Genomic DNA, 144,179 nt, shown 5'->3' on the forward strand with positions numbered 1-144,179 from the left:
GTGCTTCTTCTTCATCAAGACATCAGAGAAGGGTTCCATCAAATCCCTTTCTATACAGTGTGTCAACAATAATAATGTGTTTGGACGCCTGATGAATAAGAGTTTTCTTTTGATTTCTAGACAAATCAGGAGACATATACTAAATATGTAAGTATGTGTATATCTCATTATACCATGGGGATTTGGGACCCGCAATTACACATACATATTTTGATGAAAGAATCTCATATGTCGGTATCATCAATTGTTCTACAATAAACTCAAACGGAGTTTCATTATTAGTCATATTTAGTAGACAGCCTATTGTAGCCATGGCATCAACTGCCTTGTTCTATATCCTTGGAATCTGTTCAAAAGTGATGTTACTGAAATGTTCTTTGTAATCTTCTACGATTTTTTTATAAGGCAGTAGTTTATCATCTTTTCTGTTATAGTCACCATTGACCTGATTTATAATCAGTTGTGAGTCATCGTAGACTTGTAATTTTATTATCCTCCACAGTACAATGGTACGAAGTCCTATGATGAGAGATTTGTATTCAGCCATATTGTTCGTACAGGGAAAATGTATTCTGAATGACTTAGGGATAGAATCACCTTGAGGGGTGATGAAAATAATCCTAGCTCCAACTCCATGATTTGTATAGGATCCGTCAAAGTACAATTTCCACATGGTAGATGTTGTCAATGTAAACATAGATTCATCAGGAAAGTCTATTAGTAGTGGGTGATTGTCTTGCAAGGGAGCCTCTGCTAACTGATCTAATATAATCTTCCCTTTGATTGCCTTTTTTTCCACATACTCTATATCAAACTCACTTAAAATCATGACCCACTTAGCCAATCTTCCATTCAATGTTGCTCTGCTTAAAAAACATTTGAGTGGATCAAAACATGCAATGAGTTGGACTTTGTGATAGCATATAATGTCTAAGTTTTTGAGATGCGAAGATCATTACTTGACATGCTCATTCTATAAGAGTGTAATTAAGCTTATATCCAATTATGGTTCTACTTATATATTAGATTGCTCTTTCCTTTCCTTGATCATTATGTTGTGCCAACAAGGCTCCTAAAGATGAGTTTGTTGCTGATATATATAGTAATAGGGGCTTTCCTTGAGTAGGTGGAACTAATACTAGAGTATTAAGAAGATAATCCTTTAAAGCTTGAAAAGCTTCTTAGCACTTCTCTGTCCATTTGAAGGTGACTCCTTTTCTGAGTAAATACTAAAATGGATGACATTTACCTACTAGTTGTTCTATGAACCTTCATATAAACTATACTCTTCCTTGTAACCCTCTTAACTGCTTAAGTGTTGATGGAGGTTGCATATCCATGATTGCTTTGACCTTTGCAGGGTCTACTTCAATTCCTTTGTTAGACACAATAAATCCTAAAAGTTTGCCTGTTGTTACACCAAACACACACTTTTTGGGGTTTAACCTGACATTGTACTACTCTAATCAATCGAATATATTTGCAAGGACTTCAAGGTGACTTTCTCTTGTCTGTGATTTTGCAAGTATATCATCCACATAGTCTTCCATGATATTGTGGATAATGTCATGAAATAGTGTCGGCGTATCCCTTTGATATGTTTCTCCTGCATTCTTAAGACCTAACGGCATGGCATTCCAACAATATGTTCCCCATTGATAGGTAAATATCATCTTGTGTTGATATTCTGGTGCAATCCTAATCTGGTTATATCTTGAGAAACCATCCATTAATGAAAGAATTTCATTCCCGACAATCAAGTCAACTATCATGTCTATGTTGGGTAATGGGAAATAATCCTTAGGACATGCTTTGTTTAGATCTCAAAAGTCAGTACAAATTCCTATGCCCCCAGTGGGCTTAGTCATGGGTACCAGATTAGATATCAATTCTGCATAGTCAATAGGTCGAATGAAGCCCACATCCAGAAGCTTTTGGAGTTCTATTTTGACCAGTAATGCAATCTGTGGATGCATCTTTCTTAGATTTTGTTTGTACGGTTTAATTCTTGGTAGCAATGGTAAATGATGTAACACCAATTATGGATCTAGGCCTGGCATATCCGCATAGGACCAAGTGAAATTGATAGGACGTTGTTTGAAAAATTGTATGAATTTGTCCTTTTCTTCCTGGTTTAATGATTTTTCTAAGTGGATATTATGTACAACTTCTCCTTCTACTATATTGACTTCTTTTGTTTCTTCCATGAGTAATGTTGAATTGTCTTTTTCAATGGGGAGATTGTCTAACTCACTCCTACTATTGTGATCACTTTGATCCATATCTTTTTTCATAGAGGTACTTGCCTCTCTAAACTATGTTGTTCTATCCAGCTCTATAGTAAATCCTGCCTTGTGATCATCTTGTGGAAACCCTTCTCTGACACCAAGGAATTCTGCAATAGCTTCTTGTTCTCAAACCAATCTAGAGTTTGTTTTCCTTCTCATCCCCAATCAATCAAATGTAAGTGTACACGGGGTAATTCATTACTCCCTTCTGTTGTAACAGATTCTGATAACATGCATACCTGGTTATTTGAGTGACCTGATATATTTTCATCATCGTTATGTGATTTGCGGTCCTCTATCATTTCTATTATTCATGGGCTGGAATCATGATCAGATAGGAATTCATAGTCGTATCACTTATCTCCTCTTGTTCTTGCATCTGATTTTGTTGTAGATTTGTGGGCCACCTTTGTATAGTGCTCACCCTTCTTAAGCCTAGTATAAGTCATTGTCGTCTTTCTTTGTCTGATTCATTGGGTGGAGCTTGAGTTGTTTCCCTCAGCAAAAGTAATGACAACAACCAAGGATTGGGCTCAATTACTAGTGCTAAGCTTGTGTCTGTTACCATATTTTCTTGTGCAGATGTTTCAAATATTATATTGCTAGGTGACTTGGTGCTAGGTTCTTGTAGAAGTTGTCTCATATCTTCACCATTTGATTCCATACTAGGAGATGTTGGTACTTTCACGCTTGTCTGAGATGAAGAAGGAAATGCTCATGTTGACAAGTGACTTTGAGATATGTACTCTAGCGATAGCCTTGGTCTGTTCAGTATATCTAGTGTATGGTGTCTTGCTTCTGTTATACTTGGTACATGTTTATATCCTAACCCTTGATTCTTTGGATTTTCATTTGGTACAATGGGTTCTAATCTTCCTTGATTTTGTAATCCCAAGCCTGTGGTACCATCATATCCATGTTTTTGTAGCATCTTGAATCCCTTGCCATATTGATCTAAAGGTAACCTGGGTATTGTCTAGTCATCTTCTTCTATTTATATCCAATTATTGATATCTTCATTCGGAGATTTTTAGAGATTCTTCTTGTAAATCTACCCACCTAATGAAAGAGCATGAATCTGAGTATCTGACTATTTCTTTTCCTTTGTCTTTTTTCATTACTATGTTTTGAGGCTTCCCAAAAGACCTAAGAGAAAGAGATAATTGTTTTCCATTTGAGGTACTTGAAATAGAGTATTCCCCAAAACCAACATCCTTAATCTACAAAGAAGATGTTGTAGGCGCATTCTTCTATATTTCTATGATCGTTAATGACTCAATTTTTGTAGTGAGGGGTGTTTCTTGATTAATGGGTACCTGGTTATCTAAACTTGCCTTCAAGTGATTATAGTGTTGAAATGGATTTAGATCACCCTTTATGGTGATTTCAATGTCATTGTATGAGAAATTAACACATTGGTGAAATATCGATGGTACAGCTTGCATGGTATGAATCCATGGGTGGCCCAATAACATGTTGTACCCTAGTTCTTTGTCCACCACTTGGAAAGTAACCTCTGTTGTTATAGGTCCTACTTGCACTGGTAGCATAACTATACATTTTGAACGACACTACTCATCATCATATGCTTTGATGTTTATTCTTTTTGAAGGATCAATATGAAGTTTAGAATATCCCAATGCCTTAACCATCTTTAATGTACAGATGTTGAGACTAGCTCCTCCATCTATAAGTACTCTTCTGATTCTTCTCTTATGTATGTAAGCTTCTAGATGTAGCGGGTCATTATGGAGAAGTCTATCACTGGTAATATCTTGTTCTGTGAATACAATACGGGTACCATTTTCCAAATTCCCCACCATGGATTGGAAGGCATTTTCATCTATATCTTTGTCAACTATTGAATCTTGAAGTGCTTTGTTCAAGATAGCTTTATGAGTTGGTGATATATGCAATAGTTCAAAGAGTGATATCTATGTTGGGATTTTCTTGAGTTTCTCTACAACATTATAGGTCCCTACTATTGGTGGTGGGTTTGATGGGACTGCTTGTAAAGTTACTTTAGATCTGTGAGTAACTACTGCATAGTCTCTGTCTTTGGGAGTTATCGTGATTGTAGCCACTGTATCATCTCTTGTGAGGGAACTATCAGTAACATATATTGTGTTATCAAGGTTCATTTCATATACCTTCCTATAGTCATTATGTGAAACTCTAACATCCATGATATGTGTTATAAGTTCATCTTCAAACCATCCTAAATGAAATGGTTCTTCATGCCCCCGGTCCATAAGACAGAGATTCTTGTCTTCATCATATTTTAGTGTTTCTGATAGCATACAGATTTGGTTATCATAGTTGTAAGTCTCTTGATATTTCTCATCATTATCAAATGCTTCTCATGAATCATCATTTACTACATCTCCCGAGTTAATGGCATGAATAGTATAGTCATATGAGACTTTTGTGTAGTTAGTTGTATTTTCTTGTGTTCCTGATGTAGATGCCTTCCCTTTATCATGTTTGACAAATGGATCATTAAAGATGGTATGATTCATGTTTGCTGAAGTTTTGTTGGTGTCAATTATGATGTCACCTTTATCGATTATGTCTTGGATTAAGTTTTTCAATTTATAGCAACTTGCAGTTTTGTGACCTTTAGTACGATGATATTCACAGGAATCACTAGCATTCCACCATGTAGGTTTGAAAGGACCTGGTTCATATACTCTTACTTCTGGCAAAGTGATCATGTTTATCTGTATCAACTTTTTTAACGTTGATTCAATAGGTTCCCCTAGAGGTGTGTAATTCCTTTTTGATGTATTTGTTAGGTCTCAGTCACAACTGAGAGGGGGGGGTGAATCAGTTGTCTAATAAATTCAAACCAAAAACAACTTAACCAACTTAATGCTTAATACCGGCAAACTAGTTTAATATGTTGGTAGACAGATTTAATAGTTAATTGCTATACCGGTAAGGATTAGTGCATGAAACATAAAGACAAAGTCATCCACAACACATAACACCAATATTTGTACGTGGAAACCCTGTAAGGGGAAAAACCACGATGGGAAACCTTACCCACAATCAGATGATACTACTACAGATAGTAAGTGTACATAAATGGGGTCTGCACATGTAGAAAGGCCAAGCGCCTAGAGCTCACTGCTCAATCACAAAAGGGAGTCACACTGACTATAGTTGGATGGTTAAATCCAATAAGAATGTACTGCACAAATTAGCATCTTCATATGTTGGATTCAGTACCGGTGTAGTTCTGATTGTCTTCACAAAAACCCTCCTTCAATCTTCAAATGATGTATGTGTGTATAGCTCTACTTATTCTCGCATATACCTTCTCACAATCCTTTTCGCATTCCACACTTGATCTTACAAATAAGATCTTACATTTGTACCATAACCTAAGACCAATTTTAGTAGGTTGTCTCTACAAGATATTTACAATAAAAGCATTTTACAAACAAAACAATATCTGATGCAATAACCGATTGAACATGTCAGCTTAATGCATTTACAACAATAATTAATCATCTTCAAAGCGTGCCATGTTGATCTGGAAAAGATAAACCTGTCGGTCTATGCCTTGGACCTATTTGTCGGTAATAGCAAATATGCAAATTTGAATATACCAATAACCAATTTTCCAAAACAAGATGTCAAAATGATGTTTTCGACATTACCAAGTGTTTTCCACACCATTCCAAGTGTCGGTGATCATTATATGTTGTCGGTGTACCATATACCAGTGACTGTGCAAAAGTCAATTATTTGCCGGTGAATGTTGCTGGATCTCCAAAGTGCTAGAGTTTTAGTAGATGTTGACATCAATGAAAAAACCATACCAAAATACCAACAATCTCCCCCTTTGGTATTGATGGCAACACAAGATGGAAAAACCATCAAAGTGCCAAATACCAAAAACAAACAATCTCTGAAATCAAAATACAGAGAGTAATAATCTCTCTCAAACAACAATCTCTCCCCCTGGGAGCAACATGTGTTTTCCTTGTGTTTTTCAATACCAATCTCTCCCCCTTTGACATCAAATGCCAAAGTTCTTACCAACCCAAGTTCATATACAAAATACCAATCAATTTAGTATACCAACTACTCCCCCTAAGAAGTAGCTTCCCATCAAAGTCGGAATAAAGATTTCTCTGTTAATTCTATCGGTTGATGACAATCATCAACTTCCTAAGTCTTTACCGGTGGGGGTATGACTCCAAGCTAATCTCTGAGATATTAAAAAGTCTCCTTAGGTAGAGGTTTAGTAAAGATATCTGCAATCTGCTCTTTAGTATTCACATAAACCAGTTTTATTTCCTTTGCTTCAACATTTTCCCTTAGAAAATTCAGTTTGATAGAAACATGTTTGGTTTTAGAATGTAATACCGAATTCTTAGATATATCAATTGTTGTAGTGTTATCACAATAGATAGTAATAGGTTCCTTGCATTTTACCTTTATGTCTTTTAACATTTGCTTAAGCCATAGTACCTATGTACAGTTAGTTGCTGCTGCAACTTACTCTGATTCTATTGTTTATAAAGATGTACAACTTTGTTTCTTACTTAACCAAGAAACTAGTTTGTTTCCAAGAAAGAATGCTCCGCCGGTGGTGATTTTTCTATCATCCACATCTCCTACCCAATTTTCATCTATGTATGCACATAATTCAAATTTTTCATCTCTAGGATACCATAATCCAAGATTTATAGTGCCTTGTAAGTACCGAAAAATCCTTTTTACTGCTGATTCATGATTTTCTCTAGGATTACTTTGAAATCTTGAAACAATACATACTGCATTCATAATATCAGGTCTGGTTTGTGTTAAATACAATAAACCTCTTATCATAGATTTGTATCTGGTTGGATTAACAGGTGTACATTCATCCCTTAGTGATAGTTTGTCATTTGTAGTCATAGGTGTGCTTACCGGTTTAGAGTTCTCCATCCCAAATTTCTTTAGTAACTCTTTTAAGTACTTGGATTGACTCAAGAATATACCTTGATCAGTCTATGAAATCTGCAATCCTAAAAAGAATTTTATTTCTCCAATCATAGACATTTCAAATTCTTGCTGCATTTTAATGAAAAATTCTTTACATAATCCATCTTCTCCTCCAAAGATTATATCATCAACAAATACTTCTATAACCAAGATGTCATCATTAGTCACTTTATAGTATAAATTGTTGTTTGTATTTCCTTTAGAAAAAACAATCTTCAAAAGATATGTATCCAATCTTGCATACCAAGCTCTTGGAGCTTGCTTCAATCCATACAAAGTTTTTCTTAACCTGCAAACCATATCTTTGTCATCTGTCAAAGAAAATCCATCAGGTTGTTCAATGTAGGCTTCCTCTTCAAGATCTCCATTCAAGAATGCACATTTAATATCCATTTGATAAACTGTGTAGTTCTTGTGTGCTGCAAAAGCCAAGAATAATCTAATTGCCTCTATTCTAGCTACTGGTGCAAAGGTTTCATTATAATCAATTCCTTCTTTTTGAGAATATCCTTTACACACTAGTCTTTCTTTATTTCTGATAACCTTACCATCTTCATTAAGTTTGTTTCTGAATACCCATTTGGTTCCAATTACATTTTTATCTTTAGGCTAGGGAACTAATGTCCACGTGTTATTCTTCTCAATTTGTTCTAATTCTTCTTCCATAGCTTTAATCCAGTGTTTATCTTCACATGCCTCATTAACTAATGATGGTTCAATTTGAGAAATAAGACATACCTCTTCATTTGCCATTATTCCTCTTGTCATAACTCCTTTAAACTTGTTTCCAATTATCTGATCTTCAGAATGATTCAGTCTTACATACTGGGGTGTCTTTGTTTGTTGTTGTTCCTCAGTTATTGTGGAATCCTCAGATGATACTAGGGTAAGTGGATCTTCATTCTATACTAGTGGATTCAGTGTAGATTCATTTGTCAAAAATTTTGTTTCCAGTTCAGAGTCTATATACCTTGAAGTTCCTCTGAATTGTTCATCAATCTTTACATTTGTACTTTCAACAATTTTCTGCAATCTTTTGTTATAACATCTATATGCCTTGCTTTTAGATGAATAACCAAGAAATATTCCTTCATCACTTCTAGGATCAAATTTGCCAATGTACTCATCTCTTCTAATATAACATTTACTTCCAAAAATTCTAAAATATTTAAGAGTAGGAGTAATACCAAACCATAGTTCATGAGGGGTCTTACCGATTTCACCTTTGATGTGAACTTTGTTGAATGTATAGACCATTGTACTAATTGCCTCTCTCCAATATACATGTGGTAGATTTGCTTCTGATAATATACTTCTTGCTGCATCCAAGATAGTTCTATTTTTCCTTTCAACAACTCCATTCTGTTGTGGTGTCTGGGGTGCTGATAGTTGTCTTCTGATTCCATTTACTTCATAGAATGTATTAAATTCCTTAGATGTAAATTCTCCTCCTTGATCTGATCTTAGACATTTGATTTTCTTACCAGTTTCATTTTCTACCATTGCTTTGAACAGTTTGAACTTTTCAAGTGCTTCTGATTTTTCTCTAAGAAAAGTAACCCAACACATTCTAGAGTGGTCATCAATGATTAGCATGAAATATCTATCACCTTGTAAGATTTTAGTTCTAGTTGGACCACATAAATCAGTGTGAATCAAATCAAGAGCATTATTGGATTTTTCTGGAATACTTTTGAAACTAGCTCTAACTTGTTTTCCAAATTGACATTCCTTACATACTATATTGTGAGGTTTGACAATTTTAGGTAAATCTCTAACTGCCTTAATAGTACTGATCTTCACCATGCAATCAAAGTTTACATGACAGAGTCTCTTATACCATAGCCAACTTTCATCAATATGAGCAATCAAGCATGTCTTTTCATTGTTATTTAGATGAAAGATGTTACCTCTAGTTTGGTTACCGGTTGCAATTTCCAAACCAGTTCTATTCATGATTTTGTATTTTCCATTTTTGAATTGTAACTGAAATCCTTTCTCAACTAGTTGACCAACACTCAAAAGATTATGCTTTAATCCTTCAACATAGTAAACATTATCAGTATTATGCTTACCATCAAGAGATATTGTACCCTTACCTTTGATCAAACAAGCTTTATCATCTCCAAATCTCACTAAGCCTCCATTGTATTCTTGAAAGTTCAAGAATTTAGTTTTGTCTCCTGTCATATGATGTGAGCATCCTGAATCAATGATCCATTCATCCTTTACTTCAACTTTAGCTACCAATCCTTGTTCTACTGGTTGAGCAGTAGGTGTCGGTTGATCTTCTATTATAGCAACAAAAACCCATCCATTGTCTGTCGGATCCTCATCAGAATCATCAGTCACACCTTCATCAGCAATGTAACAAGATTTGTCTTTATTCTTCTTAAATTTGTATCTATGATATTCAGGGTTAGGCTTGTATGTCCTTCTATCTTCTTCTCTTAGTCTAGCATGTCTATCAGGGCATCTTGAAGTCATATGACCAATCTTATTGCAGTTAAAACATTTAAAGGGTGCTTTACCTTCATACTTACTTCCAACTGGACCTTTAGGCATTTTCCTTGTAAATAGTGCTTCAAGTTCTTCAAGTTCTTCATTCTCTTTCCTGCTTTCTTCAAGTTCTCTTGCATAAAAGGCTTTCCAATCAGATTTTTCAAATGATGGAGTAGATGATGTTGAATCTGTCTTTATAGTAGCAACAGGACCAAATTCTTCAATTTCAAAGGCTGAAAGTTTTCCAATCAATGTATCCCTAGTTACTGATGTATTAGGCATTGTTCTTAATTCATTTATAGCAGTGACTTTCATTTTATATGCCGGTGGAAATCCTCTTAAAACTTTTGAAACAATTTCATCCTCACTTAAGGTTCCTCCACAACATTTAATACCCAAAACAATCTCATTTACTCTTTCCATAAAAGCAGAAATCCTTTCATCTTCTTCCATTTTCAGATGTTCATACCTGACCTGGAAGCTTTCAAGTTTTGCAATTTTGACTGTTGAATCTCCTTCATTCAGTGTTTCCAAATGATCCCAAATAGCTTTAGCAGTAGACCTATTTGATAGTCCCATGATTTGTTGATCTGATAATTCACTCAAAAGTGCTTCTCTTGCTTTGCAATCATTTTCTTCATCTTTACCCAAGGTAGGTGGATTAGGCTGACCAAGAGTAGGAGCAGTATAAGCATTCTTTGTAACATCCTAGATGTCCTTTCCAATGCAATTTAGATGTGTCTCCATTGTGATCTTTCATATGCCATAATTAGTTCCATCAAGTTTAGGATTGTCCTTTCTGAAATAGTTAGTAGACATTGGATCTCCTCAAGCTGTTAAACTTCTGCAAAAGAGGACTAGGCTCTGATACCAATTGTTAGGTCCCGATGACAACTGAGAGGGGGGGTGAAGCAGTTGTTTAATAAATTCAAACCAAAAACAACTTAACCAACTTAATGCTTAATACCGGTAAACTAGTTTAATATGCTGGTAGACAGATTTAACAGTTAATTGTTATATCGGTAAGGATTAGTGCATGAAACATAAAGACAAAGTCATCCACAACACATAACACCAATATTTGTACATGGAAACCCTATAAGTGGAAAAACCATGGTGGGAAACCTTACCCACAATTAGATGATACTACTGCACATAGTAAGTGTACATAAATGGGATCTGCACATGTAGAAAGGCCAAGTGCCTAGAGCTCACTGCTCAATCACAAAAGGGAGTCACACTGGCTACAGTTGGATGGTTAAATCCAATAAGAATGTACTGCACAAATTAGCATCTTCATATGCTGGATTCAATACCAGTGTAGTTCTGATTATCTTCACAAAAACCCTCCTTCAATCTTCAAATGATGTCTGCATGTATAGCTCTACTTATTCTCACATATACCTTCTCACAATCCTTTTCGCATTCCACACTTGATCTTACAAATAAGATCTTACATTTATACCATAACCTAAGACCAATTTAGTAGGTCGGCTCTACAAGATATTTACAATAAATGAATTTTACAAACAAAACAATATCTGATGCAATAACCGATTGAACATGTCGGCTTAATGCATTTACCACAATAATTAATCATCTCCAAAGCATGCCATGCTGATCTGGAAAAGATAAACCTGCTGGTGTATGCCCTGGACCTATTTGCTAGTAATAGAAAATATGCAAATTTGAATATACCAATAACCAATTTTCCAAAACAAGATGTCAAAATGATGTTTTCGACATTACCAAGTGTTTTCCACACTATTCCACATGTCAGTGATCATTATATCCTTCCGGTGTACCATATATCGGTGACTATGCAAAAGTCACTTGTTTGTCGGTGAATGTTGCTGGATCTCCAAAGTGCTAGAGTTTTAGTAGGTGTTGACATCAATGACAAAGCCATACCAAAATACCAACAGTATTTACCCTTGGGAATTTTGTGTTCATAGTTTGCGTAGCGTTTACGCTGGTCGATATAGTGTTATTCTTTGTATGTGGACTAAATGCTTGACTTGGGCCTTGTAAAGACAAAATCGATTGAGTTTTGTTCACTATACGGGCATCTACAACACCATCATTGGTCACATTTTTGTTTTTTGACCAAAATTTGGATTTATCATTGTTGTTGTTATTGCCATATTTTATGAGACCTTGTTCTACTATTCCTTTCTCACACTTTAAGGCTTTTTCAGTGATTTGTTTAAATATGGTCAAACATTGCATTTGTATCGGGTACTTGATTTTAGGGATTAAGTTTTATTTGAACATGTCAACTTCCTCCATTTTGGGAATAATAGTCTTGCACCTTCTATATAGAGCTCTCCATCTTTTTATGAAGTACTTGAATGTCTCATTCACATATTGTTTTGCGGCACATAAATCCATCAAAGTGACTGGGGTTTCAATGTTATGTGAGAAGTTAGAAATGAAATGTTTAGCTAATTCACCCCATGATGTGATAGTTGGTGGTAGATGTGAAAACCACTCCAAGACTGAGCCTCCCAGACTTTTGGGAAAAAATATCATTAGATAAGTGTCTTTAGTTGTAACCTCTATACATGCCATAAAAAACTCTCTGATGTGATCTCTAGGATCACCTTTCCCTCAGTATCTGTCAAATTTTGGTGTTTCAAAATATGGTGGGAAAGGTGGCATGTATAATGTGTGATCAAAAGGATAAGGACATGAGTCTTGCATTGTGTAGCTCTTTTTATCGTTACCGGTTTGTATAGTTGCCATCTGTTGTTGCAAATTCTATACCTGTTGGGACAGAATATCTGTTTGAGTCAGGGGTACACTTTGCGCCTATATATTTCCCACAAAAGAATTTGCGGTAGTATAACTAGGAGGTTGTTGAAAGGTACTATAATTATAATTTCATGTGTTATGGGCTCCACTTGGTACTATGAAATAAGCGACATGTGAACCCATGTTTGACTAGGTTATACTCATTGTATTAGCGGAACTTGGATTTGTATTCTGGTCACTGTAGGTAGATCCTATGGAATAGGAAACTGGAGGTTGAGTCACACTTGTTGTATGAGGAACTTGTGTTTGAATAGGTGTTGAGACACTTGACATTATCGGTATTGTGTGAGAGGCTAGGATAGCTTGTGTTGGTGTGCTAACATGTATTATTGAGGATGATGCACTTGATTGAGAAGTCACATTTGAAATGACATTTGTTTTGATTAAGTAAAAATAGTTTTTTGAAAGGAACCCGAACCTTTTACAAATCAGGAGAGCAATAGAACTTGAAAGAACCATGCCTGATCACTCCAACAACAAAAACTGATCCCACCTGAACAAAAAGGGATCTCAACACACTTAGCATGAAGAACCACAAAAAGATAGCAAAAGGAAAGCAAAAAGAAAGCACAAAGACTAAGACAGAGACCAAGACCGAGATGGCTATATCTTTGTTTTATAGATAACATTTGTTTGTATAGATGATGTTGGTGCATTTTGAGGAAAACTTGAGGTCATCGCTTGTGTTTGTGTTATATGTGGTATTTGACTTCTATTTGGACCTAAAGTATTTCCTAGTGGTAAGATTGTTATGATATCAAAATCTTCAGGTAATTTGGCCCCATTTTTTAATAACAATGAGAGATATTTTTCCCTATCATTATGTATAAGAGCGTCTAAGATCATAAGGACATGTGGGTCCTGTTGAGCTGATTCAATCTCTTCACGTGTTAAATTTTGTTGTAGCTCATGTATTGTGGGCATTGCCTGAGGATTTGACTATTGATTGCTTGATATGTCCATGTTCCAAGTTGGATTTACTGACAGGTCGTTGTTTGGGTTCATCATACTTTATGCCCTTTGTGACCTTGTGACGGGCATTTAAGACTTCTATATGAGGATGGTTTAGAACCTAATGCAAGACAACAATAATGTAAGACTCTAGACCTAAATATGGAACATGCAATAGTAGACCAGACTCTCTATTGAGGATTTTGATGCGAGACTTGTTGAGTATTTCAAGATTTTTGCAACCCAAGTTTTTCAAGCTCTTCTCTTAGAACTTTTGCAGTGATTTCCCTATCAATTCTACGGGCAATTTTATAATCTCTATTTGTCTCGTACTCGACTCCTATATAATGAGGTGTGTTTATCTTTAATTGCCAGGCCAAGTTACCTAAACCATCAATGATTTCTCGTTGACCGCCATTCGGCACTAGATTAGGTTGCTCGAAGGGGAGCAAACCATCACCTGGGAGACCCATTAAGAAGCATGCTTATGACTTTCTAGGATGATTATGCAAATGATGACGGACTGAGACAGATGTATATGAAATCTAATAAGGACCAAATCTAAGGGTGTATATGAGGATGATAATAAGGATGTAAATGAGGACTATGCAAATTATATGAGGATGATAATAAGGATGTAAATGAGGACTTATGCAACTTCTAAGGACGATAATGAGGAAGTAAATGAGGACTTAAGAAACTTCTAAGGATGATAATAAGGACGTAAATGAGGACTTATGCAACTTCTAAGGATGATAATAAGGACATAAATGAGGACTTATGCAACTTTTAAGGATGATAATAAGGACGTAGATGAGGACTTATGCAAATTCTAAGGATGATAATAAGCACGTAAATGAGGACTTATGGAACTTCTAAGGATGATAATAAGGATGTAAATGAGGACTATGCAAGGACTGCCTATGGTCATAAGTATCTAAAATTTTGAGTTTGTAAAACTGGCTGATGTTTCAAGATAGACTTTGTTTCAAGTATCTCTATTTGTAGGACAAGTTTGTTGTTTTCCAAATCTAAGAACAGTTGTTTGTAGGTATAGCTGACTGAACTATGTTCTCGCCAACTCTGAGAATTTAGAGATACGTAAGATAGGGCCTGAAATAGCCCAAATACTGACTCAATACTTGTCTGGTACAATGATACAAATAAAAGCACAGAATACAATCTTAGGCTGGAAAGTGGACACCATTCAATGAGGCCCCCGCAGCAAAATACTGAAACAAGACGAACAGATAGAGAGTCTAGCAGCACTGGCTCCACTCCATGACACACACTTCTCGAGCATGCCAGTCTCTCTTACCCTGAAGATCCAAAGATGTTATCACCAAGGGATTTATGTCTCATAATGCAAGGTACATGAGGGGTATATATGGGGTACGATCCAAACTCCCGGAATCACTGAATTTGGGATTTGGGCTACTAAGTTGGTTCTTATTGTAAGTTTTGAGGGGTCCTGATCCAACGACGGATTCTCAAAGAAAGCCACTTAAGACTTTAGTTGAACTTATCGGTGCAGGGAAGGCCCCCACATACGTCGAATTCACTCAACACTCTAGCCGCTTGACCAGTATATTTATATAGTGGCTCAAAAAACCCACTCGAGACACTAGTACATTTGGGCCTAATTTTTGACGGCTAATTGTCGGATTTGCGATGACACAACATCAGACTTTTGACCAACTTTACCATCAAAAAATCATTGGCGGGCTTCCCTACGATGCCATTTGCGTCGATCATCTGATGATGTTATGAACTCCTCCGACGGCGGCTATTTTTGCACCCCTGGCCACAAATTTCGACGGATTTCCATTGGAATTCCGACGGATTCTATGTTTTCTCCTCGGCGACTGTCTGACATGGAAGTGACATTGGATATATAGCATCCTTGTCGGATTCTTCATTAGTTGTCATCAGAATTTCGACAACGAGAGATGATGTGGGTCAAACGGATTTGTCGTCGGTGCATGAAAGCATTGACTGAGTTCTACTTTTAAAAATTGCATAAAACATTTGTTATTTATTTGATTCAATGTTATTTTCAAAAAATGATAATCAATGATGTTTCCTTTCTCCAAGAATTGTCTAGGATCTTTCTATCAGATAATATGTAACATCAAATGACTAAATCTTTTCTTTACAAATGCTTATTTTATTTAATTATTATCTGAGCATGAATTAAAATTTATATTTGTACGGAAGAACATACAAGCTGAAGAGTCATGTACAAGCAAATTTTGTAAAAGAAAGCAAGCAGGCATTATCTTGAATGACATGGAAACAAGCTCATCAACTGCCTAGAAGAGAGCAATTGGAGAAAAGCAGAGGAAAGTGTTAAAGGGTGATAAATAGATAGAGAGTATGCAATACAAACAAACAATGTCTGGAGTGTGTGATGTGACGTCTCTAATTTATGTCCGGAGGGACTAACTGGTTTTGGAGTTCCTGCGAAACCTATTGGGCCACGCTTGGAGGAAATCAATGTGTTCATGCAAGGAGAACCTTTTTTCTATTATGAGAATGATGCTTTTGTACCGAAGGATATTTGGAAGTCAATAACCAAAAATTTCTATAGTGTGGAACCAGAGTTGGCGGACTCGAAGTAATTTTCAGCTTTTAGAAGACCAAGAGGTTGTGTACACAATCTCCCAATAGAAGGGCAATTTCAAGCATTACCTCTCCCCCCCATGACTATTCAGGAAGCACTTCCTTAGAAAAAGGACTATTGGCCTCCATGGGATCAAACAAAAAAATTGAAGCATAGACTCTAGACGATGTGGTGGTGTCCTTCGTGAAGAAATCTGCACTATAATTGAAAATTCATGAGGGAAACTGCAAGATAGTGAAGAGAAATACATTCTTGAAAAGTGGGAAGAATGGATCTTGGTTTGGGTGGGGCCAAGTCATGTGGCTCCTCTATAGGTTGACGAGATAGAAATCATATTAGGATTTGAAAAAGATCACACTCATGGAACTTCATGTGTGACTGATTGATTGTGTTGTTTGGGTAATGCATTCCAAATAGATATAGTTGCATACCATTTATCTATCTTGATTAAAGATTTTTTTATGATGGCATTAAATTAAAGTTCTTTCTCTTCTATCTAGTATTGGTCTAGAAGAGGTTGCTTTGCATCGACCTGACCTGCCACCTATCAAAGAGGTCGATAGGTGGTAGGTCAGGTCGATGCAAAGCAACCTCTTCTCCACTAATACCAGATAGAAGAGAAAGTACTTTAATTTAATGCCATTAGGATAAAAGGATTTAATCAAGATAGATAAATGGTATGCAACTATATATATTTGGAATGCATTACCCAAACAACGCAATCGATCAGTCACACACGAAGTTCCACGAGTGTGATCTTTTTGAAATCCTAATATGATTTCTATCTCTTCAACCTCTAGAGGAGCCACCTAGCTTGGCCCCACCCAAACCAAGATCCATTCTTCCCACTTTTCAAGATTGTATTTCTCTTCACTAACTTGTAGGTTTCCCTCGTGAATTTTCAATTATAGTGCAGAGTTCTTCACGAAGGACACCACCACATCATCTAGAGTCTATGCTTCAATTTTTTTCTTTGATCCGATGGAGGCCAATAGTCCTTTGTCTGAGGAAGTTCTTCCTGAATAGTCATGGGGGGGAGAGGTAATTCTTGAAATTTCCCTTCTAATGGGAGATTGTGTACATAACCTCTTGGTCTTCTGAAAGCTAAAAATTACTTCGAGTCCACCAACTCTGGTTTCACACTATAGAAATTTTTGGATATTGACTTCCAAATATCCTTCACTGCAAAAGCATCATTCTCATAATAGAAAAAAGGTGCTCCTTAAATGAACACATTGATTTCCTCCAAGCGTGGCCCAATAGGTTTTGTAGGAACTCCAGAACAAGTTAGTCCCTCTGGACATAAATTAGAGATGTCACATCACACACTCCAGACATTGTTTGTTTGTATTGCATATTCTCTATCTATTTATCACCCTTTAACACTTTCCTCTGCTTTTCTCCAATTGGTCTCTTCTAGGCAGCTGATGAGCTTGTTTCCATGTCATTCAAGATAATGTTTGCTTGCTTTCTTTTATGAAATTTGCTTGCACATGACTCTTCAGCTTGTATGTTTTGCTTCCATACAGATATAAATTTTAATTCATGCTCAGATAATAATTAAATAAAATAAGCATTTGTAAAGAAAATATTTAGTCATTCGATGTTACATATTATCTAACGGAAAGATTCTAGACAATTTTTGGAGAAAGGAAACATCATTGATAATCATTTTTTGCAAATAACACTGAATCAAATAAATAATAAATGTTTCATGTAATTTTTAAAAGTAGAACTCGTTCAATGCTTTCATGCACCGACGGTAAAGCCGTCTGACCCACACCATTATCCATAATAGAACAAATCAATATAATAGGCTATTATAAAGGATATATACAAATATATGAAAGAACATTAAATTACCATTATAAACCCATAAACCATTAAATAGTGAAAATAGATATAAATTTGTAAATGTCTCCCTACAAACACAACAACCATAACCAAAACAAAAAAAATTCTTACCCACAAAAACTAAGTAGCCGGTGAGTTGCAAGTCTACAACATCTCTTAGATGATCAAACTGTTTCTTAATTTTGTTCTTCTAATTAGTCAATGGATTTAGTTCCATGTACAAGTTTTCTATTTGAAGCCTTCCATTTCCCTATATTTGAGACTTAATAAAATTCTTGTGAGTAGGAAATTGATTCAAGAGTTACGTGTGAAGAATTTGGCAAAGTAAATGATGAAAATCAAACCCAAATTTTATCTGTCTTGAAAGCCTTTTATCCTAATGCCATTAAATTAAAGTTCTTTCTCTATTTTCTGGTGATCTCTGGAGCAGAGGTTGCTTTGCATCGACCTAGGATACATTTAACTTGTGTTGTATCTATGGAAATATGTATCATAGGTCGATGCAATGCAACCTCTGCTCCACCAATACCAGATAGAAGAAAAAAGTACTTTAATTTAATGCCATTGGGATAAAATGCTTTCAAGACATATATTAGGTATAAAAGGAAGCCTGCCCTATCATTTGAAGGGGTCTAACTACAATTCAAGTGATGTCTTAATTATAAAATCAATTCAATTCCAAGTGAACAAGCAATCAAGCATTGAAGGAGAATTCAAGTTGGTGCAAGTGCATTTGGAAGACTAAAGGACTCAATGAAGCCATTAAAGACTTTTGAAGGTCTTAGGAGTGAAGAGCTAATCAATTATGATGTCTCAAGGTCCATTATGGCCTTTAATGATGAAAATTGTAATAAGTTTGTAATTTGTCGTAAAGGACCTGGTAAGGACCTTAGGACCAACAAAAAGATGTAATAGGAATTTACGGCTTAGGGAGTCTACAAGAGTTTAGGCAAGCTCAATAAATCATTTCATGACCTTGTGTGTTAGCAATTAAGAATTTTTGATCAAATGGTTGATGTAATGCTTTGTATAGCACAAAATGTTGGTGTACGAACTAGGACAAGCAATAACAGCAAATTTTTGTTTTCTTGAAATTTTTTGGTGTTTTGGCTTATGGTAACTTTGTCATGAGTGTGTATTCGAATTCCTAATGCATTGAAGATACCTTGAACATCTTATTTGCATGGAAGATGCACTGATAATCCTTTTGTCTCAGACTTTAGACTAGTTGCATTGACTATTCTAACATATTTGTGCAATTTGGCATTTGATTTGGTTGATTTACAATGAGAATGGTCATTCCATGAATGTAAAAGGCCTAATATTCATGGGATGGCACTCCTCTAACATGTACAATAAATTAATAATAGGTTGATGTGCAAATTGGGTGGAGAACTAGGGTGCTCACCAAAACAGCAAATGTAAGAGTGGAGAAATTTCTTGCTAAGGAGTAGCAAAAACAAATCCGCCTTAAGGAGGGGCACATTTTATGATTGACAGTGTTTAGACATTTCAAATGAAAGGTGAATCCATCATACTTTAGATTGTATAGTGTTTGGAAGAGGGGTATATGAGAAACCCTACTTTTAAGGGTTTGTGAGAGGCTAAATAAGGGATTTTGCATCTAAGAAGGTTAAAACTTGTAAATAATTGCATTTCCTTAGTTTTGAATCATATACTTTCCAAAGAAACCTTTTGATAGTAGATTATGTGTACCATCCTAATCCAAAAAGAATTCATTTTGTCTATATCTAATAGTCATTGCTAAAATCAGTTTAAAGTGTATTCATTTAGGGACCTTTCATAAAATATTCTCAACTTACACATCATAAAAGGATCTTAAAATATTCATTGTTTATCATGATAAGAATTTGGTTGTTCCATACACCTTCCTTTACTATTTTAAAAATATCATCGACCAAAATATTGTGCAGCAGTAGTATGGAGTGCATTTCATCTATTTTATGCCTAAATATTTCATCATGTCACTTTCTTTTCAAAGGCGACTGATCGATTGCGATGTATGGGTAATGCATTCCAAATAGATACAGTTGCATACCATTTATCTGTCTTGATTAAAGACTTTTATCCTGATGGCATTAAATTAAAGTTCTTTCTCTATTTTTTGGTGATCTCTGGAGCAGAAGTTGCTTTGTATCGACCTGGGATACATTTAACTTGTGTTGTATCTATGGAAATATGTATCCTAGGACGATGCAATGCAACCTCTACTCCACCAATACCAAATAGAAGAGAAAGTACTTTAATTTAAAGCCATCGGGATAAAATGCTTTCAAGACATATATTAGGTATAAAATGAAGCTTACCCTATCATTTGAAGGGGTTTACCTACAATTCAACTGATCTCTTAATTATAAAATCAATTCAATTCCATGTGAAATGGCAATCAAGCATTCATCAAGAATTGAAGGAGAAATCAAGTTAATAAAATATTTAATAGAGGAGATATTTAATAAAGATATCATCTTTTAAATTAAGAAATGGGAAGGAGATTAAGAATACAAACCTTCCATATTGCACACTTCAAGGTATATTCAAATTACAAGTTACATTTATAGGGTCTGTCCTATTCGAGCTAACTACTATTTCAACACATTCTAACAAATGTATCTATTTCTATGCAATAATTAGTAGTAGCTACATAGACTAGCATGGTACATAAGTTCTTTTCTAATAGTGCCCTTCATATGCAATTCTTTCAAGATTATTTAGTTGTATCTACCTTCTTAGGTTATGCAAATGGAGATTAGATTAGGTTATGTATCTACTTTCTTGCTCTATGATTCTCATTGTGTTTAATAAATTTTTATCCCTTTGGTGAAAAAAAAGGAGGTTGATAATAAATATCTATGTTGTCTATTAGTTGATTCCCATGACAATAAGTGGTTAATACTGATACAAAGTAACACTAATAGGAAATTTTGATGACAATCTAATACACATCACTATTGAACTTACCCCTGTCTCATATAAACCTATGTTGGCTAGGCCCCACAATAATTAGAAGATCCTAATTACTACTGTCCTAAACCTTGCATTGACTGTCACAATTTCATAGTGAGTTGAGTTAATTAGTCCATTAGCGAGATTGGGAAAGAGTTTGGTATTGAGTTAGGTGTTGGTGGAAGGTTTAAGGAGGTACATTATCATCATAATTAATGTTAGAGAGTTGAAGAAGAATGGCCACAAAAGGAGTGACTATCCTAAGTGCTTGAGACTGTCACAAAAAGTGAGTGTTGCAGCAATGAATCTTCCTTTGACCTTTGTGTGTTTGGGAGGGTAAATACCCATGGTGGTATATGTTGAGTGGTTGGGAGGGTAAAGACCCACATATCAACTATCTACTTTCGCATCCTAGGATGGTGTCCACCTACTCTAAAACCTTGTGGGCACTCTCTGTCTGATACTAACATATACATAACATGTGCCTCTCATGTAACCCTATTTTGGCTAGGCCTCACCATAATTTGAAGATCCTAACTACTAAAAACACTAGATTCTCCCCTAAAAGGTTGTTGATTCATAGAAGGCCTAGCTTGATAGCCCTATAGTCTCTCATACCTAAAATATCCTTGTGTCAATGATGGTCAAATGTGACTACCCTATGGCCCCTACTATGCTCTAGACCTTTGTCCCTAATATTGATACTATTGGGTTTTTCTTTGTAAATCATATAGTAAGTCTAAATTATCCTTTGAATGATGGGGAGGCCTATGGACACTTTAGTCCCTTCATCAAGGTTACAAAATTCTCTCATGTCTCTTGTGTCCTCCCATGTACCTCCTTTTCCATAAGAGACTTTTCCATAGCAACCCTAAAGTCATTTGGATTGGCCATGTGTAGGAAAACTGAAATTTTGAGCTTTCCACCCCTAATGAAATAATTGACAAGTAACTTGCCTTGAATGTAATCTACAAACTACAAGAACTCCAAAAACTAACTCTCATGTTGAGCCACTATGAAACCTTATTATGTAAATTGTGAAACTCATCTATGCATCTCTGTCAAAAATATTTTGAAATAGAACACACTTTGAAGCACTCCAAAATGGTATCTGGAGAGGGTTTCCAATGTGAGTTGGTGCATTTTATCCTCCCAGTACCACAAGGTGGAATCAATTCCTCTCAAAAATTGCATTAAAAATTATGCCTTTAGGTTGCTCACATATAGATGCAACCCAAAGCATAAGTCCAAGCTAAGTAACCAAGACTTATCCTCAACCCCATTTGTGGATCTTAAAAATGTAGAGGATTGGAGATGAAGAAACTCTTGAATATGATCCTTTGGCTCATGATATGTGCTTGCTATAGTCTATACCTCTTGTATTTATGCATGATGAGGCTAGGTAATGTGTATTGATCAATATTCTATCTCCTCTATGTGTATTTCCCAAATTCAAGGTGAACTCCTAATAAGCTCCCAAGATGCAAGTATATGCTCCTCTAATACAAGTGGATCCTCATGGCTTGTAAGATTTGAGGTCCATACTCGGGCTACTCATCTTGGTGAAAACTCTCAAAGTGATATGACCCTTCCTTCCATTTCCTACACCCTATTTTCTAACCCACACCTCATAACCTTTAACTCACTTCCTATCATTATTACCTTCCATCTACCTTTCATATCCCCTATCTTAACCTCCTCCACTTTCCTACATCCTATCCTAAACCTTAACCTCATACACACTTACTTTTACTTCACCTACCTAACCCCATTCCATCCTTCACATCCTTTTATCTCCCCCCATTCACTTTCCTACCTTCCAAACCCCTAACATATCCTAAGTTACTCTTTCACCATTACATCCTTCATCACTTACCTCCCTATCTTATCCTAACCCACACCTCATAACCTTATACCTCTCAACTTCCATTTTATATCACCTTCCTAACGATACACTTATGCTCCCTTCCAAAACACCGACAAAAAATAGCACTCGATCACTACACAGTGCTCTCACGGTTCTGCAGCAGGGATTTTCTGTCACAACCATATATACCAGCATCCATAATTAGGATATATTTTACATAATGGCACTCGATCACGCATGTTTAGGTCATCCCTCTCCTTAATTAGGATATATTTTAAATATGGAAAGTAGTGTTAATATGTTTCAGGCTAACTATATTGTTCATTATTTAAAATGCAGTGTTTAATTAATACATGATTGTAGGATTGTTCAACGGTTTAGGTCTTGTAAGAAATTCTTCTTTTAAATTGATAATATCATATTACAGAAACCTCTTACCATCTCTGCTATTGGCAATTAATCTAATAAATCTATAATAAACTTTGAATCTAAATATTTAAATATGTATAACAATGAATTTGTTGATTATACCCTACCTTTTTCCTACAGCGATTAAACCATTCCTACATCCTGCAGCAATTAAACTCATAAGGAACCTATGTCCACCTCCCTCCTTCATGTTCATTAGGGGATGGCCCCTACCTACATATTCCCTATTGTGATCCCCATTGTGATCCCCTAATATTCCCCGAGACAGCAAACTAAGATACCTTGGGAGGGCCTTTAGGTAGGCACTTGTTCGCTTGACCGGGAAGGGACGCTTACACGAATAGTTATGGTTGAAGCCAATGAAGATGGATGGAGATTCGATAGTGAGTGTCCAGGAATTCGGTTTGTTTCCAGTGTGGCTTTGCTTGCTTTTTTAGGTCAATAATTCCCATTCGTTGGGAAAGCACAGAACCAAATCGTACTCCCTCCACTTCCAGCCTGAGCTGCAGAACCGGCTGGTTTCACACCAATGATCTTTCCCACCACAGCCTCAATAGTAGGTATTTGGGGCCCAACAATAACTTCTTTACTTACTAGACCCTCACCCATGACTTCTTGAGCGCGTAATTGATCCGGATTCTTTCGCTAGAATTGGCATGGGAGGAACCACTTCATTCCGCGGTTGGAGCACTAGTAGTAGATAGCTAGGATAGCTGACAATTAAACCCACAGGTTCCTTGTAGAGGCGGGATTTTTTAATGGCATAGGTTGGATGAAGAGGTGGGATTTTGTAATGGCAGAGGTCGACGGGACGAAGAGGTGGGATTTATGAAATGACTTGGTCTTTTCTTCTTTTTTTAAGTAATGCACGCGATCATTGGAATTTTGACGAACGTGAGCACTTTTTCTAAAAAAACCCAAATGTCATTGCCAATTCTTTCTCCGTTGAAACCAAATGTTCCATTATCGTCGGAATTTTGACGAAATTGGGCATTTTTTCAAAAAAAAAAATCAAATTTGATCACAATATACCTTCTCTGTTGAAAACCTCCGTCGGAATTTTAGACCAAATGTATTAGTGAGAGTACGCTGGGAGAGATTATATCCCCAATGCATCCCAATTTGAAGTACCTCTATGGGGTGATGAAATCCCTAGTCAAAGATACCCCTCACTACTAGAATGAAAAATTTGGTTGTTGTTATCACCTTCTCCCTTTCTCCTGAGACCCTGAAGGCGGGTGGAAAGGTAGTTGATGCAACAGTAGGTCCACCCCAAACATGATAAGTAGGTTCTTTCCCTTAAATAAAATGAAGTGTGAGTTATTATATTGATAAGCTTGGTTCGCGTTCATTTTAAAACCCAAATTTAGGTGTGAGATACGCATGTGCATGTCAATTTTAAAACACCAAACTGAAATGTGAAAGCATGCATGTCAATTTTAACTAGGTTTATTTTAAGCCCAAAACTGAAGTGTGATAACATGCATGTCCATTTTAACTAGGTTTATTTTAAGCCCAAAACTGAAGTGTGATAGCATGAGTGTTTATGATTTAGTAATAATTTGATCCTCTCTGTAAATTTGCCACATGCTGCAAACAAATAATCAGCAACCCAAGAAAATCCACAGAAAATAGAAGATTAAAAATAAAAAAATGAATGCGTAATGATACCCGAGTGATTGTGTTATTCTGTATGACCAATTGTGTAATTCTGACAAAGCGATTGCGCAATTTTGACAGAAGGATTGCGTGATTCCTCCAGAACAATTGCATGATCCTATCTAGGTGAATGTGTGATACACAAACAGACCAAACAAAATAAAATTAAAAAGGCTAATTCTGATCTGGAACCTGCAAAACAGATTGTGATGCCCTAGAAAGATCTCTCATCATCCACTCTATGTTAAGTAAATCATATTTTACTCTATACGAGAGAACTAAGTTGTTGTATCTATCAATGACAAATTGGTCCTCTAGATCTCGTATCTGCTTTTCTACCTTTAGGATTCACTGATAGCGTCTAGCTTGTCTTCTTTGTTCCTTTGTCCTCCTAGCACCTAAAATTCTGAATTGTAGCTTATGTGCCATAAGATGTCATAATTGAAGCATTTAATAAGTATAAACCATATTCAGATTTAACAAATTTATTACAGAATCCAGACAGAACAGAGTACAAATAATGAGAAAAATCATAAAAATAGAATGCATAAACCAGCTAACGAATGTGTAACAAGATCTGATCCATTATGTGATGGGTTCTACAGGAATGTGTGACCCTATGTGCTTGATTACATGATCTTGTCTATGCGATTGCGTGATTGTATAAATTTGATTGCGTGATTCTGACTCTGTTATGCAATCCGTACAAACCTACAAAAAAATATAAAAAATTCGTACAATTTGCAAAATCACACAGAAGACGGAGAAGGTTAAATTGTTGTTAGTTCACATCGGGTTAATCAAAATGTCATATGCTAAAATTCATAATGTAATCAATCAGAAATCAAAGGGAAATCACGAATCCCTATCCTAATAGAATTCAAACAAAAACTCAATGAAATATAGATGCATATAGAATAATTCTAAACAATATAGAACTCCCTATTTTCCATTGCTCTTCTCTTCTTTGTGGTATGGTGGCTCTCAGATATCGTGTTGGCAACCTGCAAATGACACAAAGATTCAAAGTTTGTGATTTTTGAAAATAGAGATTGAATGTTCAATTTATAGATAATTGGAGAAGATTGAATGAAAGGTGGAACAAATTGATCAAGAGGTGGAACTTAGGTGAGCTCACATGTTGATTGATAGTTGAACTATTGATTTGGAGGTGGAACGGAATAGATTGAATAGATTAAATGAGTCAACTGATTGAGAAAAAGTTGATTGAAGGATGAAAAAGGGTGATTGGAGGAAATAAAGAGGAGGAGATAGTTAACTGATTCAAAGTTGATTGAGAGCTTCGTTTAGAAAAAGCTAACTAGAAGATGGAAATGGAATTGAAAAGATAATTGAATTAATTAATTTAGCATGTGCTTGAACTTTGACTTGGATTTTCAATTTAATCTTTGCATGAGATTTAATTTAAATATTGAAATTTATTTTAAATTCAATTTGTTATTTGAATATATTTAAAACTTGACTTTGATTTTCAATTTGATTTTTGAAATCATGCACATGTATTTGAAATTAGAAGAAATTAGGATAATTTGAATTTAGAGAATTAATGAAATTAGATTAAACTAGAATTTGGGGATTTGGAATTGAAGAATTAATTAGCTAATTAAATAATTTAAAGAAATTATTTAATTAATTAGAAATTGAATTTAATTAAATAATAAAGATTATTTAAATTAAAGGATTAAAATTATAATTAATTAAATAATAAATATTTAATTAATATTTAGAAAAAGGTTGATGATTAATTGATTAACTGAATAGAGATAGAAATTAAAAATGGAATTTATTTAAATAAGAAAGATTATTTAAATTGAGGGATTGATAATCATAATTAATTAAATAATAAATATTTAATTAACATTAGAAAATGGTTTTAAATGATAAATAAAGAATTATTTAATCAATTAGAGGAATAATTAGTACATGATAAATGAGACATTTTTAGGTGTCTACAGTAAACACAACTTCATAACCTCTATTGCACATTTGACTAACACTAAATAGGCTATGTCTCAATCCTTCTACATAACAAACACTATGAATTTTTGATGCAGGAGCGTCTGGTGGTGTAGGGGCAATCCTGCATCACCCAAATATATTTATTTTTGGTTTGTTTTCTTTTAATTGTTTTGCATTTCTAGATACCCATTTGGATGAATAACAGATTCCAACTTTCAGAATAGTCAAGCTACTTTTTCTTGTTGACTACCAAAAATAGAAAGGTTTTATTTAAAGGTGGATGGAACTCAAATTTTGCGAGAAGCTTGAGAATGGAAAAATAAGCACATTGGTGAAAGAATCAGGTTAAAATCATTAACGATTTGAAAGTTATTCAAGTTTCAGTTTACCAAAAAGCCAAAAAAATCTTGTAAGATTTGAGGTATTAAACGATTCCGAACAGCCCCAAAAATGGAGGGAATCGACAGAGAAAATTATTAGCATATTCTTCACTCAGAGAGATTTCTGACAATTCAAATGGCATGTCAATCTGATTCCCGGATCAAAAGTTATGGTTGCCAAAAGTTGGACAATTTTTTGGAAGTTTCTAGTTTTTGAATTTGGCTAAATTTTCAATTTTTTTATTTCAAGTTTTGGCATTTTTTCACCAAATGATAATTTCTAAATTTTACTTTTGGCTCCACAGGGAAGAAAGGCTATTTAGGACTCATGTGGAAACTTGGGAATGAGTTGTTGTATGTGAGATTTTGGAAGTTTAGTTAATGGGTTGGAAGATTTGAATTGCAGAGGGTTTCAAGAAAACTCTGTAAGTTGTGTGTTGTAGTCTATGAGGATTTCTTCCTCTAGATTTTAATTGCATGTTTTGTAGATAATAATAATAATATAATCTTTTTTGTCTTTTATTGCAATTTGCTATTTTTTTTTTGTTTCTTGGGTCTTGCCCTCATCAGTTTTAAGCTTACCATTAATTGAGATATTTCCTATTCCACAAATTGGTGCAACTTCCTCTCCTGCAAATTTCACTAATCCACCATCATGCTTTTTCAGAGTGATAAATTTATCTTTGTCTCCAGTCACATGACTCGAGTATCCAGAATCAATGATCCATGATCTTGGTTCAACTTTAGCATGCAGTGTAGTCTTGTCTTCCAGTCTTCCAAATCTTTCCTAATACTTCTCCTCTATAGCCAAAAATAAAAATTCTTCATTTGACTCTTCAACATCCTCTTCTTCAGCATCCTCTTCTTCAAATGAATGTGCCTCCATATATCAAAAAATCTATTTCTCTTTATCTCTATCATTTGTTCTTTTCTTAAATTCATTTCTTCTATATCTATTTTTCTTTTCATCATCATCGGATTTTTTGTAATATTCTTTGTATATAAATTTAGAAGCATAATGATTAGTTCTTTCGCAATTAAAGCATTTCAAGGGCTTTACCTTTGTACTTTCCAGTTCCTCTCTTCAGTCTTCTTACAAAGTTTGCTTCAATCTCATCCAGGTTCTCACTTGTTTCCAGTTCATCTCCTGATATCCCTAAAAAGTTGAATGTAGCTTCTCTTCGATAGGATTTTATATCTTCCATTTCTGCAACTTAATAGGCAAACAATGTACCAATAATCTAACCAATTATGTAGTTGTTCAAATCCTAACATTCTTCAATAACACACTTCTTCAGTTTGTAAGGTTTTGTCGATGTAAACAAGATTTTTTTGATGATATCACTTTCTTCAAGCACTCCACCAACAACTCAGATAACTTCTATTGTATCATTCACTCTATGTATGTAGCTCTCAACACTTCTATTATCGACCATTCTGAAACCTTCAATTTTTTGCTTTAGGTTCAAAAGTATTGCTTGTTGAGTCTTCAAATCACCTTCATATGCATAACACAACTTTTTCCGGATTCGCTTAGGTTCTTTCATCTCTTTAACCTTTCCAAATACTTCATCACTAAGACATTTGATAAGAATTGTTATAGCTTTTGCATTTATCTCTCGAGCCTTAATTTCATCTAAAGTTGATAACTTGTTTGAATAATCTCCCACATTCTATTTTGCAATGCTTCCAAGTAAGACTCCATTCTTTCCTTCCAATAATTTAAGTTTGCTCCATCAAACATCGGTGCTTTAACATGAAGGTCTTGTAGTATCTCTACATATACTTCAAGCAGTTAAGCTTTCCAAATAGGAGCCTTGCTTTGATACCAATTATTGAACACCCAGTAGGACTGAGAGGTCGGGTGAAACAGTTTGGAACTTCAAAAATAATTATTAATCAACTTACTTAAAAATATAACATTAACCATCAACACATAAACATCAATCATCAACATGTGAACACCAAATTTAAGTGGAAAATATAAACAAGAAAAACTGCAGTGAGACTCAAACTCAGAATATAAATAACAATGTTTACAACATTTTAGGCATATAGAGAAGGAGAATCAAAACCTAAAGGAATTATAGAACTAAGGTTCACAACCTTAGGCAATATACAAAGAGGACTTGCACAACTAAAGAACACTTCTTCGGGACAAGATACAGGCTATTGTCGAAGGACTCACTGTCAATCAACAATGAATGAAACAACTAAATTAAAATTGAGAAGGACTCCTATGATCATGAACTTTTCCTTGAATATTTGAATAAAGCAATTAACATCATGGCAAACATCTCTGATATTCTTAACTATCACAACACACTATCTTTCATAATATATTACTTTCAAAGCTCTTCTCAAACTAAGTTTTGCATCACCACAAAGTCAAATCTGCTTGCAAATCATTCACATACACTTATCACACAATTGGATTCTCACTCACACATAATTCATCCATATGAAAATCTTAAATATGAGATACAACATTGAAAACCTAATTAATAATTGACCAAAATAGAATAAGCAATATTACACAAAATAAGCCCCCCAGACCCAAAATACTTAGATCAGCACACTCAAGGAGAAAGAGGGAACCAAAAAATATCACAATACATCATTCCACAAATGATCCAACAACCCTCACATGATAACACATACTCCAAAGGGAATTACAAAGCATAACGTGTAGATATAATCAACCAATCGGCAACACAACTAGTTCCAATGAAAAATACTCCATGTGGATCTCCACGTGCCAAGGTAAGATCCAAATTAACATCTTACAACACATATCTAGACAAAAATAATATGATTCATTAAACCACAATTCAATTAGCAACATGTTTGGAGGGCACCAGAAACATTTTGGACCATCCTAAAAGTAGGATGGCACAACCAACACCAAAATCATATTTGGACCAACATCCATCTAGATAATTAGGTTTGACATCAATGACAACCATACAAGATTATGCTATCAAAAAAATTAAACAATCTTTGACATTTCTTAGGTAAATTTATTGAAATTATATATATTGCATTGTAATGGAAGAGTAACATTATTGTAGGTAGGTGGAGGTTGAGAATAAGGAGTGTGAACATTATGGTATGTTGGAATGGGAGATTGTTGTGACAAAAATGGAAGACTCACAGAATGATGTATATAAGAATATTGATTAATACAATTTTCCCCATGAGTAACATGTGTAGGATTTAAATTTTGTGTGGACATAGTCATGATAGAAGATCTAAATGTGGGTACATTAGGCAAAGATGTAAGCATAGGGATGGAATGGTTAACTTGGATAGGAGGTTGAGAGTAGCTAAGGACTTTGGAAAAAAAAATTAGCTAGTATAATATTAGTATCAATAATGAGCAAGGCCATGTGAAAAATCCACACCTATCTTATCACTTTGAACCATTATTTTCAATCATTCAATCAAGTGGATTGCATCACTATCTAGGTATTGATGACCCATCCATTATTGAATATCTTCAAACTCATCATCAATCTTCTCCTACTGGTAAATAGTAACCCTAGTTAGTGATTCATCCACATCATAAGAAGTATGAGAAGAATGAGGATATTTGATATCATTTGTTCAATTAGAGGAAGAACCAATATTCACATGGAATAAGTTATCCAACTGAGACTCTATACCCTTAGTATTTAAACCTTGGGAAGTCCTAAGTCAATAACTTCTTATCACTAGAATATTGTATGTATGACTAAAGACAACAAAACTTATGCACAAAGGAGGAAAATTGAATGAAAAGCTTGGAATCTATGATTAAACAATGCAATTTCTTTGCAAAATGATTGATTAACCAATGAAATAAATAATGTGAATTATGAAGTTGAACACTAGATGAATCTAAAATTGAATATAGCATGTTTTAACGGTGAAAATTAGGGTTTCACTAATTAAGATAACAAAACCACAAATTTTGCTTAATTAACTACTACATTGAAAGAGGGATGGACCTAATAGATCTAGGCTTAATCCCAATGGGAAAAAGTCTGAAATTTTGATTAGGTTCACTTGGTTAGGGTTTGATTCCCTCTTTTAAGTTGAATTGTGAAAATGTTGAAATTATGGTAAAATAGGTGATTATTGAAGAGATGAGGAATAAACTATAAGCTACAATCATCATACAAAGACACCAAACAATATCTAAGCAAAAGAGGATGTTTTAGATCTTCTCTTAGAAATTTGGCTAGATTTTTTGAGACCAGGGCTCATCAATTCGCCATGGTCCTCCAAGTTTCTCATTGTCAAAAAGTGAACCTATTCATCTCCGTGAATCCTGTTGATCCTCTTGAATGTAGCTCTATACCTATTTCTTGCACATAGAAAAAACAAGAAAGTTGTTAGGAATGGGGGTTTGCCTAACTCAAACCCTAGTTTAGGAATTAACCTTGAATGAAATAATGCAAATATTGAAATAAATGCTAGATAGATATACCACAGATTTGCACTTGTTGATGATGATTCTTTGGTCTTTGAATATAATCACATATGTTGTATGAAATGCCATGAACATGAAAAAACCCTAATCACACACACATGCTTGCACAAGATTGATCTAATTTTGTTCCATAATGGTTGAATGATAAATATGTAGCCTTGAAGATCTCTTAAGATGCCTAATTATGAATGTTTCATGGATGAACGAATGATAGGAATTTATTGCTTGGAGTGTTTGAATGGATAAAAGAAATTAGGTTGATCAAATGTATTTATATAGGGGTTCTAAGTAAATTACTGATTAGGCCAATCTCCAATGGTCATGCAAAGCTACGAAGATCAAAACTTAATGTTGAGATATAGGCCCAACCCCATTTTAAATTGGGTTTTGATTGAGTGGGACCATGGAATTTTAGGGTGCCATGGTCCAAACCAAGGTGTTCTATGCCCTACTCCTGCCTCAATCAGGACCAAAACAAAGCTACAATAGGGTGGTCATCCCATGGTAGGACCCACAAAAGGCTATTCAAGGCCTCAAAGCTAGAGAATAGGCACAAACAGACCCAAAAAGGTGACGAGGATAGGACATGCTAAGGTAGGGGCACAAACATGTTATAACAATTAGATCTAAACATACAACTAAAAACTTATGCAAACCACAAGTCAATTTAAGAATAATAAATTAAGGTTTTTATGAATTTAACCTCTAAATTTATCTAATTCTACTATAAATATGATCTATGAGTGCAAAATTGAATGTTAAAATCCATACAAATCAAATTTGAGACAAATAAATTAGAAATAAGCATGGAGCAAGCCGAGTTCACCAAAATGTATTGGTGTGGAAAAATTAAGGTTTTATCAATTAGGATAATAAAACCACTAATCTTACCTAAGGAACTAATACATTGAAAGAGAGGTGAATCCAATAGATCTAGCCATAATTCAATTAGAAAAAGGGCTAAAATTATGATTAATTTCCTTCATTTTGTTTGCTAGCCTCTTTTAGTTAAAATTTGGATTTGAATTGGAGGGTTTAGGATGAAACAATGCATAATTAAATTAAAATAGTAATAACAAAGTTCTACATCAATAAAGCAGAGCCATAGATAGGGATCTGAGAAAAAGAAGATCGAATTAGAACCTATTCTGGAAAGTTCAAACTGAATTTCAGGGACCCAAAAAGTGGTTTGTCCTAGTCCTTTAACTCTAAGGTAGGCAAGTAGGATTTTTTCTGGATTAGGGAGATGCACTGGATTTATTGTTAGAATCTTGGAAAAAAATTCTAGTATCAGGAAGGTAGGTCACCTTGGTCCTCCACTTTTTTCTTCATTGAAATTTGAACATGTTCCTCATCATCAACTCTATTGAAATCTTTGATTATAGCTCTTGATTCAATTCACTGCACATAAACATAGAGTGAAAAGGTTGTGGATACAGGTTTGTCATGGGCCAAACCCCTACTTAGGAGTTAACCTTGAAATTAAAATGATAATTGTAATGAAAATCATAGCAAGATACTTTGCTTTTCATGGAAAGGCTAGATCTAAAATTAAATGCTTGTGATTGAAATATATACCTTGATGAAACTTTCTTGAAACCTGAAGCAAGTGTTTTAGGATGTCTTGTAGAATGTCTTCATAGAATTTTGAACAAGGATTCCATCTTGAATGCTTCAGCTTGACTTCACTTCTTCTCCAGTGCTTAATGAATGTTTGATTACTTGCTCACTTGAATTGAATTTGCTAGAGTGTAATTGAGATCAAAAAATGGCTTAGGAGTTCATTAGATTCAAAATGAGAAGTTTAGATATCATTTTATACCTAATTGCCCGAAAACTATTTGAATTTTTGAAGTAGGTTAACATTTGATCTAAATTCCTGCTCACTTGATGTAACTATTGTGAGGACCAAATTTGGTCCCTAGTTGAGAGGACCAGGGCATTGTGGCACCATTGTCATAGGCTACGGCCAAGGTGCCATATCTTGCTAGTCCTAAGAATCAAGACTCAACCTTTGGGTAGAGATGAGAGAGAAGGTTAAAATATGAGTTTGTGGGGTGGTGTGAGCAGGAATCAAAATACTCATTAGGTATCGAAAGATGAAGCACTAAGGTGAGGTCTAGGTGAGGATGAAATTGTATGTAGATAAAAATTACAACACTACATTTAGCCCCCACTTTAGCGAGAGTATGATACTATACCCATACTCATAGTAAAGTACAAAATCACATTGAAAACCTTTCACTGAGATATTAAAGAGACAAGACACACCAATGTTGGCATTTTGAGTTTGTTGTCATTTTGCATAGAAATTGCATTAATGATATGTTGTCATTGATGTCAATTGAACCGATAATAGTATTCATGTTATTGTTGATATTGGTTTTTTTGATATTGGCTAGTAACCGGTAAGAAGAGCTTTGTGGAAGATGTTGTAAACCGGTATATAAAGTTTGTGAGTTGAACCAGTATTCTAGTGTAAAGGTTTAAACCTTTCTATGTAATGTAACCGGTAAACCCTCTCAGTTGTTAAACCCTAATTGATCAAATTTGATGGTGTAGGTCTCAGGGACAACTGAGAGGGGGGGGTGAATCAGTTGTATAATAAATTCAAACCAAAATCTTATTAACCAACTTATTGCTTAATACCGGTAAGACAATTAATTGTGTCGGTAAACAGTGTTAACAGGAAATGTTGTACTGGTAAGAATTAATGCATGAAACATAAGCACAAAGTCAACCACAACACATGACACAAATATTTGTACGTGGAAACCCTGTAAGGGGAAAAACTACGGTGGGAAACCTTACCCACAATCAGATGATACTACTGCAAATAGTAAGTGTACAAGAGGGGTTTGCACATGCAAAAAGGCCAACAGCCTAGAGCTTACTGCTCAAACACAAATGGGAGACACACTGACTACAGTTGGATGGTTAAATCCAATGAGAGTGTACTGCACAAAATAGCATCTTCATATGCTAGATTCAGTATCGGTGTAATGCTGATATGCTTCTACAAAAACTTAACTTCACCTTCAAATGATGTCTTCGTGTATATCTCTACTTGATCTCGCATATATATCCTTCCTTAAATCTTTTTCGCATTCCACACTTGATCTTACAAATAAGATCTTACATTTATACCATACCCTAAGACCAATTTTAGTAGGTCGGCTCTACCAGATATTACAATAAAACATTTTACAAATAATACAATATCCGATGAAATAACCGATTGAACATGTCGGCTTAATGCATTTACAACAATAATAAATCATCTCCATAGCGTGCCATGCTGATCTAGAAAAGATAAACCTATCGGTGTAACCCTAGATAACCTGGACCTATTTGCTGGTAAAAGCAAATATGCAAATAAGAATATACCAATGATATTACTTCAAGGAAAAGAGTCCACATGATGTCTTTGACATTACCAAGTGTCTTCCATGTCATTGCAGGTACCGGTGAACATTATATCCTGCCGGTTAACCATATACCGGTGATTGTTTGAGCATTTTACTGATTGCCGGTGAATGTTGCTGGATCTCCAAAGTATGTGTATTTAGTAGGTGTTGACATCAATGACAAAACCATACCAAAATACCAACAATCTCCCCCTTTGGCATTGATGGCAACACAAGATGGAAAAACCATCAAAGTGCCAAAATAGAAATGCTAAGTACAAAAACCAATTCTCCCCCTGGGAGTAATATGTGTTTATACAAAGATTTATTTACAATACCAATCTCTCCTCAAAAAGATTTTCCATATATTTTTCCTTAATGTTTTTCCATATATATCTCTCCCCCTTTGACATCAAATGCCAAAGTCACAAAAAAGGTTAAGTTCATACAAAATACCAACCAATTCAATATACCAACTACTCTCCCTGAGAAGTAGCTTCCTCATCAAATACCGGGATAAAAGATTTGTCCATTTAATTCTGTTGATTGATGACAATTATCAACTGTCTAAGTCTCTACCGGTGGAGGTAAGACTCCAAGCTGATCTCTGAGATACTCAAAAGTTTCCTTAGGCAAAGGTTTTGTAAAAATATCTGCAAGTTGTTCTTTAGTATTCACATAAACCATTTTTATTTCCTTTTCTTCAACTTTTTCCCTTAGAAAATTCAGTTTGATAGAAACATGTTTTGTTTTAGAATGTAATACTGGATTCTTAGATATATCAATTGCTACAGTGTTATCACAATATATAGTAATAGGTTCCTTGCATTTTACCTTTATGTCTTTCAACATTTGCTTAAGCCAAAGTACCTGTGTATAGTTTGTTGTTGCTGCAACATATTCTGATTCTGCTGTTGATAAAGATGTACAACTCTGTTTCTTACTTAACCAAGAAACTAATCTCTTTCCAAGAAAGAATGCTCCTCCAGTGGTGCTCTTTCTATCATCCACATCTCCTGCCCAATTTGCATCTGTGTATGCATATAGATCAAAATTTTCATCTTTAGGATACCATAATCCAAGATTTGATGTGCCTTGTAAGTACCAGAAAATCCTTTTTACTGCCGCTTCATGATTTATCTTGGGATTACTCTGAAATCTAGAAACTATACATACTGCATTCATAATATCAGGTCTGGTTTGTGTCAAATACAGTAAACCTCCTATCATAGATTTGTATCTAGTTGGATTAATAGGTGTAGATTCATCCCTTTGAGATAATTTGTCATTTGTAGTCATAGGTGTGCTTACCAGTTTAGAGTTCTCCATCCCAAATTTCTTGAGTAGTTCTTTCAAGTACTTAGATTGACTCAAAAATATGCCTTTATCAGTCTATAAAATCTGCAATCCTAAAAAGAATTTTATTTCTCCAATCATAGACATTTCAAATTCATGCTGCATTTTAAGAGAAAATTCTTTGCATAATCCATCTTCTCCTCCAAAGATTATATCATCAACAAATACTTCCATAATCAAAATGTCATCATTAGTTACTTTGTAATATAAATTGCTATCTGCATTTCCTTTAGTAAAACCAATTTTTAAGAGATACTTATCCAATCTTGCATACCAGGCTCTTGGAGCTTGTTTTAGTCCATACAGAGCTTTTCTTAATCTGCAAACCATATCATTGTTATCTGTCAACGAAAATCCATTAGGCTGTTCAATATAAACTTCTTCTTCAAGATCTCCATTCAAAAATGCACATTTAATATCCATTTGATAAACTTTGTAATCCTTGTGAGCTGCAAAGGCCAAGAATAATCTAACTGCCTCAATTATGGCTACCGGTGCAAAGGTTTCATTGTAATCAACTCCTTCTTTCTGAGAATATCCCTTACACACTAGTTTTGCTTTATTCCTGACAACTTTACCATCTTCATTGAGTTTGTTTCTAAATACCCATTTGGTTCCAATTACATTTTTATTTTCAAGCCGGGGAACTAATGTCCAAGTATTATTTTTCTCAATTTGTCCTAATTCTTCTTCCATAGCTTTGATCCAAAATTTATCTTCACATGCCTCATTGATAGATAATGGTTCAATTTGAGAAATAAGACATACCTCTTCATTTGCCAATCTTCCTCTCGTCATGACTCCTTTAAATTTGCTTCCAATTATCTGATCTTCAGAATGATTCAGTCTTACATACCGGGGTGTCTTAGTCTGTTGTTGTTCTTCAATTACTATGGTATCCTCTGATGATACCAGAGTAACTGGATCATCATTCTGTACTGATGGATTTGCTATTGGTTCATTTGTCATTATTTATGTTACCGGTTCAGAGTCTATATACCTTGAAGTTCCTTTGAATTGTTCATCAATCTTTACATTTGTACTCTCAACAATTTTTTGTAATCTTTTATTAAAGCATCTATAAGCTTTACTCTTAGATGAATAAACAAGAAATATTCCTTCATCACTTCTAGGATCAAACTTGCCAATATACTCATCTCTTCTAATATAACATTTACTTCCAAAAATTCTGAAATACTTAAGAGTAGGAGTATTACCAAACCATAGTTCATGAGGGGTCTTACCGGTTCACCTTTGATGTGAACTTTGTTGAATGTATAGACAGCAGTGCTTACTACCTCTCTCCAGTACACATGTGGTAGATCTGCTTCTGATAACATACTTCTTGCTGCATCCAAAATAGTTCTATTTTTCCTTTCAACAACTCCATTCTGTTGTGGTGTCTGAGGTGCTGATAATTCTCTTTTGATTCCATTTACTTCACAGAATGTATTAAAATCTCTAGATGTGAATTCTCCTCCTTGATCTGATCTTAAACATTTAATTTTCTTACCGGTTTCATTTTCAACCATTGCTTTGAATAGTTTGAACTTCCCAAGTGCTTCTGATTTTTCCCTAAGAAAAGTAACCCAACACATTCTAGAATAATCATCAATAATTAGCATGAAATATCTATCACCTTGTAAGCTTTTAGTTCTAGCCGGACCACATAAATCAGTGTGAATTAAATCAAGAGCATTATTGGATTTTTCTGGAATACTTTTGAAACTAGCTCTAACTTGTTTTCCAAATTGACATTCCTTGCAAATTGTATTCTAAGGTTTCATGATTTTAGGTAGATCTCTAACTGCCTTAGAAGTACTGATTTTTACCTTGCAATCAAAATTTACATGACATAGTCTTTTATGCCATAGCCAACTTTCATCTATATGTGCAATTAAGCATGCCTTTTCACTGTTATTCAAATGAAAGATATTACCTCTAGTCTGATTACCGGTTGCAATTTCCAAACCAGTTCTATTCATGATTTTGCATTTTCCATTTTTAAATTGTAACTAAAAACCTTTCTCAACTAATTGACCAACACTTAAAAGATTATGTTTTAATCCTTCAATATAGTAAACATTATCAGTGTTATGTTTACCATCAAGAGATATTGAACCCTTACCTTTGATTGAACAGGCTTTGTCATCTCCGAATCTTACTAAACCTCCATTGTATTCTTGAAAGTTCAAGAATTTGCCTTTGTCTCCAGTCATGTGATGTGAGCATCTTGAGTCAATAATCCATTCATCCTTTGATTCAACTTTAGCTATTAGGGCTTGTTCTATTGGTGGAGCAATAGGTATCGGTTGATCTTCTGTTATAGAAACAAAGACCCATCTGTTGTCTGCTAGATCCTCATCAGAATCATCAGTCACACCTTCATCAGCAACGTAACAAGATTTAACTTTATTTTTCTTAAATCTGTATCTCTGATATTCAGGATTAGGTTTGTATGTCCTTCTAGCTTCTTCTCTTAGTCTAGCATGTCTATCAGGACATCTTGAAGCCATATGACCAATCTTATTGCAGTTGAAACATTTAAAGGGTGCTTTACCTTCATACTTACTTCCAATTGGACCTTTTGGCATTTTTCTTGCAAATAGTGCTTCAAGTTCTTCAAGCTCTTCATTCTCCTTCCTAGTTTCTTCAAGTTCTCTTGCATAAAAGGCTCTCCAGTCTGATTTGTCAAAAGATGGAGCAGATGATGTTGATGCTTTGAAGGCCAAATCAGTTTTTATAGTAGCAATAGGACCAAATTCCTATTTTTCAAAAGTTGAAAGTTTTCCAATCAATGTATCCCTAGTTACTGATGTATTAGCCATTGTTCTCAACTCATTAATAGCAGTAACCTTCATTTTATATGTTAGTGGAAAACCTCTTAAGATTTTTGAAACAATCTCATCTTCACTCAAGGTTCCTCCACAACATTTGATACCTAAAACAATTTCATTTACTCTTTCCATAAAGGCAGAAATTATTTCATCTTCTTCCATTTTCAGATGTTCATACCTGACTCGGAAGCTTTCAAGTTTTGCAATTTTGACTGTGGAATCCCCTTCATTTAGTGTTTCCAAATGATCCCAAATAGCTTTTGCAGTAGATCTATCTGATAATCCCATGATTTGTTGATCTGATAATGCGCTCAAAAGTGCTTCTCTTGCTTTGCAATCATTTTCTTCATCTTTAGCTAAAGTAATAGGAGCAGGCTGACCAGCTATAGCAGTAGTATAACCATTCTTAGTAACTTCCCAGATGTCTTTACCAATGCAATTCAGATGTGTCTCCATTCTGAATTTCCATATTCCATAGTTGGTTCCATCAAGCTTAGGACTATCCTTTCTGAAATAATTAGTAGACATTGGATCTCCTCAAGTTGTTAAACTTCTAAAAAATGAGGACTAGGCTCTGATACCAATTGTAGGTCTCAGGGACAACTGAGAGGGGGGGGTGAATCAGTTGTCTAATAAATTCAAACCAAAATCTTATTAACCAACTTATTGCTTAATATCGGTAAGATAATTAATTGTGTCGGTAAACAGTGTTAACAGGAAATGTTGTACCGGTAAGAATTAATGCATGAAACATAAGCACAAAGTCAACCACAACACATGACACAAATATTTGTACGTGGAAACCTTGTAAGGGGAAAAACCATGGTGGGAAACCTTACCCACAATCAGATGATACTACTGCAGATAGTAAGTGTACAAGAGGGGTCTGCACATGCAGAAAGGCCAACAACCTAGAGCTCACTACTCAAACACAAATGGGAGACACACTGACTATAGTTGGATGGTTAAATCCAATGAGAATGTACTGCACAAAATAGCATCTTCATATGCTGGATTCAGTACCGGTGTAGTGCTGATATGCTTCTACAAAAACTTAACTTCACCTTCAAATGATGTCTTCATGTATATCTCTGCTTGATCTCGCATATATATCCTTCCTTAAATCTTTTTCGCATTCCACACTTGATCTTACAAATAAGATCTTACATTTATACCATACCCTAAGACCAATTTTAGTAGGTCGGCTCTACCAGATATTACAATAAAACATTTTACAAACAATACAATATCCGATGCAATAACCGATTGAACATGTCGGCTTAATGCATTTACAACAATAATAAATCATCTCCATAGCGTGCCATGCTGATCTGGAAAAGATAAACCTGCCGATGTAACCCTAGGTAACCTGGACCTATTTGCCGGTAAAAGCAAATATGCAAATAAGAATATACCAATGATATTACTTCAAGGAAAAGTGTCCACATGATGTCTTCGACATTACCAAGTGTCTTCCATGTCATTGCAGGTATCGGTGAACATTATATCCTGCCGGTTAACCATATATCGGTGATTGTTTGAGCATTTTACTGATTGCCAGTGAATGTTACTGGATCTCCAAAGTAGGTGTATTTAGCAGGTGTTGACATCAATGACAAAACCATACCAAAATACCGACAAATGGTTTGTTATCTGATAAGCGGTAATAATGGAGACATGTGTGATCATTGTATGAGGATATGTTCAAATTGTTTTGGCGCATTTTTTTTTGTCTAGGGAAGGAGCAAAGTGGATTGCATCTAATGCACAACACGTGATGAGTTACAAAGTCCGATGAAGCAGTGATCATGGAGTGGTTGGAATTTTCTTGAAGAATGTAAAGAGATTGTCATAATTTCTAATGGTCAAGATTGTACCAACTTGTTTGTAATCTCAATGATGAGAATTAGTTTTTTGTTGTGTTACCGACCTAATTGATTTGTATTTAAGCTCGATGAAGTTGTTTGTAAAGAGTGCTGGCAAGATTGATAGAAACTTGTTGAGTGTGTAGTTGCCTAACCAGTGAGAGGATCTGCACTTTGAGTGAAGGAAGATTGAAGCTTAGAAGGATCTGGTCAAGCAAATGTAGTGCTACTCAGACAGATCAAGAAAAAACTATTGTTTTCTAACAATTACAGCAGAAGTGAAATCCCTTAATTGGGTAAGCTCTAACAAGATTGGTTACTCATTAAATCCTCTAACAAGGTGGTCCATTATCTTGGATTCTTAAATCCTCCAATGAGGTTACTCCTAACAAGGTATTGTGCTTTTCATCAAGGCATATTTGTAAATCCCTTAACCAGTTGATTCCTAACTGGAATTAGTTCTTAACAGGCTTGGCTCCTTACAAGGAAAACTTCAGAAGCGTTTAGATAGCTATCCTTGTGAGTCTCATCTCACCATGGTTTTTACCTATTTGGGTTTTCCACATATAAACATTTGTGTCAACTGGTGAATGCTTTTGTGGTTCTGATCTTATTTGTTGATTTGGTTAACTTCTGATTAGGCATGTTAAGAAAAAGCATTAAGAGTTGAATATGTTGAGTTATGATTAAGCATTGTTGATATTTACAAGATTGAAGTTATTTACTATTAAAGTTGTCATAATAGTTAAACTGGTTGATGTCAAGTATTCTTATGAATATTGATCTCGACTAAGATATGTTTCCTTTGTTTGACTAAGTTTGAGTTTGGGAACTTTGTATCAGTATTTCAATGTACTGATTCACCCCCCCCCCCCCCCGTCTCAGTATTCTACCAGATACTTATTCTTTCATCATACCATCAATTGGTATTAGAGCATCTCAAGTCCTCTTAATCTAAAAGCCTAACAGCTTGAGGAAAAGATCTTGTAGATCATGATGAAGAAAGAAGGTCTGAAGTTCAACAAAGATAAGTATAGAATATGGAGTGATAGAATGAAGATTTACATTAAGAGTCTTGGTAGTTAGTATTGGGATCATATAGAAAATAAGTATACTACACCTACTGGACCCCTGACTAATGATCAAAAGAAAGAACAACAAGAAAATAACTAGGCATTAGAAGCTATTATCAGTTCCATGTCTGATGTTGAATATGTAGATGTTCATGGTCTTGAAACTGCATATGAAGAATGGAAGAAATTAGAAGATATTTATAGCGGTGATGAACATGTTAAGATTGCCAAAGAGGAGAGTTTAAGAGGAAAGTTTGACAATGTGAGAATGTCTGAAGGTGAGAATATCCAGCAGTACGGTCAAAGGATTAAATAGATAGTTGGTGAGATAAAGAGTGTAGGAGGGAAAGTGGAAGATGCCATAGTAATCAGTAAGGTACTGAGAACCCTGCTACCGGTCTATGCTATCCGAGTTGTAGTTATTCAGGAGTTGAAATCCATTGACATGACAAAGGTAACTCTTGACTCTATTATTGGCAAACTTATTGCTTTTGACCTAAATGGGTATGATGGTAGTGTACAGAAACCAGAATATGCATTTAGAGCTTCTATCTCTAACCCATCTGTGAGAAGTAGAGATACCATCCATAACTATGAATCTAGATCTAGAAGAGATGTTGAAGATGAAGATAGCTTAGTGGAACTTGAAGCATTATTGACAAAATGACTGCCTAGAGGCACTAGTAAATATAGACGTAAGCTACCTTTAAAATGCTTTGTATGCAACAAGATTGGTCATATAGTAGCAAGTTGCCCTAATGGAAGAGAGACAAATTTAAGAAGTACAAGGGTAAAGGAAAGAGAGATTGTCTTGTAGCTATTAACAGTGGTATTACTGATGAAGAATCTGATGATGATGCTAGTGAAAATATTGTGTTTGTATATATTAAGGAAGAAATATTAGATCAGAAGGCACTAGTATCCAGAATGGATAATTCTGATTATTGGATCATTGATAGTGGTTGTTCACATCACATGACCAGTGATCAGAGCAAATTTCTTTCTCTGAAGGAATTTGATGGTGGTGTTGTCAGATTTGGCAATGACTCACCTAGTATGGTTAAAGGTAAGGGAGTTATTTCTCTTAATGGGAAGAGAAGTGTTGACGATTTCTATTGGGTTGAAGGCCTAAAGCACAATCTTTTAAATGTGGCACAACTTAATGACAGAGGATACCTTCTAGAGTTTAAAAATGGAATGTGCAAAATCTTTGACAACAAAGGTGAATTGATTGCAATCAAGAAATAGACCAGAGGTAATCTATTTCATCTCAATCCTAAAGTTAGCGACTATTTGATTGCAAAAATGGATGATAGCTGGCTTTGGCATAGGATATTTTGTCATATAAATTTTGACAATATTGTTAAAGTAAGCAAGTCTAAGATAGTAAGAGGTCTACCTCAGCTAGACAAACCGGGTAATGCTCTTTGTAAAGAATGTCAACTAGGAAAGATGACTTCTTCAACTTTTAAGAGCAAATCCTTCTTAGCAGATCACTTGTTAGATTTGGTTCATACAAATCTATGTGGACCAATAAGAACAAGAAGCATTCAAGGTGACAGATACTTCATGATCTTCTTTGATGATTGTTCAAGGATGATGTGGGTTAGATTCTTGAAGGATAAGAATGAAGCTTTTGGTAAATTCAAGGCATTCAGAGCCTTAGCTAAGAAAGAGAGTGGCAAAAAGATAAAATATCTAAGAACGGATCAAGGCAGTGAATTCACTTCTGTGGAGTTCACTAAGTATTGTGATGATAATGGTATCAAGCGGCAGCTTTCTACACCAAGGACACCATAGCAGAATGGTATAGTAGAGAGAAACAACCAGTCAGTAGTTGAAATTGCTATGACTATGTTGATACAAGGACTTGTAACAAAAACATTTTGGAAAGAAGTTGTAAGTACAACTGTCTACACAATGAATCGATTTCTAGTGAAAAGAGGTAAGGACAAGACCCCATATGAGTACTGGTATGGGAGATCACCTGTTGTTATCTATTTTAAGATATTTGGAAGCAAATGTTTTATTAAAAGAGGTTATTACATAGGCAAGTTTGAAGCTAAGAGTGATGAAGGCATATTTCTTGGCTATTCCACCAAAAGTAAGGCCTATAAATGCTTCAACAACTAGACACAGAAAATTGTTGAGAGTGCTAATGTTCATGTAGATGAATGTCCTGAACTTTCAGAAGGAACCAATTCTAAGAAGAAGGATGAAGATCCTTGCATTTTACTTTTGGAACCTAAAAGTGTTAAGTCAGAAACTGGTAAAGAAAATCATGATGTACTTGTTCAACCGGAACAAATAAATTCAGAGGAAGATGATAATGAAGAAGTTGAACCTGAAGAGAATGATCATATTATTAGGTATGTGAGACTAAATCACAGTCTTGAATAGATAATTGGGGATAAGGATGCCAGTGTACTAACTAGAAGGAGAATAAGAAAGAACTCTTGCATGATCTCCACCTTTGAACCTAGAAGTGCTAAGGAGGCATTTGGTGATGATCATTGGGTGAAAGCTATGGAAGAGGAGTTGGATCAAATTGAGAAGAACAACACTTGGACCCTGGTACCCCGACCGGTAAACAAGAATGTTATACGTACTAAATGGGTGTTCAAAAACAAATTAAATGAAGATGGTGTTGTAGTTCACAATAAGGCAAGATTAGTATGCAAAGGTTATGCGCAAGAAGAAGAGGTTTATATAGAGCAGCCTAATAGTTATGTATTGACATATAAGGAAGACATGGTATGAAAATTGCATAAAGCCTTGTATGCATTAAAACAGGCACCCAAAGCATGGTATGAACGACTTCATACTCATCTGATGAAGATAGGCTTTGCTAGAACCAATGATGACAGCAACATTTATCTCAAGTCTGAAGGAGATGAAATACTGTCAGTGAAGTATTTGTAGATGACATTATATTTGGAGGTAATGATGACATGAGTAATTATTTTGCAGATGAAATGAAGAATGAATTTCAGATGTCATTAGTAGGGGAAATAAAAAAATTCATAGGCTTACAAAATACAACAGATGAAGAATGGTATTTTCATTACTCAATCCAAGTATGTGAAAGAGGTTTTGAAGACTTTCAGTATGAGTGACTATAAACCAGTTGGAACCCCAATGGTTACAGGTTGTAAACTATCCAAGAAAGATGCATCTAAGTCTATAGATGAAAAGGAATACAGGTCAATGATTGAAAAATTACACTAAGTTGTTCACAATCGACCGGATATTGCCCATGTAGTTGGTATTGTTACTAGATTTTAGAAGAATCCAAAGGAGGCACATCTGATGGCAACCAAGAGAATTTTTAGGTATTTGAAAGGTACTATTGACTATGGGTTATGGTATCCATATGGTGGAAATTTTGATTTGAAAGCATACACAAATGCTAATTGGGTAGGAAATAATGATGACCGGAAGAGTACTACCAATGGAGCATTCTTTCTAGGAGGAAGGCTAGTTTCATGGAGTAGTAAAAAGCAAAGTTGCACTTCACAATCTACTATTGAAGCTGAGTATGTAGCAGCTTATATGAATTGCACACAAGTTATGTGGATGAGGCACATTTTGGAAGGCTTAAAGATGAAAATATAAGAACCAATAAAGATTTTGTGTGATAATACAAGTGCAATAAACATTTCTAAAAATCTTGTTTTGCACGCAAGGATGAAGCAGATTGAATTGAAATATCACTTCTTGAGAGAAAAAGTTCAAAGTAAAGATGTTATCTTGGAGCACATTTCTACCAAGGAGCAGCTTGCAGATACCTTTACCAAACCTCTGCCTAACACCACTTTCGAGTATCTTATAAGTCAATTGGGGGTTGTCCCTCTTCATGATGTTAGTTGAGCATGATATTGATTGCATCAATCCCTGAACCACGTGCAAAATTTTACATGGATTGATGAAGAAGTGGATGTATTCCACAGGGGGAGCATCAAGTTGCAGAATGATGTTGATGCATAGAGAGATCAGAATTACATGTTTTACTTTCACTTTGGCATTGTTGTCAAAGGGGGAGAAGAATTATGTGATTGAGGAGAAGAATTATGTGTCTAATTAGGTGAACCAGCGGCAGGCTAAAGACATACAAAGAAAGGTGAATACTTGGTAATGTAAACCAGGATTCCTATTCACCAATCTCAGCAGCAATTAGAGGCGTTGATTTTTGTATTGCCATCAATGCCAGAGGGGGAAATTATTGGCATTTTGAGTTTGTTGGAATTTTGCATAGAAATTGCATTAATAATATGTTGTCATTGATGTCAATTGAACCGGTAATGGTATTCATGTTATTGTTGATATTGTTGTTTTTGATATTGGCTAGTAACCGGAAAGAAAAGATTTGTGGAAGATGTTGTAAACCGATATGTAAAGTTTGTGAGTTGAATTGGTGAACCGGTGTAAAGGGTTAAACCTTTCTATGTAATGTAACCAGTAAACCCTATCAATTGTTAAACCCTAACCGATCAAGTTTGATGGTTTATTATCTGATAAGTGGTGATGATGGAGACATGTGTGATCATTGTATGAGGATATGTTCAAATTGTTTTGGTGCATTTGTTTTTGTCTAAGGAAGGAGCAAAGTGGATTGCATCTAATGCACAACGCGTGATGAGTTACAAAGTCTGATGAAGCAGTGATCATGGAGCTATTGGAATTTTCTTGAAGAATGTGAAGAGATTGTCATGATTTCTAACGGTCAAGATTATACTAACTTTTTTGTGATCTCAATGATGAGAATTAGGTTTTTGTTGTGTTACCGACCTAATTGATTTGTATTTAAGGTCAATAAAGTTGTTTGTAAAGAGTGTTGGCAAGATTGATAGAAACCTGTTGAGTGTGTAGTTGCCTAACCAATGAATGGATCTTCACTTTGAGTGATGGTAGATTGAAGCTTAGAAGGATCTGATCAAGAAAATGTAGTGCTACTCAGACAGATCAAGAAAAACCTATTGTTTTCTAACAATTACAATAGAAGTGAAATCCCTTAACCGGGTAAGCTCTAACAAGCTTGGTTACTCATTAAATCCTCTAACAAGGTGGTCCATTAGCTTGGATTCTTAAATCCTCTAGTGAGGTTACTCCTAACAGGGTATTGTGCTATTCATCAAGGCATATTTGTAAATTCCTTAACCGGGTGATTCCTAACCGGAATTAGTTCTTAACAGGACTTATTGTAAAGGTTTAACAAGCTTGGCTCCTAACAGGGAAAACTTCAAAAGAGTTCAGATAGCTATCCTTGTGAGTCTCATCTCACCGTGGTTTTTACCTATTTGGGTTTTCCACATATAAATATTTGTGTCAACTGGTGAATGCTTTTGTGATTGTGATCTTATTTGTTGATTTGGTTAACTTCTGATTAGGCATGTTAAGCAAAAGCATTAAGAGTTGAATACGTTGAGTTATGATTAAGCATTGTTGATGTTTACAAGATTGAAGTTGTTTACTATTAAAGTTGTCATAACAGTTAAACCGGTTGATGTCAAGTATTCTTATGAATATTGATCTTGACTAGGATATGTTTCTTTTGTTTGACTGAGTTTGAGTTTGGGAACTTTGTATCAGTTTTTCAATATATTGATTCACCCCCCCCCCATCTTAGTATTATACCGGATACTTATTCTTTCATCATACCATTAACAAGACCACGAGGACTTGACAATCTTACTACTCTAATATTGAGATAAAGGGGACAACACATGAAAAGGGAAAGATAGAGTATGATGTACTGGCCTAGTAAGATTTGCTTACTATGAGTCATGGAAAAGAAAATACCAAATTAAAAAGCAAAAGGCTCTATTTGCAAAGTAACTCAAATATTGAAAATATGGCATTGGTGTGTGAATAAAGTGTAAGATTGAGCAAAGTGTATGCCCCCACATTAAAGCGATTGTATATTCCTTATTAGGAGAAAATGCTTTAAGATAGAATGCATCCAAAAGACAAGCATGTTACCACAATGAGGTGCCCCTAAGAAAGGATAAATCAAAGAATAATGGTCACAAAACATATAGGAAAAAGCACATAAGGGATCCACTAACTCTAGGATCAATAATGTGCTTTTGATAAATAATGTATATCAAGAATAATTGTATTGAATTGACCTCATCCCCCAAAGGTAGTGGAACTATGAACATAATAGAAGAAGAGCACAAGAGATAACAAACAAATGTCTTTTTGAGTCAACATGGAAGAGAGAAAAAAGAGATATTAATACGTTGTATCATCCCCAAATAGACAACACAACATAACATTATGAACAATAGCACATGTGCAACATAACATAGATACAACATATAGAGGAAGTGTGATACAAATAGAGGAATGCCACAATGGATTTGACCTCTTTATTACCTTGCAATAAAGAAAGTAACAAGGGTCATCCAAAGAGAATTTAACATAACACAAAAACATATCAAGCAACACATCATGAGGGAAGCACATTACAAACAAGAAAACACGCAAAAGAGAATCTATGATATGAATGAAGCTAGTCAAGCAAATTATCTTCAACTCAATCTTGCTTAACACCATCTAGGGTTGGTGGACAATATACAAGAGGATCCACAACAAGTATGGTAGATGGAGCTATCGTAAGTTCCAAACAAGGACCATGCTCTAATAATGAATCACTTTGTTTGTCACAAAGAGCTAGGGTTAATGCTTTTGAAAAATGAGAAGATAACTCATGATTAATCTCAACAATCTCATAAATATCATCAAAATCATTAAAATCAACATTGTTAGCATGAATGATATTATCATCATCATCCACGACATCTATATTAATAAAAATAGGATCCTTAACACAAACAAAAGTTGAACCATCATTTTTCTTGAGCATTTTTAATTTAGGTGATTTGAGTTGAACTTCATTCCTAGGGTTAGCCAAAGGTTGGAAAAATGGGACTAAGCCAACATTTGGTGTCTTTGGGGAGGAAATGGATTGGGAAGAAAGCTCATAGGCCTTAGCATGGTGTCTTTGTCGACGTTCTCTTGCACAACAATTCCTTTTAGTTTTAGTCAAGGCTTGTGAAGTTTGAGGATCAATTGATATTTAGCTTATTTTCTTCCTTTATAGGGGGGGGAATGACAGAAATCCCAATAGGTTGAGAGATAGAAGATGCCAAGATCTTTCCTTTGTAAGACGTAGGTGTTGGCACAAGACACTAGTCTAGTGATGTTTCAGTGAAGATTGGTGATGTCTGATGCATGATATAGATTAGGAGTTGTCATTGATGGCAACCCAGCCTATTGATCTTATCCGGTATGGAGTTTTGGTGCAAGTCTATCAGTGATACTTTGTGTATAGTTTTGGTGAATATTTCTCATTTCTAGTGATGTGTTTTTGGTTCCTATAATCTAAGTTAAGTTGATTAAGTATGAGAAGAATATTATCATGAAATATTATCCTCTGGTGTTGATTCTTCAACATGTTAGAAGGTTTGGTATCTGGTAGAGCAGTAAAATAGGATTATCTTCATTATTGGTGATGTATCGTGTGGTTTGGATTTGGTGATTGTTGGTAAATTCAAGGTAATTGGACCGACTTATGGGAAGCATGTGATTATATGTTTTGGATCCAAAATATTGTTTTGTGAAGATCTCAGCCGACTTGAAGCTACACATTTCATATTTTGATATTTTGTGAAGTTTACTTATGGGAGATCAATTTTGCTAGTGTGGATATATAAGATTGACATTGTTAATGCTTTTATGTGTGGATATGATGTGTGAGATATTTTCGGGAGTGATTGAGCACAAAATTTTGTTGATCTGATAATCAGTAGCAGGGCAAAATAGAGAAGTTTATCAGAACAGTGCAACAGATCACATGGTTAGATGCTTTTATTAATTTTGTTACTCATTTTAATCATTTTCTATTAGCTTGTCAGTCAATGAGCCTTCCTCTGGGTTATAGCCCTTTTGTAATTGAGCAATGAGCTCTAGGCAGTGTGCCTGAATGCATGTGCATTCCAACTCATGTAATATTGTTTTACTACTGGCCATGGTATAATAATATTGTGGGTTCAAATCCCACCATGGTTTTTCCCTTTCTGGGTTTCCACATAAAAATATTGGTGTTATGGTTATGTGCTTGTTTGCTTTGTGTTTCTACATTTTAGTTTCTTATTTGTGCATCAGGTTGATTAAGAATCAGATTAACAAATTTATAAATACCTAAACACTGATTCACCCCCCCCCCATCTCAATGTTCATTGATTCCAACAATTGGTATCAAATATTTGTGCCTTAGAAAAATCCTAATAGCTTGAGGAAGATATGGAAGATTGAATCAATGTACTCCAGTTTGCAGAGACAACTTGTTGTGGCACTTGAAGATCTTGATGCAGCAATGAAGGAAAAGAGTGTTGGGAAAAATGGTGTCTCAACCTTGCATTTATGCGAGGTTACTATTTATAGTAAGTTTTCATTTGAGCACGAAATGGTGCGAAACTCTCCCTGAAGCTTCTGGTTGGCTAGATAAGCATTCCGGTAAAGTTGCGTCGCAAGGTCACAGCTAGTTTTGAAGATATTAATGTTTTCGTCTTGGAGGGGTGCAATAAAATGTTTAAACTTAATTTTGGGGACTTTAGAGGCTCCAAAACACCTTGAAAAGTGGCCGTAACCGGCAAAGCCGGTTATGAGGTGATAGAGCACTTCGCGAGCTTTCCGGCGCTTCAAACGGTTCGTCAATCGGACACCCGGTTCTCAAGTTATGGCCTCCGGAAGTTTGTACTCCTGAAATAGGAAAAATAATTTGTATCGGATACATAAATGAGCTGTAAAAGGGAGCGACACGTGTTGATGTGTGCTTTAACATGTCATAGAAGGGAGATAAGGTCGGCTACACCTTATTGGGTGGTTTTAGCCCATGGTTTTGTAATACCGTTTGACAGTTTCTTGTATTGTATCTCCTATTTATGAGGTGTGTGAGATAGAGGTTGTGTGTAAGAGTCTCATGGCTATTGAGTTGCCTCTGAATCTCCTATTAGTGGTACTCCTGTGAAGAGCTTGCTCTGCAAGTATGTTGTAATCTGTTTTTGATTGCTGAATAAAATATTGAGCTGCTTTTGGAGGGTGGGGTTTTTCTCCCGAAAGGGTTTTCCCCACGTAAATCACTGTGTTGTGGTATGAATGCTATTATGTCTATTTCTATTTTCTGTAACTGTTGTAACAATCTGAAAAAGTTTTGCATTACCCTCCTCTCAAGGTTAGTGTAGGAAGTTGTTTCCGCTACTTTACTTCCTTACAAGTGGTATTAGAGCCTGATCACCTTTGGTTTCAATTGTGGGCAGTTGGGTTTTTTGAACTAATCCAGATTTCAGTGGGAGCTTGTGCAGAAGACACTTTTTGATCTTGTTGCAAGAATATTCAGATGGCGAGTTCGTCAGGGAGAATAGAGGTGGAGAAATTTAATGGAAGTAATTTTGAGATGTGAAAGTTGAAGATGGAAGATCTGCTAATAGATCGAGATCTTTGGGATGCTGTTGATGCGAATGTCCAAAGGCCCTCAGATCCTACTGCGGCAGCTCAGTATGATGTTATGGACCGAAAAGCCAAGGGTCTAATCAAACTGTGCCTGGCAGACTCTGTTCTAATCAATGTCCATGAAGAGAACTCTGCAAAGAAGCTATGGACTAAGCTTGGTGAGATGTATCAAGTGAAATCTTTATTAAATCAAATTTTCTTAAGAAAGAAATTGTATTCCTTAAAGATGGAAGAGGGTGGACGAATTGCAGACCACCTAGAAGCATTCAATATGATTGTGGCTCAATTAGTATCCGTTGGTGTTAAGATGGATGAGGAGGAAAAATGTCAGATCTTGCTTTGCTCTTTGCCTGATTCGTGGGATTCTCTTGTTATGGCTATCGGTAGTACTTCTGTTGTTTTGAAATCTGAAGATGTGGTGGGTGCCCTACTCGGTGAAGAGATGCGAAGGAAGGTATCCATCAGTTCAAAGGAAGCCCTAACTGTTCGTGGAAGACCTAAGGAGAAAGGCAAGAAGAATGAGAAGCGTGGCAAGTCCAAATCCAAAGGGAGATCGAAATCTCCTGGAAAGTCCAAAGTCATTTGCTGGAATTGCGGTAAACCGGGTCACATCCGTAAGGACTGCAAAGAAGAAAAGAAGAAGAAAAAGAAAAAGTTCGATTCTGATTCTGAGTCCGACAAGGAAGATGGCGATGCCTTTATTGCGGCTTTGGCGACTCATGCAGGTAATGATGCCTGGCTAATTGACTCAGGTGCATCTTTTCATATGACTTCCAATAGAGATTGGTTTTCTGAATATGAAGGATTTAATGGAGGTAAGGTGTACTTGGGTGATGATTCACATCTAGACATTGTTGGTCGAGGTAAAGTTAGAATCAGGTTTTCTGATGGTACAATAAAAAGGATTAATGGTGTGTTGCATATCCCTGGATTAAAACGAAACTTGTTATCTGTGAGCAAACTGATAGATGCGGGTGTGCAGGTAGTCTTTTCTGAAGCAGGATGTAAGATGATTAAGGGTGCTATGGTAGTTGCTAGAGGTGTCAGGTTTGGCACTTTGTATAAGCTTGAAGCATACACTATTGAGTGTAATAGCACTTCTATAAAAAGTAAATCTGTGGATACTTCACTGGAAGATTTGAAGGTTTCACCTTCAGCAGATGGAAATGGTTTTTGGGTACCTAAGGGTGCTCTTTCGTCTGAAGCAAAGTTACCTGCAGAGAAGACTATGCTATGGCACCAGAGACTTGGCCACATTGGAAAAAAGGGTCTAAGGACCTTGAAAAATAAAAACCTTGTTGAAGGTTTGAATGACTGTAACCTTGACTTTGATTTCTGTGAGCATTGCATTTATGGAAAACAAAACCGCGTTCAGTTTTACTCGAGTTCTCATAAAACTTGTGGTGTTTTGGATCTTATCCATTCTGATGTGTTTGGTCCAGTAGATGTCTCTTCGATTGGAAAATCCACATATTATGTTTCATTTATTGATGATTTTAGTAGAAGGACATGGGTATATTTTCTAAAGAGTAAATCTGAAGTTTTTAGTCATTTTAAAGAATTTAAAGCAATGGTTGAGTTGCAGACTGGAAAGAAAATAAAATGTTTGAGAACTGATAATGGCGATGAGTTTTGCTCTAATGATTTTGATAGATTCTGTAAAGACTGTGGAATTAACAGGCAGAAGACAACTCCGTATTCTCCACAGCAGAATGGAGTTGCAGAAAGAATGAACAAGACACTGATGGAGAAGGCTAGGAGTATGTTGAGTGGTGCTGGTCTCGAACAAAAGTTTTGGGCTGAAGCTGTTGCCACTGCTTGCTACCTGATTAACAGGTCTCCTACATCAGCTCTTGTTGATAAAATGCCTATGGAAGCATGGTCAGGTCACAAGCCTTCATTGAGACATCTTAGAGTTTTTGGTTGCGAGGCATATGCACATGTGCCAAAGGAGAAGCGAACAAAGTTGGAGAACAAGGCTGTGAAATGTATCTTCATCGGGTATAGTTATGGTGTGAAAGGATACAAGCTTTGGGACCCTATTGCACAAAAGGTAATTCATAGTAGAAGTGTTATTTTTAGAGAAATTAAGTCTCCTTCTATTGCATTGCAGCCAGAACAGACTAAAAAAGAAGATGTGATTCAACTTCCTTCTACACCTGAAAGAGTTGAATCAAGACCCCTAGATAGGCAAGAATTTGAGGAGAGCTCGTCTAGCTCTGAATCTTCAGAAGAGGAGGAAGAACCTCCAACTCAGCTTGTTCGAAGGTCTACAAGACATAGACAACCACCTGAAAGGTATTCACCTGATGATTGGAGATGTATTTTTGCTCTGAATACTAGTGTGGATGAACCGAAATCTGTAGAAGAGGCATTAGGTATGAATGATGCAGAATCCTGGAAGATTGCTATGGAAGAAGAAATGGCAGCTTTGAAAAAGAATGATACATGGGATCTTGTACCATTGCCCGAAGGACGAAAACCTGTTGGTTGTAAATGGGTGTTCAAGAAAAAGATTGGTTCAGATGGAAGCATTGAGAAGTATAAAGCAAGGTTGGTTGCAAAAGGATACTCTCAGGTTGAGGATGTTGATTATGGTGAGATATTTTCTCCTGTTGCAAAAATGACGTCCATTAGATTTTTGCTTTCTATTGCTACTGCTCATGATTTAGAGGTTGAGCAAATGGATGTGAAAACTGCTTTCCTTCATGGTGATTTGGAGGAAGATATTTATATGACACAGCCGGAGCACTATGTGGTGAAAGGCAAAAGTAATTTGGTCTGTAAATTGAAGAAATCTTTGTATGGCCTCAAACAAAGTCCTAGGATGTGGTACCAGAAATTTGATACATATGTGTTGAGTTTGGGATTTGAACGTTCTAAATCAGATCACTGTGTTTATTATAAATCTTATGGTGATCATTTCTTATTCATTGCATTGTATGTTGATGATATGTTATTCATTGGTAAAGGGAAAGGTATGATTTCAGAACTGAAGTCTCAGCTCGCTGCTAAATTTGAAATGAAAGACCTTGGTGAAGCAAAGCACATTCTTGGGATGGAAATTAGAAGAGATGGGGTGAACAGAAAGCTATGGCTAGGCCAGAGTAAGTATGTGAATTCAGTGTTACAGAGGTTCAACATGCAGAATTGTAGACCATTGAGTGTTCCTTTTACAGTTGGAATGAAACTATCTGTTTCAGATTGTCCTACATCCCCATTGGAGATGGAAGACATGAGCAGAGTGCCTTACCAGAGTGCGGTTGGAAGCTTGATGTATGCTATGGTCTGTACTAGACCAGATATTGCCCAAGCAGTGGGAGTACTTTCTAGATATATGTCTAATCCTGGTAGAGTTCATTGGGATGCAGTCAAAAGAGTCTTTAGATATTTGAAGGGTACTTCAGAGTATTCTTTGTGTTATCATGGTAATTCAGTTGGAGACATGACTTCCCTTGATATCCATGGTTATGTGGATTCAGATTGGGCAGGTGATATTGATAGCAGAAGATCCACCAGTGCTTATGTGTTTACTTTGTTTGGTGGTGCAATTAGTTGGATGAGTAAGCGATAGGCTGTGGTTGCTTTATCCACTACTGAAGCAGAGTCTATGGCAGCTACTCATGCTTGTAAAGAGGCCATTTGGCTTAAGAGACTGTGTTCGGATATTGGAATAAAACAAGGTACAGTGACAATTTACTGTGACAGTCAGAGTGCAATTAGCCTAGCTAAGAACCCGACATTTCATGCCCGGACCAAACATAATGATGTTCAGTATCATTTTGTTAGAGATATGGTCGAAGATGGTAGGGTGAAGCTGGTTAAGGTGGAAACTTTGATGAATGTTGCAGATGCTTTAACTAAGGCTGTGAGCACAGAGAAGTTCAGATGGTGTTCAGAGTCTATGGGCCTTATGGCCCCTATCAATTGATTCATTGTGTTGACATTCCCTTCCGCTCATGCAAGGTGTTCGACAAGTGGGAGATTTGTTGGGAAAAATGGTGTCTCAACCTTGCATTTATGCGAGGTTACTATTTATAGTAAGTTTTCATTTGAGCACGAAATGGTGCGAAACTCTCCCTGAAGGTTCTGGTTGGCTAGATAAGCATTCCGGTAAAGTTGCGTCGCAAGGTCACAGCTAGTTTTGAAGATATTAATGTTTTCGTCTTGGAGGGGTGCAATAAAATGTTTAAACTTAATTTTGGGGACTTTAGAGGCTCCGAAACGCCCTGAAAAGTGGCCGTAACCGGCGAAGCCGGTTATGAGGTGATAGAGCACTTCGCGAGCTTTCCGGCGCTTCAAACAGTTCGTCAATCGGACACCCGGTTCTCAAGTTATGGCCTCCGGAAGTTTGTACTCCTGAAATAGGAAAAATAATTTGTATCGGATACATAAATGAGCTGTAAAAGGGAGCGACACGTGTTGATGTGTGCTTTAACATGTCATAGAAGGGAGATAAGGTCGGCTACACCTTATTGGGTGGTTTTAGCCCATGGTTTTGTAATACCGTTTGACGGTTTCTTGTATTGTATCTCCTATTTATGAGGTGTGTGAGATAGAGGTTGTGTGTAAGAGTCTCATGGCTATTGAGTTGCCTCTGAATCTCTGATTAGTGGTACTCCTGTGAAGAGCTTGCTCTGCAAGTATGTTGTAATCTGTTTTTGATTGCTGAATAAAATATTGAGCTGCTTTTGGAGGGTGGGGTTTTTCTCCCGAAAGGGTTTTCCCCACGTAAATCACTGTGTTGTGGTATGAATGCTATTATGTCTATTTCTATTTTCTGTAACTGTTGTAACAATCTGAAAAAGTTTTGCATTACCCTCCTCTCAAGGTTAGTGTAGGAAGTTGTTTCCGCTACTTTACTTCCTTACAAAGAGTAGCTTGAAAAGAAATCTGAATGCAGTTGAGGACTTCATTGAAACCCTAAAAGATCAAATAAACACTTCATGGGAAAAGAGAAAGGAGCTGATGGACAAGATGAAGGAAAAAGAAAAACAAAGTGTTGACAATCAAATTCTACAAGACAAGATTGATGAATGTAAGAAGATGGCTAGGGAGAATGTTTTTTTGAAGAATGAGATGCAATCTATTGTTATGAAGTTGACTAAGGAGATTGAAGACCGAAAGAAGAATGAAGAAATCTTGAATCAATCCTTGAAGGACAGATCTAATGAATGTTGCAGATTGACATATGAGAATGATCAGTGGAAGCTTGAATTGGTGCAAACAAAGAATGATGGACAAGAACTTAAGAGACGGATCATAATTCTGAGAGATGAGCTGACTACTGCTAATGAGTACAAAGAGAAGTTAAAAGCAAGTTTAGCCTGGTTGGATGAGATGTTGGATAGTTAGAGACATGGGAAAGACACAAGAGGACTTGGATATGAGAAAGGAGAATCCTTTGGTTTTGGACAGAGCAATGCAAAATTAAATCATCAACAAAGCAAGAAACCTCCAGTAAGACAACCAAATGCCTATAAATTCAATGGTAGATGTTTTACTTGCAATAAATTTGGTCATATGGCAAATCAATGCAAAAGTAGGATAAATAATGTGAACAATGGTCCTACCTTTACCGATCAATGTTTCAAATGCAACAATTTTGGACATAAGTCAAATATGTGCAGAATGATTATCAATTTACAGAATAAGAGATGTTTTGCATGTGGGATATTTGGACATATATCTAACCAATGTAGGATGAGACCAAATAAGATGAACTTTAAGCCCATGCAGAGAAATGTTGTTTGTCATGCATGTAACAAAGTAGGTCATATTGCAAGACATTATAGAAGGAAGAATGCACTGATGAACAAGAACAAATCTAATGAAAAAGGCAAAGAAAAGGTAGATGAAATCAAATATTAGCATAAGAAAATGTGGGTAAAGAAAGAAAATCAGAATGTGCAGAATAACTCCACACCTGAATTCGGTAATGGAACCTCATTCGATAACTAGGGATTTTTGGCCTTAGGGGGAGTTTTTCATGCAAATCAATAGAACCCCCTTGGAGAGATTTGTAACTGGTTTCGGAAGGTGCAAAAGACTCAGATTGAGCATGTAGTTGATATTCAAAATATTTTGAAGGACTTCGACAATCGGGTGGAAGCAATGATGACAAATAGTGTAATCGAAAGCTTTAAGGTTGAGCATTTATAACAACTAGAAATTAGGTTTTCAAAGGTTGAAAAAGAGAATTTTGAAGGTTAAATTTTCACAATGAGAATGAGAGAAAATAGCAGAGTTGAAGAATGAAAGAGGTTTGACAGTGAAACTGAGCTTGAAACGATCATTCAATGATTTCCTGCGCCAAGTTGAAAATCAAAGAGGTATTTATTTGTTCACAAGATATTGTTTAAAACCCTAGAATCATCATGGCATCTGCATCCGAAATTGCTACCCCTCTAGTTGTCAAGATTTCTGAGAGGCAAAGGCCCATTTTCAAGAGACATCCTTTCAAATCGGTTGAAGATGATCCGGAAATAGCATTTTCTTTAGTTTCGTACGATGTTATTCATAATGAAGATATAAGGGCATACATTCATTGTGACATTGAAGAACTTAGAAATGTAGACATGCTTACACTCTACAACAAGCATATGGCAAATATTCTTGGCAATCTGAAGCCGAAATACCAAATTCTTCATGAAAAGGGCTTCGCTTAGTTTGTTCATTTTCCAATATTCGATGAAGCAAAATGGGTTCAGTACATTCTCAGCAAGGTTCATGATGAATTCATTTGGCTAGACAGACCGCATAAGATTACAAAGAAGGCCATTCAGGTAGTCACATGTTTGAGTGAAACCGATGAGATTCCTAGCCTAAGGAAAGTTTAGAATACCATTGTGGAAGATGTTACTGGTTCCCAATATAACAACCGGTCCATGAAAATCAACGATATAGTTGACCATAATGTGAGATTTGCCTCAATGGTGGTGGGCTATAAAGTATATCAATCTAGCAAGCAGAACTCAATCTTCGGTACAACAATATTCACTACATATCAGATGTTGAAGGAGAATAGACGGTGTGATCTTTGTTCTATGCTTTTGACTAAATTGTTGACTAACTTGAAGAAAATAAAATAGGACAAGAAACATACTTTCAAGTTTGGATCTTTAATTGTGTACTTATCTCTATATTTCCTAAATGAGATCCTTGGTATTGGAAAATTCCAGTGGGCTTATGACAAACCGGTGGCGATACAAATTAAGGAAGGGTTGATGGGTATAGTTGATGATACAATGAGGATATCTACATTATGGGGCTATTTCAATAACTTTCAATCCTCTATGAAAGCTAGAGAAATAATTCCTAAGGAGATAGTTGAGAAATATGAGAAGACAATTTGTTTTATGGTTGATAAAGATCAATGCCATATGGAGGTTGTTGAGCCATGAACCACTTGGATCATGCCCATGGGGTATGAGGTAGATGTTATTACACTTGAAGCATATGCACAACATCTACTGAGTCAACCGATAGTTCATAAGGAAGAAAGATTTGGAACTTACCAAGAAAATAACCTTAATCTACATAAGAAATTCACTGAGGCCAAAAGTAAGAGGAAGGTGAGAAAGGAGGTAGAGGAACTTTCAGAGAAGATGGGAATTACCTGGGAAGCAGTGCAGCAGGCAAGGGAGAAAAACATTTTGAAGGAGGAAGATATGGTGAAGCCACAAGCTAAACCGGTTCCTCCCAAGCAGCCCAAGGCCAAGCCTAGCAAATCAGCACCTACCTTCGGTGCGCAGAAACTAGTACCTCCACCTAAGCTTAAACCAACAACATCTATCGATGGAGTAGAGAAAAGGAAGAAGGAGAAGTCCATAGGGCAATATGCTATAGCAGAAGAGGAAATTAAATCGGATGAAGAGGTGAGACAAGTTAAAAAGACTGATACCTATGCAAGGGTAGTCTGGAAGCCTACATCTGGTGATGCTCCTCTTGTTAAGAAAGTTAAGCCTCAAGCAAAGCCATTTGGAAGGGCTAAGGCAAGCAAGAAGAAGAAGTTTGAAATAGATGAAGTTCTCAAGTCCAGTAAGATTGAAATTCCATATGAAATTGTTGCCCCATTGACTTTACAGGAATTAATGATGAGAATTTGAAGGATTTGAAAAATGTCTCTGTATATTATAAATTTTGAGGATAAACACTAGCAGGCAGTAGAAGAAGAAATTTTAGAATATATGGATAAATTTAGTAAGGTATTAATAGAATTATCATTTATGATCCCCAATAGCTTGTATGACATCTTGGATGCTCGGAGACACACCACCAGTATAGAAGATTAAAGGTTGAAATAATTTACACTAGTAAAGCTATGTTCAAAAATAACTAGAGAAGAAATACCTAAGATTTTGGGACTTGCAAAGGAAAACTTCCAAAGCAAGCATAGAGTGAATAAAATAATGATCAAAAGGGTAGATGCAATAGTGAAAGACACTGAAGATATTTTGAGGAAATTTTTGAAAGAGAATGGCCATCAAGTTATTCTGGAGAAGAATGATACCTAATCAGGAGGACATTCAAGTAAAGACACTTCTCCTCCAGCAATATATGTACAGACAGAAGTTCCACAGAATCAGCCCACTATACAAATTGATCTGGTTGAATAGGTAGCTCCAGCTAATACCACTGAAAATCAAGCAGTGGATAACTCTGGTGATGCTACTCAGGATCCTCTTGAGATAGAAATAATTGTAGAGATGATAGCAGAGGAGTTAGGTGAAGTGGAAAAGACTACAGATGATGGCAAAGTTGGTGAGAAAGGTGAAGGGGATGTAGATATAGAATCAGTGAAAGGAAAAGGGTAAAGAGAAAAGAGATAAAGCTTCGGCAACCATGACCAAAGCTATTGTCCCTGATAAGGGAAAGCAGATTGCAGTTGAAGATGATCTTTCTCATGGTCCGGTTGATCTAAGCACCTTATCCCCTCTTCAAGGATTAAGGCCACTCTTGCACACATCAAGGCCAATGAGGACTTACTCAAGTCCTCTTTGGAAAAGAAAGAAGTGATATCTTTGGCCACTGCATTTTTGGAAAAAAAATTGCCTAACCTTAAGCAAATTTCAAATGACTCACCCTCTAGTAAGCTTAAGGATATGTTGAATAAAGTAGAGTCCGATTTTGTATCATTGGAGAAAGCAACAGATATAAAGGTTTTGAATAAGCTCAATGAGATGAGGCTTCAAACATATTTTAAGGCAATTGAAGATGAAAGAGAAGTTTTGAAGACTAGGGTGAAGAGTGCAAAGGATGCATTAGGTGAAGGTGGTAAAATATTTAAATCGTGTCTATTTTTGCCCAAATTTATTGTAGATATTGATAAGCAAATAAGATATTTTGAAGGGAAGATTGCAAGTATTGGTCATTCATTTACCCCTCATTCGATTTTTCCTAGTTCCCTTGAAGATCAAATAATTGATTTTACTGACAAAATAAAGGGTTTGAATATAGAAAAAGAGAAAGTATTGAGCAGAGTGGGATAACTAAGAAGTTTGATCACTCCCTGGATGGAAACCTTACTCGAAGCTCAGCAAGATTCTATCAGTGCCTTAGGGAAATAGGTGCCATATGATCTCAAAGGCATTGAAGTGCATGCATACATGTTTAGTGTTCTAATAAAATTTTTAGATTGTTTCCTAAGAGGATAGAATGGGTACTTGCAATCCTTAAAGGTTACCTATGTAAATATTTTTAAATTCATGTAAATTATTGCATTCATTTGTACATAAGTTTTTGCGGATCCCTACCCTTTTCCATTGATGTCAAAGGGGAAGACAATTGGGAGTGTAGTGAAAATGTTGCTTATTCTTTGGGGGAGACAGTTGGAGTCAATTGAGTGTACAAATTTCAGATTGTCAGATTGTTCATAGTATTTCCATCAATGCCAAAGGGGGAGATTGTTAGCATAAGACGCTAGTGTGGTGATACTCTGGTGAGGAATGGTGATGCCTGATGCATGATATTGCTGAGGAGTTTTCATAGATGGCAACCCAACCTATTGATCTTATCTAATATGGAGTTTGGGATACTTGGTATGGAGTTTTGGTGCAAGTTTGTTAGTGATACTCTGTATACAGGTTTGGTGAACAGTTCTCATTTCTAGTGATGTGTTTTTTATTCCTATAATCATATTTAAGTTGACTAAGTATGAGAAGAAGATTATCATGAAATATTATCCTCCGGTGTTGATTCTTCAACATGCTAGAAGGTCTGGTATCCGGTAGAGCAGTAAAACAGGATTATCTTTATTATTGGTGATGTATTATGTGGTCTGGATTGTTTGAGGTGATTCTGGTGGTTGTTGGTAAATTTGAGGTAATTGGACCAACTTATGGGAAGCATGTGATCATATGTTTTGGATCTAGAATATTTTTTTGTAAAGATCTCAGCCGACTTGAAGCTACATGTTTCATATTTTGATATTTTGTGAAGCTGACTTATGGGAGATACATTTTGCTAGTATGGATATATAAGATTGACTTGGTTAATGCTTTTATATGTAGATATGAAGTGTGATATTTTTTTGGGAGAGATTGAGTGCAATTTAATGTGCACACCTTGAATTTTGTTGATCTGGTAATCAGTAGTAGGCAAAAATAGAATAATTTATCAAAACAGTGCAGTGAATCACTTTGTGCCTAATCAGAACTGTTATTTGGCATGGTCAAATGCTTTTATTCAGTTCATTACTCATTGTAGTCATTTTCTATTAGCTTGTAAGGCAATGAGCCTTCCTCTGAGTTGTACCCCTTTTATAATTAAGCAGTGAGCTCTAGGCAGTGTGCCTGAATGCATGTGCATTCCAACTCATGTAATAGTGTTATACTACTGGCCATAGTATAATAATATTGTGGGTTCAAATCCCATTTTGTTTTTCCCTTTCTGTGTTTCCACATTAAAATATTGGTGTTATGGTTTTGCGCTTGTTTGCTTTGTGTTTCTACATTTCAGTTTCTTATTTGTGCATCTAATTGATAAAGAATCAGATTAACAATTTTATAAATACCAGAACACTGATTCACCCCCCCACCCTCTCAGTGTTCATTGATTCCAATAGTAGGAGGTAGGACTGAGGCATATATAGGAGGAATGGGAGTAAGAAGGATACTTAGTCCATTATGAGGAGGAGGAATATGCATGGGTGTAGGCTCTCTAGGTTTAGTTAAGGCCACTTTTCATTTTGTATAAGATAAGAAAAGGATGTCATTGCAAGGATTTAAGAGCTCGGGTTATTTAGGCCAAAATTAATCATAATTAAAATTTCAACGTGTCATTTTGGGTTGGAAAAGGCTATGATTAATTATTATAATGGTGACATTATGAAGGAATTTAAGACATTTATGAATTTTAGAAGAGATAGCTTTCATGGAAGAGAGCCAAAGATGTCCCAACTTTACACAAATTTAATTCGATGTAGGAATAATAGAAAAGATAACATCTAAGCACTTAGTACCAACCTGAACTAGAAGAGTGATAGAACCAATAGTAGGGAAAGAGAAACCATCATACATCTTAACCAAAACATCAAATTTATCATATGTTAATTAATGCAATTGTTGAGTAAAATGATTTTCTTCAATAATCACATTTACCATATGATAGTCCTAAAAATGACCAAGTGAAAATATCCATGTCTCAGGCAAAATGTTGGTCATTTCTCGATAAATTTTGTGTCCTGTCATATGCTTCAGGCTTAGGGTTTAGGGTTTTATGTATAAGTCTTGGTTAAAACCCTTAAACTAGTTATAATTTCACATTACCTTTTTCACTTAAGTTCGAGGGTTCTAATAACGTTGGCAGCACCTTTTTTGTGTCCAAGGTGTTAATTTGTTCACCAGTTCTTGTTTTCCTAAGCCTGCATTTTCTTTCATCTAGGCGGGTTCCATTTTAATATTTCATCGGCAGCATTTTCCTAAGTCTGACCTTAAGTATTGTTGCTGATATCTATGTGATAACAGTTGGGCTACTAAAGTTTCCCACTATCTTCACATGTGTTAATGGATGGAGATCTTTTAATCTTGATCAAAAGATGCTCGGTTGTTAAATGGCTAGAGAAGGCAGACACCATGGCCAACAGAATAAAGCTTGAATAGATTTGACCGCTCTCGCTACCCCACAGTCAAACATGCTCGAGGGATAATGATCGCAACATCACGAGATGATGCCACATGTCTAGGACAAATCAAGATAAGTCAAATGGTGAGAGTTGCTAACGATAATGAAGAGGATGATGAGTTGGAGGTGTCGTATTATTCTTTTGATGTATCCACTTACCACAAGAGATGGTCAATGCCCGATTGACTAGTATGATTCGTGCAATATGCCATCATGGAGAGAATCAATGGTCCAGTTTCAAACTTTAACCAATGTTTATCTTTACAAGCTTCAATAACAGATCTCGGTTCAATTAGAGAAATAAGACATACCTCTTCATTTGCTAGTTTTCTTCTTGTAATAACTCCCTTGTTTCTATTTCTAATGATTTGATCTTCAGAATGATTGAATCTTACATATCTTGGTGTCTTCTGAACTTCAGGTTCACTGCTCTAATCATTAGTCACAATTGAATTCTCTAATTGTATTGGTGTAACTGTCTCGATTTCCTGTACCATTTGAGGCATTGTCAGTTCAGTTATGATCATTTCCACTGTTAGTTCCCTATCATATGATATAGATTGATTTTTGTATTGCTCATCCACTTTCACATTAGTGCTCTCCACAATTTTCTGCAATCTTTTGTTATAACATCTATATGCTTTGCTTTGAATTGAATATCTAAGAAATATCCCTTCATCACATTTAGGATCAAAATTTCCAATTGAATCATCCCTTTTGATATAGCATTTACTTCCAAAAATTCTGAAATATTTAACAGTAGGTGTATGTCCAAACCATAATTCATAAGGGGTCTTACCGGTTTCACCTTTGATGTGAACTATGTTGAATGTGTAGATTGTTGTACTCATTGCTTCTCTCCAATAGATGTGAGGAAATTTGGCTTCCATCATCATAGACCTTGCTGCATCCAAAATGGTTCTATTCTTCCTTTCCACTACTCCATTCTACTGAGGATTTTGAGGTTCAAATAACTATCTCCTAATTCTATTTGTCTCACAATAACTGTTAAATTCATGAGAAGTGAACTCACCGCCTTGATCTGATCTTAGACATTTGATTTTCAATCCAGTTTCTGTTTCAACCTTTGCTTTAAAGATCTTGAATTTATCAAAGGCTTCAGACTTCTCCTTAAGAAAAGTCGCCCACATCATTCTAGAATAGTCATCAATTATTATCATGAAATACCTATCACCTTGAAAGCTTCTAGTCCTTGCTGGACCACATAAGTTAGTGTGCATCAAATCAAGCGCATCATTAGATTTATCATGTATGCTCTTAAGAGAAGTTCTAACTTGCTTTCCCAATTGACATTCCTTACATATCGGATTATGAGGCTTCATAATCTTAGGTATATCTCTAACTGCCTTAGTTGAACTGATCTTAAAAAATACAATTAAAATTAACATGACACAACCTTTTATATCATAACCAACTCTCATCAATATGAGCAATCAAACATGTCTTATTATCAGTGTTCAAGTGAAAGATATTACCTCCATTCTGAGTACCGGTTGCAATTTCCAAACCAGTTTTGTTAATGATTTTTCATTTTCTATCTTTAAGTTAAAGTTGGAAACCCTTGTCCACCAATTGACCAGCACTCAAAATATTATGCTTTAAACCTTCTACATAATAGATATTATCAATATTATGTTTACCATCCAGAGAAATAATACCTCTACCTTTGATCATACATGCTTTGTCATCTCCAAATTTGACTTGATCACCATTGTATTCTTGCAAGGATAGAAATTTTCTTTTATCTCCAGTCATATGATGTGAGCATCCACTGTAAATTACCCATTCATCCTTATCTTCAACTTTTGTTGCCAGGGCCTTTTCTTCATTCAAGATATCCGGTTTCAGTTCATCTTTCTTTAAAGCATAGAACACCCATTCATTTCTATTGTCGGATCCACTAGCAGAGTCTGTTTTTAGTTCATCCTCAGAGTCATCACTTACTCCTTCCTCATCTGCTATGTAGCACTATTTTCTTTTCTTGAATCTATATATGTTTTGATTAGGCTTAAATGTTTTCTTAACTCTCTCTTCAAATCTTGCATTCCTTTCAGGACATCTAGATGCAAAATGACCAATCTTATTACATGCAAAGCATTTAAAAGGTGCTTTTCCTTCATACTTACTTCCTATCAGTCCTTTAGGTGCTCTTCTAGCAAATAAGGCTTCAAGTTGCTCAAATTCTTCATCTTCTTTCCTCATATCTTCCAATTCTTTTGCATATAAGGCTTTCCAATCACTTTTGCTAGAAGATGATGATGATGCATGAAAAGCAGGTTCATATTTTACCACTCCAGAAGATCCAAATTCTTCAAGCTCAAAAGTAGATAATTTCCCAATCAGAATCTCTCTGTTAACTGAAGTGTTTGCCATTGTTCTCATCTCATTAATTGCAGTTGCCTTCATCTTGTAAGCCAATTGAAGGGCTCTCAAGACTTTGGAAAATATTTCATCTTCACTTAGAGATCCTCCACAATATTGAATTCCCATAACAATCTCATTTACTCTTTCCATAAACATAGCAATTCTTTCATTATCTTTCATCTTCAAGTTTTCATATCTTACCCGGTAACCATCAAGTTTAGCAGTTTTGACAATAGGATCACCTTCATTCAAAGTTTGCAATTTATCCCACATAACCTTTGCCAATGATTTATCAGTTAATCTCATGATTTGTTGATCAGTAAGTGCACACAAGAGGACTTCTCTAGCTCTGCAATCATTTTCTATATTCTTGTTCAGGTCTGTAGGAGCAGGATTGCTAGATGTCAGATCATAAGGTGTATTTCATTTCTCAGTGATCTCCCAAATATCCTTTCCAAGACATCTAAGATGAGTCTCCATTTGAATTTTCCATATCCCATAATTTGTTCCATCAAGCTTAAGGATTTCTCTTCTGAAAATAGTTGCCAGTGGGTTTGAAGTGTTAGCTGCCATAGGATCTACCTCAAGTGGTTAAGCTTCTGCAAAAGAGGACCAAAGCTCTTATACCAATTGTTAGGATAACCGGTGAACAATTGAGAGGGGGGGTGAATCATTTGTTGATAGATTATATCAATTAATCCACTTAAGAACCTTTAACCAGATCACATAAACATTAAGTACCAGAATAGCAGAAACAAATACCAGTAAGCAATAAAACTTAACAATAAAATAGATAATCAACACAATGCAACCATACCAAATAACACCATGATTTGTACATGGAAAACCTAGAAAGGGAAAAACCATGGTGGGAAGCCTACCCATAGTTAGATGATACTTTTGCAGAAAGTATGTGATACAAAGAGGGGCCTACACATGCAGGAAGGCACACTGCCTAGAGCGTACTTCTCATTACAAAAGAGTCTCACTAACTACAGAGAGGTTATAACCACCTCAAGATAAATGGACAACAATCCAAAATAATGAACTATTAGAGATAGCATCTACCATGCCCGATCACAATCTTGGTTAAGCTCAATACTGGAGGCCTTTGACCTCTTCCTTAATCCCAATTCGATCACCTATGATCGACCAAATCTCCTTCGCATATGATATTGCATTCCATGACCATGATGTATGATCTACAATGAGATCTTATATTATTTATACCAACCCTAAGGCCTAAACCAATTAGGTCGGCCACCTAAAAGATATTACAATAAGATCATTACATATATCCATATTGCAATGATATGCCATGTCAGCTTAAGACCAAAACAACAATAACCAAATCATAAATCATCTCGGTAACATGTAGAGAACACGTTAACATGATACCGGTCCATAACTTAGATAGGCACAGGACCTAATCTGGGTCCACCATGCTAAATCAATGTCTTCAATCAATTGAGGCATGATCAAAGAACATCTTCAGCATCCTGAATTTTATCTAGAAGCCGCACCAACACCACTTATGCATCCTGTCAATATTTCTCAGTGAAAGCTTTGTCGGTTCAACCTTAAACCAATGTTGATATGGGTTTACAAGAGTGTATGACAGCATCTAATTACCAAATCAATACCAACTAACCAAAACATGCTCCAGAAGCATGTAACACATAAAATCAAACATACTTCATTTATCCAAACATACTGGAAGTGTCCAATAGATAGTCTCTTCTGTTGGTAACACTAAATCTTCTACCGGTAACCAAAACCTGTCTATCGGTAACCAACCATAACAGCTAGTGTTGACATCAATAACAAAACATCAATGCAACACATAATCAATTCATCCATAATGCCAACAATAACATACCACATTGGCCCAAGTTCAGTGGAGCCTTTTCCTATTGGTGCTTTCACCAAATATTTGCAGGCCACTTTCTTTTCTCTATGTCGGGTTTTAGGTTTAAACCCTTTTACAGTCATGCCACCAGATTTCACGTATATGGCTATTCAGATTCAACATCTCGATTTCACAGTGGTTTTTGACTTTGCACTGTATCTTGAAGACAAGATTCATGAGGGATTACTAGATATTAAGAATGATGTGTTTAGTACTCATTTTTATTGGTACTCATTGTTAATGCATATGTTTTTATATAGAAATGCAAACTATTTTGAAGGTACCATGAGTCTTAGAAGAACGGTTGATAATATTGAGATATTGGTGCAGCTATGGAGTATGGATATTTCATGGGATAGGTAGGAGGCCATTTTTGTGAGCTTTGATAATGGTTATGCTTCTAGATTGAGGCAAAGATTGAGAGTGAATCCACCAAGGATTCTCATGCACCTGCATGATTTTGTAAGACCAAAGGAAAGGCTGCCACTTATGAAAATCGAGCACAATTGGGGGGATATTATCCCTTATCCTATTAGTACAGTTATCAGAGTTTATGGTTTCCCTGGTCAACCACATGTATTACCTTTTAATGTCCCTTTAAGGTTAGGTTTTGCTGAAGTAATCTGGAAAATAGGTTGTATACATGATAAGGAGCTAAAGGGTAGAGGCAAAGGGACCACTTTCCCAAATTATATTGTCATCCCATACTTTGTCATTATAAAAGGGGGATATGTGCATTTTGATAAGCTTTTTGCACCATATCACTTAGTGGTCAGCACAGTCAGGCACACTGACCCGGAGGGATTCTACTATATTTTCAGGCAAAGAATAAAAGGAGGCTCATTGCCTCATGAGCAAAATTTTCCTAAAGATATAATTAGAAATGAATTTGATTTTATTACCCAAGATAGGAGGAAGGAAAAATGGATAGCTTTCAGAAAGCTATGGACTATTGTACAAAAAATGGATCCCAATTATGACCCATTAAGAAGCTTCACTCCATTCTATTCCAAAGTTGATTTTGTCATGAACAATTTTGATGAGTTAATTCTTGCATTAAAGGAGAAGAAAGCCAGACTTGAGGAAATCCACATCCATCAAGTTGAAATAAGAAGAATGCAGCAACCTACACCCATCACACCTGAAGAAGCAGCCCGGATTCATCAGATGGGGATGAAATAACCAGGCTAATCTCCTCCTCCACCTCATAGGATGGATGGGCTAGAAGAAAGTAGACCTACCTATGTGCCCCCTCCAAAGGGTGGTGTTTTGCTAAAAATAATAAGAGATGAGGTAAGTAGTGAAGAAGGGAGTGATAGCAGTAGTGACAGTGGGAAGTTGGTGAGAAGGAAAGGAAATAAAATAATGAAGGTAGAGCCATCCCCAAAGGTGCAAGTAAGACCTTTAAAAGGGGTCAAGATCATAGATCTTGAAGATTCACATAGGAGGCCCTCATCACCACATGTGCCTTTTTCACCTCCAAGATGTAATGAAGAAAAAAGAGAAGAGCAACATATGGATGAACAATAGGAGGAGGATACCATTAAAATTACAAATGCAGAAATGTTGATTGGTATTCCTCCTATGCCACCCACTCTAGAATTAGACCTCACTCCTCTAGATATTCAAGGAAGAGATTTCAGAGATGCTAGGAAGGAGGCATATGATAAATATCTCGAGGATAAAACTTTTGTTAAAAGCTTGACCTTTGTTCAATTGGTGTGGAAGATGAAGATAGATGAATATAAGAGGAGAAGTGCTGAAAGAATTACCCAAAGGCCAGACAAGTCTAACCAAGAAAATCAGGAAGAAGTCAAGAGTGAAATGATGGAGTAATTTAAAGTAATCACTGCAGATGAAGGCAGGATGATTTTAAATCGGGATGGTATTTTAATTTTGTCAACGTGAGACATAGTTGATGCAGTGGCTTTTGATACGATCAGAAAATCAAAAGACCAACAATTGAGTTCAGAAGAAGAAGCAAGGTTGGCATTAAAAGGATCAAAATTTGTAGATGATTATGCAACCTTAGCGATATGGTCACTAGAATAGGAGCCTAGGAGGCCTGATATAAATCCAAACTTGAAAGGAAGCCTCATTGGAAAGAGAGCCTCTGATACATCAAATGTTGAGGCCTCAAAATTAGTTGTCGATGCAGCCAAATTGGTCCATAAAAATTCAAAAAGGGAGGCTAAAGAAAAGTAGGAATTTATGAAGAAATTTGATAAGATTTTTAATGATTACAATGAAGTTCAACAAAGATATGTGTAACTGCAAACTAAGGTTTAGCTCCTTGAGCAGACATAGGTAGGAGCACCCTCTTCAGTTCTTGCAATCGCATCAGTCCCATCAACATTCAGGTCTCCACTAGTCTCACATATAGATGCATCAGTCCAATTTGATAGTGAGACTAACACTCCAATCACACCACTAGTGCCATATATTGATGAAGAACCTAAGCCCACTAGATCAACTGACCCAACAAGAGCTCAAATTTTGGAAAGAATCAATGAGTTAAAACATAAGCTAAAAGAGTCAGAAAATCAATTTGCAAGTAAGCAAAGAGAGATAGTTAGCTCTGTGTTAACTCATTTGAATGAGAAAGCAGACAGTAGATTAAATAGCATTCATTCTTTATATTCTTTATTGTTTAACGCTATTCAAAGTTTGGACAAAGGTAAAGAGGCAGCAATCCCTTTGTTTACAAAGTGGTTACAAAGGGGGAACGAGCTCAGAATAATGTCAATGGCTTCCAAGTACCATGTTGAAAGGCCACCTACACTTCAGCCAACCTATTTGTTGGTAAAATCAATTCAGGAAGCCCAAGTGTTGCCAAACAATATAGAAAGAAAAATAAGAGAGTTGATGAGAACCTTTAGTGAATTGAATGAAATGCTTTTATCAGGTATTGAGGATAAAAATGGGGCAATCAAGCCTTTACAACTCTGGAAAGAAGAGGCGGAAACAATCATCAACACTTAGGTGGACTTGATTTCTGATGCGTTAGATACTGCCATGCTGGAAGATAGCATGGACAAGATAATTTGCACAAGAAAATTTTTTGAATCTTTTGAAAGGGAGGCAAATCAAGTGGCAATTAAGTATACTCCATACAGGGAAAAAGCTGACGAGGTTATGAGTTTCAAATAATCGTCAGATGAGGAATATGCTGAATGGAGTAATACTTATTTAAAGGATGAATTAGGACATCATATAGTTAGCTAATTATGTGATGTGACAGTCTAGCAGGTGTTTTTGATTCTTTGCAGCATTCACTTTTTGGATGTGAGCAGCAAAAAGGTGGGCCCATTTCAGATCTTCATCGACAATAGCAAAAGGGAAGAAAAGGTGCATAAAGTGTTATGATGAATCAGTTGTGGATATTTGGTATTGGTCGTGACATTCCTTAAGTAGAATATTTTATAACTAAATTATGGGTAACCGGTCACTTTTGAATGACAGGTGTCTCCTCTGGCCCATAGCTTGTTTGTTCCCTTATTTCTATAAAAGGTAATTCAAGGCCAAGAGACAGGGTTCTGAATTTGGTTTCTGTACTTAGTTTACTCTAAAATTTAGAGTCATAGGTTCCTATAGCAAATTCTAGGTAAAAAAGAGCAAGTTGTAAAGATTTTGCAGAGTGAAATACAATGAGTCTTGTGTCATATCTTATGCAGGTTTTGAATGACTGAATTGTACATTGTTTTTATGGCAATTATAGTATTTAAATAAATAAAATAGAATCCAAGTTTATTTCTCTCCTATGTGTGATTCTGGTATCTTTTGAATGAAAGTGAATCAAGGATTTGTTTCTTTCAGTACATTGTTGTGATGTATGTGATTTACGTTTATGCTTTCATCCAAGGGATCAATTAAATGCTTAAACAAAATTGCAAAGTGGTAGAACTTGTGCAGGGATTTAGATAAGTAGCTTGGGGTTGGGTTGTAGTTGAGATGCATTGTAAGGCAATATATTCTTAGATCGGTATGCTATCATATGAATTCTGCTATAATTCACTTTATATTTCATGAGTTTGACTGCACAATATAATAAGGCACTAGTCACAACTTGTTTCAAATCTTTAAAGTCCGGTTGTGTTCATTTTGTCTGTATTTGTTACAGATTGTTGATTATCAAAATACTTTTCATTTTATGTATGTTATTGTACTTTTTGCTCATCCCATGCTCCATTTAGGTTGAGGATCATTGAAGGATTTGACATCCTTGAGCATTCTCCCTGTTGTTGAGCCTGTACATGAGATATTCTACTTAATTTTGGTGAAAATTGTAATTATGGTGCAGAGATTATAAGTTCACTAAGGGACCACCCTCACAGTTTTCGTAGAGCCCAAAGTGTAGAAGGATTAGCAGAATTCCTGTCATATGTTGGTCCAATTTCTTGGAGATATCAAAAGTTGGAGTTGGCCTCTCCATAGATAACCTGAAGAATCAACTTGGTTTTCACCTCTTGCAGTGTAAACCCCATTTCTGGGGCACCAACAAAAATGATGACTCTGCTAGGGAGTAATGCATAATTGCAGTCAGTTGTATTATCCATTTGGGAAATTACATTGAGGTTAAATTATGTTTATGTGATTTTATGGTTGAACCTGTATTTTTGTGTTTTTGGTTTATGTTCTCTGTTGTAAGGGGTGTGCTGCATTTTCGCAAGAAAGGTATTCTTATTTTGTGAATAAGGTTCACAAATTTTTTTCAAAGATTACTGAATACTGTGTAATTTGGTATCCCAAAGTAATTTGGGTGGTGATTCTAAAGTCTCTACGCCAGTACATATATTTGAAGATTTCTAATAAGTTTTTGAAATATTTTGTCACTATGAGTAAGTCTAAGAACACCAGAGGTTACATGACATTGCATCCTGAAGAAAGACTAGAAGAGCTTCTTGGAGCTCCATAGAGGAGTGTAGTAAGAAGAAACACAGAAAAAAGGCCCGCTCCCTCGTCATGGAAATCAAAGCATAAGAATGCAAGTAAGTCATCTTTGCATCATGTTCCTGAAATTCATGAAACTTCTTCTAAGAGCTCTAAGTCGATCAACTTAGGATTTTTTGACTCTTTGTTTAACACATACAAGAAGAAGTACAACAACAAAATAAGGAAGTTATTCAGGTTCAATATTAAAAAAAAAGAAGAGGCCGAAGTAGAATTAGAAGTAGTCATAGTAGTACTATTGGTGTATCTCCTCCTCCTGGCCTCACAACATAATTTCCTTTTAATATTGAGTCAATTTAGGAACAAGGAGATGCAAACCTATTAGATTTAGGCGATACTTCTGGATCTGAAATAACTCTGCCATATCCTAAAGAGGTTTTTGGAGACATAGACATATTGAAAAGGGAACTCCAAGAACAAATAGATCTGAGAAAGGAAAAATAAAAAGAGAAGGAATCTAAGGTTATAAATGATGTGATAGAGATGGATAGTTTAATGAGGCAATTGGCTACAATCAACATTTTGAATCAAGAAAAAGCTAAACTTCAACTATCATAGATCTAAGTCATGGATTGTGTCAAGTTGACATTGAATTAGAAAAATCTAGGATGGAGAGTGAAACTCTTGCAAAAGAGTTAAAAATAATTGACATGGAAGCTTCAATCATAGAAATGAAGAGGAAAATTGATTTCCTTAAGTCGTCATCATTAAAATAATGCTTCATTTACTACTGGCCCATCTAATATTCAAGTCATTACTAATTTGGCCCCTACAACATCACAAAATGTCAGTTCAAGTGTTCCTATCCAAAGTGTTTAAGGTATTTAGAGTACTAGAGTTGCAGTCACTGGAAAGAAGGGCCAAACAACCACTCAGAATAGTAGTCAGTCCCAAGCTTATAAAGTGCCTGTTGGAGTTCCTGCTAAGGCTAGCACTAGAATAAAAATCACTGGAACTAGTGTTACAACCAATTTTGTAGGACAAGCTGCTACTGGGCAGTTCTAGAGAAGACCTATCCATTTAGAAAGGTATAGGAAATTGTGTTTTGATGGTATACCGGGACAGCCTAACGCAGACCCAAATGAATTGAGGGGCAAGATCAATAAGTTTGTAGGAAATAATGCTATCACTGGTGAAGAACATCTGAGAGCTTTCACAGATAAGTTAAATGACAATGAAATAGAACATGAGGATGTTGTCATGAAAATTTGTGTACAATCCCTTACTGAAGATGCTAGGGATTGGTATAGAAGGTTGCCAACTGCAAGCATCAATTCCTGGGAAGAATTTGAAAGGAGTTTCAAAGAGCAGTATGGTGACAAAAGTAATGCTAGTTTTATGTTGAATGGGTTTAACAATATCAAGAACTTACCAAATGAAGCTGCCACTGATTTTAATATCAGATTCCAAAAGGCTATGCACAAATTATTTCAAGTTCTAAGGTTAGATGACAATGTTTGCCTAACTACATATTCAAATGCATTTGATGCGAATATGGTGTATATCATTAGGGATAAAGATCCTCAGAATCTGAGAGATGCATTTAGGATAGCCATAAATATTGAAGGAAATAGGAGAGCTTCGGGTAAGCTTGGGAGAAGAGAGGATCCTAGGTTCTCCTAGAGTGCAAAAGTTAAGGCGAAGGAGCCTTTGGGATCAAAACCAAAAGAAGAAGATAAATGAGACAAGGTGCTCAATACATTGAAGGATCACAAATTAACTGTTGCAAAAAATGACAAGGGTGGTGAACCAAAAAAAACAACAATTTAATAAATTTAATAGACCTCCAATGCTTCTTCCACTTATTTCGATGAAGGCTTACAACGGTGGTGATGAGAATTTATTTAAGTGTCTTTTCATAATTGCTTGGCATGGATTTAGGGTTATTTTTCAGGGCAACAACAGAAACCAGAGAAAAAGAACCAGAGCCGAGAGTAGGAAATTCGGTGATTGCGAAGGAAAAATGGGAGGAAACAAAAAAAGGTTCGAGCCTACCTCTTGCTCAGAAAGAGGAAGAACGGAGAGGTTTGGGATATTCTTCAGGAGGGAGGTTTAGCTGTGTTTATGGAGAGGCTTAGTGGGAAAGATCCAACGGTCACTAAGCACTTTATCAAGAATTGGAAGAATGGCAAAGTTTTGGTGGGGACCCAGATGATGACTATGGATGAGGAGATTATTGCTAAAGCCATGAGGATGATGACAGAGGGCATGAAATTCTATGAAGATCGCAGCATCTCTGATAAGGCAGCAGACAAATTTCCTATCACGGAAGGTGATAAGAAGAAAATGGTGAAGGTCAACAACTCCTATCACTCCCCAAAACATAGATGCAGGCCATGGAGGTTCATTTTTTTTGCTACAATTACCTATATAACGTTGGATAGCAGATTTATGAGAGCTTATGGGCACCATTTTGTGTTGCTCAACCATTTCCGCCATGGGGAAAAGGTAAGCTTGTCATACTATCTTGCATGTTATATGGACCATACTATCAAAGAGGTACAAAAAGACCCCAAGAGAGACCATTCTCTTCATCAGGGTCTGATGGCTCTTGTGTATAAATTACTAAAAGGGAAATGCATTGAAAACCCTATTAAAGGTAAAAATGCAAGGGATGAGGAAACAAAGAGTGAGGTTAGTGGTTTTAACTTCAACTTGGAAACTGAAGGTGAGTCAAAGGAGCTAAGTAAAAAGGGGAGGAACAAGGGAAAGAGGCAGAGGATAGTGGTGGATTCAAATATTTTGGAGTTTGAGGCCAAGTCCTTCAAAGGTAAGTTCATCAAAAGAAAGAAACGTAAAGGCACTGGAAAGCAAACCCAGAGGAAGAAGAACATCAGCAGGGGAGGTAACAAAGATATTAATCAAATTTTGATTGATTTTGATGAGGAGGCAAAGGAGGTTAAAAATGATAATGGGCAAGGTAAGGAGGGGGATGATATCCCAATTGTGGGCAGCAATGAGGATTTGAATACTCAAGGTCAACAGAAAGAGGATCAAGAGGACAAAAGGGGCAAATCTAGTGATTGTGTTGGAAAAAATGAGAGTATTAAGGGTTTTTGTGATACCATCAGCATAATGGTGAAAGACATAGGCAGCCTGAAGAAGGATATAAATGTTGTCAAAAGACCCACGATGGGTGATAAACCTCTGTCTGAAAATGTCAAAGAATTGGTGGTGGCAATTAATAATGTTGAAGCCATTGAAAACATGGTGAGTAAAATTATTGAAACTAAAAAAAAGGTTAAGGAGATGGAAGGAAATAAAGAGGTGAAAGGGACGGAAATTGTTATGAACAATCTGGGCAGCAAAGTTGATAGGATGGAACTCACAGTAAAGAAGATAGCTGAATAGAAATTCCAGATTCTCAAAGCCTCGGTGGACAACATGAACATTTTGATTAATAGATTTGATAACATCAAAGATAAAGAGGGTGACAAGGATCAACTAGACAAAAAAGGTCGTGAGAAGAGGACTAGAGCCAACACCAGGAATAAGGGTGACATCAAGGGTCGAGAGCTAGATGAGTTAAAGACCTCTGCAAACAACATGAAGCAGATGGTGGTCCATGCTGAAGATATCATGAAAAATATCTAGTTGTCTCGGTCTCGGTCTCTGTCTTAGTCTTTGTGTTGTCTTTTTGCTCCTTTTGCTATCTTTTTGTGGTTCTTAATGTTAAGTGTGTTGAGATCCTTTTTTGTTTAGGTGGGATCAATTTTTGTTGTTGGAATGATCAGGCACGGTTCTTTAAAGTTCTATTGCTCTCCTGATTTGTAAAAGGTTCAGGTTCCTTTCAAAAACCTATTTTTACTTAATAAAAACAGACCTCCAAGGATGCAAGATTATCCTTACAACACAAATTGGAAGGATGGAAATCCAGTTTAGCAACAACAAAAGAATAAGCAGGAGCAGGAGACTCCTGATCTATTGTAGAAACACACAGTAAATGTTTTTGAGGATACACCTTGGTGTGTTGCATGTCAATCACCTCAATCATTTGAGTATTGTGTTGTTCCACAATTCATTTCTATCAAGGGTGAGATAGAAGAAGAAGAAGAAGAAGAAACTTTTGAGGATGACAATGTTGATTGTCTTATGACTACTTCTTGCCTGGGAGGAGCGAAATACTTTTATGATACTGAGACTTGGGACTTGGATGTAGATCATCAAAGGAAAAGAAGTGAGTCATACCACCAGCAAGTTTTTTTCTGACGATGAGTTATGTGTTGATGATCAAATGTGTAATGTTGAAAAAGGAGAAGATGATATATCCTTTAGAAGACCTTCAGATCGAGAGATTGCCAGATTAACAACTGCTATGGTGGTTCAAGTCAAAAGAAATTATCAATTGAGAAACAAAACAATTGGTGAAGATCAAGGAAAGCCTTCTAGCCTATTTATAAAAGAGATGAAAAATAAAGGTAAGGAGGTCAAAGAAGACAAACCAAAGAAGCACACAATCAAGATCAAGGAGGTCAAGAGAAAAGAGTGAGCTAAGAAGGCTGAAATTATAAAGCCCAATGAGGATAACGCTTCACCCAAAGTGAAGAAAAAGATAGTTGCAAAGTCTATCGTGCCTATTGGAGAGGACCTGAAGAAGAAACAAAACATTGAAAGCAACAGGCTGAAGAAAAATGAAGAGAAATTAGATACCCCTCACGGCAAATGTTGTGTTATGAATTCAAGAGAGGTACCTGTGATAGGTACTATAAGGGAATTGCCTTATAAACTCACATCCTACCCAAAGAAGGAGTTAACCATGAGTGTCCTAGTTGTGGATATCCCACCTCAGTGTGGGATGCTACTATCAAGGAAGTGGAGTTCTTCTATGGGGGGAAGTTTGTAATGTGATTTATCTTATGCAACCTTTTGTATTGATGGTAAGAATGTAAAAATTGATAGAGAGTCAAGAGTGCCATATATGATAGTACATGAGAAGGACTCTGATGAATACATGACATGTTTCATGGATACATACATCAATTCATTTAGGATTGAAGATTTCTAGTGCAGATGCACCTAAGGACACAAGCATACCAGGAGGTCAAATGTCATAATATGAGCAATTTTATGGTATTTGAGTCATTCATAATGTATTAAGGTTATTTGATTCTATTGAATTATAATATGTAAGGATAAATAAGACATTTTATCCAAAGATATCATATTTGGTCCATCTTGAAGTGTTAAAAGTGTCCATGTAAGGGTTAGAGTCATTTATGTCAAAAAATATAAAAATTGTAAAATTGCAAAGTTGCAACATTGCCAAAAACTACAACAAAAGTGTAAGAATGAAATCCATTGGTAATGAGGTGGTTAGAGTAGTTAGGAAGGAGTTGGAAATGGTTTATAAAACCATGTTTGGTCTAAATCAAGGGGTTAGATCAGTTTGGAGGGGATTTGACAAAGATTATCCATCAAACCCTCAAACTGTCATGAGGTTTTAAGGAATCTGTGGCTGTCATAGATCCATGGAGAATCACATTTGGTGTAATTTTTATATGTAGATATTATTGAATGATATATTAATGAAATACATTTCAGATTAATCCTTCCTTATTCATTTTTGTGGCGTATTTGGTAAGATATGTTTGTAAAAATTGTCAAAACCCTGCCAAGGGTTACCCATTTTTGGGTCAATGCTCATAATTTTTTATTTAACCATTGGATCTAGAAAAAATTTTGAGAGAAATTGTGTAACTAATTAACCTAGATTATTACTGATGTGATTTTTGTTAGGATCAATATTTTAAAAGTTATTGATGATTGTGTGTTACAGTTCATGGTGAAAGGCAAACTGGTGAAGGCAGTAGCAATCCAGTTGCAGCATTTGGTGTGGTCGCATGAGGAATAGAAATGAAGAAAGGATATATATTTTGGAAAGGTCTCTAAATCCTCTTTTCATTTCTTTTTGTCTTACTTATTTTGGTTAAGAATTAAATAATTTGTGATATTTTTGGTGAAAATAGTTTTTAAGGGATGAAACCTTGAACTAGGGTATTCCATGGCAAATAAGAATTTGTTCTCTCATGTTATGCTAAATGTTATGATCTCAAATCTTGAATGAAGGTCTATGGGGATGTAATATAACCTTTGAAATTGGTTTGGAGTTGAGAAGAGTGGTTGATATTTTTATATGCCGCTTGATTCAAGTTTAAAGTCTACCCTTGAATGAAGGTTTTATGGTTTGTGATAGATGCTCTGCATCAAATTGGTATTAGAGCCCAACAAAATATCTGGGCTAATAGAAATTTTTATGTTTTGTGTTATGGATGATTTTTGGTTGCAGGTGCTTGTCCATCTAGGAGCAAGAGGAAGTTGGTGTTGTGTGTGGGCGGACAAGGAAGGTCTGTCAAGGGCCAAAGGGATGGTCCATTGATTGCCAAAAGACTAGGGAGAGAGGCAAAGAGGAGAACTCCTAGATGAGGCATAGAGGTTGTTGGTGAGGTGATTCACCATGGAGAGGTGGACTTATGGTTGGTAAAATCACTTGGATGGAAGCCACTACAAACTCCATTGGTAGGAGTCACAAAGCGATTGTTTGAGAAGGAAGCAGTAGCATAAAGAGGCATAAAGAGGTAAGTATGAAGACAAAGGTGAAAATTTCACTCAATTTTTCTTGCAGGTCATTGTACCCACATTTCCAAGGGACTTGGAAACTTTTCAAGGTTGGGAGTATGGTGCAGAGGCACCTAAGCACACAAGCATAGCAAGAGGTCAAAAGTCGTAATATAAGCAATTTTATTGTATTTGAGTCATTCATAATGTATTAAGGTTATTTGATTCCATTGAATCATAATATGTAAGGATAAATGATAAATTTTGTCCAAATATGTTATTTTTGGTCCATCTTGAAGTGTTGAAAGTGTCCATGTAAGGGTTAGAGTCATTTATGTCAAAAAATGCAAAAATTGTAAAATTGCAAAGTTGCAACATTGCCAAAAAGTGCAACAAAAGTGTAAGAATGAAATTCATTGGTCATGAGGTGGTTAGAGTAGTTAGGAAGGAGTTGGAAATGGTTTATAAAACCATTTTTGGTCAAAATCAAGGGGGGTAGATCAGTTTGGAGGGGATTTGACAAAGATTATCCATCAAACCCTCAAACTGTCATGAGGTTTTAAGGAATTTGTGGTTGTCATAGATCCATGGAGGATCACATTTGGTGTAATTTTTATATGTATATGTTATTGAATGATATATTAATGAAATATATTTCAGATGAATCCTTCCCTATTCATTTTTGTGGAGTATTTGGCAAGATATGTTTGTTTTTACAAAAATTGTCAAAGCCCTGCCAAGGGTTACTCATTTTTGGAAAAATGCTCATAACTTTTGATTTAACAGTTGGATCAGGTGGAAATCTGGAGAGAACTTGTTTAAATAAGTAATATAAATTATTACCAAAGAGATTTTCTTTAGGATCAACATTTTAAAAGTTATTGATGGCTGTGTGTTACAGTTCATGGTGAAAGGCAAACTGGTGAAGCAGTAGCAGTCCGGTTGCAGCATTTGGTGTGGTCACATGAGGAATAATAATGAATAAAAGATATATTTGTTTGAAAGGTCTCTAAATTCTCTTTCCAGTGATTTTTTTCTTACTTAATTTGGTTACGAATTGAATAATTTGTGATATTTTTGGTTAAAACAGTTTTTAAGGGATGAAACCCTGAACTAGGGTATTCCATGGCAAATAAGAATTTGCTCTCTCATGTTATGCCAAATGTTATGATCTGAAATATTGAATGAAGGTCTGTAGGGATGTAATATAACCTTTGAAATTGGTTTGGAGTAGAGAAGAGTGTTTGATCTTTTTATATGCCACTTGATTCAAGTTTAAAGTCTACCCTTGAATGAAGGTTTTATGGTTTGTGATAGATGCTCTGCATCAAATTGGTATCAGAGCCAAGCAAAAGATCTGGGCTAATAGAAATGTTTGTGTTTTGTGTTATGGATGAGTTTTGGTTGCAAGTGCTTGTCCATCTAGCTACAAGAGGAAGTTGGTGTTGTGTGTGGGCAAACAAGAAATGTCTATCAAGGGCCAAAGGGATGGTCCATTGATTTCCAAAAGACTAGGGAGAGAGGCAAAGAGGATAAATCCTAGGTGAGTCACAAGGTTTTTGGTGAGGTGATGTATCATGGAGGGGTGGACTTATGGTTGGTAAAAGCACTTGGATGGAAGCCACTACAAACTCCATTGGTAGGAGTCACAAAGCGATTATTTGAGAAGGAAGCAGCAGCATAAAGAGACATAAAGAGGTAAAGATGAAGACAAAGGTGAAAATTTCACTCAAAATTTTTCTTGTAGGTCATTGTACCCATTTTTCCAAGGGACTTGGAAACTTTTCAAGGTTGGGAGTATGGTGCAGAGGCACCTAAGCACACAAGCATACCAAGAGGTCAAAAATCATAATATGAGCAATTTTATTGTATTTGAGTCATTCATAATGTATTAAGGTTATTTGATTCCATTGAATCATAATATGTAAGGATAAATGAGACATTTTTTCCAAAGATATCATATTTGTTCCATCTTGAAGTGTTAAAACTATCCATGTAAGGGTTAGAGTCATTTATGTCAAAAAATGCAAAAATTGTAAAATTGCAACATTGCCAAAAACTGCAACAAAAGTGTAAGAATGAAATCCATTGGTCATGAAGTGGTTAGAGTAGATAGGAATGAGTTTTAAATAGTTTATAAAACCATTTTTTATCAAAATCAAGGGGTTAGATCAGTTTGGAGGGTATTTGACAAAGATTATCCATCAAACCCTCAAACTGTCATGAGGTTTTAAGGAATTTGTGGCTGTCATAGATCCATGGATGATCACATTTGGTGTAATTTTATATGTAGATATTATTGAATGATAGATTAATGAAATATATTTCAGATGAATCCTTCCTTATTCATTTTTGTGGAGTATTTGGCAAGATATGTTTGTTTTTATAAAATTTGTCAAAACCCTACCAAGGGTTACCGTTTTGGAAAAAATGCTCATAACTTTTGCTTAAAACCGTTGGATCTAGCTAAAATTTGGAGATAACTTGTGTAACTCATTAAGCTAAAGTCTTACTAAAGAGAATTTTTTTAGGATCAATATTTTAAAATTTATTGATGACTGTGTGTTACAGTTCATGGTGAACGACAGACTGGTGAAGGCAGTAGCAGTCCGGTTGCAGCATTTGGTGTGGTCACATGAGGAATAATAATGAAGAAAGGATATATGTGTTGGAAAGGTCTCTGAATCCTCTTTCTAGTACTTTTTGTCTTACTTAATTTGGTTAAGAAATAAATAATTTGTGATATTTTTGGTGAAAATAGTTTTTAAGGGATGAAACCCTGAACTAGGGTATCCATGGCAAATAAGAATTTGTTCTCTCATGTTATGCTGAATGTTATGATCTGAAATATTGAATGAAAGTCTGTAGGGATGTAATATAACCTTTGAAATTGGTTTGGAGTTGAGAAGAGTGGTTTATTTTTTGATATGCCCTTGATTCAAGTTTAAAGTCTACCCTTGAATGAAGATTTTATGGTTTGTGATAGATGCTCTGCATCAAATTCCCAACAGAGAAGAGAGAACAACCTACGCCACTAGAAAGGGAAGTAGAGGAGTCATCAGGTGATGATAGTTCATGGACAATGTATTTCGATGGAGCTAGCTCTAAGGAAGGCTTCGATGCAGGTGTATTATTCATCTCACCTAATGGAAATACTTTTAAGTTTTATTTAACTTTGTCCTTTGCATGTGCAAATAATGTGGAAGAATATGAAGCATTGTCATTAGGTTTGATATTAGCTGAAAAACATGGGATAGAGAGTCTCAAAGTTATTGGAGATTCTGAATTAGTTGATAGTTCTGATACTAAATGTAAGTACAGATCCAATAGCCAACAAGATGAGAGGGGGGGTTGAATCATACAAACTTAATCTTCCATAAAAACATCAGATTCAAACTCGGTAACATATACTTCAATAATATAACCAAAATTGTTAAACATGCAAACTCAAAAGCATATAAACATCATAAACCTCATAACACCAGATTTAACGTGGAAACCCAAATAGGGAAAAACCACTGTGGGATTTTGGACCCGCTAAGAAATATACTCTTCTAGAGTATGCTCGGTTAAAAGCAAATCCTGTTAAAGATTACAAACACATTGCTAGATGTGACCCGGTTAAGGGATTTCCCTCAGATCTGTTAGGATCTTCACCTTGTTAGAAGTGACCTTGTTAAAGGATTTCAATCACTCAATCAAAATGTCACCTTGCTAGAGGGTTTTACAAATAAGACTATTAAGTCCACTCGGCTAAGAGATTTTCTGTCACTTTCACAAAATAACAGTAATAAAAATCTATCTGCAACTTCACATCTAAAATGCTAAAGCAAATTCTTATTTGCTCAATACAATCTAGACATAGAACTAATCTTGTCCATCTGCTGGGCTTCTATACTCTATTATTCAAATAGGTCTTCAAGCTTCGGTGCTCGGTAATCACTATGTAGCATCCCTGTGCATACGCTTGCCCGTATACATTGTTTATCAACAGTTCCCTATTTATAAACATTTAGCTAACCGCTTAATCTCCTTGATCACATTTCCCATGATCAATCATAGCCATCAGATCTTCAATCTTGTCCAGGTTCAATGCATCTTTTGATCTGAAAATGTTTTACCCCGCCTAGGAATTTGCATATATTTCTTGGAATTTGTGCCAGGGTATTGCGGTTCAATCTATGTTGTAGATCTTCATGCCGACTTTCCATTGCCTTAGATTCATTAAAAAACTTCATGCACGGCATACCAATCATTTAATCAGTTCTAGCTCATCAACTTCCTTCATTAAATATCGCATGTAACCATTTAATGCATTTTGTTATAGCTCAGTTACAACTCGATAAATACTAAAATTCACTCGGTAGTCATTCTGCCTTCATTAACTGATAGCGATAACCTTAGGGTTTACCGACTAGGTTCCTTGGGGTTTATCGACTAGATTCTTTGCTTGGTAACATAGTATAGTATTAACCTTTCAATTTACAACATATGTATGATGTTAAAACAATTTAAACATCATGATCTCATCATTGTCTGACTCGGTAATAGTTGCCCATTGAATACCTTATTCATCCTCTTATTCATCATAATCTTTCCTGTGTCTTTTACCAACATCTATATACTCTTTAAATCATACTTCTCAAGATATGGCAACATCATACTGAATTAGAAAATCAATTTCTTGACATCAATGACAAAATAATAATATCAAGACAGTAAACATCCTTAATCAGTTATATCCATAATCATCAACAACCTTCTCAATATCCTTATTGAAATGCCAACAATCTTTCATTGTCTATTATAATGCTATATTGCCAACATTAGTCATATCCCAAATCAGGTCAAAGTATGCATCAAAAAATAAAAGGTTGAAGTTGTTGGCAATATGGTGGATTTGGTTTAGTGTTGCCATGGATGTCAACACTGTATCTCGGTTGGGCGCTATCCCGATTGGACCTATCCCGGTTTGTATTGGTGATCATCTTGGTTTTGGCTATGATTTTGATCCGGTATGATTAGATCTCTGGAATCAGTTTTGGATGCTTACTCTAGATGGTTATATGTTTGCCACATTCTATTGGTTCATTATCTGTTGCTCTGATAACTATCACTTATGTTCATGGTTGGTATTTCCTAGTACGAGTTAGCTTTACCGGTAAGTAATATTTGATGTTTTGGTCAGACATTTCTGGTCCAGCTTATGGAATTAGTTTCTATCATACTGAAGGTGCTTCTTGATCATATTCTGAGTGTTTGGTGACTTTGTATTGGCTAGCGTGTTGTTATGGTGGTCCTATTTGGATCCAATTAAACTTTTTGTTTTTTCACTAAGGGTTCTACCGATTGGTGAAGCGTGTTGGATTTTGGTCTTAACAAAATTTCTGACGGATATAATTGTTTGGATATTTAAATTAGGTCCATGCTATGTAATGTAAATCATAATATTGGTTTGTTGATACTGTGTGATGTAATTTTTGTTATAATGGGTTTTTGGGTTTAGGGTTTAGTCGACCTTATCATAAAGTTGATGTTGTGTATTTATAGGTGACTTATTCATGTAATTTGTATATCAATGGTTTTTGGTATTGATGGTTATGTCTGCATTATTAGAAGAAGGTTTATGTGTGAACAAGTGATATATCATTCGACATAAGGTTTTTGGTATTGCAGGGCAGACAACTGTGCTTAACCAGAACTATATCAAGCATTAGGAGATGCTACTTTCACAGTTCATTCTTTCTAGATTGTAGTCTGATGTTTTGTAAGTTAGTGAGACTTCTTTTTGTGATAAACATGATTACTAGATCTCCCAACTAACATGAAACTCATTACTAGAGGCCACAATTTTAGAATACAACAAATTACATGACCACAAACCTTCTCTGAAATCTGCATAGCAAAACACATAACCAAAATAATCCACCAACGAAAAAATTGACCATTTTGTTGGATGTCTTGTTTCCTTATTGGACCCAAGCGATCTTCACTCAATCTTCTGGAATGATGAAAACATGAATTGTGGATGCAAATTCTGATATGATTTACCATCAATGACACCATCTCAACATACCTGCGATGTCTCTTGCCAAAAATCTCCCTCTTTGGCATTGATGGCAACACTTAGTAAAAAATGACTAAGTGTCAGATCAAAACCAAAATATATACACTGCAACCAAAAATCTGATCACGAGATTCCAAAGAATTGATTAATTAAAGATCTCACCCTAAGATCAACATTTTTCACTCCTATACACCCCCTTTGACATCAATGACAAAGGTAAGATACCAGAAATCAAGGATTGAGGCTGAAAATGCTATACAATCTTCACAAAAACTTGAAAATATCTACATACAGTTTCTTCAGAGAGTCCATGTGACTATCCCAACCCTTTCGTAGATTCTCTAAAACTGTTATAAACCCACTAAGAAGACAAGACTGCACTTTTGCAGTCTTGAGATCAACTGGATCATCTATCTTGAGAGCACTTTGAGCATCTTCAAGAGCATTTATCATTACATCCAACTTAGGGGCAATATGACTCCTAATTTCTCCAACTCTGCCAATTAACCTTTCCCGATCATAGCTCAGGCTCTGAATCTTCTCAAGCAATGAAACTACCTAATTTTCATGCTGGCTTAATGAATTTGACAAAGGGTCAACTGAGTGAGATAAGCTTTCCAACTGATCCTTGTACTCTTGAGACTTCTTCTTAATATCTACAGTGAACTTGTTCAAAGATAAGCATGATTTATACAAGTTTCCACCTATGGTTATTGCATCTTGCATGCTTTTCATAAAATTACTTAATGTGGGTCTGTCATTTGAGATTATTTTCTTTAAGATGTGGAGCCCTTTAGCATCAAATTCATTTTTGACCTTTACCTCTGCAGATTTCTCAAGAGATTCAAAATGGGAATCAATAGAATCAATTAGACTTTTCAATTGCTTGGACAAAGTATCAAATGTATATTTTAGGAATGAGGGAATTAACTTCTCCAAAGTATTGGCTGCCATCTTCATTAACAAGATAGCTTTAGTGTGAGATTTTAAAAGATCTTCACTGGATTTGGCTTGAGAAAAAGATGTCAACTGAAGTTTTTGTATGGGAGATAGGGAAGCAAGGTTGATTGGTCTTTGTATAAATTTTGGGTCATTAATAACCTGCTTAGCTTTCATAGTCTCTATCATGTCTCTTGTTTCGGTTCTGACTTCAACCTTGATCTCTTTCTTCTCTACATTTTCTTCCCCAACTGCTTCCTTCATAGGTTCCAGAGGGATCTCAACTTTATCTATTCTATCAACTTCACCTACACCTGCATCATCTTCCACTCTATCTTCTCTTGGAACATTGGCTTCTACATGTTCTGCTGATTGATCTTCTGGAACATAAGTATCACCCACTGCCTACTCAACTGGTTGTGCTTTTGAAATTAAAGGCATATTCACCTTGGTCTTCTGAATTTCTAGATGAGTGTCATCTTGTTCCTTTGCCTGATTGACTTCATATAGATTTTCTTGCAAAACTTTTCTATAAATTTTCTTTGTTTCCTTAGCAACTTCATCAATTTTACCGACATAATCTTATTTAGTCTGTGCTTAATTCAAAACTTATCCTTGGCTAATGGGATTAATCTAACTATCTCCTCCTTAGAAATTATTGAACATAAATTGACCAATTTATATTCCTTCAATTTCTCATCTTCTATATATGTTGTTAGTCTTAGAGCATCCAAAATGTTATACAAACTCTTCTGAATTATAAATCATAATTCTTTCAAGGCTTTACTATATACATTCATGTATTCAACTACAACTTCTTCTAATGACCTCTTCCCACTTTCATCAAAAATTTCATACCACTCAGATAGTGGTTTGAAATTACCATCCTTGACAACTGAATTAAAAATATGTTTTAATGTAATAGGGGGGACAATAGTGTAATTACCTTGAAGTTTTCCTGACTTCAATGCCTCATCAAGCTCAATTTTTTCTTTCTTGCTGGATCTTATTCTGCTGGAAGGCTTCGCCTTAGAGACCTTGGTGGCCTTAGGAACTTTTGCCTTTACTTCTCTTATTGCCTCATCTGATTCAGTTTCTTCTTCATCAACCACCACAAATCTAACCATTTTCTTCTACTGCACTCCATCGAATGGCTTAACTGATGATTTGGTCTTGGGAGGTTGAGAAATGGGAGCAGTACTTCTGGTTCTAGCTTTAGCCTTAGGGACTGTTGTCGGTTCCTTCTTCACTCTTATTGATTTCCCTTAATAGGGAATGTTTTTCTCTCTATCTTTTCAGACAACCTCCTTTGATATCCCCATGCTTTCTACAAAATGTTTAACCTCTTTCCAAACCTTCTTCTGAATGATTGGTCTCTTAAACTATTGATGAAGTTTTAGGCTCTTCTCCTTGTAGGTTCCAAACCTTTTTTCATTAGATTCCACCGGTTCGCTCAAAAAATGTTACACATATGGTTCCAAAAATTGTTCATCGACCTCATATCCCATTGGTAGAATCTATGAAGTTCAAGGCTCCACCACTTCCATCAAGCACTGATTGGTGTCAACCATGAAACATATGGTGTCAACATACTTTTCCACAATAGATTTTAGGATTCACTCCCTCTCATTCATTTCCTCCTGAAAGTTCTTGAAATATCCCTATAGATTCTTATTTTGGGCTTTGGATTCATCAGAGCTATAGAGATACTCCCAGATCTGCATACCCATAGGCATATAAAATGCCCACTGTACCAGACCAACTCCCAGAATCGCATTCTTGAGATAGAAGTGTAAAGTGGAAAATTGGATCCTAGTGACTCCCCACCTAGGAGAGAGAAAGGAAGCCATTAGGATGATTTTCAGTTGGAAACAAACTTTACATTCAAAAGAGGGGTTGAATCCACTAGATCCAAATCTGAGGGAAACAAGGATGTGAATTCTAAGTGGATTGCAAGTGGTTGAAGTGTGATTTACCCTCTTTTATAAATGAGAAAGTTGACTTGTTGACTATGTGGAAAAGGGAGAAAAAAATGAGTGAAATGATGAGCTACCAGTTCGGGATCGCACTGTAACTTCGGATCTGAGCTAATTAGATTGATGCGGATCTGCCCTAAAATTTTGGAGAAAATCTGTCAGGACCGTGGCTGGAATGTACATGGTCTGCCACAAAGTCCGCGAAATGAAAAGGGTTCTTCTATCTTTGCAAATGAAGCCCAAACCTGCAATTATAGTTGTGCACCTACAACCTACACATAGAAAAGAGAGGGAGAATGGATGTGGATAGGGGTTTGGCTCGGTCAAACCTCGGTTGAGGAATCAACCTTGAAAGAAAGTAATTGCAAATGCTTGAATGTATACAATAGAGATGTATACCTTGTAGATATGCAACTTGTTGATAATGATTGTGTTGCTTCTTGAATGCAACCACAAATATTGTATGGGATGGCATGTAACATGACAAAACCCTAACACACACATGCTTGCAAATGAATGTTGTAATGTTGCTCGAATGGATGAAAGAAGAAGACTTGAATGCCTGAATCCTTGATGATGACCTTGAAATCTTGTATCTTCTCCTTATGCTCTTTATCTTTCTTTTCATTGTCTATTCATCCATGAAAGAGGGTTTTTAATTCCTTTTTATACATGCCTCAAAGATTAAATTTCAACCATCGAAGGCTGACAAAGAGGAATTGCAAACCCCAAAGATAAATTGTGCATAGGAGATTGGGCAGACCTAACATAGGGCCACCCTAAGAGGTGGGGACAGGCCTAGGGGGATAGGGGCTCCATTCCCCTATCCTAGGGGGGACAGGGGCACCACGCCCCTGTCCTGTCCTATTTTGGGGCCCAGACAGGGTCTAGAGCAAACACACGACATGAAGGAGAAAGAGTGAAGGGTTGAAAATGCAGAAAAAGGTCTCGGTTATGGAAGGAGACGTCGTTGCCAAGGTGAGGACCCAAAATTTGGTTAAAAGTGTATGGGTCACAATTTTATGACACTACATTTAGCCCCCACTTTAGCAGGATTATGGCTTACGCCACTACTACCGGTAAAGTAGAAGAAAAGAGAGATATGCATATGAGAGATGCGGAGTAAAACCACAAGGAGTATAAGACATCACTAATATTGAGGAGTAAAAAGCCCCCAATCTTAAGGTCTCAACTCATGCCAACATACGCAAGAAAGACACAAGACACACAAACACAAAGACAAAGTGCAAAAAGACACACGCCAAGAACAAGACACAAGACGACAAACTAACTAGCCGAAGAGATCTCGAGCTCAGATATCTCAACAACTAATCAGGACACAAAGACCAATGCCATCACATAAACATGAGCGATCACATAAAAGAGAAAAGCTGACATCATCCATGAACTATCAATAGTAAAACTATGAGTTCGTGAGAGGAGGAAAAGAGAGAACATGAATACACACCTTGGTGATCCATGAGAAGAAATGTGAAGAAGAAAGAAACCATGGACGTCTCGCCCCTAAAACTAGGTGATCCATGGAGAGAAGGACATGGAAAATCTTACCCCTAGAGCCTGTCTAGGTTATCCATGTAAAGAGAGAGAGTGAGAACACCATTAGTTCCACTCAACCTCATGTGCGTGTGTGTAAGTGAGGTTTGAAGTGCCTCGTAGTAGTCTATGCTTGAGTACGCTACAACCTGTATAGAATGTATAGTACAAGTGTTAAGAAAGGTGTGATATCTTTCTCTAAGAGACCATTCTCTGGTTTTGAGAATAATCACCCTGCATAAAGGAAAAAGTGGCATCATTTCGCTCTAAGAGACCATGCTCTAGTTCTGAGAATTACCCACTGTACAAGAGAAAAGTGATGACATATTTCTCTAAGAGGTTTCCCTCTGGTTCCAAGAATGTCTCACTGTACAAGAAAAGAAGAAGTGAAGACATCTCACTCTAAGAGACCGTGCTTTGGTTCCGAGAATGACCCACTGTACAAAAAGTGACAATATTTTTCTCTAAGAGGCTTCCCTTTGGTTCCAAGAATGTCCCACTGTATAAGAAAAGTGATGACATCTTTCTCTAAGAGGCTTTCCTCTAGTTCCAAGAATGTCCCACTGTACAATGCATGAGAGGAGTATAATACAAAGGAGCAGTGTGGGTGCCCCCCTTAAGACGTCAACATAGGTCGATGTTGATATCTTAAGGAAACAAGAACAAGGATACCTAACTTCACCACAAAGAAGATATCCGCTATGCAAAAATGTCATAAATCTAAACAAGAGAGGGAATACTCTTCAAGCAAAGATAAGATAGTTGAAAACGGATATCTTGTTGTAAGTGTAAAGATGATCCTTGGAGGAGAAGAGATCTTTATTAAAAAGGAAATCTACCCCCAAGAGTTGTTGCCTTAGACAAATATAACATCTTCTAGAACAAGAAAAGGAAAGAACAAGAATGCAATCCTTCCTCCTATTTCTAGGTGAAAAGGGATTCTTTGTGAGGGATGAATCACTTTTAGCCCCCAGAGGGATGGGTGAATTTATCATAGATGTACATTACCAAGTGTGAGAGAGGTTGTAATCAAGGATTTACACCTCTTGTATAAGAGAGAATCCTTGAGCCAACAACCAACAATTTTGCACAAGGAATGACATCAAGTAATAGAATTCACACCATCCACTTAATAGGAAAAAGTGGATCCCTAGAGAAAGAGAGAGAGGAGGATAATTGCCCCCCAAGCTAAGGGACAATGAGAAGAGCTTACACATTCTAGTAGAGAGAGATTAAACATAAGCAAATGTGTAATGAACTTACATGAACACATGCAAGAAAAGACATTAGTAAATGTAAAATGCATGTCTCAAGAAGTGGTAATCTTTGAAAGGAAGAGAGAAAAAAGCATCATAGATTTCCCAAGGGGGATTAATCATAAAAGTATAACATTGTAAGAAATGATAATCACATATGAAAAATACAGCCCCTAAAAGAAATGATGATAAATGAGAAAGAAAGAAAGGTAAAGGAGTGAAAATCCTTGCCCCCAAGTGAGGAGAACAAGGAGAAACATTACACAATTTTTAATGGTGATTAGTTTCAAGTGATATGTCATCCTAGTCGAACAAATCCTTTCAAGGAAGGGATACATACTTCTCAAGTGATCATTCCCTACTAAAGGGCATATCATACTTGCAAATAATCAAAACCATAGAAGAGGTAATATTTCCAAGAGAATGACGAAAAGAGAAGAAGTGCAGTACTCATTAAAGATGCCCCTTTCCAAGTAAAGTGAAAAACCAAAGAACAATTATATGCTCACATAATAATAACCCTATGTAAGAAAAGAGATCTAATAATGAATAATGCACAAAGATAGACATAAATGTATAGAAAGAAAAATAAAATGGACTTCATGTTGCTGCCCCAAAGTATGTTAAAGTGAAAAAATACCTCCACTAACGATAAAGAGCTCCCGTTAAATGAGATAATTATGCCATAGGGTAAAGAGCAACATGAAGAGAAAAGAAGTTCTAAGGCATGATTTTTTTAGCAAGAAATATATCTAGATATGTTGTGAGACAAATGTGTGCAAGATCATATTGTAGTTGAACAAATTTCTTAAATGCATAACATTTTCCAAGAGTGTGAATATAAATCATGATAAATGCAATATTCAATACCTTTCACTTGCTTAAGATTTTTGTTTTTATTTTGAGGAGGAAAGGAAATGTTCTTGTCATATTTCAACTTCCAATAGATTCTTGCAGCTAATCTGTCAGGATGGTAAATATCGTCTTGCCATGAAGGAGAGGGTTTGTTAAGAGAAGAAGTTTCATTATCCACAATTCTAATGTTGCCACTATCTATGCCATCTCGAATAGATTTTTGAAAATCAGGGCAATCGTCAGCATTATGGTCATGGGTTTGATGAAATGAACAAAAAGGATGCTTTGAAGAAGAAACATTCTTGCAAGCTCTCTTGATTTGTTATTTTTGAATGTAATCTTTAAAGTTTTGAAGCCTCAAGAATTCATCGATAGAAAGAGGGGTACCACTTCCTAGGCCTCTTGTAGTAGTTTGTGTAGGACGGTTTATAAGGACACGAATTCCATGCTCAAATTTTCCAATTCCTTGTCCTTTAAAACCTTGTTTTGTAATTATATGAAAGTCATGACTATAAGAATGTTGCAATTGACTAGATGGAGGAATAGGATCATGAATTTCTTTGAAATCTGATGTGTAAGGAGGTAGAAAAGGATTTGTAGATGAAGGAGTATCATGTGGATTAAGAATATCTTTGCCTTTATCAAGCTTGTCCTTTTTGGAAGATTGGGGAAGAACATCTTCATCATCTAAAAGCTCATTTTTAGTGATTTCTATGCGAGGAGAAAGGTCATGAATAAAATGCATGACATCATCCTCCCTACATAGGATTTGATGTTGAAGATAGTTCTTAGGAGAATAAGGAGGATCTAAACATGTAAGAATGTTGATGTTGTCATATTTCCCCCCTTGCTCAAGGGTATGTGTAGAAGAAGAAGATGGATCCATTTTACTTTCCAATGCTTGCTCTCTTGTACAAAGATCATTGGGTAAAGCATTAGATCTCATTTCTTTCACACAAGATACCCTAGGAGAGGTACAGGGGTTAGGATCTTTAGATTTAGGATCCACAAAATATTTAAGGTGATTACCATAAGAAATGCATTTTGTTAACAACATCACCATAATGCAACATAAATGATACATAAAATCTTTGAGATCTAATAATTTAGAAATCCTAACAACACAATATGACGAAGTGCTATGAAGAAAGAGAAGCAACAGGAAATGGAAGAAACTCTTATCCGGCACATGATAAATATATGCAAAAATTAATTTAATCACATGCAAAAGAGCAAGTAAATCTAATTTATTAATTTCCATTAAAAGTCTCTTAAGTGAAATCTAAATTTGTTAGAAAAGCATATCTAAAATTAGGACCTTTTTATGAAAATTAATTTTAAGATTTGAATGTGATGAATTTTGAATTTGTGCTTGACCTTAAAGAGTATTAAAATTGATAAAGTACGCTGATTTTCTAGATTCAAGCAAAAAAATACAGTCAATTCCGTCTCCCAAAATTTTGGGAAAAAAGTCGAGGACCGTGGCGGGAACGCATATGGTCCGACCAACTTTTTTTGAATTTTTTAGGGATAATAGAGGTTATGATTTTAATGTGGAATCCAAAAAAATAGTTGATTTGGAGATGTCTAGATCGGTCAAACTTGCAGTCAAAGGTCGAAAATAGAAGAATTTTAAAAACTAGGGTGTTATGATTTAACCACTAAATTTTCAGAATAAAGAGACATATTTGAATTGCAATTTTGAAATAGAAATCAAAGCTGAAATAAGCAAATAAAATTTTACACCTCACAAGCTTAATTTTCTCAAAATGAAAATTAGGGTTTTTTATGCAATTGACCTCTAAAATTTGCAAATAGATCAAACTTGAAAATGAAAATTGGAAATTCAAATTGCAATTAATTAGATCTAATAATGAGAAATCGAAATTAGTGTGTAAGACGTTGGGTTCGCCAAAATGTAAAGTGGAAAATTGGATCCTAGTGACTCCCCACCTAGCAGAGAGAAAGGAAGCCACTAGGATGATTTTTACTTGGAAGGGAACTATACATTCAAAAGAGGGGTTGAATCTGCTTAGAGATCCAAATCCAAGGGAAACAAGGGTGTGAATTCTGAGTGGATTGCAAGTGGTTGAAGTGTGATTTACCTTCTTTTGTAAATGAGAAAGTTGACTTATTGACAAGTGGAAAAGGGAGAAGAAATAAGTGAAATGAGGAGCTACCAGTTCGAGATCACGTTGTAACTTCAGATCTGAGATAATTTGACTGATGCGGATCTGTCCTACAAATTTGGAGAAAAGTCGTCGGGACCATGGCAGGAATGTACATGGTCCACCACAAAGTCCGCAAAACAAAAAGGGTTCTTCCGTCTCAGCAAATGAATCCCAAACTTGCAATTACAGCTGCACACCTGCAACCTACACATAGAAAAGAGAAGGAGAATGGTTGTGGATAGGAGTTTGCCTCAGTCAAACCCCGGTTGAGGAATCAACCTTGAAAGAAAGTAATTGCAAATGCTTGAATGTAAACAATGGAGATGTATACCTTGTAGATCTGCAACTTGTTGATGATGATTGCTTTGCTTCTTGAATGTAGCCACAAATGTTGTATGGAATGGCATATAACATGACAAATCCCTAACACACACACATGCTTGCAAATGAATGTTGTAATGTTGCTCCAATGGATGAAAGAAGAAGACTTGAATGCTTGAATGCTTGATGATGACCTTGAAATATTGTATCTTCTCCTTATCCTCTTTATCTGTCTTTTCATTGTCCATCCTTCCATGAATGAGGGTATTGAATTCCTTTTTATACATGCCTCAAGGATTAACTTTCAACCACTAAAGGTCGATAGAGAGGAATTGCAAACCTCGAAGAAAAATTGTGCATAGGAGATTGGGCAGACCTAACATAGGGCCACCCTAAGACGTGGGGATGCCCCTGTCCTAGGGGGGACAGGGGCACCACACCCCTATCCTACCCTATTTTGGGCCCCAGATAGGGTCCAAAGCAGACACAGGACATGAAGGAGAAAGTGGGAAGGGTTGAAAATGCAGAAATGGGTCTCGGTTAAGGAAGGAGACAAGGTGAGGACCCGACATGTGGTTAAAATTGCATGGGTCAGAATTTTATGACACTACAAGAAGAATATACACAAAAGTAGAGTACCATATTTGAAGGGGTGATTCTTGTTTTCTTTTATTTTCTTTAGATTCTTGATGAGCTCACTTCAAAGCAACTCTCATAGATCATATCTCTTATTCTCTCTTAACATCTCATATGCAACATACATTGCAGTACCGGGTATTGAGTTCATTCGGTTGGACAAATAAATCTTAGAGCCTATCACCATGGATGCAAACTAGATGTCATCAATATTCATTGCTCATTTATCAAACTTTGACCCGGTTGTGTTGGTTACAATGTCATTCTTCACTATTTTAAGAGATGGCAATGGACCGGATGCAAACAACCCTATTACTTCCTGAATTATACCTTTCGTGATCTTAGGCAGCTTATCCAACCAGATGAATTCATCATGAACATGACTCAGAATGTATCGAATCCACTCCTATTCATATGCCATTGGAAACTTCACAAATTGAGCAAAGCCCTTGCTTTCCAATTCTTGAAATTCAAATTTCAACATGGAACTTTGATCGGATAACCAGTTTTTGAAAAGATTCAGCAATTAGGAGATTACCAATTCTTCAATCAGTCAATGTGTGTAAACCCTTATATCTTCGATATGCAGGACTCAATACGATATGAATGAAAAATAACTCTTAGGGTCGTCCTCCATCGAAATGAATGGATGATTTTTGAAGTTGGGATGAGCACGCTTCGTGATATTGACAATCAGAGGGGTTGCAGTACTAGATGCAGTCATTTTGCAGATTAAAGATCAACTGAAAAAGGGGTTTTTACTAATAAATACCTTTGATTCCAGATAAGGTTTACTCTCCAAATCTCTTCGAAAATCGATAGCACCAAATTTCGCTTGATTGCCTTCTTCGCAAAGCTCTCTATAATTCTTCTCTTCAATCACAAAAGTGAGAAATGAAGAGGAAAAGTTACCTTTTATTCACTGCAGGCCTAAATTTTCACTGCAATAAATGCACTCAACCCTAATTATTTTGAATGCTCTATATCTGTCAGAAATTCTTCGTAAGATCTTCAAATAGGTTCAAATCTTTTGGAAATTTACCACAAACATCTGTAATCATAAACACTTCTGCAACCTGTCAAAAAATAGGCACAAATCTTCAAACAAGGGGTTTGAAAGATGTGCATTATAATTCCCCCAAGGCCATATGCCTAGGTTCAGTTATTAGATGTAGTTCTACCACCAGAATCAGGTGCGGACCCACTTCCTACTTCTGAATTAACCCATGTCTTCTTCATCTTCTCTCTTATCTCCTCAATTTTTTCTTTTCCCTTCTCATCTGGCTTCTCATTCTTATTCTTGTCTCTTGGACCTTTCCTATTTGCATTTCTGCTTATGCAATACTTAGCAATGTGACCAGATTTGGTGTAAGCATAGCAAACAACATCTCCTTGCATAGGTCTATAATTCATCTGATTTCTTCTTGATCTGCACTAATTAGAAACATGTCTAAACATGCCACATGCATAGCATCTGACATTTCTTCTATTTGAGATATTTCATCACAATTTTGCATACATTTGCCTTATGACCATATTTATTGCATTTGAAACATTGACCGGTAAAATATGGACCATTATTGGGTATGTAGTGTCATAAAATTATGACCCTAGCAATTTTAACCACATTTGAGGTCCTCACCTTGGCGACGACATCCTCCTTCCTAATCGAGACCCCTTTCAGCACCTTCACCCTTGAATTTCTCCCGTTTGAGCCCTGAGATGGCCTCAGGACCCTGTCCGGACCCCAAGATTATTGGCACTTGCATGAATATTGCATTGATGAACTTTTATGTTGTCATTGATGTCAATTATAACCAATAATGATGTTGTAATAATGGTGTTTTGCAATAGGTAAGTGAGCTTGTGAAGGAAACTGGTATTACTAGAGAAGAAGTGAGATCAACCGGTAAACCCTACCTATTGATATGCTAAACCCTAACTGATGGAGCTTGGTGAATTGGTTGTATTGATTTATGATCAATGATGAGTGCTAATGGTTATGCCACACTTGCATGTTATATGAGAAGAGTTTCAAATGGTTTTTGGCACGTAGAGATAATGATTTTTATCTTGGGAATAAGCAAGTTCATTGCATGTAATGGAAACCAAGTGATGAGTTACAGAGTTTGATGAAGCAGTGATCAAGGAGTGGTCGAGGTTGTCTTGAATGATATGTAGTGATTGTTATGTAATCCAACGGTCATACTTGAACCGATTTGTTTGTAATCTCAATGAGATTTTAGGTTTGTGATGTGTTACTGACCTATTGTTTTGTTTATAAGGTCGATGAATTGTTTTGTTGTAGTGTTGGTAATTTTGGTTGAATGTAAGAGTAATTGGTTATCGAACTAGATGATGTATCTTCAGTATGTGTAAAGGAAGATAGGAGCATGAAAAGGCTCTGATCAAGTAGAGTAGTGCTATTCACGAGATCAACAAACCCTTGTTGTTCTCTAACAATTACAACAATCAAATACCTTAACCGGGTAAGCTCTAACAAGCTTAGTGCTATCTAAATCCTCTAACTGGGTGATCCATTATCTTGTATTTCAAATCCTCTACCGAGGTTACTCCTAACAGGGTATTTCTTCTAATAGAGCATTATAGTCAATCCCTTAACTGGGTGGTCCCTAATAGGATATGTTCTTAATAGGACTTATTGTAAAGCTTTAACAAGCTTGGCTCCTAACAGGGCCAACTTTGGAAGAGTTCAGAATACTTGTAGGTATTCATCCCCACCATGGTTTTTCCCATTTGGGTTTCCACATCAAAATCATTGTGTCAAGTGGTGAATTTTTTTGTGGTTATGTTTGATATGGTTAATTTGCTTAGTAGCTAAATCCACTTAGATATGATATGATGACCAACAAAAATTTGAAATATGCTTTTACTTTTGTCAGTAAAGTATTTGGATGTTTTGGTTAAAAGGTTTGTGAGTTTCAAAGTTGTTTTACTGTTATTATGTTATGACAGTCAACTGGTTTACTTGACAGCGATATTGCAATTTGTAGTTCAGTGTTTGAACCAATCAGTTATGAGTTTGTCTTGAGAGTTTGTTTTTGTTTGGTGAAAAGTTTATATCAGTTTTCTATCTACTAATTCACCCCCCCTCTCAGTAGTTGATCGGATCCTTATTGATTCATCATACCATCAATTGGTATCAGAGTATTACAGGTCCTCTAAGGTCTAAGCCTAATAGCTCGAGGTAAAGATCTTGAAGAAAATGATTAAGAAAGAAGGTCTGAAATTTAATAGGGAAAACTACAGAATATGGAGTGAAAGAATAAAAATTTATATCAAGAGTCTAGAAAGTCAATACTGGGAAAATTTTGAGTATTCCACCTAGTGGGACTATGTCTGATGATCAAAAGAAAGAGCAATAAGAAAACAATCAAGCATTGGAGGCCATTATCAGTTCTTTGTCTGATTCAGAGTATGTTAATGTCCATGGTCTAGAGATTACTTATGAGGTATGGAAGAAACTTGAATAAATCTATAGCGATGATGAGCATGTGAAGATTGCCAAAGAAGAGAGTCAGAGAGGTAAATTTGATGACATGTGGATGGCTGAAGGTGAGAATATACAAAAAAATATGGTCAGAGGATCAAAGAGATAGTTGGTGAGATCAAGAGTGTTGGTGGTAAAGTGGAGGATTCCATGGTGATTAGTAAGGTGTTGAGAGCCCTTCTATCGGACTATGCTATCTGAATTGCAGCCATTCAAGAGCTAAAGTCTATTGATAAAACTAAGGTGACTCTTGACTCCATCATTGGCAAGCTTGCTACATTTGAATTAAATGGTTTTGATGGTAGTGCTTAGAGATTTGAATCTACATTTAGAGCTTCAGTTTCTAACCCTTCTATGAGGAAAAGTAGAGATGTCAGTCACAATTATGAATCTAGATCCAGAAGAGAAGTTGATGATGACGACAGTTTGATTGATCTTGAAGCATTATTGGCCAAGCGGTTTCCTAGAGGTGCCGGTAAGTACAGAGGTAAATTACCTTTGAAATGTTTTGCATGCAACAAGATTGGACACATTGTTGGTAGCTATCCTAATGGTGACAATGAGCATAAGCGTGAGAAGTACATGAAGTACAAAGGAAAAAGGAAAAGAGATTGTCTCATTGAAGTTGATGGTGGTATCACTAATGAGGAATCTGAGGGAGATGCTAATGAAGACATTGTCTTTGTAGCCATTAAAGAGGAGACATCTAATCAGAAAGCATTAGTTTCTCGCATGGATAGTTCTGATGATTGGATCATTGATAGTGGTTGTTCACACCACATGACCGGTGAGCAGAGTAAATTTCTTACTTTGAAGGAATTTGATGGAGGAGTTGTGAGATTTGGAAATGACTCACCCTGCATGGTAAAAGGAAATGAAACCATTTCTCTTAATGGAAAGAGTAGTGCAGATGATGTCTACCGGGTTGAAGGATTAAAGCACAATATTGTAAGTGTAGCTTAACTCATTGATAGAGGTTATCCATTGGAATTCAAGAATGGAATATGCAAAATCTATGGGAGAAAAGGTGAACTAATTGCAACTGGCAAGCAGACAAAAGGTAACTTGTTTCACCTGAATCCTAAAGTCAACAACTATTTAATTGCTAAAGTAGATGATAGTTGGCTTTGGCATCGGAGATTTTGTCATATAAATTTTGATAACATTGTTAAGGTTAGTAAGTCCAAGTCGGTAAGAGGTTTGCCTCAGTTGGACAAATCGGTGAATGCTCTATGTAAGGAATGTCAGTTAGGAAAGATGAAATCCTCAAATTTTAAGAGCAAATCTTTTTCAGCATAACATTTGTTAGATTTGGTTCATACAGACCTCTGTGGACCAATAAGGACTAAAACTATTCAAGGTGATAGATATTTTATGATCTTCACTAATGATTTCTCAAGAATGATGTGGGTCACAGTATTGAAGGACAAAACAAAAGCCTTTAGTAAGTTCAAGGGATTCAGGGCCTTAGTTGAAAAGGAAAGTGGTTAAAGATAAAGTATTTGAGGACTGATCAAGGTGGTGAATTTACTTCAGAGGAATTCACTAGATATTGTGAAGACAATAGAGTTAAGAGGTAGCTTTCTGCACTGAGGACACCATAGCATAATGGTATTGTAGAGAGGAACAACTGGTCTGCTAGAACGATGCTTATACAAGGAGCAGTAGCAAAAACTTTCTGGACAGAAGCTGTCAGCACAACTATCTACACTATGAACCAGATATTGGTAAAGAGAGGTAAGAATAAAACTCCTTATGAATACTAGTATGGTAGATCACCTAATGTCAATTATTTTAAGATTTTTTGTAGTAAATGTTTTATCAAGAGAGGTGACTATGTCAGTAAGTTTGAGGCTAAAAGTGATGAAGGCGTATTTCTTGGTTACTCCACCAAGAGTAAGGCCTACAAATGATATAACAACCGGATACAAAGAATCATTGAAAGCGTTGATGTTTGAGTGGATGAGTATCCTGAAGTCTCAGGAGAAACCAATAGGGATCAGAAGGAAGATGAACCCTGCATTCTGATTTTGGATCCAAAACCGGTGAAGCCAGAAGCTAGTGAAGTGAACATTGTTGTACCAGTTCAACCGGAATAGGTAGATTTAGAAGAAGAGGATCATAGTTGAAGATTACAGAACCTGTAAATATTTTAAGTGAAAACACTAGTGCAATAAATATTTCAAAGAACCTGGTGTTGCATGCTAGAACCAAGCATATTGAGTTGAAATATCATTTCTTGAGAGAGAAAGTGCAGAGTAAAGATGTGTTATTGGAGCATGTATCTACTAAGGAAAAGCTAGCACATATCTTTATTAAACCTCTGCATAAGACTACTTTTGAGTATCTTAGAGGTCAGCTAGGGGTTGTATCCCTACATGAGGTCAATTGAGCATGATCTGGAATACATCAGTCCCAGAGCTAATTGAAGAATCTTGAAGCAGGATTGGTGTAGAGTGGGGTTATTCCACAAGGGGAGCATCAAGTTGTAGGTTGATGTTGTAGAATAGTGAAGTATGACCTTGCATTCTTTACTTTCACTTTGGTATTATTTTCAAAGAGGGATAAGAACTATATGATTATAAGGAGAATTGTATGATTGGCAGAGAGAAGATCTATAGCCAGTTACCAGTTGAAGACATGAAGACTCAATTGAAGGATAATACATGGTAAAATGTAAACCAGGATTCCTATTCACTATCATAGCAATCAAGGGTATTGATACTTGTATTGCCATCAATGCCAAAGGGGGAGATTATTGGAACTTGCATCAAGATTGCATTGATGAACTTTTATGTTGTCATTGATGTCAATTATAACTGGTAATGAAGTTGTAATAATGGTGTTTTGTAACTGGTAAGTGAGCTTGTGAAGGAAACCGATATTACTAGAGAAGAAGTGAGATCAACCGGTAAACCCTACCTGTTGATATGCTAAACCCTAACCGATGGATCTTGGTGAATCGGTTGTATTGATTTATGATCAATGATGAGTGGTAATGGTTATGCCACGTATGCATGTTGTATGAGAAGAGTTTCAAATAGTTTTTGGCGCATAGAGATAATTGTTTTTATCTTGGGAATGAGCAAGTTCATTGCATGTAATGGAAACCATGTGATGAGTTACAGAGTTCAATAAAGTGGTGATCAAGGAGTGCTCGAGGTTGTCTTGAATGATGTGCAATGATTGCTATGTAATCCAACAGTCATACTTGAACCGATTTGTTTGTAATCAATATGAGATCTTAGGTTTGTGATGTGTTACCGACCTATTGTTTTGTTTATAAGGTCGATGAATTGTTTTGTTGTATTGTTGGCAATTTTGGTTGAATGTAATAGTGATTGGCTGCCAAACTAGATCATTTATCTGCAGTATGTGTAAAGGCAGATAGGAGCATGAAAAGGATCTGATCAAGCAGAATAGTGTTATTCACTAGATCAGCAAACCTTTGTTCTCTAACAATTACAACAGTCAAATCCCTTAACCGGGTAAGCTCTAACAAGCTTAGTGTTATCTAAATCCTCTGACCAGGTGATCGATTAGCTTGGATTTCAAATCCTCTACTGAGGTTACTCCTAACAGGGTATTGCTTCTCATAGGGCATTATAGTCAATCCCTTAAGCGGGTGGTCTCTAACAGGATTTGTTCTTAACAGGACTTATTGTAAAGCTTTAACAAGCTTGGCTCCCAATAGGGTGAACTTCATAAGAGTTTAGAATACTTGTGGGTATTCATCCCCACCGTGTTTTTTCCCATTTGGGTTTCCACGTCAAAATCATTGTGTCAAGTGAATATTTTTGTGGTTATGTTTGATATAGTTAATTTGCTTAACATATGAATCCACTTAGATATGATTGATGACCAACAACAATCTGAAATATGCTTTTACTTTTGTCAGTAAAGTATTTAGATGTTTTGGTTAAAAGGTTTGTGAGTTTCAGAGTTGTTTTACTATTATTCTATTATGATAGTCAACCGGTTTACTTGACAGTGATATTGCAATGTGTAGTTTAGTGTTTGAACTAGTCAGTTCTGAGTTTGTCTTGAGAGGTTGTTTTTGTTTGGTGAAAAGTTTATATCAATTTTCTATCTACCGATTCACCCCCCCTCTTAGTAGTTGATTAGATCCTTATTGATTCATCATACCATCAAAGATAGGGCAGGACAGGGGCATGGCGCCCCTGTCCCCCCTATTAGGGTGGCCCCAAGATAGGTCCCTCTGGTCCTATCTGCATTTTGGGATTCCAAATCCCCCCAATGTCGGCCTTTGGTGAGATGAATTAGTCTTCTGGGGAATGTATAAAAGGGGATTCGGTCCTCTCATTTACAAGGATAGAGAAATACACAAATACACGATAGACGAAATTCAAGCCAAAGCTCTTCATCAAGCATTCAAGGCTTCAAACATCTCCTTCTTCATGTGTCTTCTTCACTCATCCATTGGAGAAACATTACACCATTCATTTGCAAGCATGTGTGTGTGTTAGGGTTTTTTCATGTTACATGCCATTTCATGCAACACTTGTGATTACATTCAAGAAGCAAAGCAATCAACATCAACAAATTGCAGATCTACAAGGTATACAATTCCATTGTTTACATTTCAGCATTTGCAATTACTTTCTTTCAAGGTTGATTCCTCAACCGGGGTTTGACTAAGGAAAACCTCTATCCACAACCCTTCTCCCCTTCTTTTTTTGTGTGTAGGTTGCAAGTGCACGATTGTATTTTCAGATTTGGACTCCACTTACAGAGGCAAAAAATCCCTTTTCGTTTCACGGATTTTTTGGAGGACCATGTACATTTTCGCCATGGTCCCGACGAGTTTTCTCCAAATTTGCAGGGTAGATTCTTATCAATCTAATTAGCTCATATTCGAAGTTACATCACGATCCCAAACCGATAGCTCCTCATTTCACTCATTTTCTCTTTGTTCCACATAGTCAACAAGTCAACTTTCTCATTTACAAAAGAGGGTAAATCACACTTCAACCCTTACAATCCACTTGGAATTCATATCCTTTCCTCCATTGGATTTGGATCTAGTGGATTCAAGCCCCACTTTTAAATTTAAAGTTTCCCCCAAGTGAAAATCATACTAGTGACTTCCTTTCTCTTACCTAGATGGGGAGTCACTAGGGTTAAATTTTCCATTTTACATTTTGGTGAACTCGACGTCTTACACATTAATTCTGATTTCACATTATTAGATCTGATTAATTACAATTTGAATTTCAAATTTTTCATTTCCAAGTTTGATCTATTTGCAAATTTTAGAGGTTAATGGCATAAAAACCCTAATTTTTCATTTTGAGAAAATTAAGCTTGTGAAGTGTAAAATTTTAATTACATGTTTCAGATATGATTTCTATTTCAAAATTGCATTTCAAATATGTCTCTTTATCCTGAAAAATTAAGTGGTTAAATAATAAAACCCTAATTTTTAAAATTCTTCTATTTTCGACCTTTGACTGCAAATTTGATCGATCTGACATCTCCAAATCAGCTATTTTTTTGGATTTTGCAATAATGTCATGATACCTATAATTCTTCAAAATTTTGAAAAAAGTTGGTCGGACCGTGTGCACTTTTGCCACGATCCTCGGCTTTTTTCTCGAAAATTCGGGAGACGGAATTGACCGTATTTTTTGACTCAAATCTAGAAAATCAGCGTACTTTATCAATTTTAACACTCTCTAAGGTCAAACACAAATTCAAAATTTATCAAATTCAAATCTTAAATTAATTTTCATAAAAAGGTCCTAATTTTAGATCTTCTTTTCTAGCAAATTCAGATTTTAATTAAGAGACTTTCAATGGCAATTAATAAATTGGATTTACTTGCTCTTTCGCATATGATTACATTGATTTTTGCATATATTTATTACAATCATGTGTCAGATAAGAGTTTCTTTCATTTCTTGTTGCTCCTCTTTATTCATAGCACTTGGTCATATTGTGTTCTTAGGATTTCCAAATTCATCTCAAAGCTTTCATGTATCATTTTTATTGTTTTATGGTGATGTTGTTAAAAAAATGTATTTCCTATGTTAATCACTTTAAAGCTTTTGTAGACCCTAAACTTAGAGATCCCAACCCTTGTACCTCTCCTAGGGTATCTTGTGTGGCTGAGATGAGAACTAATTCTTTAACCAATGATCTTTCTGAAAAAGAGCAAGCGTTGGAAAGTATTATTGACTCATCTTCTTCTCATACCCATACCCTTGATCAAGGGGGGCAAAATCAAAACATCAACATTCTTACATCTTTAGATCCTCCTTATTCTCCTAAGACCTATCTTCAACATCAAAATATATGTAGGGAGGATGATGTCATGCATTTTATTCATGATGTTTATGTATCGCATGTTAGAATTCATCTTAATATAACAAAGTAATCAATTAGAAACAAGGGAAATCACGAATCCCTATCTAATCAAAGAATCTTAACAAACAGACAATGAAATAACACAATCAAGCAAATAGGAATTAAAATAATCAAATTAAATCAAAACTCCCTATCCCAAGATTGCGTATTGCTTCCATTGCTCTTCTCCTCTCTATGGTATGATGGCTCTCAGATATTGCGTTGGTAACCTGCAAGTGACACAAAGATTTGAAGTTCATGATTATTGAAAATGGAGATTGGATGCTCAATTTATAAAAAATTGGAGAAGATTGATTGAAAGGTGGAACAAATTGATCAAGAGGTGGAACTCAGGTGAGCTCAAATGAAAATTGATAGTTGAACTATTGATTGTAGGAGTGAAACTGAATAGATTGAATAGATCAATTGAGTCAATTGATTGAGAAAAAGCTGACTCAAGGAAGAAAAAGGATGACTGGTAGAAATAAAGAAGATGACACAGAGAGCTTAATTTAGAAAAAGCTAACTGAAAGATGGAAATAGAGACTGAAGAGATAAATGATTTAATTAATTAATTGATTGAATTAATTAATTTAGCATGTGCTTGCATTTAGATTTAGATTATCAATTTAATCTTTGCATGAGATATTAATTCAAATAATTGAATTTATTAATTCAATTTACTATTTGAATATATTTAGAACTTGACTTTGATTTTCAATTTGGTTTTTGAAATCATGCACATGTAATTGAATTTTGGAAGAAATTAGAAGAATATGAAATTAGAAGAATTAATAAAATTAAATGAAATTAGAATGGGGATTTAGAAATGGAAGAATTAATTAGTTAATTAAATAATTTAAAGAAACTATTTAATTATTTTAGAAATAGAATTTAATTAAATAATAAAGATTATTTAATTTAAAGTATAAAATCATAATTAATTAAATAATAAATATTTAGTTAATATTTAGAAGAGGGTTGAATGATTAGATGATTGGAGATAGAAATTGAATAATTAGTAATTTATTTAAATAATAAAGATTATTTAAATTGGGGAATTATTCAGAATAATTAAATAATAAATATTTAAGTAATATTTAGAAAATGATTAAAATGATTAAAGAATAAGAAATAGAATAATTAGTAAGATGATGAGGAAATATGAAATTAGAAGAAATAGAAGAAAGAGAAGAATTAGAAGAATAAGATTAATTAACTTAATTAAATAATTAAGGAATTATTTAATCAATTAGAGGGATAATTAGTACATGATCAATGAGACATTTTTAGGTGTCTACATTTGCCCCTCTTTGAGACAAAGTCAAAATGACATTGTTTCAAAGAAAATGAAAAATTATGCCCCAGTATGCCTTGGTGATACTGTATAGTGTAAATATGCCCCCTCGGAAAAGGTGGTCGGAAAATTCCAAAATTGAGACCATGTTTTCGATATCAGTTTAATAAGCAAGCGTGTGAAATTTCATGTGATTTCAAGATCATTTGAGTAGGCTACGAGGTGTTTAAAGCTGGCGGGGACCATAGGCGTCGAGGTATCAAAAAACCCTAATTTTGAGCTATAAATAGAGATTTTTAGGTTTTCATTTGCTCATTTGCAATTTGGTAATTCCTTGGTTTTCTCTGCAATTTATGTGCTTTTTTCTGAGTATTTGATCGCCATGGCTAGTTATAGAGCTTGATTGCACCTGTCTGACCGAGTACGTTCATATCAGAGACCTCCTGGGACTGGCAACATGGTATTTTTCCAATTTTTTCCTGATTTTATGCCTGTTTTTTTACTTTTTCCAAAAAAATTTCCATGATCATTTTTTGCATTGTGTCACGCAATCGCTTGTCAATTTTTACGCATTCGTCATTAATGTACCGCAAACGTTCTAAATGCTACGCATGCGTCGTAAGTGTTACACATTAGTGTTTATCATGCTGCATTCGATCATTTCTTTACACATAAGTGTTTATTGTTACGCATGTGCCCATTTCATTACGCATTAGCATCAAACGTCATGCAAGAGTCATAATTGTACCGCATTAGTCATAACTATCACGCATTCATTGTAAATGTAATTTCTTCGTCATGCATTTTAAAATAAAAAATTTAAGTTTTTCGGGATTCGATATCTGATATTTTGGACATTTTCTCATTGCAGGAGAACATCGGGGTGTTATACTGTCGACAAAGCAGACCTAGTGGAATTGATCTTTGAGCTGACTTACCGGATGAGGAGATCGAGCATATCCGATAGCTTGGTCTATATCATGTTTTACATTTGCCAGAGGTTATGGCCAACAGGGCCATGATTACAACTTTGATAGAGCGGTGGCATTCCGAGACCTGTTCTTTTCATCTTCCGACTGGTGAGGCGTCCATCACATTAGAGGATGTATGGCGTATACTCTGTATTCCTATTCATGGTGAGAGAGTTGTATATGACCATGATGATGGCATTGCTGGACTATGTGCACTTTTTGAGTGTGAGATACAGGACTTGCAGATTAGTAGCTATTATGACATCCCTTGGGCCCGATTAGACTATGATGACCTGACTATTCTATTATGTGGTGTTGTCGGTGGTTTAGTGATACCTAACAGATGAGGTCATGGTTTTCCAGTTGGATGGGGCAGAGTGTTCCATGATATGATTGTGCATCATCGACTATATGCTTGGTATCCTTGTCTACTAGCCATGTTGTACTATCAGATGCATGGTATTGTGTATCTTGGATACCGTTCTATCAGTTGTGGTGTTACTCTACTCCAGACATGGGCATGGGAGCACATTTCTATTTTGAGGCATGTTATTCATGTTTATTTACAGCTTGGTGAGCCTTATGCTTTCAGGTATACAGTAGGTATCAGACACAGAGGTTTGGGGAACACCTTGTACTGGAGACATCAGTTTGACATATTGCAGCATTGTATTTGGAGACCATACTTGGATTGCCCCAGTTGGCAGGATGATGCATTACACTTGCCTTTATGCCAACAACAAAGATATCTTATTGGTAGGACCTTTGAGATCCAGCAGATCATTGAGATGTATCTTCCAGGGTGGGTTCTGAGATAGTTCGGTGAGGTACAGGTGACACCAGTGGTTACTACTTATTTTGCTCGTGTATCGCAAGAGGTATCTGATTGGGGTGTTTGCATACAACCACATGTTGCTTCTGCTGAGTTTGATTCTCTACAGCCATTACTTTGGGGTTGTGATAGAGGTGCAGTGGATCCAGGGATGACGGGGGAGTATGATGCGTGGTTTGCTAGGCATAGGCCAATGCCTTTGACTGATCCTGTTGTTCTGATTACAGCATAGCAGATACGGAATCCTAGACAGCAGTTGAGGATAGACACAGGGGAGAGAGCTCGAGGAGATGGTGGAGTGGAGAGAGGAGGTGGGGATGTCGACATTGGTGGAGACACTGAGTCTATTAGCAATGAGGATAGCGATGATTCTTCTGAGTCATCCACTAGTGAGAGTGGAGGTGATGACGAGGATATGCCAGAGCTAGAGGATGTGCCTGGTCCCAAGGGTGGGATAGGATAGGTTGGTGAGGAGGATGAGCTACAGACTCTTAGAGCACAGGTCCAGAGTTTGGAGGATGAGGTCGCTAGACGAGATATCGAGCAAGAGACTTATCATGCAGATTATGGTGCCCTTGAGGCTGAGCGAGTTTGTCTCCGGAGGGAGAGAGAGATGAGGCAGTGCGGAGATGTCAGATTACCATGGATGCCTTTGATCAGATTTTTAGAGCAGGTACAGATGCGCACGACCAGGCAGATAGATATTTCACTACTATGCAGGGGCTATTTATTATAGACAGGCATATGAGCGAGCCATCCCTGAGGGTCAGAGAGAGCCTAGCTTCAGTGCATTTATGGGGAGGAGATCGAGTAGATATACTTCACAACGGACTAGCAGTGGTGGCATTATGGGACCACCTCAACATCTTGGGGCAAGGTCTAGTGGACAGGATCCACCTGCTGACAGAGGTAGTGTTGGTTGATCATGTTATATATATTATAATCATTTTTGAGTTATATATATATGACATGAGTTATATATATACTATCAAAACCCACATGTCATATATATATAACTCAAAAATGATAATACATTTTGATCAGTTGATTGCAGATGTTTGACTAGATATTCATATCATTTGTTAACTTCGTGCGAAGTGTTTGTTGGATATCTGCTAAGGTATTTGTTTCTCACAAGACATTTTATTGCAAGTTTTTTGATTGATTGATTTTCGATTTTTAGTTCTTTTCCAAGAGCTTTTTCGATGTTTTTTGGATTATGTAGATCGATATTTGAATTTTTTTTGGTTGCTTTTTTCAGGATCGTATTTGAATGTTTTTGGATGATTTTTTTCAGGATCGTATTTGAATGTTTTTGAATGATTTTTTTTTTCAGGATCGTATTTGAATGTTTTTGAATGATTTTTTTTTCAGGATCGTATTTGAATGTTTTTGAATGATTTTTTTTCAGGATCGTATATGGATATTTGTGGTATTTTTATGATTTTCATTGTTTTTGGATTTTGAGTTGGTTCAATGTTTTTGAATTTTGAGTTTTTCAATGTTTTTTTGGATTTTTAGTTTTTCAATGTTTTTTGGATTTTTTTTAGGACTTTATCTGGTTTTTTTGGATTTTTTCAGTTATGCCCCCAGTGTACAGACCTGTATGACATGATGATCTGTACAATGTATGTGGAGACAAATGAATTTTTGACATGACCTATGTGAAAGCAATATGCAGAATGAAAATGCATTTCCTATTCGAACAAGGTTGACTGTGTTTGTTTCAGCATTTGTAAAACACCAATTGAAATGAAGGTGCAAAACATTTCAAGCGGCCAATCAATCCATAAGGCCCTTTGGAACATTCAACTCAACACACTTAGTGACACGGATTTACAAATGGAGATGCTGAAAACTTACCCACTGGTTCTTGAAACTTAGATCTTCATTTGCCCATGTGTGTGCAGATGAGTTAATTCTTGCTCTTGTGTTCACTAAAGATCCTTAGCATCCTATATGACTAGCTACATGGATTATTCTAACTTCAAAACCATCTTAAATAGAGCCTTGCTGCTAGCAAGCCTTGAGAGCTCCGACGAGGTTATAGACTGTAATTTCTCAAATATTGCTCCATTGCTAGTAGGTGTTCATAGCCCTGATGGAGTTACTCGCATGTTCCCATAGTCAAGCTTTTTATCGCATTTGTATGCATGATATTTCAGTTATATATCATTTCTCTTTTGCCTTGAGATGGATATTTGGCATAGCTCTTTTTTCTTTTTATTGTCTTGCCTTGACTTGTAAGTAATGAAACCTACTTGGGTGTGACAATTACAGTGGCGCTGAAGCAAAATTTTAGGTTTTTCACTTAGTCATATGATCAACTAGGTGTCTAGAATGAATTAGAGATCTTCTTAATGTGTGAGATATAGCAATTGATAGATTGTGGGTTAACAAGTCTTCAAATAGTGAAATCACCACCCAAACATAAGTAAAGCATCGTCACAGGGTGATGTTGAAAATGAGTGACCTTAGGACCTCATAGACTTCATGTCCGAATATCTAAGAAAGGAGATGACCCTTGCTTCTCTTCAATGCTAATGAATGATCAACTTGAACAGTTGCCTTGTTTTATTGATGCTGCTATATGTAAATGCAGAAACTTTTGAGAATGCAATGCATTAAAAAAAGGAAACTAGATGTTTTAAATGATATGATATGAAATGTAGAAAGTAAAAACCTAAACTACACAACCCTTAGGTATAATATCGCTTGAGGTGCATGTTGTTCATAGGGTCAGAGAGTGGATCTCCCTCCATGGTAGCCAAATTATATGATCCATTGCCTATGACTCTTGTTATAATGAAAGGACCTAGCCAGTTAGGTTCGAATTTCCCTGGCCTTTCTCGTTCCGCTAGGTTTCTTTGATTCTCTTTAAGTGCTAGGTCTCCCACTTGAAAAGTTTGTGGGTGGACCCGTTTATTATAACTTCATCTCAGTCTGTTTTGATATCCTTGTAGATGGTTAAACATTGTTTGTCTTTTTTCATCAAGGGTTTCGAGTTCTTGTAACCTTGCTACCCTATAGTCTTCCTCTGATATGATGTTCCGTAAGGAGACTCTTAGAGACAGTATTTCTATTTCAATGAGGAGTATTGCTTCTGTCCCATAGACCAAGGAATATGGTGTTGCTCTTATAGGTGTGCGTACTCTTGTTCTATAAGCCCAAAGAGAAGGATTTAACTAGAGATGACAGTCCCGTCCTGTGTCAGTGACTACATTCTTAATAATTTTCAATATTGTTTTATTTGTAGCCTCTGCTTGTCCATTACTTTGTGGATAATATGGTGTGGCAAATCTCTGTTGTATGTGAAATTTGTCACACAAATATTTCACTTCCTGGTTTTTAAATGGACGTCCATTATCTGTAACAAAGCACATTGGAACTCAGAATCTACATATAATGTAGTTGAGCATGAATTTTGATATCTACTTTCCAGTAGTGTATGTTAGAGGAATCGCCTCAACCCATTTGGTAAAGTACTCAGTGGTTGTCAAGATGAACTTGTGCCCATTAGAAGAAGTAGGGTTGATTTTACTCACTAGATCTAATCCCCATTATGAAAATGGCCATGGTGATGTAATGGGTTGAAGATCTTGTGTTGGTGCATGAATAAGGTCTCCATGCATTTGGCATTGTTTACACTTATGTACATACTTGTAAGCATCATTTTCCATGGTTGACCAGTAATAACCTGTTCTCAACAATTTCTTTGACAATGGCAGACCGCTTTGGTGAGCCCCACAGATTCCATCATGGACTTCTTTTAAAGCAAGGTGTGCCTCATTCTCATCCAGGCATCAAAGAAGAGTTCCATCGAAACCCTTTCTATACAAAGTATCAACTATAATGGTGTACCTAGATGCCTAACGAATAAATGTCTTCTTTTGATTCCTGGACAGATCCGGTGACATGTATTGAGTATATAAATATGTATATATTTCATCGTACCAAGGTGATTCTGGACCCATGATTGCACATACATATTATGATAGGGGAGTCTCATATGCAAGTAGCATCAACTGTTTTATGATAAACTCAAACTGAGTTTCGTTAGAAGGCATATTCAAAAGAGATCCTATGGTAGCCATTGCATCTGTTGCCTTGTTTTGTATCCTTGGGATCTATTCGAAGGTAATTTTGTTGAAGTGCTCCTTGTAATATTCGACCAACTTCTTATAAGGCATGAGTTTGTCATCCTTCATGTTTTAATCATCATTGACCTGGTTTACAATTAATTGTGAATCACCATAGACCTGTAACTCTTGTATTTTCCATTGTACAACTGTACGAAGCCCTATGAGGAGAGCTTCATATTCAGCCATATTGTTGGTGCATTGGAAATTGATCCTAAATGACTTAGGTATAACATCCCCTTGAGGAGTAATAAAGAGAATCCATGCTCCAGATCCGTGACTTGTATATGACCCATCAAAGTATAACTTCCACATTACTGAGAAAGTTAATGTAAACACGAATTCGTCTGGAAAGTCTATTAGCAATGGGTGATTGTCCTATATAGGAGCTTCTGCTAATTGATCTGCTATATTTTCTGTCTATGTATTCCATATCAAACTCGCTTAAGATCATAACCCACTTAGCCAATCGCCCGGTCAATGTTGCTCTGCTCAATAGGTACTTGAGTGGGTCAAAGCGTGCAATGAGTTGTACCTTATGACTCAACATGTAATGTCTGAGCTTTTGAGATGCAAATATTACTGCTAAGCATGCTCACTCTATGGGGGTATAGTTAAGCTCATAGCTGATCAAAGTCCTACTTATATAATAAATGGCTCCTTCTTTTCCATTTTGGTCATGTTGTGCCAATAAAGCTCCTAGAGCTAAGTTTGTTGCTGATATGTATAACAATAGAGGTTTTCCTGGAGTTGGAGACATTAACACTGGTGTGTTCAAAAGATAGTCTTTCAGAGCTTGGAAAGCTTCCTGACATTGTTCTGTCCATTTAAAAGTAACTCATTTCCTTAGGAAATGCTGGAATGAGTGACACTTATCTGCCAACTGTGCTATGAATCTCTTTATGGATTGTAGTCTTCCTTGTAACCCTCTGAGTTGTTTAAATGTTGACGGAGGTTGCATATCAATGATTGCCTTGACCTTGGCAGGGTCTATTTCAATTCCTCTGTTTGACACTATAAACCCTAACAGTTTACCTATTGTTACGCCAAACACACACTTCTTTGGGTTTAATCTGACATTATACTGTTCCAACCGATCAAATATTTGTGTAAGAACTGCAAGGTGACTTTCTCTTGTTTGTGATTTAGACAATATATCATCCACATAATCTTCCATTATGTTGTGGATCATGTCATGAAACAATGTTGTCATGGCTCTTTGGTATGTTGCTCCGGCGTTTTTGAGACCAAATGGCATCACATTCCAGTAGTATGTTCCCCATGGGCATGTCAAGGCCATTTTATGTTGATCTTTTGGTGCAATCTCAATTTGGTTGTATCCTGAAAAACCATCCATTAAGGATAGCATCTCATTTCCAGCTATTAGGTCAACTATCATGTCGATATTAGGTGGCGGGAAGTCATCCTTAGGACAAGCTTTATTTAGATCCTAAAAACCAATACATATTCTTATGCCTCTCGTGGGCTTAGTCACAGGTACCAGGTTGGATATCCATTCTGTGGAGTCAATAGGTCTAATAAAACCTACATCCAACAACTTTTGTAGTTCTATTTTAACCAGTAATGCGATACTTGGATGCATTTTTCTCAATTTTTGCTTGTAAGGTTTAACTCCCGGTATCAAAGGTAAGTGATGCAACACTAATTCGGAGTCTCAACCTGGCATGTCTAAATAGGACCAAGCAAATTTGATAGGTCTTTGTTTGAAAAAATGGATGAATCCATCTTTTTCTTCTTTTCTTAGTGACTTTTCCAGATGGATGTTATGTACAACCTCCCCTTTTGCTATGTTTACTTCTTCCGTTTCCTCTGTAAGTAACGCTGACCTTTCTCTTTCCATAGGAAGATTAGCCAAATCACTCTTGTCATTATAAGTAGTTTGATCCTTATCTTCTTTTATAGAAGTACTTTCTTCTCCAAAGTATGCCATTCTATTCAGGTCTATAACAAACCCTTCTTTATGATCACCATGTGGAAATCCCTCTCTGACTCCTAGAAATTCTGAAATTGCTTCGTCGTTTTCAAACCAATCCAGTGTTGGTTTTCCTTATTTCCCCCAATCAATCAAGTGTGAATGCACTAGGGGTAAATCATTACTCCCTTCTTTAGTAGACTCTGATAACATGAAGACTTGATTGTTTGACTGACTTTGTGTATCTTCATCCTATAGAAGCTTTATTTGATTCCTTAATATTACACTTTCTGGTGGGCTAGAATCATGGAGTGATAAGAATTCTTAGTCATGAGAGTTTGTCTCACTCTCAATATATGTTTCATCATATGAGCTATCATCACTTATTTCTTCTTGTTCCTACCTTTGATTTTGTTGTAGATTGACTGGTCTTCTTTGGACATTAGTTACCCTTCTTAAGCCTGGTATAAGCCTTTGTAATCTTTCTTCATCTATTTCATTAGGTTGAGCCTGAGCTGCTTCTCGTGGTAGAATTAGTGACAATAACCATGGGTGGGATTCAGGTGGTGGTGGTAAACCTGCATCTGTTACCACATTAGCCTGTACTGTTGTGTCAACAACTACATCATTTTGTAACTCAGTGGTAGGTTCTTGTAGGAGTTGTCTCATGTCTTCTCCATCTGATTCTGCACTAGGTGATGTAGGTACCTAATTACTTGTTTGAGATGAAGATGGGATCGCCTGCGTGGACAAATTCCTTTGTGGTATGTAGTCTGACGGTTTGCTTGGTCGATTTAGAATATCAAGGGTACGTTGTCTTGCTTCGGTTATATGTTGTACATGTTTATATCCCAATCCTTGATTCCCTGGATTATCATTAGGAACAATAGGTCTATTCTTCCTTGTTTCTACAACCCAAGGCCTGTGGTACCATCATATCCATGTTTTTGGAGTATTTTGAATCCATTGCCATACTAATCTGTGTATTCTGGGTATTGTCATATGATCATCTTCTCTATATATCCAATGGTTAACATCTTCATTCAGGGATTCTTCTTGTAAGTCACCCCATCTAATGAAAGAGCATGAGTTTGTATATCTGACAATTTCTTTTCCTTTGTCCTATTTTTTCACTGTATTTTGAGGTTTCCCAAAGGACTTAGAAGAAAGAGACAACTATTTCCCACTTAAAGTATTTGTAATAAAATACTCTTCACAGTCCATATCTTTTATTTGTTAGGAGGATGTTGTAGGCATTTCCTTTTTTGTTTATGTGATCCTTAATGTTTCCAATTGTGTAGTGAGAGGTGCAGCCTGATTGATAGGTACCTAATTATCCACACTGTCTTTCAGGTAATTGCAATGTTGGAATGGATTTGGATCACCCTTTATGGTGATTTCAATACCATTGTATGGGAATTTGACACACTGATGAAATGTGGATGGTACTACTTGCATGGTGTAGATCCATGGGAGGCCCAATAATATGTTATATCCCAGCTCTCTGTCCAAGACTTGAAAAGCAACCTCTTTCATTATAGGTCCTACTTGTACAGGTAATGTTACAATGCTTGCTGATGGATGTTCTTCATCATCGTAAGCCTTGATATTTATCATCTTGGAAGAATCAATGTGAAGTTCAGAATACCCTAGTGCTTTGACTAGCTTTAAAGTACAAATGTTGAGACCGACTCCCCCATCTATGAGTACTCTTCTGATTCTTCTCTTATGAATGTAAGCTTCCAGATATAGTGGGTCGTTATGAAGCAGTTTTTCACTAGGAATATCTTATTCTGTGAATGCAATACGTATGCCTTGTGTCAGATTTCCCACCATAGACTAGAAGGCATTTTCATCTATATCTATGTCCACTACCGAATCTTGAAGTGCTTTGTCTAGTATAGCTCTATGAGTGAGCGAAATACGCAATAATTCAAATAATGATATCTATGTCAGAGTTTTCTTAAGTTGCTCAACAACATTGTAAGTCCCTACTGTTGGTGATTGATTTTGTGGTATTCCTTGTAAAGTTACCTTTGATCTGCGAGTAACTAAAACACAGGAGTTATGGTGATCGTAGCGATTGTATCATTTGTATCATAGGTTGTTTTATCCAGATTTATGTTAAATCCCTCTTCATAGTATTTATGTGTATGTTTGACATTCATGATATGTTCTATGAGTTCATCTTCAAACCAACCTGAGTGAGATGGTTGATCATGCCCCCAATCTCTGAGACAAAGATTTCTATCATCATCATACTTCAGTGCCTCTAATATCATGCAAATTTGGTTATCATCTGTGTGAGTGGCTTGATGTTGGTCATCTTGGTCGAGTGTTTCTTGTGAATCATTGTTTGCTATATCTCCTGAGCTAATGGCATGAATAGTGTAGTCGTATGAGACCTTTGTGTAGTTAGTTGTATTGTCTTGTGTACCTAATGTGGTAGCTTTCCCCTTGTCATGCTTAACAAAAGGATCCTTAAAAATTGTATGATTTGTGTTTGCTGAGGTTTTATTGGTATCAATTGTGATGTCCGCTTGGTCTATCATATCTTGGACCAAGTTTTTCAATTTGTAGCAACTTGTTGTTTTATGACCTTTAGTCCGATGATAATCGCAAAAATCATTATCATTCCACCATGTGGGTTTGAAAGGACTTGGTTCATACACTCTTACTTCAAGTAAAGTGATCATGTTTATCTGTATTAATTTTTTGAGTGCTGACTCAATAGGTTCTTCTAGAGGTGTGTAATTTCTTCTTGGAGCATTTACCCTGGGGTATCTTGTGTTAGTGTTTTGTGTAGCATTTACATGTGCTGAGGTTGTGTTATTCCCTATATGTGGATTAGATGACTGACTTGTTCTCAAAGATAAAATGGGTTGAGTTTTGTTTATCGTTCTGGCATCTACAATACCATCATTGGTCACTTTTTTGTTTTTCGACCAAAACTTAGATTTGTCATTGTTGTTGGTATTGCCATACTTAATAAGACCTTGTTCTACTAGTCCCTTCTCACATTTGAGAGCCTTTTCCATGATTTGTTTGAATATTGTTAAACATTGCATTTGTATCGGATATTTAATCTTAGGAATCAAATTTTTTGTGGACATATCCACTTGCTCTATTTTTGGGATAACTGTCGTGCACCTCCTATAGAGAGCCCTTCATCATTGTATGAAGGATGCAAATGTTTCATTCTCATATTGTTTAACGGCACATAAGTCCATCAAAATAACCGGGGTGTCAATGTTGTGCAAGAAGTTTGCAAAAAATTGTTCAGCTTATTCTCCCCATGATGTGATGGTTGGTGGTAAATGTGAAAACCACTCTAAAGTCGGACTTCCTAGACTTTTAGGAAATAATCTCATTAGATAAGTATCTTCTGAGGCCACCTCTATACATGTCGTAAAAAATTCTTTGATATGATCTCTAGGGTCACCCTTCCCTCTATATCTATCAAATTTAGGTGTTTCAAAATGTTGTGAGAAAGGTGGCATGTATAATGTGTGATCAAATGGATAAGGACGTAAGTCCTGCATTGTGTAGCTCTTTTTATCGTTACCAGTTTGCATGGTCGTCATTTGTTGTTGTAAATTCTATATTTGTTGTGTCAGAATATATGTTTGTGTCAAAGGTATACCTTGTGTTTGTGTATGTCCCACAAAAGGATTCGTGGTTGCATAACTAGGAGGTTGTTGGAAAGTACCAAGATTATAACCTTGTGTTGTGCATTCCACTAGGTACTATGAAATAAGTGATATGCGAACCCAGGTTTGGTTGAATTGTACTTGTTGTATTGGTAATACCTAGATTTGCATTTGGTTGACTATATGTGGATCCCATAGAATAGGAACTTGGAGGTTGGGTTGTACTTTTTGCTTGTGTTTGAATAGGTGCTGAGACACTTGATATTATCGGTATGCTCTGTGATGGTATACTGGTATTGATTGCCGAGGATGACACACTTTTTTATAAGTTTGCATTTGTGTTGACATTTGTTTGGATAGGTATGTTTTGAGGAAAACTGGAGGTCACGGGCGATGTTTGACTATTATCTTGACCTAAAGTTTTTCCTGGTGGTAAAATCTTTGTGACATCAAAATCCTCAGGTAGTTTTGCCCCTGTTTGTATTAACAACGAAAGATACATGTCCCTATCGCTATGTATAAGTGCATCTAGGATCACGAGGACATGTGGGTCTTATTGAGCGGACTCAATTTCTTCCTTTGTCAAATGTTGTTGTAATTCATTTAGGGTGGACATTGTTTGTGTACCTGAGTGTTGACCTGTTGACATGTCCAAATTCCAAGTAGGGTTTACAAACTGTGTGTTGTTCGGGTCCATTATTCCTTTCGCTTTCTACGACCTTGTGACGGGCATCTAAAATTGCTTATATGAGGGTGGTTCTATGCAAGATGATGACTTAACACTAGATTGTAGACGTAAATGCAAGGCTATACTAGACTCTCTATTGAGGATTTTGACGTGAGACCTTTTGAGCATTTCTAGATTTCTCTAATGCAAGTCTTTCCAATTGTTGACAAAGTTGTTCAGCCTCAATCTCTCTATCAATTATACGGGAAATCCTAGACTCAATTTTTATCTTGTGTATGACTCCTATATATTGAGGCGCGCTTCTTCTTAAGTCCCAAGCTAGAACATCAATGATTTCTCGTTGACCATCGTTTGGAACTAGATTAGGTTGCTCGAAGGGGAGAAAATCATCACCTAGGAGACCCATGAAGGCACATGCTATGAACCTATAACTAACAATGGACTTAGACGTATATGAGGTCTACATGAAGACGTATATGATAATGTAGGACTATGTAACTAATATGGATGATAATGCAAAAGACTTAGGATGATAATGAGGATGTAAGTGGGATTATGCAAAAGATGTAGGACGTAAGTGGGACTATGCAAAAGTCATAGGACGATAATGAGGACGTAAGTGGGACTATGCAAAAGATGTAAGACGATAATGAGGGTGTAAGTGGGACTATGCAAAAGACATAGGACGATAATGAGGACGTAAGTGGGACTATGCAAAAGACTATGTAAAAGACTGCCTAGGGTCACAAATATGTAAGGACTTTTGAGTTTTGGTGTCAAAATGGACTTTGTTTTCTGTAACTTCATGTGTAGGACAATGTTTTGTAGTTTTCCAAATCTGAGAACAATTGCTAGTAGGTATGTATAGCTGACTGACTCAATTTTCATACAATCTCAGAAAATTTGGAGATACATGGGATAGGACCTGAAATAGCCCAAGGGACTGACTCAATACTGGTCTAGCACAATGATACATAAAAAAGCATGAAATACAATCTTAGGCTGGATAGGGGAAACCATTCAAATGAGGCCCTTACAATAAAATACCGAAACAAAATGAACAAATAGAGAGTCTGGCAACACTAGCTCCACTCCACGGCACATACTTCTCAGGCATGCCAGTCTCTCATACCCCGAAGATCCAAAGATCTTATAGCCAAGGGATTTTTGTATCATAGTGTAACGTACATGAAGGGTATCTATGGGGTACGATCCGCACTCCCGGAATCACTGAATGTAGGGTTTTTTGGCAACTAAATTGGTTCTTAGTATTAGGTTTTGAGAGGTCCTGATCCAATGATGGATTCTCAGAGCAAGCCACTTAAGGCTTTAGTTGAGCTTATCGGTGCAGGGAAGGCCCCCACATACATCGAATTCACTCAACACTCTAGCTGCTTGACCAGTATATTTATATAGCGGCTCAAAAAACTTGCTCGAGAGTACACTGGGAGAGATGATATCCCCAACGCATCCCAATTCGAAGTACCTCTGTGGGGTGATGAATCCCCAGTCAAAGATACCCCTCACTTCGTAGAATAAAAGAAAATCTAGATGTTGTTGTCACCTTCCTTCTTTCTCCCAAGACCCCAAAGGCGAGTGGAAAGTTAGTTAGTGCAACAGTAGGTCCACCCTAGACACAATAAAAATTCTTTACCTTAAGAAAAAGACAAATGATTTAATCTAATGCAGCCTGATTCACATTCATTTTATAGCCCAAATTTAGGTGTTAGATATGCATGTGCATGTCTATTTTAAACACCAAATCAAAATATGAAGGCATACATGTCAATTTTAACCATTTGTTGATTTTAAGCACCAAAAACCAAGTGTGAGATTCATGCATGTCAATTTTATCCCATGTTCATTTTAAGCGCCAACAATGAAGTGTGAGATTATCCATGCATGTCAATTTTAGCCCATATTCATTTTAAGCACCAACAACGAAGTGTGACATTATCCATGCATGTCAATTTTAACTATTGTTGATTTTAAGCACCAAAAATGATGTGTAAAGTGTGCATGCAAAAATACTAATCTAATCCTCTCTACAAATCCGCCACAGGCTGTAAACAGGAGATTAGTAGTAAAACCAAACTAACAGAAAACAAAAACTCAAAACTTGACAGAGGCGAATGTGTAATTATACATGTGCGATTGTGTGATGTTTACAGACCGAATGCGTGAACCTGACAGACCGAATGCGTAAATCTGACAGACCGAATGTGTGATGAAGACTAACTAATTGTGTAGCACCAACAGGGCGATTGCATGACAGAAAGCAAACAACAACAAAAGTTAAAAAATAAAAAATAAAAGGAAACTAAACCCGATCAAGAACCTGCAAAACCAATTGTGAAGCCCTAGCCAAAACTCTCATCATCCATTCAATATTGATTAGATCATATTTAACTGTATAAGAAAGAACTAGGCTATTATATCTATCTAATTCTAATTGCTCTTCTGAATCTTGTATCATTTTTTCTACCTGGAGAACCTTTTGATAGCATTTAGCTTCTCTCCTTTGTTGTTTTGTCCTTCTTGCACCTAAAATCCTGAACTGTATTTTTCTTGCCATAAACTGTATTAATCAAATCATAAAATAAAAGCAATTTGATCCCAGATTAACCCAATTTGAGGCAGAATTAAACAGAACAAATAACAGACGGAAGAAAAAATTAAACAGCAAAGCTTCCTGCGAATGCGTGATCCAGAAAGGGCAATTGCACGATCTGGATAGGGGCGATTGCGTGACCCTGTCAGAATGAATGCGTGACCCCGAAGGGTCGAATTCGTGATGTTGTCTATGCGATTACATGACGATGAATGCTCGATTGCATGATGGAAATTTTTTTTCTCAAAATTCGTGCAACCTGCAAAAAAAATGAAAAATCTGCACAATCTGCAAAAATCACACAGAAAAATAAAGAAGGTTAAATTGTTGTTAATTCACGTCGAGTTCACCAAAATGTACCACATGTTAGGATTCATCTTAATATAACAAAGTAATCAATTAGAAACAAGGGAAATCACGAATCCCTATCTAATCAAAGAATCTTAACAAATAGACAATGAAATAACACAATCAAGCAAATAGGAATTAAAATAATCAAATTAAATCAAAACTCCCTATCCCAAGATCGCGTATTGCTTCCATTGCTCTTCTCCTCTCTATGGTATGATGGCTCTCAGATATTGTGCTAGTAACCTGCAAGTGACACAAAGATTTGAAGTTCGTGATTATTGAAAATCGAGATTGGATGCTCAATTTATAAAAAATTGGAGAAGATTGATTGAAAGGTGGAACAGATTGATCAAGAGGTGGAACTCAGGTGAGCTCAAATGAAAATTGATAGTTGAATTGTTGATTGTAGGAGTGAAACTAAATAGATTGAATAGATCAATTGAGTCAACTGATTGAGAAAAAGCTAACTCAAGGAAGAAAAAGGATGATTGGTGGAAATAAAGAAGATGACACAGAGAGCTTAATTTAGAAAAAGCTAACTGAAAGATGGAAATAGAGACTGAAGAGATAAATGATTTAATTAATTAATTGATTGAATTAATTAATTTAGCATGTGCTTGCATTTAGATTTAGATTATCAATTTAATCTTTGCATGAGATATTAATTCAAATAATTGAATTTATTAATTCAATTTAGTATTTGAATATATTTAGAACTTGACTTTGATTTTCAATTTGGTTTTTGAAATCATGCACATGTAATTGAAATTTGGAAGAAATTAGAAGAATATGAAATTAGAAGAATTAATAAAATTAAATGAAATTAGAATTTGGGGATTTAGAAATGGAAGAATTAATTAGTTAATTAAATAATTTAAAGAAACTATTTAATTATTTTAGAAATAGAATTTAATTAAATAATAAAGATTATTTAATTTAAAGGATAAAAGCACAATTAATTAAATAATAAGTATTTAATTAATATTTAGAAGAGGGTTGAATGATTAGATGATTGGAGATAGAAATTGAATAATTAGTAATTTATTTAAATAATAAAAATTATTTAAATTGGGGAATTAATCAGAATAATTAAATAATAAATATTTAATTAATATTTAGAAAATGATTAAATTATAAGAAATAGAATAATTAGTAAGATGATTATGTATTTTACATATACTAAGGTCTTTCCTTACATGCATTCATGAAAGTACATTGTGCATTTGATTGTGTTTAATCTATCTCTAGAAGATTTTGTAAGTTCTTCTCATTGTCCCTACACTTGGGGGCAATGATCTCTCTCTTTCTCTTTCTCTAGGGATCCACCTTGCCCTATTTTCTGGACTGTGTGAGTTATATTACTTGATGTCATTCCCTGTGTGAAATTGTTGGTAGTTTGCTCAAAATTTCTCCCTTATACAATAGGTGTAGATCCTTGAATACAACCTCTTTCACACTTGGTAATGTACATCTATGATAAATTCACCCATCCCTCTTGGGGCTAAAAGTGATTCATCATTCATCAAGAATCCCTTTTACCTAGCAATAGGAGGAAGGATTGAATTCTTGATCTCTTATGTGCTTCGTTCTAGAAGATGTTATATTTGTCTAAGATAACTCCTCTTGGGTAGTCTTTTGAACAAAGATCTCTTCTCCTCCAAGGATCTCCTTTACACTTACAACAAGATATCTCTTTTCAACTATCATATCCTTGCTTGAAGAGTATTCACTCTCTTGCTTGGATTTATGACATTGTTGCATAATGGATATCTTCTTTGTGATGAGGGTAGGTATCCTTGTTCTACTTCCCTTAAGATATCAACATTAACCTATGTTGACATCTTAAGGGGGGGGCACCCACACTGCTCCTTTGTACTATACTTTTCTTGTGCATTGTGCAGTGGTACATTCTTGGAACTAGAGGGCAACTTTTTAGAGAAAGGTTTCATCACTTTTCTTGTACAGTGGGACATTCTTGGAACCAGAGGGAAGCCTCTTAGAGAAAGATGTCATCACTTTTCTCTTGTACAGTGGGTCATTCTCGAAATTAGAGAACCGACTCTTAGAGCGAGATGATGCTACTTTTTCCTGGTACAATGGATCATTTTCAAAACCAGAGCACAGACTCTTAGAGTGAGATGTCTTCACTTCATCTTTTCTTGTACAGTGGGTCATTCTGGGAACCAAAGTATAGACTCTTAGAGAGAGATGACACCACTTTTCTCTTATGCAGGGTGATTATTCTCAAAACCAGAGCACGGACTCTTAGAGCAAGATATCACGCCTTTCTTGAAACTTGTATTATACATTCTATAACAGGTTGTAGCGTACTCGGGCATAGACTCCTATGAGGCGCTTCGAACCTCACTTGCACACATGCGCTTGAGGTTGGGTGGAACTAACAGTGTTCTCACTCTCCTCCCTTACATGGATCACCTAGACATACTCTGGGGGAGTTTTTTCATGTCCTACTCTCCATGGATCACCTATTTTTAGGGGTGAGATGTCCACGGTTTCTCTCTTGTTCACCTTTCTTCTCATGGATCACCAAAGTGTGTATTCATGTCCTCTCTCTCCTTCCTCTCATGAACCCTTAGTTTTTCTATTGATGGTTCATGGATGATGATAACTTTTCTCTTGTATGTGATAGCTTTTGTTTATGAGATGGCATTGGTCTTTGTGTCCTGATTAGTTGTTGAGACATGTGTGTATCGAGGTCTCTTCGGCTAGTTGGTTTGTCATCTTGTGTCTTGTTTGTGTCATGTGTCTTTTGCGCTTTATTTTTGTTTTGTGTGTCTTGTTCCTTTTTGTTTTGTGTTCTCTTGCATATGTTTGAGTGAGTTAAGATCCTAGGACTGGGGCGTTTTGTTCCTCTAGATTAGTAACATCTTATAGTCCTTGTGGTATTGCTCTGCATCTCTCATCTTCATCTTTATTTCTTCTACTTTACCGGCAGTATTGGCGTAAGCCATACTCCTACTAAATTGGTAGCTAAATGTAGTGTCATAAAATTGCAACCCTAGCAATTTTAACCACATTTGAGGTCCTCACCTTGGCGATGACATCCTCCTTCCTAACCGAGACCCCTTTCTGCACCTTCACCCTTGAATTTCTCCCATTTGAGCCCTAAGATGGCCTTAGGACCCTGTCCGGACCCCAACATAGGGCAAGACAGGGGTGTCACACCTTGTACCCCTCTCTTAGGGTGGCCCCAAGATAGGTCCCTTCAGTCCTATCTGCATTTTGGGATTCCAAATCCTCCTGATGTCGGCCTTTAGTGAGATGAATTAGTCTTCTGGGGCATGTATAAAAGGGAATTTGGTCCTCTCATTTGCAAGGATGGAGAAATACACGAATACACGATAGGCAAAATTCAAGCGAAAGGTCTTCATCAAGCATTCAAGTCTTCAAACATCTCCTTGTTCATTTGTCTTCTTCATTCATCCATTGAAGCAACATTACACCATTCATTTGCAAGCATGTGTGTGTGCTAGGGTTTTGTCATGTTACATGCCATTTCATGCAACACTTGTGATTACATTCAAGAAGCAAAGCAATCATCATTGACAAATTGCAGATCTACAAGGTATACACTTCCATTATTTACATTTCAGCATTTGCAATCACTTTCTTTCAAGGTTGATTCCTCAACCGGGGTTTGAATAAGGCAAACCCCTATCCACAACCCTTCTCCCCTTCTTTTATGTGTGTAGGTTGCAGCTGAGTGACTGTATTTTCAGATTTGGACTCCACTTATAGAGGCGGAAAACCCCTTTTCATTTCATAGATTTTTCGGAGGACCATGTACATTTTCTCCATGGTCCCAACGACTTTTCTCCAAATTTTAAGAGTAGATTCTTATCAATCTAATTAGCTCAGATCCGAAGTTACAACACGATCACAAACTGGTAGCTCCTCATTTCACTCATTTTCTCTTTGTTCCAAATAGTCAACAAGTCAACTTTCTCATTTACAAGAGAGGGTAAATCACACTTCAACCCTTGCAATCCACTTGGAATTCACATCCTTGCCTCCCTTGGATTTGGATCTAGTGGATTCAAGCCCCTCTTTTAAATTTTGTTGGTGTAAATAAATATTCGTTTTGGATATTATTACACTTTACTTAAGTTAACTTAGGATAATACATCTCTTTGTAGTTTGGAATATGAGACACTTAGGGAAGTGTGCACATAGGGATAGAGCTTGTAAGAGAAATTCCACCTTTTGTGGTCTTATTTTGCTGTTACACTCCACATTCAGTGGGTCATCCACCTCTTGTGGAATATTATATTATTTCTCCTACCTACCCCTTGTATTTCTTACCTACCCTTGTTTCTCATTGAGCCACATGTCATAATTGTGTGCTCGTACATCCATATGGCCTTGCCTATATAAGCAAGCCTATATTCATTGTATTGGTCAATCCAATTGATCATTTGCATATTGATGAGAATATAGTTTGTTCTTATCATTCTATTGTCTCTCTCTTTTTATGCTTTTCATTGTGCCCTTGATCTTGGCAAAATCCTACATGGTATTAGAGCTGTTGGGACTTCATTGATTAGTTTTTTGGAGACATTTTAGAGGCTTCTATTTTTGGATTTGGGGATCTTCATTTTTTGGGGGCGTCGTACAACGATTTGGACATCATCGTTAAATTTGGGAGGTCGTTTCCATGAATTTCGACTATAAAGTCGACCTATTTTGGTGAGAAATTTTTTTTTGCCCATTTTGGCTATTATTGTACGGATTTCGAAATTTTTTTTTAATATTTTCTGAAAATAAAAAAAAAAGTCGAAAAAAAAAAAAAAGGGGCGATCAAAAAAAATTTTTGGAAAAAATCAAAAAAAAATAAAATTTGGGCGGAGTCCGCAGACCCCCACCCCCATGACCCCGCAGTACCCTGCAGGTTGCAGGTTGCAGGGTCGTACCGGCGCTGTCGCCCCGTACTCCTCCAGAGCCTCCCGTTGCCATCAGCCGCCCCGCTCCCGCCGTCGGCCCCTTCGGCGCCGCTAGTAACTTCTCCACCTGGCAACACTTCCCTCCCGCCGGCAGTCCTTTAAATCGGAGACCCACGTCCGCCACGTTGCAGGAGGCCACTGGCCCGTGGACACATAAGACAAAGCCACGTCACCCGCCCTGTAGAGCTGACACAGACTGCCACATCAGCCTGTCCGTACAGTACAGATGCCATGCAGGGGGTGAAGTTTTTGTGACGGCCAGACAGGCGTCAAATTTAAGCCCGTCATTTGCTAACGTCAATGCCACTTCAGCAGACCTTTTGAAATTTTTTGACCTCCTCTTCATTGAGCTTTTCAGTTTTGCAGTTCAACTTTGAAAGGCCATATCTTGCTCATTTTTGCTCCTTTTTTGGTGAAATTTTTTTTTGAAATGGGCTAAAATTTTGTGATCTTCGCAGTGGTGTGGTTATTTTCTAATTTTGGTGCATAGGTTTTTCCGAATTTTCGGATTCTCTCAGCTGTACTTGTCCAATCCTCAATTCTGCAACTTCAAAGGCCTCGTTTGAGCTCATACGACCTCCTTTTCAGGTGCCTTTTTTTTTAAAGTGCATGTTTTTTTGTCTACTTTCATAATCTATGATCAGATTTCAAAGATTTTGAGTGGAAGTTGTACTTTCAGATAATGATCTTATTTGGCCTATTAGGTACTTGTAAAGTGCTTGGATCTTAGTTTAGATCTCTTGCATTATTAGTTTGAGTCTCTTTTGGCCTTATTGAGGCAGTTGTACAATTGTAATCAGAAGCCCACTTTGCCATTTTTTGCAAGTGGCCCATTGTATACGCACTAAGTATAAAGTGCCAAATCATCACTTTGGGGGGGTTCTTTGATTGAGTGAATTTGGGGGGGTGTCTTGTGTGATTGTGCCTCTCTTTGTGCTCTTTCATTTTTGTTGCAATGAGTCCTCATAAATTTCCACCTTTAACTCCACATAATTATGCATCATGGAAAATTAAAGTATGGAGTAAATTAATGGAAAAGGGTCTCATGCATTACATAGATGGAACAATAGCAGCACCACCTGATCCTAAGGCTGATCCTAATGCTCAATTATAATGGCTCACTAAGAATTGCATGGCTCTTGGAACTTTGCGCAAGTATGTATCAGATGACCTCATCTTTCATATTGAAAAGTGTACTACAATCAAAGATGCTTGGGATATGTTTCAGAAATTGTATGGTCAAGTTGATGAAATCAGAGGTTACAAAATTGACAATGAGCTCACCAAGTTGGATCCCAAGAGTTTTGATACAATCCAAGATTATGTCACCAAAGCAAATGAGCTAAGAGCAAAGCTTAAGGATTGTGGAATTGACAAAAAGGATGCTCAGTTGATATTCAACTTGTTGGACAAGCTTGCACCAGAATATGCAGCATTTGTGTCTAGCTTCCAAACTCATCATTTGACAGTGGGGAGTTCCTATGTTATGCCTTCATTTGATGCTTTCACAGAAATGTTGATATTGGAACAATCTAAGTTGTTGAACATGGGACTTCTCAAGTCTTCAAAGTCCAAGGCTTTGGTGGCTAATCAAGGGAATCAAGGAAGTCAAGGCAAAGATTCCAACAAAAAGAAGAAGCATTCTAAGTCTAAGCCACAACAGGAAAAAAGACAATCATCCTCTCCATCACAAGGCAATTTTTCATCCTCTTCCAAGAAGGGGACACCACCTAAGAAGGATAAACCAACTTGTGCATATTGCAAGAAGTATGGTCATGATGAGCATCGATGCCACGCAAAGCAAGTTGATGAGTTAACTAATCTTCTTAAGAAAAACAACATCAACTTGCCATCCGCCTACACAAAGAAGGATTCATCTCCTTCCTCTTCCTCACATTCTAAGGGAAAAGGGCAAGCATTTGTGGCTACAACAGGTTCTTCACAGCAATGGATACTTGACTCGGGTGCTTCATATCACATGGGTTCTACAAAGGAGCAGTTTTCTTCATTGGAGCCATCTAAGGTACCTCACATTTACATAGGTGATGATACACAAGTAGAAGTTGAAGGGAAAGGTTCAGTTGACATGGATGAAGGAACATTTGAGAATGTTCTCTATGTTCCTAACGTGTCTACCAACCTTCTCTCCATCTACCAAATCACTCACTATGGAAATGGGAAAAAGGTTGAGTTTACACCAGATTCAGTTGTGGTAAAGGAACTTGATGATGATGCCTTGGTAGCAGTGGGACAAGTCAAGGCTTTATTCATTCTCCCACTTTGTGCCAAGTTCACCTTCTAGGGCCTTGCTTACTCATTCAAATTTAGAAAGTAAGCTATGGCATGAACGGTTTGGTCACCTCAACTACCGCTATCTTCAGCAACTCAGCACTAAAGACATGGTCACAAGTCTACCTCGAATCAGTTTTTCAGAGGGTGTATGTTCAGATTGTTCCATGGGCAAGCATCCCGAAGAGAAGTTTGATAAAGGGAAAGCTTGGAGAGCTTTGGAAGTTCTTCAACTTGTTCACAGCGATGTAGCAGGTCCATTTCCAACACCTTCATTTAGCAAGGCCCGCTATATCCTCACCTTCATTGATGACTACTCCCACTTCACTTGGGTCTACTTTCTTATTCATAAGAGTGAAGTATTTGACAGATTTTAGGACTTCAAGACTCGTGTGGAGAAGCAATCCGGGAAAGTGGTCAAGATTCTTCGTATAGATAATGGAAGGGAATATGTGAACAAAAGACTTGAGGATTTTTGTACATTTGAGGGGATTGATCTTCAGCATTCTGTTGCATACACTCCACAGCAGAATAGAGTTGCAGAACGCAAGAATAGAACTCTCAAAGAAATGGCTAATTGTATGATACATGCACATTCTCTTGATCCCTCTTTTTGGGAAGAGGCTATTAGTTGTGCCAGACACATCTAGAATTAGGTTCCTCACAAAGCTTTGCAAGGTATTACTCCTTTTGAGGCTTGGGCTAGTAGGAAACCGATTGTGAGACATTTCAAAGTCTTTGGGTGTCCAGCATGGGCTCGCATACCTTCGCATAAATGCAAGGCATTGGAACCTCAGAGTCGGCCTTGCATATTTGTTGGATATCTTGAGGGTGTTAAGGCATATAGATTGATGGATCCTGAGACACATGAGGTGTTCATTGAGAGGAGTGTTCACTTTGAGGAAAGCTCTCCTAGCTTAGCCTCTCTACCTCCTCCACCTTCCTCCATTGTGGATAGTGATGTTAGTGATTCAGATGATGAGACTCCTTCAACTCTGACTTGCAGGGTTACACCTCCGTAGGGTCCACTTGCAGTTGAAGAGCCTCGTTCTCCACCTCTACCTAGACCTCGTTGGGCTCAACAGACACTTGAGTCTGTGGGTTCTCTTGTTGGGGATCCTTCAGATACACGGAGAACTTGATCACAGCATCAGGATCTACCACATGCATTCATTGAGAGGAGTGCTCACTTTGAGGAAAGCTCTCCTAGCTTAGCCTCTCTACCTGTAACCCTGCGAGTCAGAGTTGAGGTAGTCTCATCATCTAAATCACTAACATCACTATCCACCTAGGCCTCGTTGGGCTCAACAGACACTTGAGTCCGCGGGTTCTCTTGTTGGGGATCTTTCAGATACATGGAGAACTCAATCACAACATCAAGATCTTCCACATGCATTTATTGCTACCACTTCTGATCCACAAACATTTAGGGAAGCATAGGGGTTCCTGAGTGGGACCAAGCTATGGAGGAAGAGTATAGTTCCTTGATGAGGAACAACACATGGGATTTAGTCCATCTCCCTAAGGGGAGAAAGATGGTTCAATGTAAGTGGATCTATCAGACCAAGTTTGTAGCGGATGGTAGTGTGGATAAGTATAAGGCTCGGCTTGTTGCAAAAGGTTTCTCTCAGGTTGCAGGTGTTGACTATACTGAGACCTTTGCACCCGTAGCCAAGATGAACTCCATTCGTTTAACACTTGCTATTGCTGCAGCTCATGGTTGGGCTGTACATCAGATGGATGTGAAGAGTGCTTTTCTTCATGGTGATCTTGATGAGGAGATTTATATGGAGCAGCCACAAGGTTTCATCCAAGATACTTCCTTGGTTTGCAGACTACGGAAATCTCTCTATGGCCTTAAGCAGGCCCCCAGAGCTTAGTACGCCAAGATGGATTCCTTTCTTCTCTCCGCAGGGTTCACCAGGTGTCATTCCGATCCGAATGTCTACATTTTGCGACAAGATGACTCTCACTTGATACTTGTGCTCTATGTTGATGACTTGATCATTACAGGGAGTACTACATCCATCATTAGCAGGGTCAAATTTGCTTTGCATGACAGATTTGCTATGACTAACTTGGGTCTTTTGCACTACTTTCTCAAGATAGGGATTTCATAGTCACCTTCCGGGATTACACTATCACAGCCCAAGTATGCTCTTGATCTACTTGCACGCTTTCATATGGCTGATTGTAAGCTTGCCCTGACTCCCTTTCTTTCAGGAGTCAAGCTTGAGGCTCAGTGTTCTTCTCCACCAGTTGATGCCACTTTGTATCGTCAGCTTGTGGGTAGTCTCATTTACTTGACCCATACACGCCCTGATATTTCATTTGCAGTTGGCATGGTTTCTCGCTTCATGCAGGAACCACATGAGCTTCATTGGAAAGCCGCCAAATGCATCCTTCATTACATCCAGGGTACACATCACTATGGGATTCACTATGCAGCAGGCACAGGACTTCGCTTGGTTGGTTTCACAAACTCCGATTGGGCTGGCGATCTTGATGATCGTAAGTCTACTTCTGGTTATAGTTTTCACCTTGGTTCGGGCCCCATTTGTTGGTAGAGCAATAAGCAACATGCTATTGCTCTCTCTTCGACTGAGGCTGAGTATCGAGGCGATGTTAATGCAACGACTAAGACCATTTGGCTCCAGCAGATTCTCACAGAGTTTGGATTCACCACTCCACGGCCGACAGTTCTACATTGTGACAATCAGAGTGCTATTGCAATCTCAAAGAACCTAATCTAGCACCAGTGGACCAAACACATCGAGATTCATATGCACTATATCCGAGAGCTCATTCAAGAGCAGGTCATTGATTTGCAGTATTGTCCTATAGCGGAGCAGGTTGCTGACATATTCACCAAACCTTTCATCGAGAGTAAGTTCTAGCAGTTGCGAGCTCTCTTGGGGGTGCAGGATGTGTCATTAGGGGGGGTCAACTGACTTCTCCTTCCTCTCTTATGGGGGGGACTTTTTCCTCTTTGAGGTTTTGTCCTTCTTCTTTGAGAGTCTTTTGTACTTTCATCTCTCTTTTGGGGGGGAGTTTTTTCCCACTGGGTTTTCTCCTTTTCTTTGTTTGTGAGAGATTGCATTGCATGGTTTTGCTTTCATTTTCATATTGTACATGGGTACCTATCATGGCCTAGTAGCCAGGACCCATCTTGCATTGTTGACTTGAGTCTTCATTCCCCTAAGTTCCACTTAAGGGGGGGTGTTGGTGTAAATAAATATTCATTTTGGATATTATTACACTTTACTTAAGTTAACTTAGGATAATGCATCTCTTCGTAGTTTGGATTTGAGACACTTAGGGAAGTGTGCACATAGGGATAGAGCTTGTAGGAGAAATTCCAGCTTTTGTGCTCTTATTTTGCTGTTACACTCCACATTTGGTGGGTCATCCACCTCTTGTGGAATATTATATTATTTCTCCTACCTACCCCTAGTATTTCTTACCTACCCTTGTTTCTCATTGAGCCACATGTCACAATTGTGTGCTCGTATATCCATATGGCCTTGCCTATATAAGCAAGCCTATATTCATTGTATTGGTTAATCCAATTGATCATTTGCATATTGATGAGAATACAATTTGTTCTTATCATTCTATTGTCTCTCTCTTTTTATGCTTTTCATTGTGCCCTTGATCTTGGCAAAATCCTACAAATGTAAATTTTCCCCCAAGTGAAAATCATCCTAGTGACTTCCTTTCTCTCTCCTAGGTGGGGAGTCACTAAGGTTAAATTTTCCACTTTATGTTGTTCATCCTATTTTTGCATTAGCTAGCCATATGGCCAAATAAATTGAAAACAAAATAGTTACCATTGAATTTGTGAGCATTAGGTTGCCTTATTGAAGGCTTTCTTTAAATGTTCTTATGTTGTGCTAATTTGGAGTTTTTGCCTTTCTCACATCCAAGACCTTGTGTATCATTAGGATTCTTCTGACTTGCAAGAATCTTATCTAGTTTGGCTGAAATGATCTGGAACTTTTTCTTATACTCATTTGCAACTTGAAGATTGTATTTGAGAAAATGGATCTTCTTTCCAAGATCTTCCTTGGTTTCATGCAATTCTTGCTTCAGTTGATCATTCATATTCACTAGCCCATAACATTATTCATATTTTTCTTTCAGGGACTGAGCAAGCTTCTCTTCATTATTCTTCCTTACTTCAATCTCCTTGGTCAATTTCATTATTATAGCTTCCATTTCATTTTTATGAACTACATTAGCTCTGGCAGGTTTCTCACATTCTTCAATCTTCTTCCTTAGAACTTCTTCATCAATGCTTTGTCTTTCTTTCTCCTAAAGCTGATGAACAAGCTCCTTTCTTTTGTCTCTTGACTTTTTCAACTAATATTTCAGTGATTCAATAAAGTTCTCATCATCTTTCAGATTTTCCTTCAATTGCTCAACCTTAGCTTTGGACTGATCTAGATCATCAAGTGCAACAAGTTGTTGTTCTCTAAGACTACTAGAATCCATTGATTCACTTACAAGATCCACATCAAGTTGTTAGGATTCTTCTGAGGAACTAAGCTCTGATACCAATTGTTGGAATCAATGAAAACTAAGAGGGGGAGGGGGGTGAATCAGTGTTCTTCAATACTAAACATTCATTAACTAATTCTTAATCCACTTAAAGCAACTGAATGAAAGATATATGCAAAATGTAAAGCAAACAATCACCAACGCCATAATACCAAGATTTTTACGTGGAAACCCGATTAAGGGAAAAACCACGGTGGGATTCTAACCCACAATATTAATATACTCTTCTAAAAGTATTGAAATATTACATAAGGGAAATGCACATGCATTCAGGCACACTGCCTAGAGCTCACTGCTCATATTACAAGGGCTACAACCCCAAAAGGCTCAATGCCTTACAAATGTTTGTAAGAGATTACAATGAAGTTTAAACTATGAAGTAGCATCAACAAATTCATAGATATAGTTCTGGTTAAGCATTGATAGCATATCCTTGAATTGCTCCACAACTCTGCTCTGATTTGATATTCTACTATAATCTGGAGCACAAATCTAACACTTGTGCACGTAAAAATGTGCATAATCACTCATACCCATCATTCACATAAACACCACATGCCAAAATGATCAAATAAACCCTTCTTATATATTTTCATCACCAATTAAGTCACAACCTCATGTCAGCTTCAAGAACACATCACAAAGGATGAAACGTGTACACAAGTCGGCTCAATCTGATAAAAAACAACTAAGTGGACCAAGAAAATATGTCCACATACTTCCCACAAGTCGGATCATCAACCTCAAACACATGATCAACCGCAAAAATCGATCTTCAAGATCCGTGAACTGAATTACCACACGCTACAACTGATATATAGAGTCCATACCAAAAACATGATTGTCGGATCTTCCAACTAACATGAAACTCATTATCAGAGACCACAATTCTAGAATACAGCAAATTACATGACCACAAATCTTCTTTGAGATCCACATAGAAAAATACACAACCAAAATATTCCCCCAATGAAAACATTGACTATTATGCTGGATGTCATGTTTCCTTATCAGACCCAAGCAATCTTCACTCAATCTTCCAGAATAATGAAAACATGAACTACAGATGCAAATTTTGATATGAGTTATCATCGATGACAACATCTCACCATACCTACAGTGTCTCTTTCCAACACACTTTACATTCTTTTCCACCACGAGAATGTTTAGTGACATCCTAATTTGAATTGTGTTTGGTTAGTTGCTTAACCAACCATGGGAGATTTTGCATATGTAAGGATGATATAAATAAAGGTTAATTGGTTGAGGATGATAAGAGAGAATATGTGAATAAATGTTGATGCAATGCAAAAGGGGCACAAGGCACAAACACAAGTTCAAACGTTAATAGATTAGTCCCAACCAAAACCAAACACGAATAAACTCAAAAACCTTAAGATGCATACCAAGAGAGATATAAAGCAAACAATGAAAAACATACACAAATGAGAATGAGAGAGAGAGAGAGAGAGAGAGAGAGAGACTCCCTAAGATTCTCATAGATGTTCCTCCCTTTCTCTTCTCCTCTCCAAGATCCAAATGGGTGATTGTAAGTAGCTCTCAACTTTTAGCACAAAACCATGGACGACATGAAGATTTGAAAGTGGTTGAAAGATGATCTAAAATTTATTGCTATGCAAATGCCTAGAATAAGATTGCCATGAGAAATCTCTATGAACATACAAGTATAATAACAATGCAAAAATGTTTCCTCATTTGCTTGAAAAATGAGGTCATATTATAGGGAAAAATGTTGATTGAATGGCTAAGATTGAGTAAGCTTGTGAAGGACTAGGATTGATGGGTTTGTGATCCATGTGACGGCTTTCAACCCAATCCCATGATGACAAGTGTCAACATGAGATGGCTTGAGAGGAGAGGAAAGGAGCATTTAATGCCCGAGGAGACATGAGGGTTACCCTAGGAGGGTTTGGTTAGGCTTGAGTTAGTGGATAAATATTTTATCCAATGGATAATGCTTTTATCCAATGGATAAACTCTTGCACAAGATTTAATGGAGATAACCATGCTCAAAGCAATAAATGCTTGAAGATACTTATGAGTTAAATGAGGTTTGTGTTAGAGGGAAAGTCTCTAACCATGTGGGGAAGTTGAGTTAACTATTAATGGTTATGTAAGAGCCATAAAGGCTTTGAAAGACTTTGGGGGTTAACTTGTTGAAAAATAAAAGCCTTTAATGCATTTCAAAGACTTTGAGGCATTTTTGAGAAGTGGCCTTTGTTTGGGAATGTGCAAATGATTAGAGAGGGGGATTAGGCTAATTAGAAGGGGGTTAGAAGAATCTAGAAGGAAGTTAGTGGGCAAGTGGGTTTGGTGGGTGAGAGAAAATAGGATTTTATTTAGAAATAAAATCTATTTATTTGTGCAACTTGCATTTGTAGGAAAATGCAAGTGGGGTGGGATTTTAAATAAATATTAATTTATTCAAAAGGGGAATTTGATTTGTGTTTTTAAATAAATGTTGATTTTTTTAAATGAGATGAATGGGGGAAATTAAATAAATTAGATTTATTTAATAATTGGGTTATAGATAGGGATTTTAATTTAAATAAATTTATGTAATTTATTTAATTATAAATAGCAAAATGGCGGTTGAATGAATTAATTAAATGTGAATTTAATTAATAGAGGAATATTAGTGTATCAAATAAATATTAAATGTTTATTTAATTTAGTGGACAGATTTATGTGTCTACAAATGTGAAAGAAACTGAATTACGAAGGTGTGTGAAAGAGGATCTATCTTCCTGACAAATTGATAGTTGATGTTGGGTTGGTGAAAGGTGTTGAGTTGTGTGATCTTTCATGGGTTAGCTTCTGGAAGCAGTGAGCTGGAGATATCTATAGATCTTATGGTTGTAGAAGTGCATTTGTGGTGGATTCTTTCTCTTTTAGTCTACTTCTTTCTAGAAATGAGCCCTCTGAAAGTGAGCCTTTCTTTATTTCTCTCGAGAAGTGAGCTCTCCAACAATGAGACTTTATTTGTAAAAATCACCTTAACCAGTATTACCCTAACAAGTGTTTATGGTTGTGATATGAGGGAGTGATGGTGAGTATCTGCAACGGTCTTCTGGACTAGGGTCATCGTGCCCTAGCTCCCGTTTTTTGTTCCAATAGTGCATGGGTGTGGCTGGCAGTTGCAACGGAGGTGGGGGTTCAGGGTTCTTTGTGGTTTCATCGGTGTTTGCTAAGGGGTGTTGGGATTTCGTTGGTGTGGGAGTTTGTTGAATGTCATTGGAGTATTGTTGAGGTTCATTTGGTGCTTTTCGTTGTGAGATCTTTTCTCTTTTCTTTTCTATTTGGATGGCACGGATGGGGATATCTAATTCTTTGGTGGTTGTTGGTGCTATTCTACCTCACAGATCTTCTCCAAGCTTGCATGATTCAAGGCTTGACTCATTTTATGTAGGGGAAAGCTCTAAGTTAAATAAAGTGAATGGTTGTCATCTGAGGACTCAAGATCATCTCGTCCTTGTCCTTCCTTTTGAATCGATTAAGGAGGATGTTGAATATTGGAGTAAATATGCTCTGATATGTAAGTTTCTTGGGATTCACATTTCTTTGTCAACTCTGGAAGCTTGGATTCTCCATCCATGGTAGGTGGACGGAGACATGGAGATTATGCTTGTTGTGAATAGTTACTTCTTGGTGGTGTTCTCCTACATGTTTGATCGCAACCGAGTTTTTGAGAGGGGACCTTATTTTTATAATCATGTGGACTTGTTTGTTAAGCCCTAGCATGAGAGTTTCAATTATGTCCAGGAATTACCCTCAAAGGTTCTTGTTTGGGTTCGCTTGTAGTGGCTCCCTTTAGAGTTTTGGAGGGAAGATATTTTGTGTCAGATTGTTGCTTTGCTTGGGAAGCCGACAATGATTGCCCAACAATCCCTTGATAAGAAGGTAATTTCATTTGCCCAAATTTGTGTTGAAGTTTATTTAAATAGTTCATTAGTAGATTATTTGGAAACTTGCTTTGGTTCTTCCAAGTGGGTGCAATAGCTAGATTATGAATCTCTCCCTTTCCGTTGTCAAATATGTCATGAGTATGGGCATCTTCAGCGTCAATGCCATTGAGTTAATAAAGGGACTGGAGACTCTGCTAGTGGTCATAGGGGCTCTCCTTCTTCCTATGCCCCAAAGGTGGATAATGTGAGAAAAGGTGGATCTTCTTCTTCCTCTACCCCAATGAAAATAGATGGCCCTGATAAGGATGGTTTTTTGTCTATTAAATCTCGGGCTAAGGGTCGAGGACAAAAGAGGCTCTTCAAGAATAGGCATGTTGATGAGGGCTTTAACCATTTTGAGGCATTAGATACTATGGACTTAGAGGAAGGGATCTGAGTGAGGTCTCCTCTGGTGCATTTGGTATGGATGGGGAGGTTATGCAGTAGGAACTTTTTGTCTTGAGTTAGGGAGCTAGGCGGCAATAGGGTAAGTCCCCTATAAGTCCTCATTTAGGGGCTTCAAATGAGGTCACAAATTCATAGGATGATATTTTTTTTGCAGATTTGGTTAAGTGAAAGCATCGGGAAGAGGTAAGGTGTCTTCTCAAACTTTGGGTCTACAACAAAGGCCCTTCAAGAAAGTCTCTTTTGATACTTCCTTAAAAGGGGGTCGCAAAAAGTATCAGGAGATGATTAAACTAGCAGGGGATTTGTTGGTGGATTTTGGGTCTATCAAGACCATCGAGGCCCATTTCTCCCACTCTTCTCAATGATTATTCTCTCATGGAATGTTAGGGGTTTGAATAACACCACCAGACATAAGACTATTCATGAGTTGGTGGCAGTTCACTCTCTGCCTATCTTTTGTATTCAGGAGACTAAGCTCTCAATTGATTCTATGCTTCTTTGTGCTTTTGGTATTTGGCGTCATGGGCAATGCTAGTGTATTGGCTCTCTGGGGAGGTTTGGAGGTTTGGCTCTATTTTGGGATCTGAGGAAGATTGCTCCTCTTTGGTGGATTTCTATCCCTTCTGCTCTCTCCATGGTTGCCTCTAGCATGGAGACTGGTGAAATGATTTTGATTACTAATGTGTATGCTCTGATTGATCTTAATGGAAAAATCAGGCTTTGAGTACATATTCACTCTATTAGAGCAGGTACTTGTTTCCTTCCTTGGGTTTTAGTGGGCAATTTTAATTTAGTGTTAAGTTTGGAGGAGAAAAGGGGTGGGCTCGCTCATTTGGGTCCTTCTTCTTCGCTAATTCAAGAGAATGTGGACCTCCTACATCTAATTGATATTAAGCCAGCTAATGGGATTTTTACATGGCATAATAGAAGTGGGGAGATGATGTTATCTTAGAATGCCTGGATAGATTTCTTGTCTCCAGTTTTTGGGTGAGAAGTGGCTTGTGTCCAGCTTCTAAAATTCTTGGTTGGAGGGGTTTAGATCATTGGCCTATTAAATTTTCAACGACTTCAATTGCAATTCCTAAGAACCCTCCCTTTAGTTTCAGTTAATGTGGCTTCAAGACTCTTCCCTTTAGGATTTAAAGGCCCAGTGGTGGAGAGACGATGGCCCGACTTATGGTACGACTATGTTTTTATTTGTTAATAAATTATAGTCTATTAAATGATAACTTAAGAGATGGAATAGGTCTTTCTTTGGTAATCTTTATACCATGAAGAGGCAAGCTAGGATCGTTTAGCTACACTCACTCGTCAAATTCACGATCTTCGATTCTTAGAGGATTTGGATAGAGAGGAATCTCAGGCATTTCGAGAACTGGAGGAATAGGAACTCAGGGAGGAGATTTTTGGAAGTAGAAGGCTAGAATTAACTGGCTCCAGGAAGGAGATAGGAACACTGCCTTTTTCCATAAATTTGTGCAAGCCCATCAGAATAGGATTTGCATACCCTTTTTGGTTAATTCAGATGGAATTCAGTTGACTTCTTTGCACACTATGTCTTGTGAACCTACTTGGTATTATTCTCCTCTTTTTCAAATAATTGACCTCCTGCTGAGGATGAGGAGAACATGATCCTTGCTTGTATTCCCTCTCTTGTTACCGATGTGATGAATGTTTCCCATTTGTGTCCAATAGCTATGTCTAAATTGGAGGAGGTTGTTTTTGGGATGTGTAAGGGTAAGGCTCCATGTCCTGATGGATTTCCAGTGGATTTTTTTCAAGAATTTTGGGATGTTATTAATCTGGATTTGTTAGAGGTGGTTCATGAATCTTGTGTTAACAAACAAATGCTTTAGGCCCTCAATGCTACTTTTCTTGTTCTTATTCTTAAAAGAGAAGGGGCTAATCAGTTGGACTTCTTTTAGCCTATAGCTCTATGTAATGTGGTTTACAAAATTATTACTAAGTTGATTGCTGAGAGGTTGAAATTGTGGCTGGGTACTGTAATCTTAGATGAGCAAGGGGTATTTGTTGCTAGAAGACAAATTCTTGATGGGGTGGTCGTTTCTTATGAAGCCATTCACTCTATGGAAATTTCCAAGGTATGATCTATTTTCATCAAACTAGATATGGCTAAAGATTATGATAAAGCTAAGTGGCACTTTCTACAAAAGATTATCATGGCCTTTGGCTTCGGCCTAGAGTGGGTTAGGTAGATTATGGGTTGTGTCACATCTTCCTCTTTCTTGGTTCTTCTTAATGGGGAGCCTTCTGAGTTATTTGGAGCCTCTAGGGGTCTTCGCCAAGGGGATGCCCTTTCTCCCTATTTGTTTATTATTATGGCTGAAGGCTTAGGCAGATTAATTAAATATCAGGTTTCCCAAGATCATATTCAGGGTTGGAGTTGGATTAATGGGTTGGCCAAGCTCTCTCATCTCCAGTTTGTGGATGATACTACTTTATGGGGATTGTGAGATTGCATGAAGTAAAGACCTTCACGAGAATATTAGATATTTATTTGGCTACTTCAAGTTAGAAGGTTAATGAGAACAAATCCTCAATCTATTTTTATAATACTCCTGAGCCTATCTATAGGAGGATTGCTATCATCCTTCGATTTCAAATTAGATCTCTCCCCTTGTGTTATCTAGGCATTCCTATTGTTGTTGGCAGACAACCTAGGTTATTTTGGTAGGACTTGCTAGATAAGTTATGGTATAAAGTTAACAATTGGACCCATTGATGGCTTTCTATTGTTGCTCGGGTGACCCTTCTTCAATCAATGATTCAGGCTCTTCCTATTTATAGAAATATGGTCCTGGCAGCTCCTGTGTATTTTCTTAAGGAATTTGATGCCCTCTCGCACCAGTTTCTTTGGAGTGGTACTCTATAGAATTCGAAATGGAGCCTAATTAAGTGGCAACTTGTTTATCGAACTAGGAAGGAGGGGGGTCTTGGTCTTCATTCTACAATCTTGAGTGGACAAGCAACTAAGTTATATTGGCATTGGTGTACCAATCAGCATCAAATTTGGGCTTGTATTCTCATGCATAAGTATTTACCAAGACTACACTATTTGGATGTTTCTTGGTATCCTTTGGAGCATAGTGGGTCTATGGTATGGAATAATTTGAAGACTGGTGCTTAGCTGGTTAAGAGGGGTCTTTTCTGGATTTGCAACTGGGGCTCTAAAGCTCTCTTTTGGATAGATTCTTGGGATTGTAACCCCCCTCTTCTTTCAATGTATCTGCATTTGCAAGCTCTTTGTGACTGCTTTATTGCAGTTGGGTGGGATAAAGTTGTGCACTATAAGAATGTCTAGCATTTTGGTTTGGTTGTTGGTTATAGATGGAAGGATTCTTCTAATTGGCCTCTAGGAGGGTCAAAGAGGGATCAAGCTAAGTTGACTCAAATTATGGCTTCTAGGGTATGCAATTCCTTGGGGGGTCTCGATGTCCTAGCTTGGGGTAGTGAGCCATCTATTAGACCCTCTATTTCTGTAAGATACTTGGAGATTAACAGACAACTGTTTGGTGATATTGAGGTGCCTTGGTGGAAGCGGGTTTGGAATAATTTTTTATGGCCTAAATGCAATTTCTTCCTGTGGCTTGTGGTTCACAACTGTTGTCTTACCTGGGATAATCTTTGCAAGCGGGGTTTTCAAGGCCCTTCAATGTGTGTTTTGTGTTATAATAGTGAGGAATTCGTATCTCATATTTTCTTTCAGTGCTCTTTTGCTAAGGAAATATGGCACTTTTGGTGGGGTGTTTGGGGTCAGCCTTGTTGTCATGTCTCTTCTTTGGCTGAGCTTTGGGCTCGTTAGGTTAAGTCCCATGCTAATACCCCTTTTATTCGTGTTGCTTGGGCTCTGGGTCCTTCTTTTATCATCTGGCATGTTTGGTTGGAAAGGAATCATAGATTCTTTCAGGATATAAGGATGGATGCTATACACTTGTGGTGAAAATTATTCATTCTCTTCATGAGACAGTTGTGGCTAAGTGTGATTTGACTGGCAGTGTTGATCCTGGTGATGTTGTTATTTGCACTCGTCTTACTCTTCCTCTTCAAGGGGGTGCTCTAGTGTTTGGTGGGTAGGGTGTAAGAGGTAGATGCAGACATCCTTTATGATGAGTCAATCGGGAGGGTTAGTGGACACCCCATCCCCTCGGTGTGTTAAAAATTAACACTGATGGTTCATCTCAGGGGAACCCTAGGCATGCTAGCATTGGCAGAGTTGGGCGAGACATTTCTAGTGATATTCAATTTATTTTCTCTATCTATAATTGCTTTAATACTAATAATTTAATGGAGGCTCCTACCATTTTGTATGTTGTTCGACACTATTCTACTCTTAGGTGGCACAATACTATCTATGTATCCAATTCTCAGGTGGTGATGAATTTGCTAACCTGACAGGAGCATGGGGATGTTAGTTGGCACTTGGCCTCAGTATCAAACATATTCGTCAATTGTGCGGGTCCTTGGATTCAGTTACTTTCACACACATTCCCAGGGAGTGGAATGGTGTTACTGACTACTTGGCCAAATGAGCCTTAGATCAGATGCAAGGATGGAATATAGTGGATAGGGGGTGATTGCCTCCTGATATGGCTCTTATGCTAGATCAGTTAGTGGACAGTGATAAGGTTTTATAGTTCTTTCTTCTCGTCTCTTTGTTTATATCTCTTTTGTGATTGAATAAATTTTTACCCCTCTTTTAGTAAAAAATAAAATAAGTGTTTATAGCTTGAGAATAAATTCTCAATGGTTTTTCTCCTAACAGGGTTTTCCATGTAAAATCAATTGTTTCATTGTGTCTGGTGTGTTATGATGTTTCATACTCTTATCTTTCTATGGATTATGTGTTAAGGTTAATTTGTTGCAAAACTAATTTGGGAAATAGATTCTAATATTTTATACAATTGATTCACCCCCCTCTCAATTGTCTTGTACATTAGTATATTCAACAATTGGTATCAGAGCCTCTGTCCTTGATGGAAAAGGGGGAGAGAATGAGAAGATGAGATGATGAGATGATGAGAATGAGAAGATGAGATGTATAGCAAAGTGAATGGACTATTTTTTTATTTTTGAGAACTTTGGTGTGAGAGCTATTGATGCATTGCCATCAATGACAAAGGGGGAGATTGTTGCAAGGTTGATAAGAATGAGTTGATTAAGTGTTGTCATTGATGTCAACATGCTTTAGTTGTCATTAGTGACTTCTCGGTATAAGTGATGTTGAGTTCTCTTTGCAGTTGTGTTGAATGTTTTGATCCTCATATCTTCTACATTGTATATTTATTCTTGTGGTTTGGACATGTTGTTAAGCCATGTTTCAAGATGTTATATTTTGGATTTGTTGCTTTGGATTACTGTGATGAGGAAGTTGTGTTTACTAGTATGATTGATAGTTCTTGACAATATTTTTGTGTGAAATGCATGCTTTGCATTTCTTCCTGTTATGATTTTTGTCATTGCATTTTTGGATTTATGTTATTAATGTCCTTAGATTCATTCTATTTAGCTACCACGTGTTGATGGGCTTTAGAAGCATGCTTTTAAAGATTGAAGGTGTTTACTCTAGGTTTGGCCGACCTTAGATGTTTACATAATACCTTGTTGCTCCAATGATTATAGACTTGTAATGTCACCAAAATGTAATGGTGGGTGAAAAATGTGTGAATGGGAGATCAAGAGGAAAGCTACCCTTTCCCTCCAAGGAGATATAAGAGTTTCAGTACGGATTTCCCTTCAAACACTTTTCATGCATTACATTGGAAGAGGGGAGGAAAATTCACTAGATTCAAGCTCTAAAGAAGAAGGTAGAATTCTGAATGAAATGGGAATGATAAGTTAATCCCCTCTTCTTTATGGAATGGAAGGGAATTTATTGAATTATGCATAGAAACTAAGTGCAAAAGTGACAAAGAATTGATTATAACTTGAGATTGGAGTATGGGATGAAGTTGTGTACCTGGATCTAGCATTAATATGTCAAGATGAAGTTGCCCTGCGAATTTGAGGAAAAGTTGCCTGGACCGTGGTGGGAATGTACACGGTCCTCCGAAAAATCTGTGAAACAAAAAGGGTTTTTCTGCCTTTGCAAATGA

The sequence above is a fragment of the Cryptomeria japonica genome, chromosome 11, assembly GCF_030272615.1.
Source record: "Cryptomeria japonica chromosome 11, Sugi_1.0, whole genome shotgun sequence".
NCBI lineage: Eukaryota > Viridiplantae > Streptophyta > Pinopsida > Cupressales > Cupressaceae > Cryptomeria > Cryptomeria japonica.